This window comes from Scyliorhinus torazame, chromosome 12 (genome assembly GCF_047496885.1).
Source record: "Scyliorhinus torazame isolate Kashiwa2021f chromosome 12, sScyTor2.1, whole genome shotgun sequence".
Lineage (NCBI taxonomy): Eukaryota > Metazoa > Chordata > Chondrichthyes > Carcharhiniformes > Scyliorhinidae > Scyliorhinus > Scyliorhinus torazame.
The window spans coordinates 153887613-154031791 of record NC_092718.1 but is presented as its reverse complement, the minus strand read 5'-3'; the positions used below and the strand labels follow the sequence as shown (position 1 = coordinate 154031791).

General features: G+C 48.7%; 1 protein-coding gene across 1 annotated transcript; it reads left to right on the top strand.

Annotated features, from left to right (window-relative positions):
* The first annotated feature begins 24718 nt into the window (after positions 1 to 24718).
* Positions 24719 to 138182, top strand: LOC140387109 (scavenger receptor cysteine-rich domain-containing group B protein-like). Its single transcript, XM_072470119.1, has 9 exons — positions 24719 to 24783; positions 37078 to 37139; positions 38934 to 38966; positions 74185 to 74490; positions 77370 to 77435; positions 82258 to 82572; positions 110348 to 110659; positions 115878 to 116033; positions 137207 to 138182. Exons 1-9 carry the CDS (start codon positions 24719 to 24721, stop codon positions 137521 to 137523), a joined length of 1632 nt encoding a protein of 543 aa, XP_072326220.1. The 3' UTR covers positions 137524 to 138182.
* Positions 138183 to 144179: the final 5997 nt, after the last annotated feature.

Here is a 144179-nt window from a genome sequence, read left to right as displayed (position 1 = left end):
GTGTCCAGAACCAGAGGTCACAGTCTAAGGATACGGGTTAGTCCATTTAGGATTGAGATGAGGAGAAATTTTGTCACCCAGAGAGTGGTAAGCCTGTTGAATTCATTACCACAGAAAGCAATTGAGGCCAAGACAATGTATGATTTCAAGAAGGAATTAGATATAGCACTTGGAGCTAAAGGGATCAAAAGATAAGGGGGGAAAGCGGGAACAGGTTGCTGAGTTGGTTGATGAGTCATGATCATATTGAATGGTGGAGGCAGTTTGAAGGGCAGAATAGTCCACTCCCACTCCTACTTTCTTTGTTTCTATGTGTCAATGATGGATGGACATGTGGATGTGACTAGGTACCCAAATAAAGAGGGATGGATTTGCCTGTAAGGTTTGAAGAATGACTCAGAGTGGTAACTCCAAGTGCTTCAACTTGAATGTTCCGAGTGCCCCTTTAAATACTGAAGTTTAGATCACATCATGTGGGCTGTCATCATGCCCGTTGACACTAACTGGATGGGAAACTTGGACGTGAAATGAGGAACCAGGACTGAGTTCTTTAAAAAAACTGGCGGACATACCTCACTTAATTTGGATTTTCTCATTCGACTCCTCCTTCGCCCTCCACAACCCCCCCCCCCAGTGTACCTGCAGAAGAACATCCTGCCCCATTGTTCCCTTGTGGTTATGTATTTGTCTCATGTTAGCTACTGTCATGCATGAGACTCATGGGCCGGGATTCTCCGATCCCGTGGCCAAGTTCTGACATCGGTGTCAAAAGCGGCGCGAGCCACTCCGGCGTCAATGGGCCTCCAGGCCCAGGTATCCACCCCAGGTGCCGGAGTGGTGTCCGCTGCTCCGGCGCTTGGAAGCGGGTCCTCGCATGCCACGGCCAGCGCGAGTCCGCGCATGCGCATGGGTTCCCGTCTCCGGGCCGGCCCCCGGGCAATATGGCGGAGCCCTACAGGGGCCCGGTGCGGAGGAGCATCGGCTCCCCATGGAACTAGCCCGCCTGCTGATCGGTAGGCCCCAATCGCGGGCCAGGCCACCGTGTAGGCCCCCCCCGGTGTCGGATGCCCCCGCCCCCCACCAGGACAGCCCCCGCAGCCAGAACTCCGAAGTCCTGCCAGGTGGGACCATATATAACCCCCATCCCGGCGTGACGCGGCCGAACTCAGCGGGCGCTCGGCCCGTCAAAGCGTGAAGAATCGCCGCTTTCAACGGCCTCCAACCGACGTGGCGGCAATCCTCCTGGCGCCCAAGAATCGGCGCCGGAGAATTGGTGGGCTGGTGTTGGAGCGACGTGATGCGGGGTCAGAGAATCCCGGCCAAGTTTTCTCAGTGAGTGGATTAGTCTCATGCTTAAACGATTTGTGTTTCTGTGTCATGTCCATAGAGTTGTGTACTATTTTTATATTGGGTAGAATCATGTTTCACACTCTTGTTACACATAGTCGCATATTAGTCTCATGTTCAAAAGAAAAGACACATAAACTGGGCAATTATGGGCCAGTGAGTTTAATGTTTGTGGCAGGGAAGCTTTTAGAAACAATGATTTGAGAGGAGATAAATAGCCGGGCAGAGAATATTGAAGGACAGCCAGCATGAACTTGTCGAGGTGCAGATCACATTCGGCCAACGTATTGGAGGTTTTTGACGAGGTAAGGGTGAGAGTGGATGGGGGCAGTTGCATTTGGCATAGTGCAAATTAACTTTCAAAAGGTGGCGGAGAAAATTCCATATAATAGGTTTGTTAATGGAATTTAAGGCCCATGGGACAATCAGGATGCGGAAAGGACATAGTTTAAAGGTAAGTGACAAAGAACTGGAAGGGAGATGAGGAGAAGGTTTAAAAAAAATTTAGAGTATCCAATTATTTTTTTCCAATTAAGGGGCAATTTAATATGGCCAATCCACCTACCCTTTTTGGGTTGTGGGGGTGAGACCCACACAGACACGGGGAGAATGTGCAAACTCCACACGGACAGTGACCCGGGGCCGGGATCGAACCTGGGTTCTCGACACCATGAGAAAGCAGTGCTAACCACTGCGCCACCGTGCCACCCAAGGAGAAGGTTTTTTTTTGATACAGCAGGTTGCTATGATCTGAATGGATCATCTGAAAGGATGGGGGAAGAAGATACAACATTAACTTTCAGAAGGGAAGTGGATAACATTTGTATGGTTAATACTTGCAGAGCTAGAGGGCAAAGACAGGAGAGTGGGACTAACGTTAAAGAGTTGTCATAGATACAATGGACTGAATGTCCCCCTTCTGCATTATGCTATAATTCATGCTATAAATTCAGAATTGGTTGAGAGACAGAAAACAGCGAGCTAAGGGAGATGGCTATTTTTCAGACTGGATGGAGGTATGTGTTGGAGTCCTTCATAGATCAGGAGATGGATCACTGATGAATTTGATATGCGTTCCTGTCTTGGGCTTTGTGGAAGCAATTTTGAAATTTGCAAATTATACAAAACCTGTGGGCGTTGTAAACACTGGGGAAAATAATGATGGGCTTCAAGAGGACATAGACAGGCTGGTGGAACGAGCGGACAAATGACAGAAGAAATTAACGCTGGAATGTGTGAGATGATCCAATTTGGTCGGGATAATGAGGGGAGGCAATACAAACTGTGGTAAACCACTGTATTGTATTGTACTGTTGTACTGTTACATGCCTGGGCTTGTCCCTGCTGGGTCCGAACCACTGTAGTATATAATCTGTGTATTATGGTAAACTGCCACAGTATTATATGGAATGTGGTAAACTACTGCCTGCTGGCTCATCCTCCCCCCCGGGCTCGGTATAAAGGTGGCTAGTCTCTGCCTCTGCCTCAGTTCGGGATCCGAGGCCAGGAGGCTTTCTGTTTAGTTTATTAAAGCCTCAGTTACGTTCACCACTCGTCGTGTGTTCATTGATGGCATATCAATTTAATAAACTAAACATCTAAGAAGAATTCATCACTCAAATCTGATCGCCTGGAGCTGGACCCGCAGGCAGCCGACGTCACTGCAACATTCGAGCACTGGCTAAGCTGCTTCAAAGCGTACCTCGGATCCTCCACCGAAGAAGTCACCAACCTCCAAAAGCAGTAGATACTCAATGCACGGGTGAGCCCGCATGTTTTCCTTCTCATCAGGGCTGCCCCCTTGTGTATGGAGGCGATAATGCTGCTGAAGGGACACTATGTAAAGTTTGTCAACAAAGTGTATGCTAGGCACCTTCTTGCCACGAGACGACAACGCCCTGGGGAGTGACTAGCAGAATTCCTGCGTGCCTTGCGGGTACTCTGCCGGAACTGGGACTGCCAGGCAGTATCGGCTACCCAACACATGGAGCTGTTGGTCAGGGACGCTTATGTCGCAGGCATGAAATCGAACTACATCTGCCAGCGATTGCTAGAAGGGGGTACACTCGGCCTCCCAGAGACAGGGCAGCTCTCAAACTCACTGGAGGTGGCCTTCCAGAACATGGAGGCCTGCACCTCCGACTGCGCGGCACCCTCGTGGGCGCCGCCATCACCCAACCCGAGTGCTGCACAAGCCTGTGCCGCGCAGCAGCCCGCCAATGCCGGAAGCCCGAAGTGCTACTTTTGCGGCCAGGGTAATCATCCCAGACAACGTTGCCCTGCACGGAACGCGACTTGCAACGGATGTGGGAGGTAGGGCCACTTTGCGAAAGCCTGCCAGGCCCGATCTCTCCCGAAAACTCTTAGGCCCAGCAGCGTTGCCTGCTGCCTGTCGGGGCTGCCCTCAGCTGCCGCGCCACCCGCCATGTGCGATCCATGGGCGCCGCCTTCTTTGACGCCATCTTGTACTCCACCCGCCACGCGCGACCCATGGGGGCTGCCAACTTTGACGTCATCCCCGATGCCACCCGCCACGCGTGAACCATGGGGGCCGCCATCTTGGGACCACTCCGCAGCCTCCCGGGAGCCCTGCTCACCCGGTTGTATGCTGGCCGCCGCTACCTCCGACCGGCCTACCCATCACCTTCCGAATTTCGCCTCCATCACGCTCGACCAGTCTCGATCTTATCACCTCACAAAATCTACGATGACCGTCGTGATCAATGGGCACGAGAGGGCCTGCCTTTTCGACTCCGGGAGCGCAGACAGCTTCATACACCCAGATACGGTAAGGCGCTGCTCCCCCCCAATTTTACCCGCGACCCAGAATATCTCCCTGAATTCCGGATCACATTCAGTAGCAATCCGGGGGTACTATGTTGCGACCCTTACCGTACAAGGCATAGAGTACACTAACTTTAAACTCTACGTCCTTCCCCATCTCTGCGCTGCCCTATTGCTGGGGCTCAACTTCCAGTGCCACCTCCAAAGCCTTACCTTAAAGTTCGGTGGACCACTGCCCCCCTCACCATCTGTAGCCTCGCGACCCTTAAGGTCGCCCCACCCTCGCTCTTCACTAACCTCACCCCGGACTGTAAGCCCGTCGCTACTAGGAGCAGATGATACCGTGCCCGGGATAGGGCCTTTATCAGGTCGGAGGCCCAGCGACTCCTACGAGAGGGGATCATTGAGGCTTGTACCAGCCCCTGGAGAGCCCAAGTGGTGGTCGTCAAGACTGGGGAGAAGCACCGGATGGTCATCGATTACAGTCAGACCATCAACCGGTACACGCAGCTCGATGCGTACCCCCTCCCCCGCATATCTGACATGGTCAACCAGATGGCGCAGCATCGAGCCTTCTCCATAGTTGACTTGAAGTCCGCGTACCACCAGCTCCCTATCCGCTCGGAGGACCGCCAATACACTGCCTTCGAGGCAGATGGCCGCCTCTACCACTTCCTCAGGGTTCCCTTCGGTGTCACCAATGGGGTCTCGGTCTTCCAACGAGAAATGGACCGAATGGTTGACCAGTACGGGCTGTGGGCCACGTTCCTGGACTTAGGTAACGTCACCATCTGTGACCATGACCAGCAGGACCATGACGAAAACCTCCAGCACTTCCTCCACACCGCTAAACTCCTGAACCTCACCTATAATAAGGAAAAATGCATTTTCCGCACAACCCGCCTAGCCATCCTTGGCTACGGTGTGGAAAACGGAGTCCTAGGGCCCAACCCCGACCGCATGCGCCCCCTCCTGGAACTCTCCGTCCCCCACTGCCCCAAGGCCCTGAAGAGATGCCTGGGGTTCTTCTCCTACTATGCCCAGTGGGTCCCAATTATGCGGACAAGGCTCATCCACTTATTAAATCCACCGTTTTTCCCCTGACGGCTGAGGCCCGCCTGGTCTTCAACCGCATCAAGGCAGATATTGCCAAAGCCGCGATGCACGCTGTGGACGAGTCCATTCCGTTCCAGGTGGAGAGCGATGCGTCGGAATTTGTGCTGGCCGCTACCCTCAACCAGGTGGGCAGGCTCGTGGCTTTCTTCTCCCGTACCCTCCATGCCTCCGAAATGCGACACTCCTCCATCGAAAAGGAAGCCCAAGCCACTGTAGAAGCTGTGCGACAGTGGAGGCATTACCTGGCCGGCAGGCGATTCACTCTCCTCACTAACCAACGGTCGGTTGCCTTCATGCTTTACAATACACAGCGGGGCAAAATCAAGAACGACAAGATTCTGAGGTGGAGGATCGAGCTCTCCACCTACAACTACGATATCTTGTATCGACCTGGGAAGCTCAATGAGCCCCCAGATGCCCTATCGTGCGCTACATGTGGCAGCACACAAGTAGACCGACTCCGGGCCCTCCACAATGACCTCTGTCACCCGGGGGTCACCCGTTTTTTTCACTTTATCAAGGCCCGCAACCTGCCTTCCTCCATCGAGGAGGTCAGGACCGTAATCAGGGACTGCCAGGTGTGCGCGGAGTGCAAACCGCACTTCTATCGGCCAGACAGAACGCACCTGGTAAAGGCCTCTCGCCCCTTTGAGCGCCTCAGCATCGATTTCAAAGGGCCCCTGCCCTCTACTGACTGTAACGTGTACTTCCTCAACATTGTTGACGAATACTCAAGATTCCCCTTTGCCATGCCCCGACATGACCTCTGCCACCGTCATCAAGGCCCTGCACAGTCTTTTCACTTGTTCGGGTTCCCCACCTACATCCACAGCGATCGGGGTTCCTCCTCCATGAGCGACGAGTTGCGTCAGTTCCTGCTCAGCAAGGGCATCGCCTCCAGCAGGACGACCAGCTACAACCCCCGGGGCAACGAACAGGTGGAGAGGGAGAACGCAACGGTCTGGAAGGCCGTCCTCCTGGCCCTACGGTCTAGACGTCTCCCAGTCTCCCGCTGGCAGGAGGTCCTCTACGATGCGCTCCACTCCATCCGGTCGCTCCTGTGCACTGCCACCAACGAGACCCCTCACGGCCGTATGTTTGCCTTCCCCAGGAAGTCCACCTCCGGGGTCTTGCTCCCGTCCTGGCTGACAGTCCCAGGGCACATCCTCCTCCGGAAGCATGCAAGGAGCCATAAAGCAGATCCCTTGTCAAGAAGGTCATGCTCCTCCATGCCAAGGTCAAGGCCCCCAACAGACTTGATCTTTAAGCCCACTTCACCCCCGCTGGACTCTTTTTTTGAACAGGGGGTGAATGTGGTAAACCACTGTATTGTATTGTACTGTTGTACTGTTACATGCCTGAGCTTGACCCTGCTGGGTCCAAACCACTGTAGTATATAACCTGTGTATTGTGGTAAACTGCTACTGTAGTATATGTAATGTGGTAAACTACTGCCTGCTGGCTCCGCCTCCCCCCGGGCTCAGTATAAAGGTGGCTAGTCTCTGCCGCTGCCTCAGTTCGGGATCCGAGGCCAGGAGGCTTTCTGTTTAGTTTATTAAAGCCTCAGTTACGTTCACCACTCGTCGTGTGTTCATTGATGGCATAGAATTTTCCCACTACCGTTGTTAGGCTAACTGGTCTATAATTCTCTGTTTTCTCTCTACCTCCCTTTTTTGAACATTGGAGTGTTCAATCTGCAGGGACAGTTCCAGAGTCTATAGAATCCTGGAAGATGACCACCAATGCATCCACTGTTTCCAGAGCCACCTCCTTAAGCACTCTGGGATGCAAATTCTCAGGCCCTGGGGATTTATCCACCTTCAATCCCATCAATTTTCCCAGCACCATTTCTCTACTAATATTGACCTCCCTCAGTTCTTCCCTCTCACTAAACCTTTCATTCTCCAACATTTCCGGTATCCAGGACGAAATTCTCCGGAAACAGCGTGATATCCGCCGACTGGCGCCCAAAACGGCGCAAATCAGTCGGGCATCGCGCCGCCCCAAATGTGCGGAATGCTCCGCATCTTTGGGGGCCGAGCCCCAACCTTAAGGGGCTAGGCCCGCGCCGGACGAATTTCCGCCCCGCCAGCTGGCGGAAAAGGCCTTTGGTGCCCCGCCAGCTATCGCGGAAATGACATCTCCGGGCGGCGCATGCGTGGGAATGCCGTCAGCGGCCGCTGACGGCATTCCCGCGCATGCGCAGTGGAGAGAGTCTCTTCTGCCTCCGCCATGGTGAAGACCGTGGCGAAGGCGGAAGGGAAAGAGTGCCCTCACGGCACAGGCCCGCCCGCGGATCGGTGGGCCCCGATCGCGGGCCCGGCCACCGTGGGGGCACCCCCCGGGGCCAGATTGCCCCTCGCCCCCCCCAGGACCCCAGAGCCCGCCCGCGCCACCTTGTCCCGCCGGTAAGTTAGGTGGTTTAATCTACGCCGGCGGGACAGGCATTTTAGCGGCGGGACTTCGGCCCATCCGGGCCGGAGAATCGCGGGGGGTGGCCCGCCAACCGGCAAGCCGCGATTCCCGCCCCCGCCGAATATCCGGTGGTGGAGAATTCGGCAGCCGGCGGGGGCGGGATTCACGCCAGCCCCCGGCGATTCTCCGACCCGGCGGATGGTCGGAGAATCTCACCCCTGATCTGTGCCCTTTTTTGTGAAGACAGAACCAAAGTATGTGTTCAATTGCTCAGCCATTTCATTGTCCCTTATTATGCATTCCTCTGTTTCTGTCTGTAGGGGGCTACATTTGTCTTGACCAATCTCTTTCGCTTCACATATCTATAGAAACTCTTAGTGTCAGTCTTTATGTTCCCTGCAAGCTTCCTTTCATACTGGTCTTGTATAACTTAAAATTGAACTCCAGTTCGGACTAGTACCAGTTATTTCCAAGTTTTACTAATTTTTCCTTTTTAGAGATGACTTAAACTTGACAGGCTGAATGGCCTCCTTTCGCGCGATACTATTCCAAGGCGTTGTCAGAGTTGGGCATGCTGTTCATATTTGGGTGAGTTGCGCACTGATCTACTTCAGGTAGTGTCATGTATTACCCTCATCGGCATACTGGTCTCATGTTAGATAGAGATTTATAATCCCATGTTCAGTGGAATCCTATGTTCGGTACAGTTATTACTTGTCACCTGTTCAATGGCGTACTTGTTGTGTACTTAAGCTAAGTAACAAAAGAGGTAATGCTGACGGGAAGGCATTTTTATGATCAGTGTTACGATCCCAGCTGCTGTTAATATTGGAGAAGTCAGATCTGAGTGAAACCCAGCTTGATAGATCCTCACAACCTTCTGAGAAACTGTGGAGGAAAGATATTGAACAAATTCACAGGAACCTATTGCTGAATTTTTAGTACAAACAATAAGATATTTTTTAAACATTAAAAGTGAACTCTATTGCACCAGACAAAAATGTTGTAAAGATCTCAATATAAACACAAGACGATTCAAATTCACATGATTCATTTACTTCAATATTACGATCCCGGACCAGATCCCAATATTTACTAGGATACCATACAGGAGCACCAATCACTTTTTTGAAATTTGTAAAACTATGAGAAAGGATACTTCACTCCAGGAGAGATTCCATGCACAAATAGGGATATGTTGTATTAAAACAAACTTTATTATTAATAGCATTAAACTACCTTAATATCACAGAAATATAGCTTTCAATTACCAATTAAACAATGCTTAACAATAAAATCAGACACTTTAACTTCTAACTCATACCTCCTTTATCTCCAATCAAGCAAAATCCATCAAAGGTAAAGCGATTCTTTTTTCAGTCAGCAAACACATGATTACTTGCCGTTATCTGGATAGAAAGTTCTTTGAAAGACTGCTTGGAGAGATTGAAAGATTCTTTCAGTAAACAGACTGAAAATCTCCACCTGTCAGATTAATGCTGTATCTGACAGCCTTCTGCAAAATCTATTATTCAGCTCACAGTGTCATGAGAATGTCGCTTTAAGACATGGTTAGCTGCTCATGTTACTGCAGTGATCTCAGAGTGTGGGCAGAGCTGAGCACTGGTTCTGCTTTTTAGTTTCACTTTGAGAAAAGCTTGGGTGTTCTGTCTTTTTGGTTTCATTTTTCAGTATGTTGCAGCTGAAGTCAGCCAAAGCAGCTCTGCCATGAAGGACTATCTGTTAATCATTTGGTGAATTCAGAACTATAAATGTTTTCAGGATTGAATGTAAACCCTGATGTGCTTCTGTTTAAAGGTTGTTAAGTCTTTTGGATGTTAAAAGGACAGTTTAAAGGATTACTTAGTGTTGTATTCTTTGGGGGTTATCTTTGAATTAATGGTTTCTTAGATATTCACTGTTTGTTTTAAAAAGGTTAACTTGAGTTCTTAGAATAAACATTGTTTTGCTTTAAAAAAGAACTTTTCCATTTCTGAAGTACCACACTTGTAGAGTGGGCCGTGTGCTCCCCAGACCACAATCTATTAAAAGTTGTGGGTCAGGTGAACTCCATGATACACTTTGGGATTCTCTAAACCCTGGCCCATAACAATTGGGGGCTCGTCCGTGATAAAAGTCTATCTATTGGATTGGCTTAGTGAACTTAAAGACAGTGAGGGGTGAGCATATTGTGGTTGCTTTTCAGGTGTGGTATTTTAGTTTACGTGGGAAGTGTGTTGTGGACAATGGCTCTTTCAGAGGCTCAGAAGTTTTTGGGGGTGGAGATGGCCACACACAATACCTTACGGACAGAGACTAAACACAGACTGTTAGATTTGGCAAAGACAGTGCAGTTAACATTACCTGACAAAATGCAAAAAGATTAGGTAATTATGGTGGTGGTTAAGCATTTAAATTTGCCTGAGATACATTTTGACCCATTGGAAATGGCAAAAATTCAGTTGCAAATTAAACAAATGGAACATGAAAAGAATTAAAGTAGCTTGAATACGCAAGAGAGGAAAAAGAAAAAGAAAGAGAGATAGATAGGAAGGATAAAGAAAAGGAGAGAGAAGAACAGAGGAAAGAAAGAATAGCCCTAGCAGAACAGAAAGAAAAAGAAAGGGAGATACAGATCAGGGAAAAAGGTAAAGAGAGCGAGTTTGAACTTCAGAAAATGGCCATGAAACATGACAGTCAGTTTAAATTGGCAGATGTAAAGGGAAACGTACAGTTGGATGATAGTGATGAGGATAGTGAGAAAGAGCGTCATAATCGAAAGTGTGAAAAAGCATTGGGAAAGCATTGGGAAAGCTACTGTGGTAAAACAGGATAAGACAGTGGAGTTTGTTGGAGTGGTAAAGGAAAGCCCAAGGGAAGCGAAGGAGGTGCAAAAGATTGTACAGACTGATCAAGAGGTGATTGATAAGAAGGTGCCAGATGTCTTTAAAGAATTTACTTGTGTGGGTAAAGTTTACTCATGTGTATCAGGAGGAGCAGGTAAAGAAGTCACAATTTTAAGAGATACGGGAGCTAGTCAATCTTTAATGGTAAGAGATGAGGAGTTATGTAGGTTGGGAAGAATGTTGCCAGAAAAGGTGGTAATATGTGAAATTCAGGGTGAGAGGAGTAGCATTCCATTATATAAGGCAAGATTGGAAATTCCAGTGAAGAGTGGTGAAGTGGTGGTAGGAATAATAGAGAAACTATCTTGTCCAGGAATACAGTTTATCTTGGGCAATGATATAACTGGATCACAAGTGGGAGTGATGCCTACTGTGGTTGATAAGCCAGTGTAAAATCAGACAACTGAAGTGTTGAAGGACGAATATCCTGGGATTTTTCCGGATTGTATAGTAACATGGTCACAAAGTCACAGGTTAAGACAAGAGGAGAAATCAAAGAGTGAAGATGAAGTTGAATTATCAGAAACAATTTTTGATGAGATGGTTGAAAAAGAACAAGAACAGGTGAAGGATGAGGTGGATATTTTTAGTTCAGAAAAATTGGCGGAGTTACAACAGAAAGATATAAAAATAAAATGGATGTATCAGAAAGCATATCGGAAGAGGAATCTGAGTGTATACCAGAGTGTTATTTCTGTAAAAGTGATGTCTTGATGAGAAAATGGAGACCTGTACACATGCAGGCGGGTGAAATGTGGGCGGAAGATCATCAATTAGTATTGCCGGTAGGGTATAGAAAGGAGGTGTTGCGAGTTGCAAGTGAGGTACCAGTGGGAGGTCATTTGGGGATAAAGAAAACTCAAGCTAAAATCCAGAAACATTTTTATTGGCATGGACTACATAAAGATGTAATTAAATTTGTCAATCATGCCACACATGTCAAGTGATAGGGAAACCTCAAGCAGTGCTAAAACCAGCACCCTTAATATCCATTCCAGCATTTGAGGAACCTTTTACAAGGGTCTTAATTGATTGTGTAGGGCCGCTTCCTAAAACAAAAAGTGGGAATCAATATCTTTCGACTATAATGGATGTGTCTACTAGGTTTCCAGAGGCCATTCCAGTATGTAGTATTACAGCTAAAATGATTGTGGAGGAGTTACTTAAATTCTTACTAGATATGGACTACCCACAGAAATACAATCGGATCAAGGATCAAATTTTACCTCAAAGCTATTCAAAGAAGTTATGGATAGCTTAGGAATAAAACAATTTAAATCAACTGCATACCATCTAGAATCGCAGAGAGCATTAGAAAGGTGGCATCAGACATTAAAGACAATGTTGAGGGCGTATTGTCACGATTATCCAGAGGATTGGGATAAAGGAATTCCATTCATACTGTTTGCAATTAGGGATGCACTTAATGAGTCAACCAAATTTAGTCCTTTTGAACTAACTTTTGGTCATGAGGTAAGAGGACCACTGAAATTGATTGAGGAAAAATTGGTGGGTGAGAAATCGGAAATTACATTATTGGATTACGTGTCAAATATTAGGGAACGATTAAATAGAGCAGGTGAATTGGCTAGACAACATTTGAAAGTTGCACAAAATGTGATGAAACGGGTAGCAGACAAGAAATCCAAAGTTCGTAGTTTTGCCAATGGAGATAAAGTTTTAGTGTTGTTACCAGTGGTAGGTGAGCCTTTAAAAGCTAGGTTTTGTGGACCTTATCAGATTGAAAGGAAATTAAGTGAGGTGAATTATGTGGTAAAAACACCAGATAGAAGGAAGACTCACCGACTGTGTCATGTGAATATGCTTAAAAGGTACTTTGAAAGGGAGGGAGAGAAATAGGAGAAGGTTTTAATGATTCTAACTCAAAGTGACAAACCAAATCCAAATAACTGTGAATTTGACATACCTCAAATTAAATTGGAAAATGAGGATGATCTTAAAAATTGGGATAAATTGTTGAGTTATCTTCCAGAGGAAAAACAAACTGACCTGAAAGAGTTATTGATATCAATTGGGCAAGTTTGTGGAGATAAATTGGGATGTACTAAAATGGCTATACATGATGTAGATGTGGGAAAGGCTGTTCCAATCAAACAACATCCATACAGACATAACCCTTTAAAATTGGCACAGGTTAACAGAGAGATTGAGATTATGCTTAAAAATGGCATAACTGAAGTGGGTTGCAGCCAATGGAGCTCACCCATAGTGATGGTACCAAAACCAGATGGTACCCAACGGTTGTGTGTGGACTATAGAAAGGTTAATGCAGTTACAAGAACGGACTCTTATCCTATCCCACGTTTGGACGATTGCATTGAGAAAGTGGGACAATCCGCTTTTATTTCCAAACTGGATTTACTTAAAGGTTACTGGCAGGTACCTTTATCCGAAAGGGCGAAGGAGATTTCAGCATTTGTGACTCCAGATGCTATATACCAATTCAAAGTTATGCCATTTGGCATGAAAAACGCCCCAGTCACATTTCAACGGATAAGTAACAAAGTCGTTTCAGGATTACCCAATTGTGCGGTATACATCGACGATCTGGTAACTTTCAGCCAGATATGGAAAGAACATTTAAAACATCTAATGGAGTTATTCGATCGACTTCAGGAGGTGGGTTTGGTGATAAACCTAGCCAAAAGTGAATTTGAAAAAGCCCAAGTTACTTTCCTTGAGAGGTTTTCGATACCCTCGAGACAAAGGGAAATAAATCCATGAGTGGATTTGATCGAACATTTGTGCAAAGGTTCTGTAACGTGATTGCTCCACTGATGGACTTGCTGAAGAAACGTCAAAAATGTCAATTGACAGCGAACTTTCAACAGGCATTTGCCGGCCTGAAAGCTGTCATAACCAATGCTTCTGTGTTGGAGAATTACAAGGGACTCTGTGATCAGGTTGAACTAAAGTATCTGACTTTAAAGAGAAATGCCGAGGCGTAGAGCAATGACGGATCGTGCAGAGACCTTCTTGTTCAAAGAGACTATCAATCATGAAGGATTTCAGTTGAAGGAAGAAGAACAAAAAAAAAATGGACTATTATACCTGTTTGCGTGTGTTGTTTTTTGAAATGATAAAGTATATTTACTGTGTGCATTTCTTAAAGGATGGTGAAAAGGTGAAAAATGAAACCATCTTGAAGTTGATGGAGTTTTTTTTCTTGGGGGGGAGGTGTCATGAGAATGTTGCTTTAAGAAATGGTTAGCTGCTCATGTTACTGCAGTGATGTCAGAGTGTGGGTGGAGCTGAGCTTTGGTTCTGCTTTTTAGTTTCACTTTGAGAAAAGCTTGGGTGTGTCTGTCTTTTTGGTTTCGTTTTACAGTGTGTTGCAGCTGCAGTCAGCCAAAGCAGCTGTGTTATTGAGCTCTCTGCCGTGAAGGATTATCTTTTAATCATTTGGTGAATTCAGAACTATAAATGTTTTCAGGGTTAAATGTAAACCCTGATGTGCTTCTGTTTAAAGGTTGTTAAGTCTTTTGGATGTAAACCCTGGCCCATAACAACAGTTTCCAGATAACTAACTGAAAACTCGGCCTGCTACAGAGCTGGCTCCTCCCATTACTTACATCATCTTCATTCCACTCCAATCCCATGCCTTACTTACTTAAGTTTAAACACAATGTGCGGGTTTCTCCGTCCTGCTGCACCAGATTTCGGATTCTCCATTTCGCTGGCTGGTCAGTGGGGCTTCCCATTGTGGGGCAGCCCCATGCCATTGGGAAACCCCCAGGCTGCCGGCAAAACGGAGAATCCCTACCGCAGAGAATTCAGCCCAATATCTCTAATTATCTACTCCCCAAGGAATCCTCAGAAATCGTAACAACATCCCATTAGGCCTATCCTTGTAAATATAACCATGGCCTGAAAGAATGATGATCTCACTTTTATGGCCTCCTAAGTGTACTTTTTGCAGTCACAAAGTCTGTCTGTCTCTTAAACCAGGATTTAAAAGAAAAATAACTGCAACAGATATATACATGCCCTAACCCAGGCTTTTGAAACATTACTGCAACAAATACATATAATACAATATATATACCAATTTCTCACATTCATCGCACCCAGTAGAATCTTTACAGACACAGAAACCAGTGAAGAATTATCATTGGCTTGAAACAAAGGCGTCTCTCTTGGGAGTGCCACAGTTCCAAATTGTTTTCTTCTGGTAAATTTCTGAGCATTCACTTGATGCTTTTCATCCAACTGGTATCTTTCCCCGAATGAACCAAAAACCACACTCCAAACTCACCATTTCTTCAACTGCTGCACAAACAAATGATTTCCCTAAATCCTGTCTTCTAGTAGTATCTCCACTAAAATTAATCATGTTACTGACTCCTATAATTTATGATTCAGTTAACTACTGTCCTAGTAGTCTTTTAGTTTTTCTTCTTAGAGAGCTTAAAGCCCCTGTCTTCTCTCTCTGACATCCACACAGAATACTCCCTCTCTCAACTCCTACCCTTTTTCCCTGTGTCTGTGACACTGGATCACAGTCGCTAGGCAATAGTAAAGTTTTTACTATTCTACTTCAGAATCACTGAACTTTCAACTCCATTCAACTCATCTCTTTAAAATCAAGGGTTGTAAATCCTCATTAAAATGCATACATACAGATAAAAATACCTGAAACTTCTTAACCACAGATCTATCCAGAGTCCCAGACACCAAGGTTCATAAACAAAACCCAAATGAAACTCGGGCTGGAATGCATTATCTGAAAGAGTTGTGGAAGCAGTTTAGATAATAACTTGCAGTGCGGAACTGGATAAATACCTGAAGGGAAAAGCTTGTAGGGCTGTGAGGAAAAAGCAGAGAGCGGGATGACTTGGATAGCACTTTCAAAGAGCCAGCACAGTATGATGGGTTGAATGGCCTCAGTCTGCATTATGTCATTCCAGAAAGAAAATTCAGGGTAATGAAAGAGGTAGGCACTGAGTACATGGGGCGGGATTCTCCGACCCCCCACCGGGTCAGAGAATTGCCGGATGCTGGCGTGAATCCCGCCCACGCCGGTTGCCGAATTCTCTGGCACCGGATATTCGACGGGGGTGGGAATCGCGCCGCGCCAGTTGGCGGGCCCCCGCCCCCCGGCGAATCTCCGGCCCGCGATCGCCTGTCCCGCCTCTCTTACCGGCGGGACAAGGCGGCGCGGGCGGGCTACGGGGTCCTGGGGGGGGGGCGCGGGGCGATCTGGCCCCGGGGGGTGCCCCCACGGTGGTCTGGCCCGCGATCGGGGCCCACTGATCCGCGGGCGGGCCTGTGCCATGGGGGCACTCTTTTCCTTCCGCCTTCGCCATGGTCTCCACTATGGCGGAGGCGGAAGAGACCCCCTCCACTGTGCATGCGCAGGGATGCCGTGAGCGGCCGCTGATGCTCCCGCGCATGCGCCGCATGGCAAAGTCATTTCCGCGCCAGCTGGCGGGGCACCAAAGGCCTTTTCTGCCAGCTGGCGGGGTGGAAATCAGTCCGGCGCAGGCCTAGCCCCTCAAGGTGAGGGCTCGGCCCCCCACGATGCGGAGAATTCCGCACCTTTGGGGCGGCGCGATGCCGGACTGATTTGCGCCGCTTTTGGCGCCGGTCGGCAGACATCGTGCCGATTGCGGAGAATCCCGCCCATGGACACCAGGGGGAGCATGCCAAGTGAGAACACATAGAGATTAGAAGAGAAGTTAACAAAAAACAATTAGGAGGGCGGAGAGGAACTATTAAGGTGAATTTTCAAGGAACATAAAACAACATAATAAAATATTTGAAGCACATAAAAGAGGAACATTGAGATGGGAGGAAGCCCACTGAATAATGGATAGGACAAAATCACAGGTAACAAGAGGGAAATGAGAAAAATATTAAATAATTGTTTTACCTCAGTATTTACCAGAGAAACAGACAAATGGGTATAACATCAGATGATGTAATTGAAAATGAGGCAATTGAATATAAATAAAAACAGGTGAAATATTAGATCAATCTTGAAAACACGAAAAAACCCTTGATCTGGACAGATAACATCCACAAAATGTTAAAAGAATCTCAGGATGCCGAGGTATTAGTTAACATTCTTAATAATTCATTAGAAGAAAGTGTAGTGCCAGAAGACAGGCAGATGGCTGATATTTCACTGATATTTAATAAGGGAAATTAAACAAATCCAGGAACTATAGGCCAGTCAGCTTAACATCAGTGATAGGAAAAATAATGGAATTGTGACTGAAGGAGAGAATTGAAAATGAACCTAGAAACAAGAAATATAATAATGAATAGTCAGCATGGATTTGGGGCCGCAGCCCTGGTGGTGCATTACAGGGAGAGCATTTCTCCAAACACCAGTATCGAGGCAAAGAGGCCAACTACAAGGGAATCGGACCAGCTTTTCCTTTCCTGACTGACATCCGGTACAAATAAACAACAATGGGACCGGAACATGGCAACTCTCTAAGAGCTCTCTGCTACAGAACCTCTTCCTACATCTTTTATAAGCATTATTATAGTATGCTCTATAATTATTAATTATTACAGTATGTCCTTTGTATTCATGTATGAAACGATCTTCCAAGACTGTACGCAGAACAATATTTTTTACTGTAGTTCGGTACACGTGACAATAAATCAAATCAAATGAAAAAAGGGAATGTTTTGCTTGATCAATTGGGGAGAATTATTTTGAAGCGGTAACAGAGAGAGTAAATAAGAGTAACATGATAGTTATAGTTTAACTCGATTTTCAGAATGATACCACATAATTGGCCACCACTTCTCTGGTGTTTGGTGGAGAAATAATTCCTGCATTGCTCTAATCATTGATAGTTCTTTCAAACAGCGGCCATGATGACTTAGCTTGTACATCCTGTGTGCCCATGAGGACTGTAGTTTGTGCTTCCAGGGTGACTATGATGGCTGTAGCCTGTGCCTTCTGCATGCCCATAATGACTGTAGTTTGTGCTTCCTGGGCATCCATGATGACTGTAGCTTGTGCTCACGTGATTCTGTGATGACTGTAGCCTGTGCTTCTAGAGCAGCATGGTGACTGTAGCTTGTACTTCCTGGGCATCTATGATGACTGTAGTCTATGCTTCCTGTGTGTCCATGATGACTGTAGCTTCTGCTGCATGTGCATCCATGATAACTGTAGCTTGTGCTTCCTTCGCATCCATGATAACTATAAATTGTGCTTCCAGTGTGTCCATGATGACTGTAGCCTTTGGGATGAATGTAGGAATTCCAGATATATTGCATTATAGGTATTTGATGAAGTAAGGGTTAAAAGCCTGGGTTAGGGTGTGTTTGACTGCTGAAATCATGCTTTAAAAGATACTTGGGTTCAAAGTCAACAAAGCATTTGCGAGCCAGAGATGCAATTAATCATTGTAAACAGCTTGGGCTAATGCAGCTTTGTTTTGATTGAGCAAATTCCCTGGGGATGTAATTTGTTTTCAGCTTGGTGAGTTGATGCCATTTCTGGGTGGACCGAAGGCTTTTTGAGGAAGCATTTTCAGTTCAGTTCTGTTCCGGATGAAGTCAGGTTTTGCTCTCTGCAGTTTAGTTAAAGATAGATTAATAGTCTTTAAAGCAGTGTAGTCTTGTCTGAGGACAAGGGGGGGGGGCTAAAACAAGGCACTTGAACCAGCTTTGGTAGACATACAGCCAGAGTTTCTTCATGGGCCTAGCCAAATTAAATCTTTTCTGTCAAGCAGTGTCAAGCATCTCTTTCTCAAAGAATAACTCTATAAAGCAAGCATTCCTCTGTGCCATTGGCATTTAAGGTGGATTGAGAACTGAGATGGTTTATTTACTTGTTGTTTATTTGGGAATAAGGAAAGCAGCGAAGGGTATTGCATTCACTGTATGGAGTAGTATTGTTTATGGGGTAATTGTAAGCTATTTTCTGGGGTGATGTTAAAGATTATCATACAGGGCAGCATGGTGGCGCAGTGGTAGCACTGCAGCCTCACGGCACCGAGGTCCCAGGTGCGATCACGGCTCTGGGTCACTGTCCGTGTGGAGTTTGCACATTCTCCCCGTGTTTGTGTGGGTTTCACCCCCACAACACAAAAGATGTGCAGAGTAGGTGGATTGGCCACGCTAAATTGCCCCTTAAATGGATAAATGAATTGGGTACTCTAAATTTATGAGAAAAAAAAAATTATCATAACTGTGTTGGTAATACAGTTTATTTTAATATACTGGGGGGGGATTCTCCCACTCCTGGGCCGGGCCGGAGAATCCCCACGACCGGACCACGCCGCCCCTCGCCGGCATGCGATTCTCCACAAAGCGGAGAATCGGTGCCATTGGCGCGGGCGTGGTTGGCGCGGTGCCGGTCACGGGCCGCTCTATGCGAACCCCCCGTAATTCTCTGGCGCCGTTCTAACCTGCTCTGAGTCGGCGGGACCTCGGCGTTGAAGGGTTGGGTGGCGGCCTGTGGGGGGGGGGGGGGGGTGTCCGACCCTGGGGTGGGGGGCCTCCAATGTGGCCTGGCCCGCGATCGGGGCCCACCAATCGGCTGGGGTCCCAGTTTGCGGATCCCGCGGCGCCCAGTTCACGCCGGGATCGGCGGCTGGAACGGCGTGAACTGCTCCAGTGACGTGCTGGCTCCCTGTAGAGGCCAGAATTAGCCCTGGCAGCTGCCCGGTCACGCCGTCGTAAAACACAACGCCGTTTACGATGGCATGGACACTCTGCCGCGGGATTGGAGAATCCCGCCCCATATCCCTATTTCTTTGTGCAATCACTCCTGGTGCAAAATATCCTTTCCTGACAATCTTATAAAATTAAAATAAAATAAAATATTGGGGTTTCTGTCCAGCATCCTAGCCACTAGTCGGTGTTGGATCGTAATAAAATTGGGAGCTCGTCCAGGAATTTAAAGTATAATTCCTTGTTTGACTTAGAATATTGATCATAAAGACAGTGAGTATATGTGGAACGATTACTTTCTTTCAGGTTTTGAAGTTTAAATAAGGAGTGACTGGATGTGGCTCTTTCAGTTGCAAAGGCTTTCCTGGGTGTAGAAGAGGTTTCTCTGGATGTTTTACAAAGGGTCACTAAAACAAAACTTTTGGGTTCGGCTGAAAAGCTGCAGTTAACCTTACCTGAAGGAGTGAGGAATGTAGTGATAATGCAAACAATAACTGAGCATTTAAATTTGCCAGAGACGCAGCCTGAATCATTAGAAGTAGCTGGAACATAATTACAAATGGAACTAGAAAGAAAAAGAACTGAAGAAACTGGAAATAGGAGAAAACGAAAGAGAGAGGTCGGAAAAGGAAAAGGAGAGGGCTTTTCAAAAGGAAATGGAAAGGAGGAAGCTTGAGGTAGAAATGGAAAGATTAGCAAAGGAAGAAAGGGATACGGAAAAATAAAGATTGGCAATGGCAAAAGCAAAGGAAAAGGAGAGAGAATTTGAACTTTGAAAACTGGAACTGCAAAGAGAACATCAATGGAAAAAGTTGGAGTTGAAGGCAGCAGCTGAGGAAGTTAACATAGAACATTCAGTGCAGAAGGAGGCCATTCGGCCCATCGAGTCTGCATCGACCCACATTAAGCCCTCACTTCCATCCTATCCCTGTAACCCAATAATCCCTCCTAACCTTTTTGGTCACTAATGGGCAATTTATCATGGCCAATCCACCTAACCTGCACGTCTTTAGACTGTGGGAGGAAACCGGAGCACCCGGAGGAAACCCACGCAGACACGGGGAGAACGTGCAGACTCTGCACAGACAGTGACCCAGCGGGGAATCGAACCTGGGACCCTGGTGCTGTGAAACCACAGTGCTAGCCACTTGTGCTACTGTGCTGCCCTGTGCTACCGTGCTGCCCTAGAGGAGTTCTAGAGGAAGGAGAAATACTTCCAAGTCTAAAGCTTAGTAGGAATATGTTTAAATTTATTCAAGTACTGCCTTGGTTGGATGAGAAAGATGTAGAAGCCTTTTTTGCTATTTCCTTTGATAAAATGACGAAACAACTGAATTAACCAAAAACCATATAGGTAGCATTGGCTCAAACAAAATTGGTAGGTAGATCTAGTGAAGTGTTTGCATCGCTATCAGAAGAGGTATCTATGGATTATGATGAGGTGAGAAAATACATACTGAGTGCATATGAACGAGTGCCAGACGCCTACAGACAATAGTTTAGAAATCTAAGGAAATAACCAGGTCAGTCATATACAGAATTCAAAAGAATTAAACATAATAATTTTGTGAATGGATAAGAGCATTATAAATAGACCAAACCTATGACACTCCTTAGGGAAATTATTATTTTGGAGGAATTTAAAGATTCACTTCCCACAGCAGTGAGAACTCATGTGGAAGAGCAAAGAATTAAACCTGCTAGACTGGCAGCAGAAATGGCAGATGATTTTGAATTAATTCACAAAGCAAAGTCTGATTTCCGACATCAATTTCAATCTGTGAAGGATAGAAACTGGGAAAATTTGAAATTCTCAGGTGGTCAAGAAAACGGATGTTTATTTGGTGATGTTAAGGAGAGTGTGCCTCAGATTAAAAAGGAAACCTATGGTGGTGGAAGAGAAATAATAAAACTTGTGTTTTCATTGTAATAAACTTGAACACATAAAGTCACAGTGTTGGTGGCTTAAGAAAAGTAATGGGAAGATAGCCAGTAGGGTTTATATAAAGGTGGAAGAAAATCATTGTTCCAGTGGAACAGTAGCAACAGAGTAAGTATTAGTATTTTTACCAATTGTAGGTGAACCATTATAAACAAGGTTTAGTGAGCCTAATCAAATTGAAAGAAAATTGAGTGAGGTGAATTATTTGATAAGAACACCAGATGGAAGGAAAACTCACAGAGTGTGTCATGTTAATATGCTCAAAAGGTATTTTGATAGAGAAAGAAAGAAGGAGGAGGTATTCATTGTTGTAATTCAGGGAGAAGAGATAAATCATTCCTCAAATTAGATTGGACAATGTAGAAGTAATAATAAATTGGGATAAATTATTGAGTTACCTTCTGGAGGAAAAACAAAATGACTCAGAAGAGTTATTTCCTACAGTCACATAGAGCTGTATGTGGAAATAAATTGGGAAGTGTAAAAGTAATCATGCACGATATAGATGTAGGAAACGCTATTCGCATTAAAAAACACCCATACAGGCTCAATCCACTAAAGTTAGCACAGGTGTAAAAGTAGATTGATAGCATGCTTAAGAGTGATATCATCAAAGTGAGTTTCAGCGAATGGAGCTCACCTATTGTGATGATACCAAAACCAAATAGAACACAACAATTTTGTGTGGACTAGAGAAAAGTCAATGCAGTTATGAAGATTCGGATCCTATTCCTCGTCTGGAAGACTGTGTTGAGAAGGTGGGACATACAAATTTTATTACCAAACTTGACTAACTTAAAGGATATTGGCAAATACATTTAGCAGAAAGGGTGAAGGAAATTTCAGCTTTTGTGACAGCAAATGGCCTGTATCATTTTAAAGTCATGTCATTTGGAATGAAGGATGTGCCAGCAACATTCCAAGATTAACCAACAGTGTAATTTCCGGTCTTAACAATTGTTCAGTGGACATTGACAATTTGGTGGTGTTCAGTCAGATGTGGAAGGAACATTTGGAACATTTAAAGGAATTATTCGATCGACTACAGGAGGTTGGATTGGTGGTAAACGTGGATAAGAGTAAATTTGTGAAAACTCAAGTTACATTCTTAGGCCATACAATTGGACATGGTCAGATAGCCCCATGGAATGTGAAAACAAAGGCTATTAGGGACTTTCTAATACCATCAACGAGGCAAGACGTTCTGGTGTTTCTGGGCATGAGTCGTTTCTATCGGAAATTTGTGCCAAATTTCAGCAAAGTGTTTGCTCCACTGACTGAACTTCTGAAAAAGCACAGGAAATTTCATTGGACGGCAGAATGTCAGGAGACATTCGATAATCTAAGAGCTGTGTTAACCACCGCACTAGTGCTCATGACATCTAATCACGCCAAACCATTTAATGTGGCAATTGATGTGAGTGATTTGGATGTTCAATCAGCCATGATTGAATGGTGGAGTGGACTCGATGGGCCGAATGGCCTTACTTCCACTCCTATGTCTTATGGTCTTATGGTCTTATGTTGGTGCTGTACTGTTCCAGGAAGATGACAAAAGAATCAAAAGGCCTGTTGTTTATTTTTCTCAGAATCTAAATGTTCAGAAAAGGAAATATTCAACCATCGATAAGGAGACATTGAGTTTGGTACTGGTGTTACAACATTTTGACATTGTTGCTAAAAGTTCATCAGAGACATTTGTATATACAGGCCATAATCCATTAAGGTTTTTGGAAAATTTAAGGATCGAAATGCAAGACTGTTCAGATGGAGTTTATTGTTACAACAAATTAACTTTAAAATTATACATGTAACAGGAAGAGAAAATGTGATGCTTTATCATGACTTTGAAGTGTGAGATATCTGGAACATTCAAAGGTGGAGAAGACTGAAATGGACCATACTCACGTTTAAGTTTGCATGTTTAAAATGTAATATGATATGTATCTTATAGACTATTAGTTGTGTTTAACAATGAGAAAGGTTTAGAGTTAAAAGGCTTTGAAAAAGTAAAGCCATCTTTTGAAATTGCAGGTTAATTCTTTTTAAGGGGGAAATGTGATGAATGTAGGAAATTCAGATATATTTTATTATAGATATTTGGTATAGTAAGAGATAAATGCCAGGATTAGAGTGTGTTTGACTGCTGAACACATGTTTTAAAAGATTCTTTGGTTGAAAGACAACAAAGCTTTTGGGAGCCATAGGTGCAATTAACCATCGGAAACAGCTTGGGCTAATGAAATTTTGTTTTGATTGATGGGATTCCCTGGGGAGTTAATTAGTTTTAAGATTGGTGAGATTATGTCATTGCTGGGTGAAGCTAAGGCATCAGGCCATTTTCAGTTCAGTTCTGTTCTGGATGATGCTGGGACCACAAGTCAGGTTTTGCTCTTTGCTGTTTAGTAAAAATGAATTAATAGTCTTTGAAGCAGTGCAGACTTGTCTGAGGACAAGGGGGAGCTAAAACAAGTCAGTTGAAACAACTTTTGAAGACATACAGTTAGAGTTTCTGCATAGGTCTGACTGGAGTTAGATGTTTTCTATAAAGCAGTGACAAGAGATCTCTTTCTCAAAGAATAACTCTGTAAAGCAAGTATCTCTCTGTGCCATTGGTATTTAGGGTGGATTGAGAGCTGAGATGGTTTATTTTCTTATTGTTTAAGTGGGAATAAAGAAAGCAATTAAGAGTATTATATTCACTGTGTTACGTAGCATTGTTTAAGGGGTATGCTATTTTCTGGGGTGCTGGTAAAGATTTTAATACTCTGTTATTAATAAAGTTTGCTTTGATATACCATATCCCTATTTCTTTCGGCAATCACACTTGGAGTGAAGTATCTTTTTCTCACAATCTTACAAAATTAAACTAAAATATTGCTGTGGACTTGGAGTCACATATAGGCCACACCAGATAAGGATGACAGATTTCCTTCCCTAAAGGACATTAGTGAACCAGATGTTTTTTTGCGACAATCGACAATGGCTTTGTGGTCATTATTAGACTTGTATTCCAGATTTTTTTATTGAATTCAAATTCACCACCTGCATGGCGGGATTTGAACGTGGATCCACAGAGCATTACCCTGGATCTCTAGTTTACCAGTCCGGTGACAATACCACTACACCACCGCCACTCCAGTGTGGACATGGTGACTGTAGCCTGTGCTTCTAGTGTGACTCTGACGACTGTAGCCTGTGCTTCCAGTGTGGCCATGATGATTGTAGACTGTGCTTCCAGTGTGGCCTTGATGATTGTAGCCTGTGCTTCCAGTGCTATCTTGATGACTGTAGCCTGTGCTTCCAGTGCGACTGTGATGACTTTAGCTTGTGCATTCAGTGCTACCCTGATGACAGTAGCCTGCGCTTCCAGTGCGGCAACAATGACTGTAGTCTGTGCTTCCAGTCTGAACATGATGACTGTAGCCTATGCTTCCAGTGTGAACATGACGATTGCCTGTGCTTCCAGTGCAACCATGGTGACTGTAACGTGTTCCTCCAGTGCAGCCATGTGACTCTAGCCTGTGTTTCCGATGTGACCATGATGACTGTAGCCTGTGCTTTCAATGTGGTCATGATGCCTGGAGCGTGTGCTTATTCGTTCATGGGGTATGGGTTTCACAGGCTATCTCAGTAATATTGATTTATTGCCCATCCCTAATTGCCCTTTAAGGGGCAGTTAAGAGTCAACCACCTTGTTGTGGGTCTGGAGTCACATGTAGGCCAGACCAGGTAAGGACGACAGAATTCCTTCCCTAAAGGACATTAGTGAAACAGATGGGTTTTTACGACAATCGACAATGGCTTCATGTCATCATTAGGCTTTTCTTTTAATTCCAGATTTTTTTTATTGAATTCAAATTTCACCATCTGCCGTGGCGGAATTTGAATTGAGCCCAAGAGCATTACTCTGGGCCTCTGGTTTACCAGTCCAGTGACAATACCACTACGCCACCATCTCCTCAGTGTGGCCATGATGTCTGTAGCCTGTGCTTCCAGTGCAGCAACGACTGTAGCCTGTGCTTCCAGTGCGACTGTGATGACTGTAGCCTGTTCTTCCTGTGCTATCCTGATGACAGTAGCCTGTGCTTCCAGTGCGGCCATAACGACTGTAGCCTGTGCTTCCAATGTGAACATGACGACTATAGCCTGTGCTTCTAGTGTGGCTATGGTGACTGTAGCCTGTGCTTGAGTGTGAACATGACGACTATAGCCTGTGCTTCTAGTGTGGCCATGATGACTGCAGCCTGTGCTTGAGTGTGAACATGACGACTATAGCCTGTGCTTCTAGTGTGGCCATGATGACTGCAGCCTGTGCTTGAGTGTGAACATGACGACTATAGCCTGTGCTTCTAGTGTGGCCATGATGACTGCAGCCTGTGCTTGAGTGTGAACATGACGACTATAGCCTGTGCTTCCAGTCTGGCCATGTTGATTGTAGCTCATGCTTCCAGTGTGACCATGATGACTTTAGCCTGTGTTCCAGTGTGGCCATAATGACTGTAGCCCGTGTTTCCAGTGTGGCCATGATGACTGTAGCCTGTGCTTCCAGTGTTGCCATGTTGACTGTAGCCCATGCATCCAGTGTGGCCTTGCTGACTGTAAATGGTGCTTCCATGCAGCTGTCAGCTCTTTGATGGAAGCTGTTTGTGTTCCAATGGATGTTGTGACATCCGTCATCAGACACTGCATCATGTTGGACTCCACAGGTGTTGTTTTTGTTGCTTCTCTTCCCAGATCTAATGGTGCACAAGGTAGATTTTCATCGGTTTCCATAGTTAGTTTTTCCTGGCATAGGTGTCTAGTCTGAGAGTTACAGCTTCTGGGGCACCACTCTGCCTCAAGTGTAGCTGACCAGGAGTCTCTCTCTTACTTTAAAAAAATAATCTTTATTGTCACATGTAGGCTTGCATTAACAATGCAATGAAGTTACTGTGAAAAACCCCTAGTCGCCACATTCCGGCGCCTGTTCGGGTGCACAGAGGGAAAATTCAGAATGTTTAATTACCTAACAAGCACGTCTTTCGAGACATGTGGGAGCAAGCCGGTGCACCTGGAGGAAACCCACTCAGACACGGGGAGAACGTGCAGACAGTAACCCAAGCTGTGTTACCACTGTGTTACCGTGCCGCCCATTATTACCGCCTGCTATTTGAGTACTGGAAGGATTTTGCAGGTTCATACTCAAGCTGTTTGGCAGCATTATGATCACACCTTCCTTGGCCAGATTTGAACCCAGAGCTTCAGGCCCAGAGGCAGGGACATCACCCACTGCGCCACATGACTTGCACTCCACATGTCGATGAACATTATTTTGAATGATAGAATGTAAAAATAAAGCATGTTAAACTCTATAATATATTGGTTACATAGAACCATATGATTTCTACAATGCAGAAGGAGGCCATTCAGCCCATCAAGCCTACATTGAGTCTCCGAAAGAGCACCTACCCAGGCCGACTCCCCCACCCTATCTGCGTAACCTAACCTTTGCTTTCCGAAATCCAAACTAGGTTTTTTAAATAGCAGTGTTAAACAAAGCTTGCACTCTATTTTTTATAGTGAATTCATTCCAGAATTTTACACCAACCCCTTTTAGAATATCCTTGTCTTGGCATCTGTACAAGCTCTCAAACCACAGATTGTATTAAATTGACATCAAACATTTCATCTACCTCTGAAGACTGCTATTCCACTTTAAATCTAATTACTGCAACTGTCTCTTTAACTCAAAACACTTTGTTTACTCTTCCTTGAATTCTTCTGAACAATACCTTGGTCTCTGTTCTCTTAACTCCAGTCATCTTAAACATTCTTTCTGTTCTAATTCTCTGGTTACCTGGACTGTAACTTGTCCTTTAGGATATCTGCATCTTTGTAGCTCCTGTCCTGTCCAGTCTTTCTTCTGGCAGGGTGGGGAGCTGTTCAATCCCCGAGGTCCTGGGCGGGATTCTCCACTCCCGCGCCGAAGTGGCCGCGCCGTCGTGAATGCCGTCGAGGTTCACGACGGCGCGAAACGGCCCCTTTCCCGACCGATTCAGGCCCTGACAATGGGCTAGGATCGGGGCCACGTCATCTACACGCGCCAGGCCTTGTCGCCCGCGTAAAGACGGCGCCGCATAGATGACGCGGCCGGCGCCGCATAACGGGCGTCATCCGCGCATGCGCGGGTTGGCCGGCGCCAACCCGCGCATGCGTGGTTGTCGTCGTCTCTAAGTCTGCCCCGCAAGAAGATGGCGGACGGATCTTGCGGGGCCGCGGGAGGAAGGAGATCCTCCTTCAGAGAGGACGGCCCGCTGATCGGTGGGAACTATCGCGGGCCACCCCACATTTGAGGTACCCCCTGGTGCAGGATCCCCCCTCCCCCTCCCCCGCAGGCACCCCCCCCCCCCAGCGTTCATGCACTGCTCACGACGGCAGCGACCAGGTGTGGACGGCGCCGGGGGGAACCCGCCGTTTTGGCCTGGCCGCTCGGCCCATCCGGGCCTGAGAATAGCGGGGGTGCCGGAGAATCGCCATTTTGGGTGTCTCCGGCGATTCTCCGGCCTGCGGCCCGCGGAACTCGACGGGGCCGTTCCCGCCGCTTGGGAGAATCGTGGGAGGGCGTCGGACTGGCGTCCCGGGAAATCTTGGCGGCCCAGGTGATTCTCTCAACCGGCGCGGGAGTGGAGAATCTCACCCCCTGTCTCCAACTGCCCACAAATTCAGCTAAAATTAAACTTAAAACTTTTTTTCCTTAGAATGGCCTCCAGTTGCTAAGCAACCTCCACATCTTATTAATGCCTCATGTTGTAGCCCTCTCTAAGCACAATAGAAATACCTTTGGAACTTCACCAACCTCAGATACTGAAGCAGCGTGTGTCCAACTGCAGCAAGACCTGGACAATATCCATGTTTGGGCTGAGAAGTGGCAAGTAATAATTGAGCCATACAAGTGCCAGGCAATGACCATCTCCAATAAGAGAGAACCTAAACATCGCCCCTTGATATTTAATGACATTACCATGGCTGAATCCTCCACTATCAACATCCTGGGGGTTACCAGTGACCAGAAACTGAACTGGACTAGCTATGTAAATATTGTGGCTACCAGAACAGGTCAAAGGTGAGGAACCCTGTGGCCTCCTAACTCCCCAAAGCCTGTCCACCATTTACAAGGCAACAAGTCAGGAGTTTAATGGAATACTCTTCCCTTGCCTATATGAGTGCAGTTCCAAAAATACTCAAGAAACTCAGCACCAGCCAGGACAAAGCAGCCCGCTTGATTGCTACCCCTTCCACAAACATTCACTCCTTTCACCACCGACGAACAGTGGCAGCCATGTGTACCATCTACAAGATGCACTGCAGGAACTCACCAAGGTTCCTTAAGCAGCACCTTCCAAACCCACAATTACCACCATCTCTAGAAGGACAAGAGCAGTAGATACTAGGAACACCACATCTGGAAGTTCCCATCTAAGCCACACGCCATCCTGACTTGGAAATATATCGCCGTTCCTTCACTGTCGCTGGGTCAACATCCTGGAACTCCCTCCCTAACAGCACAATGGGTGTACCTACAATCCAGAGACTGCAGCGGTTGAAGAAGGAAGATCACCACCTGGTCTCAAGGGCAACTACGATGGGCAATAAATGCTGGTCAGTGACACCCACATCCTGTAAAATTCACTTTGGGTATAATATGTATTTGATCTTTTTCGGTGGTGACGTGTTATTTCATCAGGTACAGTTGCGTATTAGTCTCGTTAGAGAGAGTTCATGTAACAGCCTCATGTTTTGTGAAGTATGCTTTACATTTGTGTTGGCGGAGTGGTGTATTGTCTTCAGTTCAGTGAAGCTGTGGATCAGTCTTGTGATCAGTTGAGTTGAGTCCTGCCATCAATCAATTTGTGCAGAGTTATGCATTACATCAGGTAGTGTGGCATATTAGACTATTTCTGGTTGTAGCATGTATTAATCTCAAGATGGGTTCAAGTTTTTGACCCACGTTAGGTTGAGTCGTATGGGTCATGTATTAACCTCATATTCAACAGAGTTGTGTAGGCGACTTGAGTTGGGTACAGCCACGTATTCTCTAGAGTTACTCTAATGTTAGGCAGCATTATTTATTGGACTCTCACTTTGGTAGAGTTGTGTATTAATCTCATGTTGGGTAGAATGGGGGCTTTTCACAGTAACTTCATTGAAGCCTACTTGCGACAATAAGCGATTATTATTATTATTATTATTATTAAGCACGTAGTCATCTGCTTTAGGAAGAGTTGTGAATTAATCTTGCTTAAATAGATCTTGTAGCAGTTTCATATTTGGTGGAATCATGGGCGGGATTCTCCACTCCCGCGCCGAAGTGGCCGCACCGTCGTGAATGCCGTCGAGGTTCACGACGGCGCAAAAGGGCCCTGATCCCGACCAATTCAGGCCCTGACAATGGGCTAGGATCGGGGCCGCGTCATCTACACGCGCCAGGCCTTGTCGCCCGCGTAAAAGCAGCGCCGCATAGATGACGCAGCCGGTGCCGCATAACAGGCGTCATCCGCGCATGCGCGGGTTGGCCGGCGCCAACCCGCGCATGCGTGGTTGCCGTCGTCTCTAAGTCCGCCCCGCAAGAAGATGTCTGACGGATTTTGCGGGGCCGCGGAAGGAAGGAGGTCCTCCTTCAGAGGGGACGGCCCGACGATCGGTGGGCACCGATCGTGGGCCACCCCACATTTGAGGTACCCCCCCGGTGCAGGATCCCCCTCGCCCCCCCGCAGGCCGCCCCCCCCCCAGCGTTCATACACCGTTCACGACGGCAGCGACCAGGTGTCGACGGCGCCGGGGGGAACCCGCCGTTTTGGCCTGGCCGCTCGGCCCATCCGGGCCTGAGAATAGCGGGGGTGCCGGAGAATCACCATTTTGGGTGTCTCCGGCGATTCTCCGGCCTGCGGCCCGCGAAACTCGACCGGGCCGTTCCCGCCGCTTGGGAGAATCGCGGGAGGGCGTCGGACCGGCGTCCCGGGAAGTTTTGGCGGCCCAGGCGATTCTCCCAACCGGCGCGGGAGTGGAGAATCGCGCCCCATGTGTTTAAAGTAATTAGTAAATGAACCAGAGGTGACATGACAAGAAAAGCATTTAGCCAGCGTTGGGGGCCGGGTTAGCTCACTTGGCTAGACAGCTGGTTCATGACGCAGAGCGAGGCCAACTGTGTGGGTACAATTCCGTACCGGCTGAGGTTATTCATGAAGGCCCCACCTTCTCAACCTTGCCCCTCGCCTGAGGTGTGGGTGATCCTCAGGTTAAATCACCACCAGTCAACTCTTCCCCCTCAAAGGGGAAAACTGTCTATGGTCAACTGGGACTAAGGCGACTTTACCTTACCTCACCTCTGACCAAGAATACAATCTGATTAATAATAGCTTTCAAAACAGAATTGGATAAATACCTGAAGGGGAAAGATTGGCAGAGCAATGGGAAAGATTTGTGGGTTAGGTGGATTGGCCATGGTGTGAAGGTTAGGTGGGGTTATGGGGAAAGAGTAGGGGAATGGGCCTAGGTAGGGTTCTCTTTCAGAGGGTCGGTGCAGGTTCGATGGACCAAATGGCCTTTTCTGCACTGTAAGGATTCTATAATTCTATGAAAAGAATAGGAGAGTTGGACTCAAAAAGCCAGCGCCAGTGCAATGGACTGAATGGCCTCGGTCTGCATTGTGCGGGGTTACAGGGATAGGCTGGAGGTGTGGGCTTAAGTAGGGTGCTCATTCAAAGGGCTGGTGCAGACTTAATGGGTTGAATGGCCTCCTTCTGCACTGTAAATTCTATGATTCAATGTATTATTCCAAGATTCTACTGATCAGCAAAGTCATGTATCAGGTATCAGTATCCCACTCGGGTTGGGAAAGTTGTGTAGTAATTGCCTGTTCGGTAGTGTGGTATATTGGTCTCATGTTGGTTAAAGTCATTTATTGATGTCATTGTGGGAATGTGACAAAGGCAGATGTGTCGACTGAGAAAAGTAGAGAAAGCAGTCCAGCAGATTAAAAAAGCGAACAACACCCTCCCACCCACAAAACGATAAATGAAGACTCATCCTATTGTGTTACTGCAATGGCAGCTGCTGACAACAGGCCTTCATTTCTCGTCGGAGAAACAGAACGACACAAAATTTTGAAGTGGGAGACCAGAAACTGGAACCTAAAAAAGAAAATAATTGTACCCCCAGTCTCCCAGGAATGCACTGTCATGGAAAAACAATAGAACCATAGAATTCCTACAGTGCAGAAGGAGGCCATTCGGTCCATTGAGTCTGCACCGACCCTCTGAAAGAGCGCCTTAACTAGACCCACTTCCCCACCCTATCCCCATAGCCCTGTAACCCCACCTAACGTACACAAGTTTGGACACTAAGGTGCAATTTAGCATAACCAATCTGTACACCTTTGGACTTTGGGAGGAAACCGGAACACCCGGAGGAAACCCACGCAGACAGGGGGAGAATGTACATACTCCACACAATCACCCAAGGCAGGAATTGAACCCAGATCCCTGGCGCTGTGATGCAGCAGTGCTAACCACTGTGCCAACGTACTGCTCCCTGCAAAGTCATGATATACATTTTTCTTTTAAAAATGAGGCATTCTTGCTAATTATAAATCTTGATTTTTTAAAAAGGAAACACCTAGCATTTTCAGCAGCCGAATCAGACCATTATTTCCCCAATGGTTACCCCCTACAGTCACTCTTCTACATCCAAACCCCACTTTGCAAAGCTATTGTCCTCCTTTGGATCCAGTTATCAGAGACACTGCACCCTGACCTACTACCAACTCGTACATACAGACTCCAGGAATAATGTTATTTTTCAGAGTTGGGGCACAAATGTATAGTGGGAGTAAATGCTCCCTGCAAAATCATGCTCATGATAATGGGTGTGAATAGCTCCAACCTGTTTGACCACAGGACGAACACACCTTCCTTGACCATCAAGTCCTGGAGTGGGACTTGAACCCAGAGCTTCTGGTTCAGAGGCAGGGATGCTACTTGCTATGCCACAAAACCTCCCTAGTGAATGAGATTGACATTATGAAGGTTTTTCTTTCTTTCTTCGGGATGGAGCTTCAAATTAGATTTTTAACAACCTTGACAGAGGGGAAAACCACCCCATCCATCAGAGCTGACTTTGAACCAAATTTCTCGCATTTGGTTCCATGAGGAATATAAATTAAATTTCCTTTTGACATTTAAAGCTGTGTGAAATCCATGCAAACAGGAGGAGGGATGGTTTTTGTCATTTCCAATGGGATTTCATGGGAACCAGTCAGAGAAAATGGAAAGGAATGTTCACTGTCAAAGCAAATTCACAAGCCTGGTTAGGAAGAAGATACTGAGACGAGGATGATTGGTTGCGACTGTTCATTGCTCACTACAAACTCCCCACTCTCACACCCTTTCCCCAGTGCCAGCTGACTCCTCTTTATATCCACATCAGTGCATAATTAACTAATCAACATGCAACATTCATTTGATCACCTTAAATTACTGCGATTTAACATCCAAAAACAGAACCTATTCGAAACTAAAACCCAGTGTGCAAAGGAGCTCTTAAAAGGACAGAGATGGATTTTGGCATATATTTTTCATGGATGAGATTCTCCGTCCCGCTGCACCAGTTTTCGGTGTGGCACGCCCCCACAGGCAGCGGGATTCTCCGTCCCGCCAGCCGGCCAATGGGTTTTCCCATTGTGGGCAGTCCCACGCCGTCATGAAATCCCTGGTTGTGAGTGTGCTGCCAGCGCAATGGAGAATCCGGCCAGTGGAGAATCCAGTCCCATATGTTTTTTTTTACTCAATGACCTTTCAATGTTTTTAAAGTAGCAGAATGAAGTTATTTTTCTATTTGTCTCTGTGTTTTTCATCTTTTGGCACAAGAGAATGCTGGGGCGTGTCTATGTTAATTTCAAACAACAGGGCGGCCAATAATATCTGCAGAATTATAGGAAAGGCCACTTTTTGAACATAAATTTAGAGATCCCAATTATTTTTTTTTCCAATTAAGGGGCAATTTAGTGTGGCCAATCCACCTAACCTGCACCTCTTTGCGTTGTGGGGGTGAAACCCACGCAGACACGGCGAGAATGTGCAAATTCCACACAGACAGTGACCCAGGGCCGGTATCGAACCTCAACCGGGACCTGGGATTCATGTCACATTACATTCATCCCCCACCATCTGGCCTGCGAAGTCCTACCAACTGTCCTGGCTTGGTGCAATTCACACCTCTTTAACCTGGGGTTACCCCATCTCTGGATCTGTAAAGATTTAATCACCTGCTAATGGTCGCATTCCAAGCATTGTCTGGCATCTTTGAATCTGTCTATATATGTGTTTCTGGAACAGACCTCTTCATTCACCTGAGGAAGGAGCAGCGCTCCGAAAGCTAGTGACATCGAAACAAACCTGTTGGACTTTAACCTGGTGTTGTAAGACTTCGTACTGTATTCTGGTGCAAGCTGATCACCCTGTCCTCCTTCATCAACCATATAGTGGCATGAGATAATTTAAAAACAATTCTTAATTTTAATTATTTTGCATGAGACCTTAGATTGCAACCAAATTCCTCATTGTTCCTGCAGCTGCAGGAAGATTATAAATACCCTCATCTTTTATAGAAACAGGGAAACAGGAGTGGGCCATTCAGTCCCTCGAGCCTGTTCCACTCTTCAATTAGATTATGGTTGATCTGCATATGAATGCCATTTACTTGCCTTGGTTACATAGGAACATAGGAATTAGGAGCAGAAGTAGGCAATTTAGCCCTTCGAACCTGCCCACCATTCAATCAGATCATGGCTGATCTCTTCCTGGTTTCAAATCCACCTCCCCACCTATAACCCATATCCCTTTAACCTGTTTTTTATAGATCATAAACACCTATCTCTTCCTTGAAAACATTTAATGACTCAGATTCCACCGTACTATTAGACAGCGAGTTCCACAAATTCACCACCCTCTGCGAGGAGTAGTTCCTCCTCATCTCAGTTCTAAATCTATCACCTTTGAATCTATATCTGTGACCTCTCGTTTTAGGGGGCACCAGAATAGTTCTGCCATCCACGGTATGTTCTGGGCCTGGTGCACCAACTTAATTATGTTTCTTCTTAAATACTGGCTGCAGTTCCTGAAAAGCTACCATTGTATTGACTATTCAATACTCCATCCCAATATCATACAGACAAAGAACAATTGTTTATAATGCCTCCCCAGAATCTCTCCAAACTACTCCCACTTGGGTGCTGTAACTCAACCGTAAAATAGGCAGAAATACTGGCTGAAATGTAATGCTCCCCCCCCCTCACACCCTCCAAACAACAAGCTTAGAAGTGGTAAAAGGAGCCTTTAATCTGGCAGGAGGGTGTAATCTGGGGACCCTGCTGCCTTACAATTGTATTGACTATTCCACAAATTCACTACTCTCTGCGAGAAGTAGTTCCTCCTCATCTCAGTTCTAAATCTACCACCTTTGAATCTATATCCGTGACCTCTCGTTTTAGATTTCTACGTTTGTTTTACGTTTACTTTATCAATCCCATTTAGTATTTTTTGCGCCTAGATCAGATCCCCTCTCACCCTTTTGGTGATATCCGAACAGGTGGTCCAGTCTATGGTGGGAGCTCGGAAGGCATATTAACTGGAGCCCAGCCCTAAAGATCCACTAATACGCACAACAGAGGACCAGTATCAAGGAGCGACCCGAGGCCACACAGTTGAGTGAGGGGAAGATGGGGGTTACAGGAGAGGAGGCAGCCAGAGCCAAGGACAGGAGGTGGATTTCAGTAACCTTCCTTCCCAGTGCCGTGTTCCTCGATCAGGTACTGAGTGCTGTGCCTTTGAACCAGGGACACCCCACCTGAAATCCCGCAAGCAAACCTGACCAGGTTTAGCTTTTTAGGCTCCCCGTGTGGCGACACACCCGCCTGCTACTGATTAATACCAACAGCGGTGGGATGACACTGTTAGGTGTTGCCTCCTTGGGGGCCTCAATTAGCACCTGAGGGGAAAGGTCGTCAATGGACCTTCTAACCTTGCATTTAATTAGGTGGAGGCAGGAAGGTAGCAGGGTCCCCAGGCTGTACCCTCCTGCCAGATTAAAGGCCCCTCTCCCCACTTCTAAACTTGCTGTTGGGAGGATGTGAGGGGGGGGGGAGCATTAAATTTCAGCCAGTATTTCTGCCTATTTTACGGTTCAGTTACAGTGCGCAAGTGGGAGTAGTTTGGAGAGATTCTGGGGAGGCATTATAAACGATTGTTCTTTGTATGTATGATATTGGGATGGCGTAAACGCCTGGTTTCCCAATGTAAGGAAAATTACATAAACTCGAAGCAATAATACATGCATATTATAAAAATAATATTGTGTAGCATGCACTTAAAGGAACAAATGTAAAAACGAAGCTAACGGCATTAATCTTTCATCACACTGCCCTGGGGAAACACTTTGTAAAGTATTTTAAAGGCCATTACCAGCTGTTTTTAGAGGATAGAGGCCCTACAGTGTAGAAGGAGGCTATTTGGCCCAACATGTTTGTACCGACCCTCAGAAGAACACCCTAACTAGGCCCTTCCCAATCTCCATAGCCCCATCTAACCTGCACATTTTTGGACACTGAGGGGAAATTTTAGCATGGCCAATCGACCTAAACTGCACATCTTTGGATTGTCGGAGGAAACCGGTGCACCCAGGGGAAACCCACACAGAAGTGGGGAAAATGTGCAAACTCCACACAGACTGTACTTCAGTACATGTGACAATAAATCAATTAATCAATCAATCACCTAAGGCTGGAATCGAACCAAGGTCCCTGGCGCTGTGAGACAGCAGGGCTAACCAGCGTGCCACCGTGCCGCTCTTTACTGTATATGAAGGGACTGTGTCCAAGTTAAATTTTTCAGACACTTTCTTCCCTATGTGGCATTTTTGGTCATTTCTCTGCCTACCTGGAGACCCTTCCTGCGAAATAATATTCCCTGAGGCCGTCAGTAGGACAGCAGGTGGCCTCCATTACCTGTGCTGCACTCAAACCTAGTGCTCAGAGGACTGCTGCAGAAGGACCATAAGACCATAAGACATAGGAGCGGAAGTAAGGCCATTCGGCCCATCGAGTCCACTCCACCATTCAATCATGGCTGATTTTAGGAATGATTTTAGGACATTGTGGAGCACTTGATGCTTCTCCCCTCCAGGGGGCACCTGGCTTGAGTGATTGACCCTGAGCGGCTGAGGTCTGTTTGAGGAAATTTCCAGGTCAGACAATGTGAAGGCAAAACCCCCAAAATCCACAACAGAGTATGGCCCCACTACTGTCAAACATTACCCAGCCATCACGTAACCTTGTGTTTGTTCTCAGTGCAGGCAACATAAGCTCGCTGATGAGTCAACTCTCTCCCACCTCAGTGTATGACCAAGAGGAGGACTGATTTAAAACGGCGGCAGGAAATGGCTCTGAGGCTCCGCGCATTCGCACAGCTCAGAAGATGGAGGTTTTTTATCTGGTTGCTCTGTGTCCTAATCACCTCTGTAACTCTCCTAATGATTTCTCTGGTCATTCCCGGTAAGTTTAAAGTTCTGCTGTCGCTTGCTTTCAGTATGAGAGTGGGGTAAGGGGCTCCTCACTTTGAATCTTGAGTTTTGTCATTTTCAGCAAAGTTGCAGAAAAGAAATATGTAGCAATGGAGCTGACACCTGTCCAAGAGCTGACTCCTGCTAACTTGATGGTTTTGTTTTTGTTGGTACAGAATGCATTCTTCACACTTATTGAAAAGGTTCACATTAAAATTAAATTGGTGCTTTTACTTCCATGCAACTCGAGTCAGGACCATTAACACGCCCAATGGGATATTATTCTCTTCCCAATTTCTTTCACCACAGGATACGGAATCACGGGCAAGACCATCCTAACAATGGAGTGTTTTGCCAGGCTACTTTTAGAGGTCAGTTAGGTGTGAACTGGTGTGACAGTGGAGTCACACATAGGCCAGACAGGGAACAATGACAAGTTCCCTGCCCGGAAGGGTTTGGGTGAACAAGTTGGGTTTTAAAAAAAACAATCAGACATTTTCATGGTCATTTTATTAACACCAGCTTTTTATTGAATTTGAACTGGGTTGCCCATTCAGTGTTAGGAATTATTACATTACCATAACCCACGGTAGCACAGTGGGTAGCACTGTTGCTTCTCAGCTCCAGGGTCCCAGGTTCGATTCCCGCTTGGGTCGCTGTCTGTGCGGAGTCTGCACGTTCTCCACGTGTGTGCGTGGCTTTCCTCCGGGTGCTCCGATTTCCTCCCATAAGTCCCGAAAGACGTGCTGTTAGGTAATTTGGACATTCTGAATTCTCCCTCAGTGTACCTGAACACAGTAACTTTTCACAATAACTTCATTGCAGTGTCAGTCTACTTGTCATAATAATAATAATCACTTATTGTCACAAGTAGGCTTCAATGAAGTTACTGTGAAAGCCCCTAGTCGCCACATTCCGGCGCCTGTTCGGGGAGGCAGGTACAGGACAATAAAGATTATTTTTTTTAAAAGATTATTAAAGTAACCCAGATTGCAATGACTAGGAGCTAAATTTGAACTGATTCCTTCTGAGTACCAAGTAAATGTTTCAATCGTTTGAGACAGTGGTCACCTGCTACAATCCTCTTTTTTTTGCCTGTAAATTATTTAAAAAAATATTTTCGACCTTCCCTTTCCATCAGGTGGCTCTGTGCCAAGTCGTACCCAGTCTGCCCTAGTTTTTGACCTAAGGTTCATATTTCTGGCTCTTCGCGTTCAGAGTCGCAGATACAGTTCAACCTTTCATAGCCCACATTGCCCTCTACAGTCTCTCACAGAAACTGCAGCTGTCCTGTTATTCTGACAGCGGCAGTTGGTTGAATTGAACATTGAGATGTCAGGGTGAAACTGAAAGAGCAGAGGACTTCCTAATTATCGGGAAAAAACAAAAAACCCAATTAACGGCTGAACCTAAAGTCCTACGGCATACTAAGTAACCGTAGTCCCAGATGACCATAGGCTGCTTTCCCCTTTCAGGGGGAGAGCTGACTGATGGTGATTTAACCTGAGGATCACCACACCTCAGGAGAGGGGCAAGGTTGAGAAGGCGGAGCCTTCATGAATAACCTCAGCCAGTACAGGAATTGAACCCGCGTTGTTGGCCTCGCTTCGCATCATGAACCACCTGTCTAACCAACTGAGCTAAATCGGGCCCTGCATGCAGCATTCTGGGAGAGCATTCGGCCCATCGTGGCTGTCGACCCCTTGAAAGACCTGTCCTAATAATCCCTCTCTCCTGCTCATTTCCTGTTGCCCTCTTCTGACACTGAATCTTCTGGAGGTTTCTGCAGCGGCAAACGTCAAGTGGTCTGATGGACCTGGAAAAGGGTGGAGATGGGTCCAGGGTTGGCAGGCAGCGCAGAATGAGCAGGAGCAATGGGGTGCAGTGCCTTGCAGCGCTGTGCCAGCGAGAGAGTTACAGTGGATGATCGAGAGGACATCTGCTGAAATTCAATTGCAACATTTCATAGAGTATAAAGGCCAGAAAAGTCTGCTGGAAATGGGCGCGATAGTTACAGGAAGATACATTTCACACTTTTACAGGAAACACAGCCAAACACAGAACACAATATATTGTAGAGATAAGCATATCATTGATAAATAGGCGTATTTATCCACAAAGTCTCATTAAGGATTTACGTATTGTCTGTCTCTCCTTTCTCTCAGACATTGAACACATTTCGAAACGTGAAGTCACAAGTAAGTAGCCTGTTTGTAACTTTGGTCAGAGGGTTTTATGGTCCCCTGGGGTCTCGAGGGCTGGCGGGGAGGTTTTTTTTTTGAGGGGTTTTAATGAGGCTTTATGTGAGGGGGGCACTGGAAGGGTGGGCCAGCCAAGTGGAAGTGGCCTGGTTGCCACATTTTAAACAGGGGTGGTGGGGGGACTGACAATGGCAGGGACCATGCCTCCAGTAGCAGAAATGACAGACCTAAATGGCAAACCTTGAAAATGCAACATTTAATAATTTAATGGGTGTAGAACATAAGCAAGCAGAAAAATACACACACATGCACGACACAAACACACACAGCACTTGGACACAAATTGACGCATTAATGCAGATGCACGCAGACACATGAATACAAATGCATGGATGAACCCAAAGACACATGATTCCACACTTAAGCAATGAGTATATATGTTTGTATATATCTTAAGTATAATTGCCTTGATTTAAGGTGCTAACGTAACAAAGTTAATACAGGATGTGCATTGTCTGTTCCAAATTCCCATCCCCACAGTTTTTATTCAGAGACTAAGGGAATGAGGTGTCTCAGCTCCAGGAGAGAATTGTAACTTGCGGGCTGTGTTGATATGGCAATAAATCCAATAGACCCAGTCACCAGTAAATCTGTACGTCAGATCATCATGGGGAATGTTTCCTGGGGTAAATAATAGTTATTCTATGCACATAGGGCATGAATTCGAGAGGATTAGGGGTGACCCAGGCAATCTGAATAGTACGGTTCTAAGCAAATGCAGAAATACAGAACTGGATGGGAATGCAATGCTCCCATTCCCTGGGGGTCCTCATACTTGGTGCTACAGACAGGATGGGGTTTAACTTAAAACAGCCCTGATTTCTCTTCTGACCACCCATCCATACACAGAAAGGTGTTTTTGATTTTTATTTCCCTTTTTTATAAGTGGTGGTGTATTTCGCAACCCCTCAGTTTTGGTGTGATGCCATTTCTATTAATAATCCCACAGAAACTCGCGATAGGGTGAACTCAGAGGGTTAGTTTATTCATGCACACTTAAAATGCAGGAGGGGCTATCACTACGTAGATGCCTGTGCATCCGTACACTAAATGAGGGGTGGGGATAGAGAACATAAGAACTAGGAGCAGGAGTAGGCCATCTGGCCCCCCCCCCGAGCCTGCTCCACCTTTCAATGAGATCATGGCTGATCTTTTGTGGACTCAGCTCCACTTTCCTGCCCAAACACCATAACCCTTAATCCCTTTATTCTTCAAAAAACTATCGATCTATATTTTAAAAACATTTAATGAAGGAGCCTCAACTGCTTCATTGGGCAAGGAATTCCATAGATTCACAACCCTTTGGGTGAAGAGGTTCCTCCTAAACTCAGTCCTCAATCTACTTCCCCTTATTTTGAGGCTATGCCCCCTAGTTCTGCTTTCACCCGCCAGTGGAAACAACCTACCCGCATCTATCCTATCTAATCCCTTCATAATTTTATATGTTTCTATAAGATTCCCCCTCATCCTTCTAAATTCCAACGAGTACAGTCCCAGTCTACTCAACCTCTCCTCGTAATCCAACCCCTTCAGCTCTGGGATTAACCTAGTGAATCTCCTCTGCACACCCTCCAGCGCCAGTACGTCCTCTCTCAGGTAAGGAGACCAAAATTGAACACAATACTCCAGGTGTGGCCTCACTAACACCTTATACAATTGCAGCATAACCTCCCTAGTCTTAAACTCCATCCCTCGAGCAATGAAGGACAAAATTCCATTTGCCTTCTTAATCACCTGTTGCACCTGTAAACCAACTTTTTGCGACTCATGCAAAAAGTTGGTTCACACCCAGGTCTCTCTGCACAGCAGCATGTTTTAATATTTTATCATTTAAATAATAATCCCTTTTGCTGTTATTCCTACCAAAATGGATAATTTCACATCTGTCAACATTGTATTCCATCTGCCAGACCCTAGCCCATTCACTTAACCTATCCAAATCCCTCTGCAGACTTCCAGTATCCTCTGCACTTTCTGCTTTACCACTCATCTTAGTGTCGTCTGCAAACTTGGACACATTGCCCTTGGTCCCCAACGCCAAATCATCTATGTAAATTGTGAACAATTGTGGGCCCAACACTGATCCCTGAGGGACACCACTAGCTACTGATTGCCAACCAGAGAAACACCCATTAAGCCCCACTCTTTGCTTTCTATTAATTAACCAACCCTCTATCCATGCTACTACTTTCCCCTTAATGCCATGCATCTTTATCTTATGCAGCAACCTTTTGTGTGGCACCTTGTCAAAGGCTTTCTGGAAATCCAAATATACCACATCCATTGACTCCCCGTTATCTACCGCACTGGTAATGTCCTCAAAGAATTCCACTAAATTAGTTAGGCACGACCTGCCCTTTATGAACCCATGCTGCATCTGCCCAATGGGACAATTTCCATCCAGATGCCTCGCTATTTCTTCCTTGATGATAGATTCCAGCATCTTCCCTACTACCGAAGTTAAGCTCACTGGCTTATAATTACTCACTTTCTGCCTACCTCCTTTTTTAAACAATAGTGTCACGTTTGCTAATTTCCAATCCGCTGGGACCACCCCAGAGTCTAGTGAATTTTGGTAAATTATCACGAGTGCATTTGCAATTTCCTATGCCATCTCTTTAAGCACTCTGGGGTGCAATCCATCAGGGCCAGGAGACTTGTCTACCTTTAGCCCCATTAGCTTGCCCATCACTACCTCCTTAGTGATAACAATCATCTCAAGGTCCTCACCTGTCATAGCCTCATTTCTATCAGTCACTGGCATGTTATTTGTGTCTTCCACTGTGAAGACCGACCCAAAAAACCTGTTCAGTTCCTCAGCCATTTCCTCATCTCCCATTATTAAATCGCCCTTCTCATCCTCTAAAGGACCAATATTTACCTTAGCCACTCTTTTTTTGTTTTATATATTTGTAGAAACCTTTACTATCTATTTTTATGTTCTGAGCAAGTTTACTCTCATAATCTATCTTAATCTTCTTTATAGCTTTTTTAGTAGCTTTCTGTTGCCCCCTAAAGATTTCCCAGTCCTCTAGTCTCCCACTAATCTTTGCCACTTTGTATGCTTTTTCCTTCAATTTGATACTCTCCCTTATTTCCTTAGATATCCACGGTTGATTTTCCCTCTTTCTACCGTCCTTCCTTTTTGTTGGTATAGAAAGAAAGATTTACAGGGTAAAAACCACAAGAGTGAAAAATTATTGGCATGATTCTCCGAAAAGATTTCTAAGTGTGATAGCGAACGGACACTGCCTATAGCTTCTCGGCGCGCACCCCGGTGAGACCGGCAAAGCTATTCAACGTCAATTGGTCCACTTAACAAGGCCCCACTTGCTTCATGCTGCAAATGAAGGCTCACCAGCTGATTCGCCAGGATTGCACTGGCCAGGCCTCCCCTCGTGAACAAGCTAGCAGCATTGAAACAGCACTTGCACAGCCAACCCCACTCAGCTTGCAGCCATGGTGCCGAAACGACTGGCCTCAAGGTTTGGAGATGTGGGCCTGGGGCAACTCCTGGACGCGGTCGAGGCTAGGAGGGCTGCCCTGTTCCCCCAAGGTTTCCGGAGGATGAGCCACAGGGCAGCCAGTGCCGCCTGGGACAAAGTGGCAGTGGCCGCTAGCTCAGGCAGTATGACCAAGAGGTCAATGACCTACACTGGGCAGTACAGGTGAGTTGCCACCAACCTCCCATCCCCCCACCCCCCCACTCCGAGACCTTTCCACCCCCACGCGAGGATCCCATCCTCCCAACGCTCCATGTGGCCCCCAACCCTCCCTTCAACCCTCCCCCTCCCCAACCATTCCTTCACTACCACTCCACCACTGTGAACCACGCGTCCGGCTAATGATGCCCTCTCTGTGTCTCCGCAGGAGAATCTCTCCCACAATTGCGGGCAGAGGCCCCAGAATTTAGATGGGGTGCCAGACATAAGAATCCTCTTGACCTTCGAGGAACGGGCCCTGGAGGTGACTGGGGTGGCCGAGAAGAGAGCGGTCACCAATGCGGAGGTTGGCGCATGCCGCAGAGGTAAGGATCCACCGGGCCCCACCCGGAGGACCTGTCAAACGTGAGTTGTTACAGCCATACACACGGACCCATCCCTCCAATTGACCACATATTCATGTTCCGCAAGTCCTCCAGCTGAGGGTGCCGACCCATCCAGGGTGGCCCCCTCCCCTGCCTCCCGTGAGACCATCTCGGAGGAGAGCTCCATGGATGCCACAAATGATGCATCACAGTTGTCATCCCCACCCTCCACCAGCACAGAGACACGCACCTCGGTCAGCAACATTAGTGGTCAGGCTTCTGGGGCACAATCTGATGAGCACCACACAGTTGTTGATGTACATCAGGTGGAGGCAGTGACGCCCAGGAGAGACAGCAGTCGGAGGCCTGCTCGATCCAGGACCCAGCTGGGTCCCAGCCAGATGCTGAGCCTCTGGACCAGGCTTTCCCGGAGCTGATGGAGATGTTAGGGAGCGGCCGGGGCATTCAGAGGAGATGTCAGCGACACTCCAGCAGGCCCATAGCCGATTGGAGGACTCCAAGAGGCTACGGGCGAAGGAGATGTCACTGGCAATGCGTGGGACTGAGGCCAACACTGGTAGGGTGGTGGCCGCAGTGGAGAGCCTGAAGCACAACGTCAGCAGCATTAGGGAAGGTGTCCAAGGCGTGGTACAGTCGGTGTGCATGGCTGACGGCTTCAGCACACTGTCTGACCCAATGGGGTATGTGACACGCACTCAAGGCTGACCTTGATGAGGGCTCTCAGATGGGAATGGCCAAGGCGCTGTGGAGAGATTGAGGCATCGGAACCGCATTTTGAGCAGTCTGATGCAAAGCTCGATGACAGCCTGAGTGGCCACATGAGCCTCATTGTATTGGGTCTCCTCTTCAGTTAAGCCTCCGTATTGGCATTATTAGCCAGATCCTCAGCGGGTACGTACCCCTTACACCCCAAGAGCCAACCGAAAATCCTGGAGTGGTCCTCGAAGTGGCCGGAGATGTCTGTCTGCCGCAGGATGTAGCTGTTGTGCACATTCCCAGGGAAGTGCGCACACACATGCATGATCATCATGTTGTGGTCACATACGAGCTGTATGTTCAGGGAGTGGACCCTTGCCTATTAATGTAGGGCACTCCCAGCTAGTCCGTTGCATGCAAGGCGACATGTGGGCAGCCTTTCAGCCCCTGGACCTGGGGCATCCCGGCGATGGTGGAGAATCCTCCTGCCCAGGCATCGTGTTGGGCTTGGTCCATGTCAAAGTTAAGTTTTCCACCCGGGCAAACAGGGCATCCATGACCTGTTGGATGCACCTGTGGGCTTTGGCCTGAGAGATGCCACACGTCCCCGCTCGAACTCTGGAATGATCCCGCGTCGTAAAAGTCAGGGCTTCTGTGGCCTTGATGGCCATAGAGATCGGGTGTCTTCCTCCTCCACGTGGTACCAAGACCGCTCCTTGTTGAGGCGGAGCCTCCTGTGGCACGCGCCATCCATCATCTGTTCAAACGACCAGCGATGCCTATACACCCTGGGCCATAGTGGGACTCCCCCTCTGGGTTTACCCTGGCCAGATAGGCGGCTGGGTCCTCAGGGTATGGGGCGGGGTCTAGCACATGGGCCACCGCCTTGAGCCACTGCAGGCCCTGCTGCTGCTGCCGCAGTCTCCGCCGCCTGGCCTACTAGCAGCACAACTAGGGCTTGTTCTATGGGGGCCAAAATACCATCTGTACCGTTCAATATCTGTAAGGAGTTGGGAGGGGCTGTTAGACTGACAAACAGCGATGGATCCCCACCCCGGGACCCTCCATTCCCTCAATGATCCCCTGCCTCCTCCACACCCAGCATGCCCTGTCCCCACACTCCCAGCCGCAGCAGGCCGCCCTCACCCCAGACCCTGTACCCCAGACACCCGCACATAACTTCACCTGGACCGGGCACTAGACCCCTCCCCGTAGCGCGCACCAACCCTCCAGCCATGGACATGTTCCCGGAGCTGTGTCCCATTCCCTGGGTGTTTGGCTGTGGTGTTGCCCCCTGCAGTGTCCAGGCATCAAGGTGTGATTGGGATGCTAGGCAATGACTCCCACATACTACATGACCCACCCACCCACTCAGGGGAATCCACTTGGATTGTGTGAATTGCTCACTTAACCACGTTTGCCAATTCAACAATAGCCTTCAGCCGCAAGGCCAGAGGCCTCAGTTGCTTGGTGGAGCAGAGGGGCAGCGACAAGGGTCTGGAACAGATACACAAGATCCAGAGGTTGGCATGTTGGAACTGTGCACAGATGCCCCGCCCAGTGCCAGACGAGGGTGGCCCTCCACCCGAGGGTGTCCCCAATCCATGCCAAGCACTGGGGCGGAAGCCCACTGCCCCTGGGCTCTTTGCCTGTGAGCAAAGGTGGCTACTGACCTCCTCAGCTCCTCGCAGAAGCCCTTCCGCCAGGTACACATTTTAAAAAAGGAGTACTAATCGACGCCAGTGTGACCACTTGCTGGGGAGGCCGCTGTAACACGGAGCTCGTCGTATGTGGGGTGGCTCTTGTTAATTGTATGGAAATAGGGCTTAAGTGGTGATAATTGTCTTCGCGCCACACTATAGCGGGATACCGATTTCGCCTATGGGAGCGGGCCTGGTTCATCGCAAATGGTTTGGTGCCTGACGCGTTTTTGTTTTCGGCCTCTCCCCCATTCACCGGCCTCGTTGTGCTCTCGCTTGAGCGCAACGAGGCCGGAGAATCACGTCCATTGTTTCTCGTTGGTCCAGAGTTCCTGAGGGTGTTATTGTTTCAACCACTAAGAATTTGAAAGGAAGCTTGCAGGGCCCATTGTCCTAGCGGCTGATTCAGCTCTGCTTGACCAGGTTTGGCTTATAAAATGGAGATGGCCTTTGTAGAATTCCCTTTCAGTTTGGCCTCTGCACTCCATGGCTGTTAGCGGTCTTCAGAGATAAAGTGGCGCAAGCCTATACAATGCTGCCCTGATAGCTGTTTTATTTAGGGTCACAGCTGGACATAAACTTCAGTCATTTTAAAAGGCCATTGTCCAGTTATAGAATTGCAGGAATTAGCCATGATGATATATGTATTTCAGAAAAATATCGTGAGGTTTTATCCCCGTTACATTAGTTTAAAACTCTTTCTGTGCCCTTCCCGGTGTAAAGATATCACAAACTGTTTGAATTGGCAGTTCAAATGTCCTCGTCTTTTTACCCATTGGGAAGCGGCCTGGAACTCATTGGGTGGAATATTAACTGTGGCGTGCCGGCCCCAACACTGGAACAGGAAATGGGCGCCTCAGAGCTGCTCTCTTCCCTTTCGCTGGTTCGCATGTGATTACAATTAAAATTTAAAGTGTCGGCGGCACACATGGGAACACGTGAGATCACGTGACGGGGGGGGGGTGGATTTTAAGTGGTGAAACTTACCGTCAAGCTGGCAATGCAGCAGCTGCAGGAGGGTTACAACAAACAGGGAGTCTCCGCATTACAGCCACCACCTTCTTGCCCAACTCCATTTCCACTCATACAAGATTTATTGAGAGTTCAAATGTGGCATGGGTTGAAACGGAGTTCACTCTTTATTGAATGTGCATGTTAGTGTCCATTGTACATAACAATCAGTGAGAAGTGGCGTAATGTACAGGCTCTTCCTTCTCTACATTGTAAACGGCATTGTCCAAGATCTCTCTCAGTGGGGATAGTTGAAATGTTATAGGTGAATTCAAAGCTCTTCAAGGACTCTTCCATCCAACACCCTGAGATGGACCCACATGTGGACAGTACATCATCCTTTACGCTCCTCATTTTCTGAGCTTGACTGACTTTTCCCACCACACCCAGGATGCCAGACCACTCCCACTTCACTCCTTTATGCCCCCAACCCAACCCTCGATGCTCCCTTGAATCCATCTCCCCCTCCTCTACATCCCTATCCCCATTCCGCACCCACCCTCCACCACTGACTCACCCTTGCTGGTCCCAAAGCTCCATGCAAGCTGCCACTCTCCCGCTCCCCTCCCACCTTGTTCAACGGAAACACCGCTGACTTCAAATACAACTGCACAAAGTCGACATTGTATGCCTCCTTTAAACGCATATGAACTAGGTGCCGGGAGATTATCATGCGCCACCGACTTTATCCTGGGGGTTGTTTCCCCTTGTGGGAGAGCTAGGACCAGAGGGCATAATCTCAGAGTAAGGGGGTTGCCTACATAAAACAGAATGACAGGAATTTCTTCTCTCAGAGGGTAGTGAATCTGTTGCATTCTTTACCTCAGAGAGTTGTAGAGACTGGGTGATTAAGTCTTCTCAAGGCAAGGGCAGCAAGGTGGCACAGTGGTTAGCACTGCTGCCTACGACGCTGAGGACCCGGGTTTGATCCCGGCCCCGTGTCACCGTCTGTGTGGATTTTGCACATTCTCCCCGTGACTGTGTGGGTTTCACCCCCACAGCCCAAAGATGTGCAGGTTAGGTGGATTGGCCACACTAAATTGCCCCTCAATTGGAAAAAAATAATTGGTCACTCTAACTTACTTTTTAAAAGTCTGTTCAAGGCCGAGAGAGACAGATTTTTAATCGGTAATCGGTGTTATGGGGATAAGGCGAGAAAGTGGAGTTAAGTATTATCAAATCAGTCATGATCTCATTGAGTGGGGAAGCAGACGCGATGGACCGAATGGCCTACTTCTACACCTTATGGACTTAATTGCAAAGGTTTATAACATGCTGAGCATTCATGACATGCAAATGTATGAAAAATAGGAGCCCACCAGAGAACAGAACCTACATAGGCTTCTCTCCAAATTCAAACCTGTCATTGGGAAAATGGAATTGCAGCGCCCACCTACTTAAGTCACCAAACCCACCACAGTTGCTGCTCAATCCGTCCCCCTCTCATTCTTTTTGATCTTCAGGCAGATATACTGTCTGCTCAAAGCTTTTCTTTTTAGAAAATATTTTATTGAAGCATTTGTAATTTTCATAGTTTAACACATTAACATTTCTTAATCAACATGCAGGAATCCTAAAAACAATGTCCCCTACTGCCCACCCCCATTCCCTAATTACCCGTATACTGAGTTCCCTGTCCTTATCTAACATTGCCATCCCTCCTATTTTCTTCCCCCTCCCCTCCCCCGCTTTACCCCCCCCCCTTACTGCTGACGTTCAATTTTCTTTGAAGAAGTCGATGAACGGTTGCCATCTCCAGGTTAACCCCTGAGTTGATCCTCTCAAGGCGAACTTGATTTTTTTCCAGCCTGAGAAACCCTGCCATATCGCTGACCCACACACCTGCCTGTGGGGGCTCCGAGTCCCTCCATCCCAGCAAAATCTGTCTCCGGGCCACCAGGGAGGAGAAGGCCAGGACATCAGCCTCCCTCCCCCCCCTTGGCCCCCGGATCATTCGGTACCCCAAATATTGCCAGTTCTGGACTTGGGGTTACCCTCCCTTCCTGGGCTTCTGACATAACATCCGCAAATCCCTGCCAGAATCCCCTCAACTTCGGACATGCCCAGAACATATGCACATGGTTAACCGGGCTACCCCCACACTCTCCACATCTATCCTCCACCTCGTCAAAGAACCTGCTCATTCGGGCTACCGTCATGAACTGGACCAGGCTAAGTCTCGCACACGACGAGGATGAATTGACTCTCTTCAAGACTTTTTGCCACTTTTCCATTTCAAGCTCTCTTCCCAGCTCCTCTTCCCACTTCCACTTCACCTCCCTGATAGGGGCCCCTTCCCACTCCATCAACTCCTTGTATATCTCCAAAATCCTCTGATGCGATCATCAGTTCACACGAAACCAGGAGTAGAAGTAAACTGTGGCTTTAATCAACTAGAACAGTGCCTGCCTGCGACTGGTCTGTTAGTGGGAGCCGCCTACAGGGCGACTGCTCTTTATACCTCCCCTCAAGGGGTGGAGCCAGGGGCGGAGTCCACACAGAACCCAACATGCTACATCATAGGTAATACCTGACAATGGTGCATAGGTGGAGCCCAAGTGGGCAACAGCGTAATACAGATATGTACATGGTGAATTGTTACAGCAATACATTCACCACATTCACCCCCTGTTAAAAAAATGAAGTCCGGCGGGGGTGAAGGGTTCATACGTTCAGCCTGTCCGGCGTACAGATTGTGTGCTGTGATCGCCGAAGCTCTGGTATTGCAGATGGCCCGGGCGTCGAACTCAGCCGTTCTGGCATCGGTAGTGAAGTCACCGGTACGGGCGCAGACGTGGACTCTGGGAGCGTGTCTTCTGGGGCTTCATTCCTGTGGGTCGGTGAAGGGGGAATGGCGGGCGGGAGGCGGTGCAAGTGCCATGTAGGGGTGGGGGCGCTGGTCAGTGTAGGTTGGGCGGGGTAAGATGGGGTGGCGGTGGTAGTGGAACTTGCGGGTGCCAGGTCCCGGAGGGAGACCGTATCCTATCGGCCGTCGGAGTATTCGATGTATGCGTACTGGGGGTTGGAGTGGAGGAGCCGGATCTTCTCGACCAGGGGGTCGGACTTATGGCTCCTGATGTGTTTCCAGAGGAGTACGAGCCCCGGTATCTTCAGCCAGGCTGGAAGTGAGACCCCGGAGGTGGATTTCCTGGGGAAAACAAATAGGCGGTCATGAGGGGTCTCGTTTGTGGCTGTGCAAAGTAGGGACCTAATAGAGTGGAGTGCGTCGGGAAGGACCTCCTGCCAGTGGGGAACTGTGAAATTCCGAGACCGTAGGGCCAGGAGGACGGTTTTCCAGACCGTCGCGTTCTCCCTCTCCACCTGCCCGTTTCCCCTGGGGTTATAACCGGTAGTCCTGCTCGAGGCGATGCCCTTACTGAGCAGGTACTGACGCAGTTCGTCACTCATGAACGACAGGCCCCGGTCACTGTGAACGTATGTGGGGAAACCAAACAGGGTGAAGACACTACACAGGGCTTTAATGACGGTGGCCGCGGTCATGTCGGGGCAAGGGGTTGCAAAGAGGAAGCGGGAGAACTCGTCGATGATGTTGAGGAAATATGTGTTGCAGTTGTTGGAGGGTAGGGGCCCTTTGAAATCGATACTGAGGCGTTCAAAGGGCCGGGATGCCTTTACCAGGTGGGCCTTATCCGGTCGATAGAAGTGCGGTTTACACTCCGCACAGATTTGGCAGTCTCTGGTTATAGCTCTGACCTCCTCGGTGGAGTAGGGCAGGTTGTGGACCTTGATATAGTGGATAAGCCGGGTGACCCCCGGGTGGCAGAGGTCATCGTGGATAGCATGTAGTCGGTCATCTTGCGCGCTGGCGCATGTGCCGCGGGACAGGGCATCTGGGGGTTCGTTGAGCTTCCCAGGACTGGAGAGTTCGATCCTCCACCTCAAGATCTTATCGTCCTTGATTTTCCCCTGCTGCGTATTATCGAACATGAAGGCTACCGATCGTTGGTCGGTGACGAGGGTAAACCTCCTACCAGCGAGGTAGTGCCTCCAGTGCCGCACGGCTTCCACGATGGCTTGGGCTTCCTTTTCGACTGAGGAGTGTTGAATTTCGGAGGTGGTGAGGGCTTGTGAAAAAAAGCTACTGGCCTGCCTAGCTGATTGAGGGTAGCGGCGAGGGCGACCTCTGATGCATCGCGCTCCACCTGGAAGGGGACAGACTCATCCACCGCGCGCATCCTGGCTTTGGCGATATCCGCCTTGATGCAGCTGAAGGCCTGGCGGGCTTTGTCCGCAAAGTTGGGGACCCACTGGGCGTAATATGAAAAGAAGCCGAGGCATCTTTTCAGGGCCTTGGGGCAGTGGGGAAAGGGGGGTTGCAGGAGGGGGTGCATATGGTCGGGGTCGGGTCCTAGAACTCCGTTCTCAACGACGTAGCTGAGGATGGCTAGTCTGGTTGTGCGGAAAACGCATTTCTCCTTGTTGTAAGTGGGATTAAGGGTTCGGGCGGTTTGGAGAAATCTCTGGAGGTTGGCATCGTGGTCCTGCTGATCATGGCCGCAGGTGGTGACGTTGTCCAAGTACGGAAATGTGGCCCGCAGCCCGTACTGGTCCACCATTCGTTCCATCGTTCTTTGGAAGACCGAGACCCTGTTTGTGGCGCCAAAGGGGACCCGGAGGAAGTGGAAGAGGCGGCCGTCTGCCTCAAAAGCCGCGTAGTGGTGGTCCCCCGGGCGGATTGGGAGCTGGTGGTACGCAGACTTCAGATCCACCGTGGAGGACACCCAGTAGTGTGCGATGTGATTAACCATGTCTGCGATCCGGGGAAGGGGGTACGCATCGAGGTGCGTGTACCGGTTTATGGTTTGGCTGTAATCTACAACCATCCAGTTCTTTTCCCCGGTCCTGACGACCACCACCTGGGCTCTCCAGGGGCTATTGCTGCCTCGGTGACTCCCTCCCGCAAGAGTCGCTGGACCTCGGACCTGATAAAAGTCCTATCCTGGAAGCTGTACCCCCGACTTCTGGTGGCGACTGGTTTGCAGTCGGCGGTAAGATTTGCGAAGAGCGGGGAAGGGTCGACCTTTAGGGTCACGAGGCTACATACGGTGAGTGGGGGTAGGGACCCGCCGAACTTCAGGGTCAGGCTCTTGAGGTTACATTGAAAATCCAGTCCAATAGGAGAGGAGTGCAGAGGTTGGGGATTACATATAATTTAAAGTTGGTGTACACGGCGTCCTGTGTTGTGAGGGTTGCGGTAGTGCACCCCCGGACCTGCACCGAGTGTGACCCGGAGGCAAGGGTGATGGTTTGATGCGCCGGGAAGATTGGGAGCGAGCAGCGTCTTACCATGTCTGGATGAATGAAGCTCTCCGTGCTCCCGGAGTCGAAGAGGCAGGGCGTTTTGTGTCCGTTTACCCGGACGGTCAGCATAGAGCTCCGGAGGTGTTTGGGTCGCGACTGGTCAAGGGTGACCGCGCTGAGTTGCGGGTAGCAGGCGTGGTCGGAGGTGCTGTGGCGGTCCCAAGATGGCTGCCCCGTTTGTTGCACGTGTCGGTCGGCGTTGCAGATGGTGGCCAAGATGGCGGCCCCCGTCGGTCGCACGTGTCGGGCGGTGAGGAAGATGGCGTCCAAGATGGAGGCCCCCATAAATCGCACATGGCGGGCCGCGTGGGCGAGGATGGACAAGATGGCGGCCCCCGTGAGTCACATGCGCTGTGTGGGCTGGAAGATGGCTGCCCCCACGGACAACACGAGGCCGATGATGCGTCCGGGGGGGGGGGACGGAGCTGGCAGACTGCGGGATCTGCGGGCCTGTGAGTCTGAGGGTCGGGCCTGCGATTTAGAGTTTTTGGACCTGGCCAGGCAAACTTTAGCGAAATGTCCTTTTGTCCCGCAGTCGCTGCAGTTCGCATTCCGGGCCGGGCAGCGATGCCGGGGGTGTTCAGGCTGGCCGCAGAAATAACAGGGTAGCCCCCATGGTGGGCGGGCAGCCGCGCGGCACAGGCCTGGGTATTCTTTGGTCGGGGGTCCACGAGGGGGTTGCGTGATCGAACGGGAACGCGTTAAGGCTTTGGAACGCTACTTCCAGAGAGGAGGCTAATTTTACCGTCTCTTCCAGATCTAGGGCACCTTTTTCGAGTAGGCGGTGTTTCACGTAGTTGGACCTGACTCCAGCCACGTAGGTGTCCCGGATGACGAGGTCCATATGTTGAGTGGCCGTAACGGCCTGGTTATTGCAGCTTCGTGCAAGGGCTTTGAGGTCGCGTAGGTACTCTTCCAGCGATTCCCCAGGATGCTGGCGGCGAGTGGTGAAGAGATTCCGCGCGTATACCTCGTTCACAGGCCTTACGTCGAGGCACTCCAGCATCGCGAGGGCGTCTGCGTAGGTGGAGGCTTTCTCGAGTTGAACAGAGATTCGATGGCTCACCCGTGCGTGGAGGAGACTCAGCTTCTGTTCGTCGGTGATGGAAGGCGAGGAGGAGGCGGCGAGGTAGGCCTTGAAACAGCGGAGCCAGTGCAAAAAAAATCTCTTTCGCCTCCGCGGCCTGCGGATCAAGTTTCAGTTGGTCAGGTTTGAGGGCCGATTCCATAGTGGCGTTGTAGTTGATTAAATTGATGCAACCATCAATTCACACGAAACCAGGAGTAGAAGTAAACTGTGGCTTTAATCAACTAGAACAATGCCTGCCTGCGACTGATCTGTTAGTGGGAGCCGCCTACAGGGCGACTGCTCTTATACCTCCCCTCAAGGGTAGGAGCCAAAGCGGAGCCCACACAGGCCCCAGCATGCTACGTCATAGGTAATACCTTACAATGGTCCGTAGGTGGAGCCCACATGGGCAACAGCGTAATACAGATATGTACATGGTTCATTGTTCCAGCAATACATTCACCACATCCTCCCCTCTCCAACCCCAGTTTTTGACATCACCTTATCCTGTAGTCCCCTCAGTGGGAGGCGAGGAAAGCTAGGAACCTGCCTTCATGCAAAGTCCCGGACCTGAAGGTATTCGAAACCCATTCCCGCCCGGTAGCTCAAACTCCTCCTCTAGTGCCTTCAAGGTCGGAAAGCCCTCCTGGATAATTAAATCCCCAAATCTCTCGATCCCTGCCTGCTGCCACCTCCTGAAGCTCCCATCCAGCCTCCCTGGGACAAACCGGTGATTGTTACAAATCGGAGACCACACTCCAATCCCATGTGCTGCCTCCATTGCCCCCACACCCTTAGGGCTGCCATCTCCACAGGGCTTGTAGGAGTACTGAGCCGGCAAGAATGGCAGGGGTGCCGTCAGTAAAGCCTCCAAACCCGTACCCTTGCAGGATGCCGCTTCCACTCGCTCTCAGGCTGACTTCTCCCCCACTACCCACTTCCTGACCATCGATATGTTTTCCGCCCAGTAATAATTAATAGAGCTCGGGAGGGTCGGGCCCCCCTCTCCACGACCCTGCTCCAGGAGTGCCCTCTTTACTCTCAGGGTTTCCCCCACCCACACAAAACCTGGAATCGCCACGTATATTTTTCTAAAAAAAGCCTTTGGGACAAAAATCGGAAGGCATTGAGAAAAGAAAAGCAGTCTTGGGAGGACTGTCACCTTCACCGCCTGGGCCCTTCCCGCTCGCGTCAGCGGGAGCATGTTCCATCTGTGGAAATCACTTTTCATTTGGTCAACTGCTTTGCCCAGATTTAACTTGTGGAGCTGCCCCCACTCTTTAGCCACTTGAATCCCTAAATATCTAAAACTCCTCGCCACCGCTTTAAAAGGTAACTCCCTCAGTCGCCTTTCCTGCCCCCATGCCTGGATCACAAACATCTCGCTCTTTCCCATATTCAGCTTGTAGCCTGAAAATCACCCAAATTCACCCAGTACCTCCATGATTTTGGTCATCCCCCCCACCGGGTCTGTAACATAAAGCAGCAAGTCACCCGCATAGAGAGAAACCCTGTGCTCCACCCCACGCCCCACCCTACCCCCGGCACGCACTCAATGCTCTAAGGACCATTGCTAAAGGCTCTATGGCCAGGGCAAACAGTAATGGGGAGAGCGGGCATCCCTACCTTGTCCCTCTCCCGAGATTAAAATGTTCTGACCGGGTTCAGTTGGTTCTCACATTTGCCACCGGGGCCTGAGACAACAGCCGGACCCAGTCCACAACCTGCCCGAACTCAAACCTGCCTAAAATATCCCATAAGTATGTCCACTCCACCCGGTCAAAAGCCTTCTCCGTATCCATGGCTACTACCACCTCAGCCTTGCGCCCCTCAGCTGGCATCATTATAACATTAAGAAGCCGTCTAATATTGGACGTCAGGTGCCTGCCCTTCACAAATCCCGTCTGATCCTCACCTATTACCTCCGAGGCACAGTCCTCTATTCCAGTGGCCAAGACCTTTGCCAGTAATTTAGCATCTACATTTAAAAGGGAAATTGGTCTGTACGATCAACAGCTCTCCGGGTCCTTGTCTCGCTTCAGGATGAGAGAGGTGAAGCCTGTGATAGCGTTGGTGGAAGCACTCCCTACTCCTTGGATTCATTGAAAGCCTTAACTAACAGCGGTCCCACTAGCCCCGAAAACCTGTTATAAAATTCCACTGAGAATCCGTCAGGTCCTGGGGCCTTACCCGATAGCATTGCACCCAATCTGTCTATCACTTCACCGAACCCAATTGGGCCCCCCAAGACTTCCACCAGCTCCTCATCTACCTTCGGGAACTCTAGCCTCTCCAGGAATTGGTTCATTCCCTCCTCCCCCGCAGGGGGTTCCGATTTCCCTATTTCTCGTGCCGCCTCCTTCTTCATCAGCTGATGTGCCAGCATCCTGCTAGCTTTCTCCTCATATTCATATATTGCCCCTTTTACTCTCCTCAGCTATCCCTCTGCCTTACCTGTGGAAAGGAGCCAAAAATCCATTTGAAATCTCTGACGCTCCTTCAGGAGCTCCTCATTCGGAGACTCCGCATATCTCCTATCCACTTGTAAGATTTCTCCGACTAACCTGTCGAGATCTGCCCGTTCAGCCCTTTCCCTATGGGCCCAAATCGAAATATATTCCCCTCTGATGACCGCTTTCAATGCCTCCCACACCACCCCAGTCGCGGTCTCTCCCGTGTCATTGGTTTTTATATACCCCGGAGTGGCCTCCCTCATTCGCTCACATATCTTGTCGTCTGCTAACAGCCCTGCATCTAGCCTCCACTGTGGGTGCTGAGAATTTCCCGTGTTCACCTGTGGGTCTAGCCAATGTGGTGCATGGTCCGATACTACGGTTGCTGAATACTCTGTGTCCACCACGCCCGCTAACAATGTTTTGTCGAATATAAAACAATCGATCCTGGAGAACACCTTGTACACATGAGAGTAGAATGAATATTCCTTGCTCCTTGGCTTCTCAAATCTCCACGGATCAACACACCCCATGTGGTCCATGAACCCCCGCAGCTCTTTCGCCATTGCTGATACTTTCCCCGATCTAGAACTCGACCGGTCCATCCTAGGATCCAAGATTGTGTTAAAATCACTCCCCATAATCAACCGTTGCGAGTCGAGGCCCGGGATTTTTCCCAGCATCTTCCGAACAAACGCAACGTCATCCCAGTTTGGGGCATATATATTTACCAGCACCACTGCCATTCCCTCCAGTTTCTCACTGACCATAATAAATCTGCTTCCCAGGTCTGTCTCCATTTTCCCTACCTCAAACGCCACCCTTTTGTTAATCAGGATGGGCACCTCCCTTGTTTTAAAGTCCAATCCTGAATGGAACACCTGTCCAACCCATCCCTTTTTCAGTTTAAATTGATCCCCCAACTTCAAGTGTGTCTCCTGTAACAATGCCACGTCCGTCTTTAACTGTCTCAAATGTGCAAACACACGGGCCCTCTTGACCGGCCCATTCAGGCCACGAACATTCCACGTAACCAGTCTGGTCGGGGGGGGGGGGGGGGCTCTTGGCCCCCTCCCCTGTCAATCAGCCATGACCTTTCCTACGCCAGCCCTTAGCCCATGGTCCACACCTCCCCAGATCCGCCCCTCGGCAGCAACCGCCATCTAGTTCCCCAGGGTAGGCTTATGCAGAAAGTAAGGAGGCATGGGATAGTGGGAAATTTGGCGAGTTGCATAACGAACTGGCAAACCGATAGAAGTCAGAGAGTGGTGGTGGGTGGCAAATATTCAGCCTGGAGCCCAGTTAGCAGTGGCGTACCGCAGGGATCAGTACTCGGTCCTCTGCTGTTTGTGATTTTCATTAATGACTTGGATGATGGAGTAGAAGGGTGGGTCAGTAAATTTGCAGACGATACGAAGATTGGTGGAGTTGTGGATAGTGAGGAGGGCTGTTGTCGGCTGCAAAGAGACATAGATAGGATGCAGAGCTGGGCTGAGAAGTGGCAGCTGGAGTTTAACCGTGAAAAGTGTGAGGTTGTCCATTTTGGAAGGACAAATATGAATGCGGAATACAGGGTTAACGGTAGGGTTCTTGGCAATGTGGAGGAGCAGAGAGATCTTGGGGTCTATGTTCATCCATCTTTGAAAGTTGCCACTCAAGTGGATAGAGCTGTGAAGAAGGCCTATGGTGTGCTAGCGTTCATTGGCAGAGGGATTGAATTTAAGAGCCGTGAGGTGATGATGCAGCTGTACAAAACTTTGGTAAGGCCACATTTGGAGTACTGTGTGCAGTTCTGGTCGCCTCATTTTAGGAAGGATGTGGAAGCTTTGGAAAAGGTGCAAAGGAGATTTACCAGGATGTTGCCTGGAATGGAGAGTAGGTCTTACGAGGAAAGGTTGAGGGTGCTAGGCCTTTTCTCATTAGAACAGAGAAGGATGAGGGGCGACTTGATAGAGGTTTATAAGATGATCAGGGGAATAGATAGAGTAGACAGTCAGAGACTTTTTCCCCGTGTGGAACAAACCTTTAGAAGGGGACATAAATTTAAGGTGAATGGTGGAAGATATAGGGGGGGATGTCAGAGGTAGGTTCTTTACCCAGAGACTGGTGGGGGCATGGAATGCACTGCCTGTGGAAGTAGTTGAGTCAGAAACATTAGGGACCTTCAAGCGGCTATTGGATAGGTACATGGATTACGGTAGAATGATGGGGTGTAGATTAATTTGTTCTTAATCTAGGACAACATTTGTCACAACATCATGGGCTGAAGGGCCTGTTCTGTGCTGTATGTTTCTATGTTCTATGTTCTATCTCCAGCCTCCTGTAAGTCCCCTAATCGTCAGCAGTCCCCCCCACCCCTGCCCTCCCCCCCCACCTCATCACTTTTCAGCTCACCCCCCACTTCGCTTCCTTGAGCCAGCCTTACCAGCTATCCTAGCAGATCGCACCCATGATGCCTAAAAGTCTACCAGCTGCTGGATCTTTACCCCCCCCAACTCTTAACATAAGTTTTGAAAACAATAGCTCCAAGCATAGAAAGCATACACACCATCAACTTAAAGTCCAGGCTCAACGGCCCACCCCTCCCCCTTTACAACATCTTATCAATCCCATCATCTTCAAACAGAGCCCCAAACACTGGAAGTGAAAACAAACAGGATAAATGGAGAGACAGAAAAAATTATGCATGCAAAAACTCAAACAGGTGTCTTTTCTTCCTAGAACGTCTCAATTTGAGAACTTTTCTTCACCCCTCTCCATTTTCCCCCCTTTTTTACAAACATAATAAAAAGGAAGAAACTGTGTCTTAGTACATACACCGAGTCTTGGTAAACCCAGATCTCAGCCTCTTCCCATACAAACCGTTTTGTCTCCCTAGCCCATCTCATGATGCGTTCCTTGTCCAGGAATCAATGAGGCCTCACCACCAGCACCCTCAGGGACTCACGACTCTGGGGCTTGCGCATAAGTGCCCTGTGAGCCCGGTCCAACAGCCTGTCGAACGCCTCTGCCCCCATCATTTTCTTGAACATCTTCACAACATACGCACAGGTATCCGATCCTTCCTTTCCCTCTGGCAGACCGACGATCCGAATGTTCTGCCTGCGGGAACGATTTTCCAGGTCTCCACCTTTTCCAGCAGCCGCTTTTGCCGATCCTGTAGAATGCCAATTTGCAGTGCCATCCCAGTGGACTGCTCCTCTTGCTCCGTTGCCTACTCCAGTACCTTTTGGATCGACCGTCCCTGGGCCATCACTGTCGCCTCCATCCGGTCGACAGCCTCCTTAATCGAGGCTACCACCTTGATCAGGTCCTCCGCACACTCCTTACGCTGCCGGGCGAACTTCTCATCCAGGTATGTAACCAACTGATCCATCGACCATTGGGGCTGGACCTCGCTTCTCTGCCATTGCAGCCACCAAGCTCAGATCCTCACTTCCAACCAACTTTGATTCCTTCTTTTGTGATTACTTTTTGAGCATAATTCCATAGGATAGGGGTTGCCTTCTCCTCAACTCACTTTTATCCACTTATGCTAGAAAAAATTTCTGCGAAAATCCAGCTTAAAAGCCGTTAAAAAAACCACCACTTCCTGCTCAAAGCTGACAGGTTCTAATTCATCAACGCTATTATGAGCCCAATGATACAATCAGGCCCTGACTGCAATTGTAACTTTGAACTGAGAAAGGAATCAGAGTGGTTTCCCAGCAGGTGAAGCACCGCCTGATGAAGATCAGGGAGCGGGGAAGCTGACGGCGATCTCATTCTGCTCTGCAGGACCAGGCTTACAGGGAAACTTCAGACTCTCCTGTCACGTGCACAGCCAACCCTTCCTCATGGAAGAGTCTCATGTGTGGTAATATGCCTGTAAACGGTGTTGTATATAGTTGGCGGTGTGACCTCCAACCAGCAGGTGGTACAGATCCACCATGTGGTCTTGAGGCACTGGTCATGTGACAAGTCACTCAGATATAAGTCAGGGCAGATCCGGTGGACCCTCAGAAGGTTATAAGCTGAACATGAGGACAGTCGTGCACAGGGGTAGTTCCAGGGGAGTATAAAGAAACTCCATGGTAACTTGCTCTGTATCTGATCATTACTTTACCACATGTGTATTAATAAAACCCTGATTTGGACAAGTCACTAGTAGTTCTGTGGCTTCCTTGCTAGATAACGAACACCAAACACAACATTGTGGAGTCCCTGTTATAGCCTGCATGAGACCTATGGGGTTGGAGCAATCAGTCTCCCCATGATTCTCACCGAATTCGAGCTCCCCCGCTAAAGGAGTGGGAAGCCCAAGATCATTCATGGTTAAGATCTGTATAAAGTCGGCCAGGTATGGAACCGACAGAGCAGACACGCTGGGAACGGATGTATATCGTAAATATAATTGCTTTGCAATATGCCAAGTTTCTTTTTACTAACTTGGTTCGGACTCATTGTGCTCTGCAAAAGTCCCGGTCTCCCATACTCAACATGAGTGCAGAGACCCTGTCACGCTAACGATGTGCAGAGATTACATTTGTTGTCTCATGTAACAACAGATGGACAGGGAGACTAACTGAGACACAGGCAGACACAAATCCCTTCCTGCTACTGTGTACTTCCAGCATCTCTGTTCCAGGAATTTTCTATCAGCTGTGACTCAACAGTAGCATTCAGGTTGTGAGTTCGAGTCCCAAGACAATTGTCCTGGCCAGGATAAAGCGGACTGGACATGCTGTATCTGTTGGTAACCCCATGAAGCCGTGAGAGGACGAATTGGCCTTACTCTGTAGGCTCACAGAGGGCAGATGAAATACTAATACGTTGGCAGGAAACTGAATCCTTTTTGGCAAACCTGTTTTTCTTCAAAGAGCCAAGTATTACTTGCACCAGGGTGACTCTGTGCCCAGGCATTGGTCCAGCATTTCAACTCAATTCAATCACTGATAGACCTCATTAACCAGACATGTTTTCCTGAAGATGGAACCCTTGCCACAGTTTTATTTTTACTCCCCTAGCCCACGCCTGTATCATTGAATCCACTGAAACAAAATGGCAGCTGTGATTATCGGAGACCGCACATGTGTTTCCACAGGCTCTGGGAATTCTATTGGCTGGCTAATCTTGGAGGTTCCTCATTCCCATTTGTGCTCCTTTCAGGAATATGTTAAATATGGGAATATTAAATATTGTCCACAAATATTGTGAGCTGGCCATGTCCGCATTTCAATCAGCTTAGTGGCGTACAATTGACTAAGACTTTAAGATCTTGTTTACGTCTCCCAGTATTAACTTGTAGTGTGTTTTCCACTATCATTTTAGATGATTCAACAGCAGCTCCATCTCATAAAGGTAAGGAGAGCTCCTTTGGATTAATATCAGCATTTATTTTTACTCATTAGATCACATTCTATGTTTATATCAAGGCTAAAAGTTTTGAATATCCAATTAATAAGTCAGTATCTGAAATGTGAATTTCACACAATCCCTACAGTGTAGAAGGAGACCAGTTTGCACTGAACCTCGGAAAGAGCACTCTACCTTGGTCCACTCCCCCACCTTATTCCCCTAACCCCATCGATCATGGCCAATCCACCTAACCTGCACAACTTTGGACTGTGGAAGGAAACTGGAGCACCCAGAGGAAACCTACGCAGACATGGGGAGAATATGCAGACTCCGTACAGACAATCACCCAAGACTGGATTTGAACCCTGGTCCCTGGTGCTGTGAGGCAACAGTGCTAACCGTTGTGCCACATGCCGGCCTGGTTGGAAATCAGATTGCTTTACATTGAATTACAGAATTACTGAAGACATGCAACACAGTAACAATGAACTCCACTGAAACTGCAGGAACTGATGGTGATGGGTGTTCTGCTACACCAGGCGGCCTGTCAAATAAAACAGTCCATCAGCCAGTGTTTTATTCATTCCAACTGACAGTTGCAGCCTTTTTGATATGATTAGAGGGTTGGTGATTTAAATACTACACATCATGATACTTACCAACCTTACCCTTCCTTCGAGATTGTTTATGTCTCCCTCATAAATTCCTGACTCCTACACTGGATGAAGGCATTCTGAACATCGAAAACTGGGTCTAAGTTTAAGGTTAGCACTATTTTCAAATAGTCCAGCAGGTTTGTGTTTCACCCCTGTACAAGTCATGCTCCACCCCCTTTCCCTGCCGGCAAAAATGGTTTCAGCCGGAAATGGGGGCGGGACTCTGTATCCAGATCCAGCCCGCTATGTTTCAAGATCATTGGAATTGCCCCAACTCCTCAAAACCCAGGCCCTCTGTATCCACTCTCTAATAATCTTTCATTATTTTAAAGACCTCTATTAGGTCCTTTTAAGAAAAAAGAGACCCAGCCTATTCATCCTTTCCTGGTATTTAAAAAAAAAAATTTAGAGTACACAATTCATTTTTTCCAATTAAGGGGCAATTTATCGAGGCCAATTCTCCTACCTGCACATCTTTGGGTTGTGGGGGCGAAACCCACGCAAACACGGGGAGAATGTGCAAACTCCACACCGACAGTGACCCAGAGCCAGGATTGAACCTGGGATCTCGGCGCCGTGAGGCAGCAGGGCTAACCCACTGCGCCACCGTGCTGCCCCTTTCGAGGTATTTGCACCTCAGACTTGTATCATCTTTGTTAATCTTTTCTGAATGCTTTGCAGTGACTCATTATCATTTTTATAATATGGCAACTGGAATTGTACAACGTGTTCTCACCAAGTTTTTAACACCGATTTAGCATATTTCTCAACTTTTCAACTCTATCCCTATAGAAATAAACCCTGGTGTGGTCTTGCTTTTGGTGATTTGTATGTGAGGTATTGTGGCATAGCAGGTAGTATTCCTGCCTCTGGGTTCAAGTCCCACCCCAGAACCTGATGACCAAACAGGTTGATCATCAACCTACAAATCCTTCCAATGGCTGGCAACGAGAGTGGGAGAGATTCCTAGTCAGCTATAAGACAGAAGGAGTGTGGGAATATCTGCTCTCTCCATAGCTCCAGACTACAACATTCATATAAAAGTGCATGTTGTCACAGCCATTGAGACCACTGAGCGAACTGTTACACACCATCACATCACCCTCAGACACTTTCCTCCTCTTCACTGTTTAGATTCCTATTATCCAGATCACATGTGACTTCCTTATTTTGCTTACCAAAACGTAACACCTCACACTTACCTACATTGATTTTTATGTGCCACTTATAACTAATCTTGAAGTTTATTACTATCTTCTAATGATTCTTGCAGTTCTCCTCATCATTGGCTATCCTTCACATTTTGCATGGTCCACAAATTTATGAAGTATGTTTTTTGATTCCAAAGTCTAAACGATATATGTAAGTTATGAACAACATTGGTTCCCTATGCGATCCCACTTCACAACTTTTTCCATACTGAATAGTTGCCCTTTACTCTCTGTTTTTTGCTTGCTGGCTGTCTGTTCAGTTACTTGCCCCTTGACTCCATATGTGCTGACCTAAGTCATTAGTCTATTATGTGGGACTTTATTGAAGGTGCTGGAAAGTTAAATATATTGCATCCACTATGTCACCCTTGTCTACACTTTATCATACCTCTTCAAATAATTCAATGCAGCTAGCCAAACAAGGGGCGGGATTCTCTGTCCCCGGGGCCAGGTCGGAGAATCCCCGGGGAGGGCGTGATTCACGCAACGCCGCCCCGACGCCGGTCCACTGATTCTCCAGTGACCAGAGAATTGGCGCCAGATGCGGCCCCCCCCCCCCCGGCGATTCTCCGCATGGAATGGACCGAGTGGTGCCAAGATAGCCCGAGTCCCATCGGTGCCATTCACATGTGGTCTTACCCGGCGGGACCTTGCCGTCCGTCCTGCGGGGGCGGCCTGATGGGGGGGAGGGGGATCCAACTCCGGGTGGCCCTTTGGCAGGCCGGCTTCTCCTGGTGGGGGCCTCTTTTACTCCACGCCGGCCCCTGTAGATCTCCGCCATGTTGCGTCGGGGCCGGCACGGAGAAGGAAGCCACCGCGCATGAGCAAATCCACGGTGGCTGCAGTGAGCATGCGCAGACCTGCGGCGTCTGTTTGGCACCGGTATCAGCAGCTGGAGCTGCGTGAGTCGCTCCAGTGCCGCGCTGGCCCTCTGTAGGATGCAGGATCGCTGCTCCTGGGGGCCTATTGATGGCATCAACACTTAGCCTCAGGATCAGAGAATCCCGCCCCACTTACTTGGTAAAAACTGAAGCATAGGGCAGTATTCTCCCATGATCTCATCAGCAGGATCAATGGCGAGGGACGGGGGAAGAATTCGGCAGGAGTCCAAAACCTGGTTTCACTTCAGCCTAAATTTCCCACGGGACCGTCCGTTAGTGCCAACCATGGTGGATCAGGAAACATGCTGGAGAACGGCGTGAAACTGATTTGTACTCCGCTGGGATGCAGATGATGGCTGGCCAGAAACTCCCCCCCACCCCCTCCCCCACCCCACCCACTCCTAATTCTCTGTGATGCCAGCGGGAAAACACGCCGGACCGGAACGCATCTGGAACAACGTAGTGTGCAGAAGTCGGGACTCGCGTGGACAATGCCTGGGGCTGCCTCCGGAATTCTGGAAGGAAGACCCCACTGACAATGGACCCCAGAACACACAGCAGTGAGTGGGGGGAGCATCTTCAGATTCAGTATCATCAAGGAGGTCTATTTCCCAGCCTCATGGTGTTCCTGGAGATCCATCTGCTTTGTCTGGTGATTCATCTTCTTTCTTCAATGGTGGGTCAGTGATGGGCATCTTTTCAACATGGCACCAAGATATTGTGGCAGCACCCGTGGGTTCATGTGCGCCCCACCACGGAATACGGCGCTAAACTCCTGGGTGCATAATTAATGAGGTCAGGATCAGAAGTTCCGGCGGGGATTTCCATCCGTCTCCGCAGCGGGAAACAATCCCTGTCACCACCACAGGACTTAGTCCCAGGTGGGAGAATTCCGCCCAGAGTAATTATTTAATATATCTGGGGCGAAATTCTCCGTAATCGGCGCGACGTACGCCGACAGGCGCCAAAAACGGCGCAAATCAGTCCGGCATCGCGCCGCCCCAAAGATGCGGAATCCTCTGCATCTTGAGGGGCCGAGCCCTAATCTTGAGGGGCTAGGCCCGCGCCGGACTGATTTCCGCCCCGCCAGCTGGCGGGAAAGGCCTTTGGTGCCCCGCCAGCTGGCGTGAAACTGACATTGCCGGGCGGCGCATGCGCGGGAGCGTTAGCGGCCGCTGACGGCATTCCCGTGCATGCACAGTGGAGGGAGTCTCTTCCGCCTCCGCCATGGTGGAGACCGTGGCGAAGGCGGAAGGAAAAGAGTGCCCCCACGGCACAGGCCCGCCCGCGGATCGTTGGGCCCCGATCGCGGGCCAGGCCACCGTGGGGGCACCCCCCGGGGCCAGATCGCCCCCCCCAGGACCCCGGAGCCCGCCCGCGCCGCCTTGTCTCGCCGGTAAGGTAGGTGGTTTAATCTACGCCGGCGGGACAGGCATTTTAGCGGCGGGACTTCGGCCCATCAGGGCCGGAGAATCGGGGGGGGGGGCCCGCCAACCGGCGCGCGCGATTCCCGCCCCCGCCGAATATCCGGTGCCGGAGAATTCGGCAACCGGCGGGGGCGGGATTCATGCCAGCCCCCGGCGATTCTCCGGCGGGGTGTCGGAGAATCTCGCCCCTGCTGTTTCACTTTTGCTGCCTGTAATCTTATCTTCTTTGTCACTTAGTGACCCTATTCCCACCCGGCTTTCTTTTTTTAGTTAAGCACCTGGAGAACATTTTGCTGTTTTGTTTGTGTTCCGAGATAATTAGATTTTCTTGTTCCTCTTTTCCTTCAGAATGTTTTTTACTACTCTCCTAAGTGCTTGCTTTCCCATGCTTCCAACGTTCATTTATAGGCCTCTTCCCTTATTCTCAATGTTTACTTTGTTTCATAGCATCTCGACACCCCCAGAGGGTTGCCCACTTTGTGGTGGTCTGCTGTGTCCTCCACAACCTGGCACAGCTGCGGGGCAGCGTGCTGGACATGGAGGAGGAGGAACACGTGGTCACCTCCGAAGAGGAGGACGAGGTCAAGGAGGAATCGGACCAGGAGGGGCTGAAGGACAAGCCCGGGGGGGACTCACTGGAGGACAGGCAGCATCGGTGAGGGTTTGACAAGCCTCGAGGGCCAGGGAGGCCCTCATCCTCGCCCGCTTCCCATAGGACATTGCCTCGTCCGTCATCCCTCAGTGACTGGGACATGTTCTGCAGCATCTCGGCTATGCCCACCTGAGAATGGGAGACCTCCCCCAGCGACGGGTATGTACTCTGGGGGGCCACGGCAATGCCCAGCTGAGACTGAGACATGCCCCGTAATGCCTCATCAAGGTCCACCTGGTACTGGGTCATGTCCCCCAGCGACTGAGATACGCCTTGGACACCTCCACTCATGCTGCTGGCATCGTGCACCAGGCTCGCCACTACTGTTGCCACCCGAGTAGTTTTTGCCCCGGTGTCACGCATCGTTGGGCCCCAATTCTGCTTCGAATTAGTGCAAGAGGATCTTTTACACCTACCTGAGAAGTAGATGGTTTGGGTGTGCAGGTTCTGGTGTGGCATTTCAACCCTCAACCTTCAGACTCCAAGGTTAATGGAGCCACAACTGACACTGTTAAAGTCCGGATGTGGCAGAATTTCCATTTGGTAGGTTTGTTTCTTGGAGAAGAGTCAATTCCTGACATTCTCAGTGGGTGAGACTTCCTATTTGCTGTGAAATTAGAACATTACCCTTTAGATCGCAAAGGATTGGCTTTGATTACAATCAAAATGAAAATTGGATAGTTTTTCTAATGGTTGACCAATCTGCTGCTGTAATTCCACGTCCTGGGAGAGAAGTGGAAAATCTGCTCCTTCAACGAAAGGCAAATGTTAACATTGGACTGAATCAGGCAAGGGAACAAAATGGCTGTCCAATCCTGATTGTGTCAGCCTTGATCAGAATACCTGTGCAATATTTTTTTTAAAATATATATTTTATTAAAGTTTTCAAGCACAATTTTTCCCCCTTACAAATCAACAAAAACGGTAACATGATAACTGATATATAACATTGTTTGAATAATATAGTAAACTAATCAAATAACACGAAATAATGCTCCCCCACCCCCTCACCCCATCTAGAACACAAACAATTTACCCCCCCCTTCCCCCCCATCCCCCCAACCCTCCCCGCCCCTCCCCCCCTGGGCTGCTGCTGCTGGCTATCTATTTTCCCCCTAACGTTCCGCTAGATAGTCGAGGAACGGTTGCCACCGCCTGGTGAACCCTTGAGCCGATCCTCTCAGTGCAAACTTCATCCGCTCCAGTTTTATGAACCCTGCCATATCGTTTATCCAGGCCTCCACACCGGGGGGGGGTTTTGCTTCCTTCCACATGAGTAAAATCCTACGCCGGGCTACTAGGGACGCAAAGGCCACAATATCGGCCTCTTTCACCTCCTGCACTCCCGGCTCATCCGCTACCCCAAATATAGCTAACCCCCAGCTTGGCTTGACCCGGACCTTCACCACCTTCGAGATCACTCCCGCCACTCCCCTGCAATACCCCTCCAGTGCTGGAAACGACCAAAACATATGTGTATGGTTCGCCGGGCTTCCCCCGCACCTCCCGCATTTGTCCTCCACTCCGAAGAACCTGCTCAACCTCGCTCCCGTTATGTGTGCTCTATGTAGCACCTTAAATTGGACCAGGCTAAGCCTGGCACACGAGAAAGAGGAATTTACCCTACTTAGGGCATCAGCCCACAAACCCTCCTCAATCTCCTCCCCGAGCTCTTCTTCCCATTTTCCCTTCAGTTCTTCTACCAGCTCCTCCCCCTCTTCTATCATCTCCCAGTATATTTCGGACACTTTGCCCTCCCCGACCCACACCCCCGAAAGCACTCTATCCTGGATCCCTTGCGTCGGGAGCAGCGGAAATTCCCTCACCTATTGCCTCGTGAACGCTCTCACCTGCATATACCTAAAGATATTCCCCAGGGGCAGCTCATACTTTTCCTCTAGCGCTCCCAAGCTCGCAAACGTCCCATCTATAAATAAGTCTCCCACTCTCCTAATTCCTGCCCGGTGCCAGCTCTGGAACCCTCCATCCAACCTCCCTGGGGCAAACCTATGGTTGTTCCTGATCGGGGACCACACCGAGGCTCCCAACACACCCCTCTGTCGCCTCCATTGCCCCCAGATACTTAATGTTGCCGCCACCACTGGGTTCGTGGTAAACTTTTTCGAGGAGAGCGGCAGTGGCGCCGTCACCAGCGCTTTTAAGCTCGTTCTTTTGCAGGACGCCATCTCCAGCCTTTTCCACGCCGCCCCCTCTCCCTCTATCATCCACTTACGAATCATCTTACGTTGGCAGCCCAGTAGTAGTCGCCCAAATTCGGCAACGCCAGGCCCCCTCTGTCTCTGCTACGTTGCAGGAACCCCCTCCTTACCATCGGGGCCTTCCCTGCCCACACGAAGCTCATGATGCTCCTATCTATTTTTTTGAAAAAGGCCTTAGTGATCAATATAGGGAGACATTGGAACACAAATAGGAACCTCGGGAGGACCATCATCTTAATCGCCTGCACTCTGCCCACCAGTGACAGCCGCTGCATATCCCACCTTTTGAAATCCTCTTCCATTTGTTCCACCAGCCGAGTCAGATTGAGTCTGTGTAAGGTTCCCCAGCTCCTGGCTATCTGAATCCCCAGGTATCGGAAGTTTCTTTCCACTCTCCTTAGCGGCAGGCCATCTATCCCTCTACTCTGGTCCCCAGGGTGTATTACGAAAAGCTCACTCTTTCCCATGTTAAGCCGAGATCCCGAGAAATCTCCAAACTCCCTCAATATCTGCATGACCTCTGTCATCCCCCCACTGGATCCGCCACATACAGCAGTAGGTCATCCGCGTAGAGTGACACTCGGTGTTCCTCTCCCCCTCTAACCACCCCTCTCCATTTCCTGGAGTCTCTCAGCGCTATGGCCAGTGGTTCAGTTGCCAGCGCGAACAGTAATGGGGACAGCGGACATCCCTGTCTTGTTCCCCTATGTAGTCGAAAATACTCCGACCTTTGCAGATTTGTGACTACACTTGCCATTGGGGCCCCATAGAGGAGTTTAACCCAGCTGACAAACCACTCCCCGAACCCGAACCTCCTCAGCACCTCCCATAGATACTCCCACTCTACCCTATCAAATGCCTTCTCTGCATCCATTGCCACCACTATCTCTGCCTCCCCCTCTGCTGGGGGCATCATTATCACCCCCAATAGCTGTCGCATGTTGACATTCAATTGTCTCCCCTTTACGAACCCTGTCTGATCTTCGTGCACCACCCCCCGGGACACAATCCTCTATCCTCATTGCCAGCACTTTTGCCAGCAACTTGGCGTCCACATTTAGGAGTGAGATAGGCCTATAAGACCCGCATTGCAGCGGGTCTTTATCTCGCTTCAAGATTAGTGATATCGTCGCCGCCGACATTGTCGGGGGTAGGGTCCCCCCTTCTCTGGCCTCGTTAAAGGTTCTTACCAGCAGCGGGGCCAACAAGTCCACATATTTTCTATAAAATTCCACCGGGAACCCGTCAGGTCCCGGGGCCTTCCCTGCCTGCAAGTTCCCCAGCCCTTTGGTCACCTCGTCCACCCCAATTGGCGCCCCCAGGCCTTCCACCTCCTGCTCCTCTACCCTCGGGAACCTTAGTTGGTCCAGAAACTGCTGCATCCCCTCTTTTCCCTCCGGGGGTTGGGACCTATATAACCTCTCATAAAAGGTCTTAAACACCGCATTTATCTTCCCTGCTCTCCGCACCGTGCTTCCCGTTTCATCCCTAACTCCCCCTATTTCCCTCGCCGCTGTCCTCTTTCGAAGCTGGTGGGCCAACAGGTAACTCGCCTTTTCCCCATATTCATATCTCATCCCCTGTGCCTTCCTCCACTGTGCCTCTGCCCTCCCTGTGGTCAGCAGGTCGAACTCCACCTGGAGTCGTCGCCTCTCCCTGTATAGTCCTTCGTCCGGGGCCTCCGCATATTTTTTATCCACACTCAAAATCTCCCCCAGTAATCTTTCCCTTTCTTTGGCCTCTGTTTTCCCCTTGTGAGCCCTAATGGAGATCAACTCTCCCCTGACCACCGCCTTCAGCGTTTCCCATACTACCCCCACTTGGACCGCCCCATCATCGTTGGCCTCCAGGTACCTTTCGATACATCCCCGCACTCTTCCGCAGACTCCCCCATCCGCCAATAATCCCACATCCAGTCGCCAGAGTGGACGCTGCTCCCTCTCCTCTCCTAGTTCCAGATCCACCCAATGTGGGGCATGGTGTGAAACAGCGATGGCCGAGTACTCCGTTCCTTCCACCCTCGAAATCAGTGACCTTCCAGAAACGAAGAAATCTATCCAGGAGTATACCTTATGGACATGGGAGAAAAAGGAGAACTCTTTGGCCAGCGGCCTAGCAAATCTCCACGGATCCACTCCCCCCATTTGGTCCATAAACCCCCTAAGCACCTTGGCCACTGCCGGCCTTCTTCCGGTCCTGGATCTAGATCTATCTAACCCTGGGTCTAGCACGGTGTTAAAGTCTCCCCCCATTACCAGGTTTCCTACCTCCAGGACCGGGATGCGTCCCAGCATCCGCTTCATAAATCCCGCATCATCCCAGTTTGGGGCATATATGTTGACCAGCACGACCTCCATTCCCTGCAGTCTGCCACTCACAATCACACATCTGCCCCCGCTGTCCGCTACAATGTTCCTAGCCTTGAACGACACCCGTTTCCCCACCAATATGACCACCCCTCTATTCTTTGCGTCCAGCCCTGAGTGGAATACCTGTCCCACCCACCCTTTCCTTAACCTAACCTGGTCCGCCACCTTCCGATGCGTCTCTTGAAGCATGGCCATGTCTGCCTTCAGTCTCTTTAAGTGCGCGAGCACTAGGGCCCTCTTAATCGGCCCATTTAGGCCTCTCACGTTCCACGTGATCAGCCGGACTGGGGGGCTGCCCGCCCCCCTCCCCTGTCGACTAGCCATCACCCTCTCTGGGCCAGTCCCACGTCCCGGTTCCACGCACCCACCCGTCCCCCAGGCGGCGCATTCCCGCCCCGACCACCTTTTCTCTTACCAGCTCCCTTTCGATCTCCACAGCAGCAACCCAGTTGTCCCCCCCCCCACCCGCTAGATCCCCATCTAGCATGGTTACTCCACCCATATTGCTTCCGAAAGTCAGCTGACTTCAACTGACCCCGGCTTCTCCCGCTCTCTCCTTGACCCCCCCGTGTGAGGAACTCCCATCCTCCTTGCGCCTATTTTCCCGCCATCATCTCTCTGACGCGGGAAAAAGAAAAAGAAACCTCGTGCTCTCTCGAACCATCCCGCCCCTCATGGCGCAGCTCCCCCTACCGCCCCATTCCCATTCCCCATCCCCCGCCTGTGTCTCTTCTTCCCCCCCACCGGCGCCCACATTTCTCAGTGTCCCCCCCTCCCCAATTTACACCTCTATACATCAGCATTGTCGTTTCCCCTCCAACATCAGTCCCTCAGTTCTGATCCAGTTTCTCGTTTTTAATGAAGGTCCATGCTTCTTCCGCCGTTTCGAAATAGTAATGTCTATCCTGGTGCGTGACCCACAATCGCACCGGCTGCAACATCCTGAACTTCACTTTCTTCTTGTGCAGCACCTCCTTGGCTCGATTGAAACTCGCCCTCCTTCTCGCCACCTCCGCACTCCAATCCTGATACACTCGTATCACTGCATTCTCCCATCTACTACTTCGTACCTTCTTGGCCCATCGCAGAACCACCTCTCTGTCATTGAAGCGGTGAAATCGCACGATCATCACCCTAGGTGGTTCTCCAGCCTTTGGTCTCCTCGCAGGGACCCGGTGGGCCCCTTCCACTTCCAAGGGGCCCGAGGGGGCCTCAGCTCCCATTAGCGAGCGTAGCATCGTGCTCGCGTAAGCCCCGCCGTCAGCTCCTTCCACTCCCTCGGGGATACCCAGGATCCTGAGGTTCTTTCTCCGTGATCTGTTTTCCAGGACTTCAATCCTTTCGATGCACTTCTCATGGAGCGCCTCGTGCGTCTGCATTTTGACCGCTAGGCCCAGGATCTCGTCCTCGTTGTCCGTTACCTTCTGCTCCACCACACGGAGCTCTATCTCCTGGGCCTTTTTTGTCTCTTTAAGCCCCTTGATTGCCTGTAGCATCGGGGCCTGCACCTCCTTTTTTAACAGCTCCACACACCGTCTTAGAAACTCATCCTGGTCCGGTCCCCATGTTGGCTGGGCTCCCTCCGCCGCCATCTTGCTCCTTTCTTCCTTCTGCCGCTGCCCTCAAGGATTCTTCGAGATCTGGCCACCGCCGACGATATTTTTCTTTTCCGCTGGGGGGGACTCCCTGTTGCCTCACCCCACACCGGGTTTCGCCCGAAAAAATTTCCCGTTGGGGCTCTTAAAAGAGCCCGAAGGTCCGTTTGAGCTGGAGCCGCCGAAACGTGCGGCTTAGCTGGTCATCGCCGCAACAGGAAGTCACCTGTGCAATATTTTTAATGACAGTATTTACAATTGCTGTGATTTTGCATCCTTTTTCACCGTGAGCGCAAACTGGGTGAGATTTCACGAGAGTCAGAAACCGAGAATCTCGCCGGCTCTTCGCAGGCGATGTAACGAGGTTTCCACCCAGGAATGGGAGAAACCACATTTCAATAAATATTATTGAATTAGTGGCTCCCCGCCATATCATCCCCCACATTTGGAATTCATCACATTGCCGAAGTTTACAACTGCTTTTCAGAAATGGGAACCAAGGTGAATCTGCGGTGGGCGGTTCACAGGTAAGTATAGCCCCCAGAGGGAGGGGGACGTTCCCAGGTAGTACCCTGGCACTGGCCCCTGGGAATTGTGCGAGGGGGGGGCCCTCTGGCAAATACAATGGGGGGGGGGGGTTCCACTTGTGCGTGTGAGAGGAGGGGGGGTCCCCCGGTGTCTGTGGGGGAGGGATTCCTGTGGTTTCTGTCAGAGATTAGGGCGTCCTTTATTCCCAGGGTTTCCTTTCTCCAGCCCTGCCTCACCAGCATAGCATAGTGGGCCACACAAGCAGATTCTTTCTCCATAGAGTTCAGGATTATCTGGGGATAAAACCCGGCTGTGAGCCTGCGAGCTCCCTGTCAGATTTCCCGCCTCAGCCAGCACTCCGTGCAGGGAATGGAAAGTTCCGTCCAATATTTCTGAATCTGGTTTGTATCAAATGTTCCCGACAGATTAGTGAGTTTGAGATCAATTAGAGGACAGATTTGCTCCCAGGGCTATTTTAAGGCTCCCTTACCAACAAATCATTACTTGTGATCAGCACAATTTATGTTACTATTTTTGTCCACCAGTTCGGGGAGAAATGCATCATCTTTTTTAAGAAACTCCAGCAAATGGGTTAATATTCTGTTAAACCGTGGGCAGTGATTTGTTATGCTTTAGGTGTAACATAAGCGGTTTCCTTGTGGTGCACTTGACAAAGGAAGGTTCAGACGTGGAGATAACTTCAACACCTTTATTTAACTATTTACACTTCTATTACTCGGGTTCGACACTACTGCTAATCCTACTATAGCTACCCAGACTGACTAACCAGTTGCTGCAATCCACGTGGTGGGAGTGATATTGAATCAACCCTGTGTCTGTTCTCACTGACTGTCTCCACTGAAAAGAGGCAGATCATGTGTGTGGTGTCCTTTATATATGGGTTGGTGTAATGCCCTACTGTGGTTGTGTCACCTCTGTGTGTATCGTGAATGTCCATTGGTCGTGTCCTATCTAACTGATCTATTGGTTGAATGTGTGTGTGTGTGATGTCTTTGGTGCTCCCTCTAATGTCTAGCTAGCCTACATGCATTTACATTGATGCACATCACCACAGGCAGCACGGTGGTGCAGTGGTTAGCACTGCTGATTCACGGCGCTGAGGTCCTAGGTTCGATCCCGGCTCTGGGTCACTGTCCATGTGGAGTTTGCACATTCTCCTGTGTCTACCTGGGTCGCACCCCCACACCCCAAAGATGTGCAGGGTAGGTGGATCACCCTAAATTGCCCCCCTTAATTGGAAAAAAGAATAATTGGGTACTTTAAATTCATAATAAATAAATAAAAACAAAGTTTTCCCTTCACTTACCAACAAGATTTTTCTTTTCGTTCCCTCGACTCCAGGTCAATATTCATCCTACAACCAACATCACTGAAAGAGATTGGGGTTAATTCTCTGCTGGCAGGATTCTCTGCTCCGCTGACAGTGCATTCCCGCCCGTGGGTTTTCGGCGGAATGGCATTGCTACAATGGGACATCCCATTGGCCAGTGGCAGAAATAAGAATCCCTCTGCCAGCGACAGCTCACCGCCAAGGAACACTCGGCTGGGGAGGCAGAGAATTCACCCCATTATCTGGTTGTTACCACATTGTTGGTTGTCGGAGCTTGTTGTGAACAAATTAGCTGCCACATTTACAATACTGCTGCATACTTCAAAAGTGGTTCATTGGTTGTGAAACACATGCCGATGTCCTAAGCTTATGAAAGGCGGTACTTAACTGTGAAATAAAAACAGAAAGTGCTGGAAAAACCCAACAGGCTTGGCAGCATCTGTGGAGAGAGAAAAACAGAGTTAACGCTTTGAGTCCAAGATGACTCTTTCTTGAGCTATCTCTTCATTGTGCAACACGCTTAATGGATATGTGTATGGGGAAGGGAAACTGAAACGTTTGAGAAACGCTTGCTCCTCTTTTTTAAAGAAAATCAACAGTTTTCACAATGTTTTTGTATTCTGATCCCAGCAGTCCGCTTGGTGAACGGGCGGAATCCATGCCAAGGGCTTTTGGAAATCGTTTACAATGGAACTTGGGGGACAGTGTGTGACGATGACTGGGACATTGTCGACGCCAACGTGGTTTGCCACCAGCTCGGATGTGGGCGTGCCCTCTCGGTGGCAGGAAATTTGCCCTTTGGCAGAGGGACGGGTACAATCCTGCTGGACAATGTGGATTGCAAAGGGACAGAGTCTTCATTGAGCGAGTGTGGAAGCTTGGGCTGGGCCATCCACAACTGCAACCATTATGAGGATGTGGCGGTCATATGCAATGGTACACAATTTAGTTTTAATTTGAGACTTGAGCACTTGCTTGCACTGGTAATTCCCTCAACAATCTGGTCAATATAATTTATCCCAGCAGTAAACAGCGCCTGTGCCAAATTTTCAGCAGGGGTGAGTAAATTGACCCCCCCTCAATGTTGCAATCTTAACTTCCATTTTGACGGGCAATTCCATGTTTGCTCCGTTGTTCCTTTTCCTCTCCACGTTCCCACCCTGCCTCCCAAAATATGTGGCATGTTCTGGGGCACAAGGTAAAAGAAAGTGGAAAGCTGCATTGCCATAGTAGACACCTCCAAAGGCATTGCTGGTGTCGAAGATCCCATCTGAGTCAGGCTGGAACACGTGAATATAATGTCAAGTAAAGAAGCACAAATGGTTCTCCTGGCAGGAGGGTTGGTTACCAGCCTACCCATGTTTTAGATAATTGGCAAAAAAACAGAGGGGTAATGAGTATTTTATTTATGCAGCGAGTTGTTGTGACCTGAAAGGACAATAGAAACAGATCCAATAATAACTTTCAAAAGGGATTGGATAAATATTCAGTAGGGAATAACCTTGCAGTGGAAGTGAGGGAGTGGGGCGAATGGGATATCTTCTTCAAAGGTCCAGCACAGATATGATTGGCTGAATTATCTGCTGTGTTGAAAACCTTTAGGATGGAAATGAATAATGTCACAATACATCCAGCGCCATTTGTGGAGGTTTTGTCGAACGTCCAACTAATAGGAAGAACACCCAGGAAACTTGGCATTCGAGGTGACAAGCTGTGCTCAGCTTTCCTTCATAGCGTGGGAGGGCTGGAGGTCAGTCAGCAGCTGTGCCCTGGCAGTAAATCAGAGGCGGCTGGGCAGTTGCACAGTTGCAAGCCCGTTGGGCTCGCATAAACGTTTGACTTTGACTAGGGGCGGCACAGTGGCACAATGGTTAGCACTGCTGCCTCACAGCCCCAAGACCCGGAGTTCAATTCTGGCCTTGGGCAACTGTCTGCATGGAGTTTGCAATTTCTCCCCGTGTCTCTGGGGGTTCCCTCCGGGTGCTCCAGTTTTTTCTCAGAGTCCAAAGGATGTGCAGGTTAGGTGGATTTGCCAAGCTAAATTGCCTAAGGTCTCCAAAGACGGGCTGGGGTTATGGGGATAGGGCGGGGATGTGGGCCTAGGTAGGGTTCTCTTTGAGAGGGTTGGCGCAGGCTCGATGGGCTGAATGGCCTTCTTCTGCCCTAGAGGGATTCTATGATTCCCCTTCCCTGATTTTCTGTGACCACCCGTTTTGCATGCAGCATTCCGGTCCGACAATCATCCAGCCAAACAAGTTGAAAATTCAACTGCGTTCAATGGGAGCAGCTGTCTGACCTTTGCTGGCATGAGGGAAGAGTAGCTGTCCCTGTGGGTTCTCTCAACAGTTGGCCATCTGATCAGAATGATGGATGTACGTGATGCTGAAACTGGTTACTCTGGTAATGGGAGCAAGCTTATTAATCCTATCTGGAGTTATATGATGGGCTTGGCAGCTATATCAATGAGCCCATACCAATAACCGTGTTTTTATTCACTGTATTTCCTGTATTACACTCTAGTTTCTGATCACACATGGCAAAAAGATAGCCATGTATGTTATTTTCTAAGGTGTTCTGTTAGTCTCCTGCTGGAGTCACATTGCGAGCCTGGTTGGAATCACTATAGAATTGCAGGAACCAATGTCCCCAACTTTCTTTAAAGGCCTTGCGATCATACCTGGGGTAAAGTGATCCAGAATGGGCCGAAGATCAGGTAGGACCTAGTTCATGAGGCCAATCATCTGGACAGTCCAGCTTTTAGAGAGTCTGTCCACTGTCTGGAACTGGATGGCTTTATGACTGGTGTTTTGTGACTTAATACATGTACCTCAGTAAAGTACCAGCAGGGGCCTGGATTAGTTCATTCCCCCGTCTGCAGTCTCACAGTGACTGGGACATGGAAAATAGATCGCTTTTCACATTTTTTCCTGCCCTAGCCACCTTCAACTTGTCTTTTCAGCTGTAGTGAATCTCCATCCATAATGGCACCACCGTCCCATCCCCCCCTCCTCCCACATAGGGTCCAGTATTGGTGCCCTCCAGTGGCGGTCACTAATACTGTAATCGCCAGGCCTGAGATCTTTCAGCTGGCACTGGGAAGGGCAGAACCTCTGACTGTCCCCTCCCATTGGTGCCCTGATGTCAGGAAGGAGGCAGGCCCAGAAGGGTGACATCACCTGTCAGCATTCCCTAAAGGAAAAAGCAGTAAAATGGGAAAATAAGAATATTAATCTGAATTGCTTTTTCCTTCTGGGGTTCCTCGGACTCTGCACCTTTTCCTGCAAGGTCATGGCACAAATATCAAAGGAGTGGGCAGAAGTGGGAAACTCGAGTCGTTTCCAGGCCAGGGTAAATGCCTGGGAGACCCCTGAAGGTAGCAACAAGAAAACTTTGAACTTTATGAAAAGGGTCTGGTTTACAGGGGTATCTAATGAAGCCCAGAACACTTCCTCCCAGAACTAGTTATTTAAATGACCGCCACCCCAGGCACTCCCTCTGGGTCAGGAATGCCAGGCGCCAGTGGATTGCAACTCCTGCTCCACCACAGTCACTGCCAGACAGCCAGATTGTCGATCTTCCATCCCCCACGAGAGTCCGTCAAACAACAAGATGGGCACTGAGGGTAAATCAACTCCGTGTCAAAGCTTCACTTCACTGGATTAGCCGTGGAGATGTCCTGCGAAGCGTCTCTCAATCAAAGCATCTGAACTGTTGACCACACTGCCAGTGTTGTGGTCTGTAATGACCCTGCTATCATAGACTTTCTGTACTCATGCTCCATTTATGGCAATGTTAACTGATCTTTCTGCCTCTAGATTTCAGCTCCACACCAATCAACCCGATAAATATAAGCCAAGTATCTGCCTGGGAATACAAACAAGGTAATACTCGTAACAATAATTCCACCATCAACATGATGTTTATTACCTTGTGTAGTGATCTGGCTGCAAGATTACAATGCAATGAGATTGAGAACAGAGACTGCCGGTGTCCTTCGGAGTGAAAGTGCCGGCCAGGTTGGACATTAACAGCATCCAGAGCAAAGTGTAATTCTAGGCTCCAGAAATAAATCCGCTTCACATTCCATTATGAACTGCTGCAGTCCTGGTTATGAGTTGGCATCCTCATCCTCCAAGGTCAAGGGTCTTTGCATTGTGAGGTTGGAGCCGTGGAGGAGACACTAAAAATGCCAGATATCCTTGTCAGATGTCCTGCTAAGCGTCTCTCAGTGAAAGCATCTGAACTGTTGACCACACTGCCAGTGTTTTGGTCTGTAATGACCCTGCTGTCATAAGCTTTCTGTACTCATGCTCCATTTATGGCAATAGGGCAGATTTCTGACAATGCGTCATTATCCTGTGGCAGACTAACCAAACTCTGTGAGCCAATGTACTTGGAAAAGAATGAATGAAAAATAAAGTGGTTGACTTTATTATTAGTGGATTAGTATGTCTTTCACTGGGTCCCTGTGCTGAGTTACTAGTTACTATCAACGAGCAAAAGGGGGTGAAGAAATGGGCTTTTTCTTTCCGTGACTGTAGCTAGTAGAGATTTTCAGGTCACATGGGTGTGCATGTGAATGGAAATTTCCAGGCTGGAGAAGAGGAAAGGGGGCAAGGGAGATGGAAGAGGGAGGAGAGGACTGAATTTCCTGGTGAGTGTGCTTAACCATCCAGTGTCGGTTAGCTCAGTTGTCTGGACGGCTGGTTTGCGATGCGGAGCGATGCCAACAGCGTGGGTTCAATTCCCATACTGGCTGAGGTGATCCATGAAGGCCCCGCCCCGCCTTCTCATCCTTGCCCTCATCTGAGGCGCGGTGACCCTCAGGTTAAATCACCACCAGTCAGCTCTCTCTCAAAAGGGGAGAACAGCCTATGGTCCTCTGGGACTATGGTGACTTTCATTCACAAGTGAAAGCTGTATGGGTGTGGTTTTGGGCAACATGGTAGCACAGTGTTTAGCACAGTTGCTTCACAGCGCCAGGGTTCCAGGTTCGATTCCCGGCTTGGGTCACTGTCAGTGCGGAGTCTGCATGTTCTCCCCGTGTCTGCGTGGGTTTCCTCCGGGTGCTCCGTTTCCTCCCACAGTCCAAAGATTTGCAGGTTAGGTGGATTGGCCATGCTAAATTGCCTTTAGTGTCCAAAAATGGTTAGGTGGGATTACTGGTGTCATAATATGCACCCATGCACATCATGAGGTAAAAACAGGCAGTGACAGACACCCAGGTTAGCCAAACAACATACAGGAAAGAACACAACCAATCACCAGACAGAACACCAGACGGGGGCTTCCAACTATAAAACACACGAGGCACAGCACTCCGCCTCTTTCCACTGGTGACAACTGTAGTGACAGTCAGGGTGTATATATCAGTCAGCACCTTCTACACGTGGATCAGAGCAAGCCTGATCCAGTAAGTTAGAGTTAGTACACTTAGAGTAGTAGAGTGTCAACCCACAGACGGCTGTGTGCATTGTTACAGAAGTTCAATAAATCGTATTGAACCAGCACCTACGGTGGTGTATGCTTTACCGTTCATCTGCATCCTGTTGCAGTCCGTGTTACCCCACGGTGAATAACACGACATGATACCAGGTGTCTACTTCATCTAAGTAATTTACCTTGAATAATTCAGTGACGACCAGCATGTGCCTCCCAGCGGCATGGAAAAGATCCAGGCCCCTCCACAGCTCCGGATCTCCGGAAATCTCGGCGCCGACTGGCGGGTCTTCAAGCAGAAATTCAGTCTATACATTGAGGCCTCGGGCTTCGAGGATGCGTCCGATACCAGAAAAATCGCGCTGTTCCTATCGACTGCGGGGGACCAGGCCATCCAAATCTTCAATTAGCTCACTTTTGCTGACGGCGAGGACAAGACCAAGTTCCAGACCGTGTTAGCCAAATTCGACAGTCACTGTGAAGTCGAAACGAACGAGAGCTTTGAGCGCTGCATCTTCCAGCAACGCCTTCAGGGTAAACATGAGCCTTTCCAATCCTTTCTAACTCATCTCCGCATATTAGCGCAATCCTGCAACTAAGGTGACACCGCTGGTTCCCTCATCAGAGATCAGATCGTGTTTGGGGTCCACTTCGACCCCCTGCGGGAGCAGCTCCTAAAAATAAAAAACATGACCCTGCCAGTAGCCATCGAGACGTGTAAAGTCCATGAACAGGTGAAAAGTCGCGACTCCCGCCTTAAATCGGCAGAACAGGACCAACTTGCCTCCCACGAGGCAGAGAGTGTACAGGCCATCGCCCGGATGCGGTGCCTTAGCATCGATGAATGCGGCCATTTTGCACACTTTTCCCGGGGTCCCACGCATGCGCACCGCGGACGGGAGAACAAAGTGGCCGAAGACCACACTGCGCAGGTGCGAACAGCGGCTGACCACACTGCGCATGTGCGACGATGCATGGAGCGTGAAGACGTCAAGGTCATGACGTGCCCGAACTGTGGCACCGCTCACTTAAAGCGGCAATGCCCTGCAAGAAGCAGGCGATGTTTAAATTGTGGGAAGCCTGGCCATTATGCAGCCTTGTGCAGGTCTGCACCTCTGATCGTGGGCCAGCGATCCCAGTTCCAACGCAAACGAGTTCGAAGTGTGCAGCAAGGGCTGATAGATTCGGAACCTAGTAACACCATGGATCCAGAGTTCGACTGCTTGGAGTCCCCATATCGTGTGGGCATCATTACCACGTATGACAAGGCCTCCTCAAAGTCAGCAACATGCCTACCCATCCTCAATGTGGATTCTGCGGACAAATGGCGTGCTGTCGTACAAGTCAACCAATGCAGCATCCGGTTCAAGCTGGTCACTGGTGCTTCAGCCAATCTCATATCTCAAGCAGATCTTGCTCGCATCCAAAGGCAGCCAAAAATTCTTCCGCCGGCCTACCAGCTGCTTGATTATAATGGCAATGCCATTACTGCGTTAGGGTCTTGTCACCTGCATGTCTCCAACAAGGCCATCAAAGCCACACTACGATTCGAAATCGTCAAGCCTGACAAGGCTTCCCTGCTTGGTGCCCATGCATGCAAGCTACTCAATCTCATGCAGCGAGTACATGCCATGTCCTCTGCAAATATGAATCTTCAGGCTAACATTGACGAAATCCTGTCACTATACCCGGATGGTTCAGTGGGATGGGTACACTGCCGTACTGCTACAAAATCTTACTCAGGCCTGATGCCACACCTGTGATCCATGCACCACGCCGGGTGCCGGCTCCTCTGCAGGACCGTTTAAAGGCACAGCTGCAGGAGCTCCAAGACCAGGGAATAATATCGAAAGTAACGGAACCGACTGACTGGGTCAGTCCAACTATAAAACACACGAGGCATCAGCACTCCGCCCCTTTCCACTGGTGACTACTGTAGTGACAGTCAGGGTGTATATATCAGTCAGCACCTTCTACACGTGGATCAGAGCTAGCCTGGTCTAGTAAGTTAGAGTTAGTACACTTGGAGTAGTAGAGTGTCAACCCACAGCCAGCTGTGTACATTGTTGCAGAAGTTCAATAAATCGTATTGAACCAATGCCTACATTTGGTGTATGCTTTACCCTTCATCTGCATCCTGTTGCAGTCCGTGTTACCCCAGGGTGAATAACACGACAACTGGGTTGCGGGGATCAGGGGGAGGTGTGGGGCTTAAGTGGGGTGCTCATTCCAAAGGCCAGTGCAGACTCTATGGGCCGAATGGCCTTCTTCTGCACTGTAAATTCTATGATTCTATGATTCTATGTATGAATAAACACCGGGACCCATTGGTTCATACTGCAAAGAGGAACTAGTTCCCATTAGAGGTGAGAAAAGAGGAAAGATAAATCAACATTTCTGTTTGTTAAAATATTTCTGTTCCTCTAGTTTTTGAATTGAAATGTGCTTTAATCTTCAGCCATTATGTTATCCTGTTTGAACTTGGTTGGTTCCCATGATGTTCTGACAATCCACAGTTTTTGGGCTAGTTGTTGTGGACTATTAATGTCCTCAAGAGCTGCCCCAATGCCTGCTCCTGTTCTGTCACTGTAACTAAGGCGGAATCCCTCTTTACGGGTTCACACTGCTGGCTAAGTTACGGTTGGTAGGACCCTTGCATGTCTGAGGAAATTTCCAATGGAAATTAACCGTGCACCAATCCCCGTAATGGTTCAATTGGAAATTGACAACCTGCTTTGCGATGAGTTTGCTGGTCGTGGACACGATAATGTTGAGAGGGTCATTGTTAACCTCTGTCTTGCTCAATTAGGGAGGATCAACATCCCAGATTTCCATTCTTGATCACTAGAAAGGGACTCCTGCAGATAGCCTCTGGTGTTTGGATGTTAGGTTTGGTCGGATGTCATTGCCTCTCATAGGCAGATAGACCTACCATCATTCATTGTTCAAACTTATGCATAAGCATAAGGCAGGCAGCCCAAGACACCACTGTCCAGCAGCCGTGAACCATTGCAGAGGGAGGGGAAGAGAAAATGTATTGGGACAATCCATGTACAGCAGATCAGGACTGTCTGCTTTCCTGCTTAAAGTTCTGGTTCTGATGATATGCCTGCACACTAAACTACATAAGCTATTCAATGAAATAGAGAACACGCCCCCACTCCAATCTACTACAAGAATCATCATAATAATATCAAATCTCTAAATTGTACAAATGTAAATTAATTTCGCCTTTTGGAAATTAACCATTTCTTCTCCTTACAGGAGAGGGCAATATTCGTTTAGTCAATGGCTACAACTCCTGTCAAGGCAGAGTGGAGATAAAGTACAGAGGACAGTGGGGAACTATTTGCGATGATGACTGGGGCATGGGTGATGCCAAAGTTGTGTGCCAGCAGATGGGCTGTGGCACGCCGATATCCTCCACCACCAATTCGTATTTCGGATATGGAAAGGGGCTGATTCTGTTGGACAACGTCAACTGTGACGGGAGTGAGCCTTCGCTGTTGAGCTGTCACAGTCTGGGATGGGGTGTGCACAACTGTGGGCATCATGAAGATGCAGGAGTCATCTGTGCAGGTAACCTTTCCCTCAAAACCTCCTGGATCTTAGTAATTTGTATAGCAAGCAGTCATTTAATCTATCCACTCCCCCTCACCTACAAAAAAAAAGCTTGTTTCTTTTCTCTCTCCAGCCAAATTAATATGGTTCCCCTGATATGTTGTTGAGTAAATGTGTCCCCAAAATACAAAGCATGCTGATTATTACTAAATACAATGTCAAATGTTAAGAACTAAATGCATTATGCGGTACGTTTGGGCAGCACGGTGGCGCAGTGGTTAGCACTGCTGCCTCACGGCGCTGAGGAGCCGGGTTCGATCCCGGCCCCGGGTCACTGTCCGTGTGGAGTTTGCACATTCTCCATGTGTCTGCGTGGGTCTCACCCCCCCACAACCCAAAAGATGTGCAGGGTAGGTGAATTGGCCACGCTAAATTGCCCCTTAATTTGGAAAAAAAAAATTAGGTACTCTAAATTTATTTCAACAAAGTACTTTTGATAATTTCAAGCTTTGTGTTTCAGAGGAGATAGGAACAAAAAAACAGAGAACAAAGAACAATGCAGCGCAGGAGCAGGCCCTTCGGCCCTCCAAGCCTGTACCGACCATGGTACCCGCCTAAACTAAAACTGTATGCACTTCCGGAGTCCGTATCCTTCCATTCCCACCCTATTCATACATTTGTCTAGATGCCCCTTAAATGCAGCTATCGTACCTATCGTATTGGACATAGAACTTGGGAGCAGGAATAGGTCATTTAGTCCTTTGAGCTGCTCTGCTATTCAATAAGATCATGGCTCGTCTGGTGTGGTCTCAGCGCACCTTGCTGTCTGCTCCCCATAACCCTTGACTCCCTGTCTGTCCTCTGAAAAGGGACCCTTGATGTGGGATGCCCTGTGCTTGTTGTTTCTGAGGAGGCAACTTCATGCTGCTTGCTAATTTAAATCATTCCACCACTAAGCATACAGTTGAGTGACTGCATGCCCGAACAGGGGCCTCAAACCCATGAAAGCTGAACACCAGTTCAAGCTTAAAGTGGAGGTGCATTGTGGCTGGGTCAGGAGGTCATTCCAAAAGTAAGTTGTGTCGTGGGAAAAGCACAAGAATGCCACATCATGGCAGAGAAGATGCTCCAAGTTGGTCTGATTCTGCACTGGATGAGGCCTTCATGCAGGATGTGGAGAGGAGAGATGTGACCTATCCAGAGGTGAGTCGGAGGTAACTCTCAGAAGGAAATGGGAGCAGATGGCCGTGGCGATCAATACTAGGAATTGAGCCCTGGGGACCTGGGTGCAAGATGTTCAATGGCCTGACATGAATGGTCAAGGTGAGCGAATGCATCTTCAAATTCCATATCCCACCATCTGCACCACCAACCTCAGATACTGCTCAATGCATCACACATCTCAATCACCCACCTACCAACAATCTCAGTCACGGCTCATCCCTCACATTCATAGCTTCACCCCGCCCTCATACACTTAGCACTACTGTAACCCTCGCACCACACCTCACAGCTTCTATGCGCTGCCAGCTATTCAACCATGACAGCCACATCAAACCAACACATATGCAACAACTCATTGACACCCTCCCCTCCCTCTTGCTTAGTCAAAGGCAACCGGAGATAACCGGTGTGGGACAGGCATGTTGCCACTCACTGATCATTTACTGAGCAAAGGGCAAATCTGGAGCCAGTCATTCCTTAACATAAGTTTATTCACAAAACACCGCAAACTCGGGTAGATGTCCTGTCCCTTCCACCCACACATGTTGAAACCGTTCCTTTTATATATATATATTCATACCCAACCCCCACCCCACCACTCAAGGAAGAGATGGTGCTCACCAACATTGGAGTGATGATAATTAAGGCTATGACCAATGGTGGGGTTGAAACCCATTAAAGATGACAACGTGCTCAAATCTAATCATCCTGCTTTCATCCCACTTCCCCCTCATGCCACAATTTCTCAGACATCCAAGAAATTGCAACCTAGTCAGACAGTGGGGGAAGGGAAACTGGTGCAAGAACAGGAAGACCGTGGTGAGGAAAAAAACACTGCCACTCCAGCTCGCATTCGCAGCCATCAGCTCAGGCACTGACACTGTGTACAGCGCTGATCTGTGCTTGGTGACCAATTATGCATAAAGAACCTGTAGCCAAGTCAGGGGACAAGGTTAACACAGATGCCAGGTTACTGGAGCGCGAGGTTACGTGAGTCCTTCTGCTAAAGATTCAGATTCGCACTATGATGGGTCAGGATACAGAAGAAGGCTGATGGGAATTCACAATGAAATGCAATGGTAGGCCCACCAGAAAGCCTGCGGTCAATGTCAAGGAGCATGGATGAGTCCAGCATCAAATTTACCCAGGGATTGGCGCAGAATTTGGGGTCCATCCTTTCCAGTGTGGAACAGGTGGCCACAAAGGACCCAAGTATACATATGAACATGCAGGAGTAGGCCAGTCAGCCCCTCGAGCTTGCTCCGCCATCCAATAAGATCATGGGCTGATCTGATTTAACCGCAAATTCACATTGCTGCCTATCCCGGATTGAACTCCTTGCTTATACACATCTATTCACCTCTGCTTTAAAAATATTCAAAGCCTCTGCCTCAAGCACCTTTAGAGGAAGAGAATTCCAAAGTCTCACAACCATCTGAGGGAAAACGTTTTCCTTTTCTCTGACCTAAATGGACATCTCCTTATTCTTAAACAGTGACTCTGAGTTCTAGATTCTTCCACAAAGCAAGTGACAGGGTGGTCAGGGAGGGGGCTGTGTAATTGGGTGGGGGGGGAGGGAGGGGGGGGGAAGGCGGGGGGATTGCGGTGTGAGGGAAACGGTGGAGGGTGGGGGGATTGGAGGGGCGAGGGAATAGGGGTGAGGGCAGGGAGATTGGGGGAGGGGAAGAGGATTGGGGGGTAGGGAGGGAAATAGGGGGGTAGGCAAATGTGTGTGTGGGGGGGGGGGGGGGTTGACCTGATGGACACAGCCTTGTCCCAGGAGAATCTGCAGATGATGAGGGCCTCCCTGGTTCTACTGGCATGTCGGACCCTTGCCTCCGCTTGTCCTCCATCCCCTGGCTCCTCTTCGCGTTCATCCTCCAGCCCCTCCTGGACCACCTCATTCTCCTCAGATTCCTCCGTCTGCTCCTGCTCCCGCTCCAGCTGTGCCAGAGTGTGGAGGGCACAGCAGACCACCACAAAGCAGGAGTCCCTCGGGGGGGGGGGGGGGGGGGGGGTAGTACTACAAGGCACCGCCAGAGCAATCAAGGCATTGGAACCAGGTTTTCAGCCACCTGATGCACTGCTCAATGACAGCACGGGCGGTAACGTGGGCCTTCACCTTGGTCTTAGTGCTCTGCATGGGCGTCATCACCCATGATCGCAGGGGGTATCTCTTGAGCCCCAAAAGGCAACCCGCCATCCTGAGGATACCGGGATCTCCAAGTGTCCCAGGATGTTGCTGTCATGCAGGCTCCCGGGGTAGTAGTGTTATGGGAACCCCAAAGTGTTTCATGGAGTTCACCTGACCCACAACTTTTACTAGATTGTGTAATGGGGAGCACACGGCCCACTTCAAATACAACCCCCAAAGAATACAACACAAAGTAATCCTTTAAGCTTCCCTTTTAACATCCATAAGACTTAAAACACCTTTTACCAGAAGCACATTAGGTTTACATTCACTACTGAGAACATTAATAATTCTGAATTCACCAAATGATCAAGAGATAGTCTTTTCATGGCAGAGAGATCAACAGCGCACCTGTTCCGTTTGGCTTCAGCTCCAACACTGAAAACAAAACTGAAACACACCCTGCAGCAAACAGCCTAAAACAGAAGTAAAAAGCTGACAGACAGCCCAGCTGCACCCACTCTCTGACATCACTGCAGTAATAATCACCCATTTCTTCAAGGTACTCTCACTACGGATACTTACATACACACCCATTTAGAAACAACCATTTCTTATAGGCACTCTCACATGACAGTAGGCACACATATGCATGATTTGGAAGCAGTGGTTGCACATGATCTGAACATTCAGGGAGTGGAACCCCTTCCTGTTAATATATGGCATTCCTCGATGCCCTGGTGCTCGCAGGACAACATGCGTACCATCGATCGCCCCCTGGACCTGGGGCATCCTGGCGATGGTGGCACATTCTGCAGCCCGGGCATCTTGGTGGGCCTGGTCCAAATCAAAGTTGACATATAGTCTGATGCCCAGGCATACCGAGCATCTGTCACCTCCATGCACCTGTAGGGGTATGACTGTGATATTCCACGCAGGTACCCGCTCAAACCCTGGAATGACCCGGTGGCATAAAAATTTAGGGTTGCAGTGACCTTCACGGCCACCGGGAGTGGGTGTCTTCCTCCTCCACGGGGTTCCATGTCCGTGAGGATGTGGCACAGGTGCCGCACTGTCTGCTGAGATGCTGTCTTCTGCGGCACATGGTGTCCAACAGCTCATTGAAGGACCAATGATGCCTGTACACATCATGTTCTGGGTCCCTCCTCAGCCTGATGGGTGGCCGGCTCTTCAGCGTGTGCAGAGGCTCCCTACACATGGCGTGCCGCCTCCAGCCTGCATTTTCTTTGCTGCCTTCTATGGCGTCTGCTCACCCTGGTTGCCAGAAGTCAATCTCCCCTGGAGGTCAACCTCCGCGGGATCAACTCCAAGAAACTCGGCCATCGTGAAACCTTGCCAAACCCACCTAAAACCGGACTTTTAAAGTTTTCTGTTGAATGGCCAATGTGGTCTCAATAATGCCCTGTATACCTGATCCATAACCTTGGGCAATGGTTAATACTCTTGTATCCAATTCCCCATGCAATAACAATCTGGTTTAGCAAAGTGGGCTAAACAGCTGGCTTGTAATGCAGAACAAACCCAGCAGCGCGGGTTCAATTCCCGTACCGGCCTCCCTGAACAGGCGCCGGAATGTGGCGACTAGGGGCTTTTCACAGTAACTTCATTGAAGCCTACTTGTGACAATAAGCAATTATTATTAGCTTTGCTAATTACTTGCATTGTGTAGTCATTTACGGGATGTGGTCTCCATTGGCTAAGCCAGAATTCATTGCCCATCCTTAATTTCACTTAAGAGGTTGGTGGTGAGCTCTCGTCTTCACCCACAGTGCTGTTAGAGAGGGAGTTCCAGGATTTTGACTCAGCGACAATGAAGGAACGACTGTATTTCCAAGTCAGGATGGTGAGTGAATTGGAAATGAACTTCCAGATGGTGGTGTTCCCATGTGTCTGGTGCTCTTGTCCTTCTAGATGGTAACAGCCGTAGGTTTGGATGATGCTAAGAAGCCTTGGTGAGTTCCTGCAGTGCATCTTGTAGATGGTACACACGGCTGCCATTGTTTGCCAGTGGTGGAGAGAGTAAACATTTGTGGAAGGGGTACCAATCAAGCGGGCTCCTTTGTCCTGGATGGTGTTGAGTTCCTGGAGTGTTCTTGGAGCTGCACTCATCCAGGCAAGTGGAGAGTACTCCACCGCACTCCTGATTTGTGCCTTGTAGATGCTGGACAAGATTTGGGGAGTCAGGAGTAAAGTTACTCGCTGCAGGATTCCTAACATCTGACCTGCTCTGATTGATGATTGATCTCCAACCACCACAACCATCTTCCTTTGTACCAGATATGACTCCAACCAGCGGAGAGTTTCCCCTCTGATTCCCATTGTTTCCAAATTTGTGAGGGCTCTTTGATGCCATACCCAGTCAAATATAGCCTTGACGTCAAGGACAAGCACCTCACCTCACCTCTGGAATTCAGCTCTTTTGCTTGAACCAGGGTTGTATTGAGATCAGGAGCCAAATGACCCTGGCGAACCCAAACAACGTCAGTTAGCAGACTATTGCGAAACAAATGTCGCTTGACAGCACTGTTGATGACCCCTTCCATCACTTTACTGGTCATCGAGAGTAGACCAATGGGGTTGTATTGGCTGTGTTAGAATTGCCCAGCTTGTTTTGCACAGAAATACCTGGGCAATTTTCCTCATTGCCGAGTAGATGCCAGTGTTGTAGCTGTACTGGAACAACTTGGCTATGAGTGTGGAGTTCTGGAGCACAAGTTTTCAATACTTTTGCCGGAATGTTGTCTGGGTCCAGAACCTTTGTAGTATCCAGTGCCTTCAGCATTTCTTGGTATCATCTGGAGTGAATCAAATTGACTGAAGTCTAACGTCTGTGATATTGGAGACCTCCAGAGGATGCTGAGATGGATCATCCACTCGTTACATTTGGCTGAAGGATGTTGTGAATGTCTCAGCCTTGGCTTTTGCACGTATGTACTGGGCTCCCCCATCATTGAGGATGGATGTACTGTGGAACTGCCTCCTCCAGTCAGTTGTTTAATTGCCCACCACCATTCACGGCTGGCTGTGGCAGGTTTGCAGAACATAAATTTGATATGCTGGTTGTGGGATTGTTTAGCTTATTTAGCTCTGTCTATTACCTGCTGCTTGTCCTGTTTGGCACACAAGTAGTCCTGTTTTGTCACTTCACCAGGTTGACACGTCATTTTTAGGCATGCCTGGGGTTGATCCTGGCTTGCCCTTCTGAACTCTTTGTTGAACCACAGTTGATCTCCTCGCTTGGTGGTAATGGTAGAGTAGGGGATATGCCAGGTCATGAGATTACAGATTGTGGTGGAGTACAATTCTGCTGCTGATGGCCCACAGTGTCTCATGAATGTCTAGTCTTGAATTGCTAGAGCTGTGCACAGCCTATCCCATTTAGCACCGTGGTTATGCCACACAACATGATGGAGGGTATCCTTCACTTCCTCTCCACAAGGACTGTGCAGTGATCACCCCTACCGATACAGTCATGGAAAAATGCATCTGTGGCAGGCAGGTTGGTGAGTATGAGGTCAAGTATGTTTTCCCCTCTTGTTGGTTCCCTCACCTACTATTACAGACCCAGTCTAGCATTTATGTCCTTTAAGGCTCTGCCACCTCAGTCTGTGGTGGTGTCATGGAGCCGCTCTTGGCGGTGGATATTTGTGCCTTTGCCACCCTCAGAGCTACCTCCAAGTAGTGTTCAACATGGAGGAGTATTGATTCAGTAGCTGAGTGGGGACGGTACGTGGTAATCAGCAGGAGATCTCCATGCCCATATTTGACCTAGTGCCATGAGATGTCATGGGGTACGGAGTTATTGTTGAGGACTCCCATGGCAACTCCCTCCCAACTGTATACCACTGTGCCATTACCTCTGCTGGTTCTGTCCTGCCGGTGGGGTAGGTCATACCCAGGAATGGTGATATGGAGTCCGGGACATTGTCTGTAAAGTATGACTATGTCAGGCTGTTGCTTAACTGGTCTGTGAGACAGCTAACCTTTTGTGATTCATGCATTCTGACACCTAGATCCCTCTGAATCTCAGAGCTCGGCAACATTTTACTATTTAGATAATATGCTTCATTTTTATTCTTCCTGCCAAAATGGAAAACTCACATTTTCCCACATTATTCACCATTTCCCAGATCTTTGGCCACTGACCTAACCTATTTTTATAGTTTCCTTATGTCCTCTTCCCATCTTATTTTCCTACCTATATCTTTGTTGTAAACAAATTTAGCAACCACACCATCAATCCCTTCATCCAAATTATTTATATAAATTCGAAGGGTTGAGGCCGCAGCACTCATCACATCATACCAAACAGGAAAATACCCAGCGGCACATGGCACAGTGGTTAGCACTGGGACTACAACGCTGAGGACCCGGGTTCGAATCCCGGTCCCGGGTCACTGTCCGTGTGGAGTTTGCACATTCTCCCCGGGTCTGCGTGGGTTTCACCCATTCAACCCAAAGATGTGCTGGTTAGGTGGATAGGCCACGCTAAATTGCCCCTTAATTGGAAAAAAAAGATAAATAATTGGTTGCTCTAAATTTATAAAAAGAAAAAAAAAGAAAAAGACCCATTTATGCCTACTCTCCGTTTCTTGTTTGCTAGCCAATCTTCTATCCATGCCAATATGTTACCCCCTCCAGATGAGCTTTTATTTTCCGTAATAACCTTTGATGTGGCACCTTATCAAATGCCTTCTGGAAATCTAAGTACAGTACATCTACCCATTCCCCTTTATTCATAGCACGTGTGACTCCTTCAAAGAACTCCCACAAATTGATTTTCCTTCCACAAACCTATGTTGACTCTGCCTAATTACCTTGTATTTATCAAAGTGCCTGTTTTGTTACCTGTGTGGTAGGTAACATGTGCTACTCAAACCTTGGTTAGTGATGAGGTCTTCTGAATCTCGATGAAGAAGACTCGAACTCGTCCAGTAGTAACAAAAGGTTTATTGAGTAACTATAACAATAATTGCATGAGTTCTTTACTTTAACGCTAGTGATAAGGTTTACAAGATCTAACTACGGTAACTATACGTAACTCCACTAGCCATCTGAACTAGTCTGCTATTGCCCTGGTCACAGTGCACCCAAGAGAGAGAGAGAGAGACCCAATGTGGTTGCCTTTTATACCCCTGTTAGTCCGGCCCTCTAGTGATCATATGGTGCTACTGATTACACATTAACGCCTTCTGTACATGCACATATAGAGATCACTATATCCCCCTTTTTTTCGTGTTGCATATTTTATGTATGTTGTAAAGAAAATTGAACAAACGTAATAGATGCAGTTTGCAAATGCATTACATAAAATCAATGAGTTAGTCCGGCAAATGTTAATACATTTATTCTCTTAGGTTTTTTCGCTTGCGTGAAATAGGTAGACAAATGATGTTATGTACAAGTTTTGATGATCTTGATGATTATACAAAGCCAATTAATATTTATGAGTCCAATCTTAGTTTTTAAAGTCCGTACTTTATGAGATTGTTCGGTCGAGTTGCTTTCTTCTTCTGTTGTTGAAGTGGTGATGTTGATGTTATTTCTTTGTGAACGTCATCAGTGTTCCTGTGTTTAAGTAACCAAGAAGTCATCAATGAGGTATTTGAATGGTCGAATCACTTTGTTGTCTGATTTATGCTTTTTTTTATGCTTGCGGTAGCAATTCTGTGTTACATCTTTGTTGTCTGACCTGGACTTTTTCTTGTGTTTGTGGTATTGATTCTGTATGTCATCTTTGTTGTCTGACCTGGACCTTTTCCTGTGCTTGTGGTATTGATTCTGTATGTCATCTTTCTTGAAAGCTGGCGTGCTTGCTTGTTCTGGAGCAGATGTGAATTTGTGAGATTCTTTGTTATGCCTTGGCATGTTTGTAATCTTGTCATTGTTTGCAGTGTGCTGTGGCATAGTCCTTCATGTACAGAGCCGTACCATGTTGTACAGGTCGTTGTTTCATTGATGTTGTTTCTGCCATTTCTGTGTTTGTTCTTTTCATTGTCGTTCTTGTTGTTGTTGTTCTTGTTGTTGTTTCTGTTTGTGTTGTTTTCGCTGTTGTTCTTGTTGTTTTTCTTGTCGTGCTTGTTGTTTCTGATTTTGTTTATGTCACTTTTCTTGTCATTTTTCTTGTCGTGCTTGGTGTTTCTGTTATGCTTCTTGTTGTCTTTGTTGTTCTTGTTGCACTGCATGTTGTTTTTGTTGTTGCTGTTGTTGTTCTTGTTTCTGCTGTGCGTCTTGCGGTGTTTGTTGTTCTTGTTGCGCTCAATGAGTGTTCCGTGCGGATGATTTGAGTCATTGTCACAGTTATTGGTGTCAGTGTCCGTTGTGGTATCTGTTACATTGAGCGTTTCTTCTTGAGAATTGTGAGAATGATCTGACGTTGCATTGATGTTGGTGACATCAGTCATTTGTGGTGGATTTGATTCCTCTTCTTTGCTTCCTTAGTACTCCTCTTCTGGAGTCATTTCTGGTTCACTTGAATCATCATTGATTTCTTTGTGCTCCTCTTCTGGAGTTATTTCTGGTTCATTTGAATCACCTTTGGTTTCTTGGTGCTCCTGTTCTAGAGTCAAAATCTTCACAATTTCATTCTCTTGTGGGTCGTGGTGCCCCTCTTCTGGAGTCAAAATCTTCAAAATTTCAATTGTCGTGGTCTCTCTGGACTCATAAGTAGCTCTCCTCTGATTGTTGAGTGCTTCTATGCAGACAAGCTGAGATCTGTCAGTCTCGCTGTGATCCTACACATCCTGTATGTCGATTGTGAGCACATTGTCGTTATTGTCATATACAGCGGGTAGACATTCAGTGTCTTCTTGTTGGTTAAATGAGCTGGGTAGACTTTCTTAGTCTCCTTCTAGTGGCTCAAATAAGCTGGGCAGACTTCCATAGTCTGCTGCTGGTTGCGCAGATAAGGTGGATAGACCTTCCTGGTCTTGTTCATGCATGGCGTTCGTTTGCTTCCATTTTTGAGTCTGTCACCGAGCTGTCTGTGGAGGCTTGCGACGCTCTCTCTGTGGAGTCTTTTATCGCTCTCTCTCTGGAGTCTTTCATCGCACTCTCTGTGGAGTCTTTCATCGCTCTCTCTGTGGAGTCTGTCACCACGCTCTCAGTGAAGTCGTGCAGTGTTTGTGCTGTAGAGCCAGTCTGTGCTCTCTCAACGCAGTCGTTCTGTGCTCTCTGTGTGGCGTCGTCATCTTCTTGGGTATTTGACAGGTTGCTGTCATCCAATGTATCGACAGTCTGCCGTAATATCATGGTATTAGAATCATCTACCATGAGTAGAGTCGTGTTGAGCTTTGCAACCGTGTTGCTGATGCTGTGATGAGCATATCCGAATAACTCAGCCATGTCTGAGTAGTATTGTATGTATTGTTCGGTAGACAAATCATCTCTTTTTGTTTTGGCGTTGTTATCATTCTCTTCATGTTCAATCAACAAATCATCTTCTTGGGTTTCGGATTTTTCATTGTGCTCTTCACTTTGGGTGGTGCAGACTGCTTGTTCCAGGGTGTTGTGAAAGTTATTTTCAACTGCTGGTGTAAGTTCGGGCATTGTTCTGTATTTTGAGGTAAGAAAATTGGGTTTTGCAGCTTTACATTTCTTTTTGTTCATTTCCGTGCATTTCCCTTGTAAATGGGTGTGGTCCGGGTCCTCTGACGTCATGATGCTCATGACGTATGCATAGGAATCAATTTTGCATGAGCAATTGGAGTTTCCTTTACTGAGCGCTCTTTTCGCAAGGGCGCATGCGCGGATTATCGAGTGTATTTTGCCGTTTTCCTTCTTTTTGAGAAGTGCGCATGTGCGTACTGGTCGGAACGCTCTCGCTCAAGATGGCTGCCAATCCAAAAGTGCTGTTACATCGAGTGAGATCCTGCCTCTGCCTCGTGGTGCGCGTTCGCACCATTTTTACCGATTTTGTTTTCTAGATACTGATTCTGTGTTTGTAAAGACTCACAGTATTGATTTTGTTTTTGTTCATAAGCAAGGCATTTTTGTATAGCAGTTTCTAGAGTTAGATACTTCTCTTGTGAAAGTTCTTCCTTCAGATTTTTGGCAGATAGCCCATAAATTAATTGATCGATTACCATAGTGGCTCTGAAATCAGCATAATCACAGCCTTGTGGTATTAACTTGAGATTTGTAATAAAATCAGTGATGGACCCACTGTTTCTCTGGGATTTATGACAAGAGTTAAATCTTTCCAGCATCTCACCCGACTGACTCTTACAGTGTTCATCACATTTTTTGAGTATTACTTCTAATTTGGTGTTGTCTTCACCTTCTAAGACATTAAAGCAATTATAGATTTCTCGAGCTTCATGCCCTCCTATTGAGAGTAATAGTGCTATTTTCGTTGTGTCAGAGACCGTGCTTAAATCATTAGCTGTGATAAATATTTGGAATATCAGTTCAAATCTTTTCCAGTCATAACTTAAATTACCGGTTGTTTCCAGCTGCCCTCGAGGTCCAATGAGTCCCATAGTTAGTTGTCAAGGATCCATTTGCTGCGAAGTCTTCCACAGTCGAATATCCGGTCTGAATTTTCTTCTCTTTTTGTCTAACCTAATCTAACTAGTTCTGTTAAAGCCAACACGCCTGGTACCATGTTTTGTTACCTGTGTAGTAGGTATCATGTGCTACTCAAACCTTGGTTAGTGATGAGGCCTTCTGAATCTCGATGAAGAAGATTCAAACTTGTCCAGTAGTAACAAAAGGTTTAGTGAGTAACTATAACAATAATTGCATGAATTCTTTACTTCAACTTTGATACTAGTGATAAGGTTAACAAGATCTAACTACGGTAACTATACGTAACTTCACTAGCCATCTGAACTAGTCTGCTATTGCCCTGGTCACAGTGCACCCAAGAGAGACCGTGAGACCCAATGAGCGGCCTTTTATACCCCCGTTGGTCTGGCCCTCTAGTGATCATGTGGTGCTACTGATTACACATTAACCCCTTATGTACACGCACATATAGAGATCACTACAATGCCCTTTTATAACATCTTTAATAATGGCTCTAACATTTTCCCTCTGACAGATATTAAGCTAAAGTTTCCTGTTTTTTGTTTCCCTCCCTTTTTGAAAAGAGGAGTTATGTTTGCTATTTTCCAATGTATTGTAACCTGACCCAAATCTAGTGAATTTTGGAAAATTAAAACCAACACACCATCTATTTCACCAGCCACTTCCTTTCAGATCCTAGGATGAAATCCATTGAGATACTGGGACTTTCAACCCACAATTCCAACAATTTGCTAAGCACCATTTCCCTGGTGATTGTAATTTTCTTGAGTTCCTCCCGTCCAATTCCTGATTTGCAGCTATTTATGGGATGGTACTTGCATTCTCAATAGTGAAGACAGAGGCAAAATACCTGTTCAATTCATCTGCCATCTCCTTATTTTCCATTATCAGTTCCCCAGACTCACTTTCTATATGACCAACACTCACTTTGTTAACTCTTACTGTCTTAGATTTCTGGTTAGCTTTAATCATACTCTAACTTTTCCCTCTTTTTAAATCTTTCAATCATTCGTTGTTTTTTTAAATTTTGCCCCATCTTCTGACCTACCTCCCACCTTTCACAATTCTATGCTTTTTATTTTGTTTTGATACTATCTTTAACTTTCTAAGTTAACCATGGATGGCGGATCCTTCCCTTGGAATGTTTCTTTCTGGTTGTAATGTATCTATCCTGTATATTCTGAAATATACCCTTTGATGTCTGCCACTGCATCTCTATTGATCTATCTCTTAATCTAAATTGCCAGTTCACTTTCATTCAGCTCTGCTTTCATGCCCTCATAATTGCCCTTAATTAAGTTTGAAATACTAGTCTGAGACCCACTCTTCTCTCCCTCAAACTGAATGTAAAATTCAATCGTATTATGATCAGCATCTGATGGTCAATGTCTTAGTTTCCATTCCAACTCCAGTAGCATTCACCAGTGTCTGAGTACTGCAGTGGAAGCACAGACTGAAGTCAAGAAAACTTAGCTTGCAGCCATGTAGGCTTAGAGTCCTGTCACCATAAACGTGGATTACATTGTTCAGCAGCTGTCCACCACCTATGCTGCAGCGACTGGGATAGCGCTCAATAGGAGCTTTAGGGCAGATAAAGAATAAGGAAGACAAGCGTTAATGGAATATACAGGGGTGATTCGTTGATGTTTGTGTGAAATATGACATGGTTTGATTAATACATTTGGCTTGGAATGTTTATCTTTTGGGGCATTTATTTTTGCACCGTCCACTGCCAAGTGATGGTTAGTTACAGAGGGAAGGGAAGATGTGGGATTGTGGGTTCACTGATACCGCAGTCAGATGAGTCGATCATGGACGGCTTGGCCAGCCTGTTAGTTGCCTCCTGCTTTCCTTTGCCTCAGCTACTCGCTATATGGCTGGTGACAGGGCCTCGGGATGGGCCGTCAGGAATACTCATATCATCGAGGCCAAGGAGCATGTTCCGCTGCCCGCCACAAACCTTAACACACATTCTGCAGAGTACTGCAGGGATCATCGGAGTGGTCAAACCAGTGAAAGTTTTATTTAAATACCCTAATGGTCTCCCAAGTCTACTCTCTGTCTCAGCGTCAAGCACGGTAGACATTTCACACGTGTGTAAACAATATTGGTGCCAAGAAGTTAAAATTGGGTCCTGTATGTTTAAAAGTTGTGAAAATAAGAGTACTAAGCTTTTTGTAAAATATTTAAATCAATAATGAGAGTCAGGGTGGCATGTGGCGCAGTGGATAGCACTGGGACTGCGGCGCTGAGGACCCGGGATCGAATCCCGGCCCTGGGTCACTGTCCATGTGGAGTTTGCACATTCTTCCATGTCTGCGTGGGTTTCGCCCCCACAACCCAAAGATGTGCAGGTTAGGTGGATTGGCCACGCTAAATTGCTCCTTAATTGGAAAATAAAAAATAATTGGGTAGTTTAAATTTACTTTTTTTAAAAAATAATTTTATATTTAAAAAAATAATGAGAGTCCCATCATGGGATCAGATTCCATATGGGTGTCAATGACTCTCAGCTCTCTCTCCACATGCTCTTTAGCTCCTCTGCGAAATTGCCAGTCCAATGCCAAATCATGTCCAACATTCGATCCTTCCAGAAAGTCTAGGGCTCGGCTGCTGAGTCCATTCTCATCTCCGGTCATTGGTTGAGCCAGACCATGTGAAACATGGGCACCACATTGGCTCAGAGCTAACTACTCACATCTCACAACTTGGGGATTTCCTTCTTTTGTGAGGGCCACGAAGAATCCAGCATGAGTTTGTAGAACAGAAAGAAAACTTTATTTACAATAACATATATATATACACACAACAGCAGCAGTAACTCCCTTGCTGCTCACTCCGATCTCTCCAGCTGGTTCCATACTGGCCAGCTTTCTTTATGCAGGGACCTGCTAATGATTTCTCCGCCCACCCTCATTGGGGAAGCTCAAACTCCCTAAGGATTGTGGGATTGCCATTAGTCCCCAGCCAGTGGTAAGCAGGCAGGGTATAACATCTGTAGCCATCTGGGATGGCCACTTACAAAGGGAAACATGGCCATTACAAAGAATCACGGGGAATATGGCCAATGCAGGGTCCAGACGAACTCAGAACGTAAGTGTATATTGGCCACTAGATAACCAGACACTATGAAACCCCGAGCTGATTTGCATTCTAATGGCCCATTTCCCCAGAACAAAAGACTTGTACTCAGGTATCAGATACAGACTCATCGGCGCCACTTCCTTCACCCAGGAAGCCCAAACAGCCAAGGTCAATGACCGCTAAGGACATGCCCAGCCATCAAGGCACCTGCCTCTTTATTGGCTAAAATCAAAGGCAGTGATCGAAGCCTGCCGAATTATTGGGTCCAAAGCTAAGGACCGCCCAAAAGAGTGCGAAACCCCTGAAGGATAAAAAGAAACATTGCCATGTGTTCAGTCTCTTTTGGCCCAGCCTACGCCTGATACCAATTGCAGCACCACGACCAGAAGCAAGTTCAAGACCAACGATTGCTACCAGACAGATGAGCCCAGCAGAAACAAAGTCACTTCTCCAGACCCAGCCACGCAACATCCGAACAAAGGCCTTGTTCCTCTGCATCAAGCCGGGTGCCTAAAGTTATGTACAGGTTGTTGTAGTGTTAGGTGTAATTTAGCTTGTAGTGTTTTATGTTGCATGTCGAAGTAATTCTTGTGTGTAAATAAACTATCATTGTACTTGAACTAACTAACTGGTTGTTTGGTCTTTGATCGATATCCGGTAAAGCCTTGTGGTGATATCATTTGATACCAGGCGACTCTGAAAAGCAATATTATCATTAATAACTATCAGTATCCAGTTAAAAGAGCAACATTATTGGTGACTCCGGTGCGAATTGGCAACTCATCCTCCCCCCCCCCCCCCCCAAAGTCCAAGGAATCCACCGAAGACCCTGGAGAAGGACGGCGTCGGACTCGTTTTGCCGCAGGCCGGACACCATTTGCACGAGGCGCAGGATTGGGCGGCGTGTAACGAGTCAGAGAACGATGCTTCCGTGATGAACGGCATAACGGGTTGTACATACACGGCCCATGGGACCAAGGACTCCCCTTCTGTGTCTCCATCTCGGAGTCGGAGTCTACTGCCTCTGTCATCTCGGCGTCCCTATCTCCACGCGGTTCTGCAATGACCTGGAAGATCGTGAGGAACACCCTCCACTGTGTCTGGTCGCTGCGGCTGTAGAAGTGAGCTCCAGGGGCAGAGAATCTTTGGAAGAGGCGGCCTTCTGGACCGAACGTGGTCTACATGCCTGTGCTGAAGAGGACCCTGGGCTTGCACCTGGTAAGAGATCGGGCCCGTTTGTCGAAAGATAACGCCAGGGACCCACTGGGCACCAACAGAAAAATTTTGAATGAACACCGGGTCACCAGGCATAAACTGCCGAACCGGCCGATGCCGAGAAAGGTCATGTCCCTGCCGTTCTTGAGTGCGGCGTACCTTTGCGCCAATATCCGGGAAAACCATGCTAAGGCGGGTGCAAAGTTTCCGGCCCATTAGGAGTTCCATGGGAGCTACCCCAGTCACCGCATGTGGAGTGCTCCTATATGAAAACAAAAAACGAGCCAGTCTCATGTCCATTGACCCGGAAGACTGCTTATTTAGGCCCCGTTTGAATGTCTGCACTGCGCACTCCGCCAACCCATTAGAGGCCGGGTGGTATTGTAGCCATCTGGGATGGCTACTTACAACAAGAAACAAGAACATTTGCAAAGCCTAAAGGGAAATGTGGACAATGTAAGATTCAGGCAGGCACAGAGCCTGAATGTATATTCGTGAGCAGAGAATCTAGACAGCATTGAAACCCCCAACCGATTAGCATTTAATGGCCCATCTCCGTAAGACAAAGGATTGATACTCAGGTAACCGATACAAGTCCAGACACATCGGCGTCACTCCCTTTACTCAGGAAGCATAAACAGCAAGGTCAATGACCGCTTAGGACACACCCAGCCATCAAGGCACCCGCCCCTTTATTGGCTCAGATCGAAGGCAGTGATTGAGAACTGTCCAATTAATTGGGTCCAAACCTAAGGACCGCCCAAAAGAGCGTGAAACTCCCCAAGGATAAAGAGAGACACTGCCATGTGTTTGATCTCTTTTGGACCTGGCGCTCCGGCAACATCCATCTCCAATCACAGCACCACCAGAAGCAAGTCCAAGTTCAACGCTCGCTACCAGACGGATGATCCCAGCTGAACCACAGTTACTTCTCCAGATCCAGCCGATCCAGATTCGACCAAAGGCCACTGTTCCTCTGACCTATGCTGGGTGCCTGAAGTTAAGTACAAGTTGTCATAGTTGTTAGGTGTAGTTTAGCTCATCGTGTTTATGTTGCATGAGTAAGTTAATCTTGTGCGTAAATAAAGTACCATTGATCTTGAACTAACTAACTGGTCGTTTGGCTCTTTGATCGATACCCGGTTGAATCTTGTGGCGGTATCATTTGATACCTGGCGACTCTGAGAGCATATAATATCAATACCTAGATAAAAGAAGGGCAACCTTATTGACTGCCATATTTATAGCAAGTAAAGATAGCAACAGTATGGAGTGGTGCGGATATGGAGTATGCCGTTTATCTTCATGAACCTCGCAAACTCCTCACTTGTGAAAGGAGAGCCGTTGTCCGTGATTAGCACCTCGGGGAGGCCATGTGTACTGAAAAACAAACGCATCTTCTCGATTGTTGCGCAAGACGTTGTGCCTACCTTCTTATGCACCTCTAGCCATTTAGACAGGGCATCAATTAATAGAAGGAACATGGATCCTTGAAAAGGGCCGGCGAAATCCGCATGCAAGCACGCCCAAGGCCGTCCTGGCCATTTCCAGTGATGTAGGGGCGCAGCCAACGGAGGCTTTTGATGCTCCTGGCAAATGGAGCAGTTTTGGGCCACTTTCTCAATGTCGGTGTCGAGGCCTGGCCACCAGACATAACTCCGGGCCAAAATTTTCATTTTAGTCACACCCGGATGCCCATTGTGCAAGTCCTGTAGTATCAGGTCCTGTCCTTTTTCCGGGATGACCACACGCGTCCCCCACAAGAGGATACTGTCTTCCAGGCTAAATTCTGACAGCTTGGATGAAAATGCCCGCAACTCGCCTGGGAGCTGTCTTTGTTGCCCACAATACAGGACTATGTGCCGAACCTTTGACAGGACTGGCTCCGTCTGGGTCCACTCACGGATCTGTGATGCCGTGACAGGCAAGGAGTCTATAACATTTAGTGTTGCAACCACCTCACCTGTCGTGGGGGTCGACATGGGGCCGGTCGACAAAGGCAATCTGCTCAGTGCATTGGCATTCGCTATCTGGGTCCCTGGTAGACCACTTCCTTCACCTGAAAGAAGCACTTTGTACAACGTAAACGGACTCCAGCCTCTGAGAAGCTTCTAAGGACAGCCTCCAAATTTTCCAAATGTTCCTGCTCCAACACCCCTGTCATCAAAACTTTGTCTAAGTGGACAGCGACACGCGGTAAACCTCTCAAGATGCCCTCCATGATGCGTTGAAAGAAAGCGCAGGCAGAGGATACCCCAAAGGACGACCGTGTATATTCATACAGGCCCCTGTGTGTATTAATAGTTACATATGGCCGGGAGGAAGGGTCCAGCTCCAACTGTAGGTAGACGTGACTCATATCTAATTTTGTGAATGATAGTCCGCCTGCAAGCTTCATGTAGAGATCTTCTATGCGGGGCATTGGATATCGGTCGAGCCAGGAAGCCGTATTCACTGTAAGTTTATAGTCGCTGCACAAGCGAACTGTGGCATCTGGCTTCATTACAGGTACAATTGGTGCTGCCCAGTCAGTGAAATGGATGGGCCGGATAATACCCAAGGACTCCAAACGAATGAACTCCCCTTCTACTTTCTCGAGCAAGGCGTAAGGCACTGGGCGCGCCCAGAAATAGCGTGGTGTGGCTCCTGGTTCGACCTGGATACGGGCTATGACCCCTTTTATCTTCCCCAAACCAGGCTGGAATATGTCTGGGTACCGACCTAGTACCTCGGTCAACCCTCCAGAGCCTGTTTGAAGGACGTGCTGCCACTGCAGCCGCAAATGGCGCAACCAGTCCTGGCCCAACAGGCTGGGCCCATGGCCGCGCACCACGATAAGTGGGAAATGCCCCTCCTGGTGTCCATAAGCAACAAGAGTCATCCAGCGATGTCCAATGGTTCCCCCATGTAGGTGGCCAGCCTGGCCTGTGTATCGGTTAATGTAAGGGTCACTGTCAGTGTCGGACTTGTGGATGGCGACCCCATCCCGGACGTCGGTCCTGGGGGCGCCAGAGGCGCTGTCGTTCCAACAGAAACTGGGGCCAGCTGCTTGATGTGGTCGAATGTCCTCTGGCCGATCACGGAGACTGTTGCGCCAGTGTCCAACTCCATCTCAAGCTGATGACCATTGACCCGTACTGTCACCTTAATGGGGGCCACATGCAGCTGCAGGCACTAATCCTCCATCTCCACATCCTCGGGAGTAGCCCCCAAATGGAAGGTACGGCCCCTGGACTGGCCCCAGTTTCTGTCGGAACGACTGCGCCTCTGACACCCCCAGGACCGATGTCCGCGACGGGGTCGGCGTTCACAAGTCCGACACTGACATGGCTCCTCATCCATCGGTTCTGGAGATGGTTCCCTTCAGGGAGGAATGTCCGGCGGCCACTGGCATCGATCCAGACGCCGCACCGCCCAAGGTATGGCAGCGGTGCGGGGAGATGCTTTTGGACGGAACGAGTTGCGCCCAAAGGCGAGAACCTCCATTCCCTGCAGCTCTTGCACTCCCCGTTCTGCGCCCTCGCAGGACAATACTATCTGAATGGCCTGTTGAAAAGTCAATGTTGGCTCGGCTAACAACTTTCTCTGGGTGGCCGCATTGTCAATACTGCAAACCAAACGGTCGCGTAACATTTCTGACAAGGTCTCACCATAGTCACAGTACTCCGCAATCCTTCGTAGCCTGGATAGAAACTCTGCAAGGGATTCTCCTGGGGTCCTCTCAGTGGTATTAAACCGGTAACGCTGGACTATCGTGGACGGGGTTGGGTTAAAATGTTGTCCCAATAAGGTCACAAGTTCATCAGATGTCTTGGTGTCCGGCGTAGCTGGGTATGTGAGGCTCCTAATCACCCCAAACGTATGCGGGCCGCAGGTGGTGAGCAAAATGAGAAAATGACCTGGCGCTCGTTTTCCGATATGTTGTTTGCCCGGAAATAGTAACACATCTGTTGTGCGTATTGGTTCCACCTTTCCAGCGCAGCATCAAAGACAGCCAAACGTCCATACAGAGGCATGGTGTAACAGAAACTAAACTTCCAACCTGTATCCAACAAAAGTCCAGGGAGGTGGCTTCAGCGGCGTAGACTGCTATCCACTTTAACCCTCATCGCCAGTTTTGTGAGGGCCACGGAGAATCCAGAACGAGTTTGTAGAACAGAAAGAAAACTTTATTTACAATAACATATATATTTACAACAGCAGCAGTAACTCCCTTGCTGCTCACTTCGCCCTCTCTAGCTGGTTCCAAACTGGCCAGCATTATTTATGCAGGGACCTGCTAATGATTTCTCCGCCCTCCTCATTGGGGAAGCTCATACTCCCCAAGGATTGTGGGATTGCCATTAGTCCCCAGCCAGTGGTAAGCAGGCAGGTTATAACACCTTCCCTGCAGCATTCTCAGTCTCTGCCCTTTCTCAGCTTCTCTGCCAATGAAAATTTCATCCACAGTTTTGTACGCTTTTCAACTCACCTTCTTCAAAGACCCTGCCAGTCTCCACCATTACCCACGAAGCTGTCACTATTCCAAAACATAGCCATCCACAGCCCATCCTGCACAAAGCCCTGCTCATTCAACACCCCTTCTCCACTCACGGCACTGTAGCACAGTGGTTAGCACTGTTGCTTCACAGCTCCAGGGTCCCAGGTTCGATTTGCGGCTTGGGTCACTGTCTGTGGGGAGTCTGCACGTTCTCCCCATGTCTGTGTGGGTTTCCTCCGCGTGCTCCGGTTTCCTCCCACAATCCATGGAGGGCTGTATACGAGGGGCTTGTCCTTAGGGGATGGCTTCTTTAATGCGTTCCCTATTGACAAGCCCTCCATATACACAGGATCTGCTCAGACGAGGAGGAGCGTAACAGACATCTACAGATGCTGAAAGATGCCCTCGTACGAACAGGATATGGCATTCGACTCATCGATCGACAGTTCCAGCACGCCACAGCAAAAAACTGCACCGACCTCCTCAGAAGACAAACACGGGGCACAACCGACAGAATACCCTTCGTTGTCCAGTACTTCCCCGGAGCGGAGAAACTACGACATCTTCTTCACAGCCTTCAACACGTCACTGATGACGATGAACATCTTGCCAAGGTCATCCCCACACCCCCACTACTTGCCTTCAAACAACCACGCAACCTCAAACAAACCATTGTTTGCAGCAAACTACCCAGCTTTCAGAACAGCAACCACGACACCACACAACCCTGCTATGGCAATCTCTGCAAGACGTGCCAGATCATCGACATGGATACCACTATTACACATGAGAACACCACCCACCAGGTACGTGGTACATACTCGTGCGACTCGGCCAACGTTGTCTACCTCATACGCTTCAGGAAAGGATATATGAAGCGTCCCGGAGCGTGGTACGTTGGCGAGACCATGCAGACGCCGCGACAATGGATGAATGGACATCGCGCGACAATCGCCAGGCAGGAATGTTCCCTTCCAGTCGGGGAACACTTCAGCAGTCAAGGGCATTCAGCCTCTGATCTCCAGGTAAGTGTTCTCCAAAGCAGCCTTCAGGATGTGCGACAACGCAAAATCGCCGAGCAGAAACTTATAGCCAAGTTCCGCACACATGAGTACGGCTTCAACCAAGAGCTTGGATTCATGTCGCATTACATTCACCCCCCACCATCTGGCCTGGGTTTGCAAAATCCTCGCAACTGTCCTGGCTTGAGACAATTCATACCTCTTTAACCTGAGGTTACCCCTATCTCTGGATCTGTAAAGACTTAATTATCTGCAAATGCTCACATTCAAAGCATTGTCTTGCATCTTTGCCTTTGTCTATATATATATTTCTGGAACATACCTCTTCATTCACCTGAGGAAGGAACAGTGCTCCGAAAGCTAGTGATTTGAAACAAACCTGTTGGACTTTAACCTGATGTTGTATGACTTTTTACAGTCCAAAGATGTGCAGGTTAGGTGGATTGTCCATGATAAATTGCCCTTAGTGTCCAAAAAGGATAGGTGGGGTTACTAGGTTACGAGGATTATGCGGGCTTAGGTGGGTGCCAGGGCTGGTGCAGACTTAATGGGCCGAATGGCCTCCTTCAGCACTGTAAATTCTAAATTCTAAAAAAACAAATCTAAATTCTAAAACCGGAACTGTATCTCTAGCCCCAATATATTGCATTTAAAATCTTCATCATTGTCTTGCTTTTCCCCTCCCCCACCCTATCTCTGTTATACCTTCCCACAACCTTCAGTCCATCTCCAAGAGCCGTACTCTCTGGAATTCCATTCATGATCCACTGTACCTCTCCACTTCTCACTCCTCCATCTTTTCACAAAAGCTGCCTCACCTCTCATCCCTTCCATTGTTCTAAATCTGACAATTTACTTTTAGCCATGTTTCAAAGTGCCTTTTTACATTAAAGATGTTACCGAAATGAAAGTTGCTGGTGTAATTCTGAGCAGGTGGACCATATATTTCTGTCAAATATCAACTCCGAAACTATCTCATGGTCAGTGTTTCATATATTTAATCAGTTGTCTTCTTTCCTTTCTTTAAGATTCTTGGACTCCCTCGGCAGCTCCGGATGTTTCACCCATTACATTTCCTGCAGACCATACTGGCACGGAATTTACTCACAGTTCTCTCCATAGTAAGAGGTCTTTCTGTTAACGTACCCTGAGCAGACACTAAATTCCGGTGAAAGCAATGGCATTTTCTATTACAGCTGTGCGATGCTCTCCACCAGGCACTGGAAAATCACCCTTATCATCTAGATGTGTCACAAGGTCTAGGTTCCAGGCTGTTTTGGAATGCACTGTTTGAATGGTAGCAGAAGCAGATTTAAAAATATCTTACTAAAAGGAATCATCCCAATGTTTAAGGGGGAAATGTTTGAGGGGCGGCACGGTAGCACAGTGGTTAGCACTGTTGCTTCATAACACCAGGGTCCCAGGTTCGATTCCCGGCTTGGTTCACTGTCCGTGCCTGCACTTTCTCCCCGTGTCTGCGCGGGTTTCCTTCGGGTGCTCTGGTTTCCTCCCACAAGCCCCGAAAGATGTGCTTGTTAGGCGAATTGGACATTCTGAATTCTCCCTCCGTGTGCCCGAACAGGCACCGGCGTGTCGCGACTAGGAGATTTTCACAGAAACTTCATTGCAGTGTTAATGTAAGCCTACTTGTGACACTAATTGTGACACTTTATACAGAGAATGGTAGAACACTCAAGAGTATTGAAAGTCAAAGAGATCTAGGCGTACAGGTCCACAGGTCATTGAAAGGGGCAACACAGGTGGAGAAGGTAGTCAAGAAGGCATACGGCATGCTTGCCTTCATTGGCCGGGGCATTGAGTATAAGAATTGGCAAGTCATGTTGCAGCTGTATAGAACCTTAGTTAGGCCACACTTGGAGTATAGTGTTCAATTCTGGTCGCCACACTACCAGAAGGATGTGGAGGCTTTAGAGAGGGTGCAGAAGAGATTTACCAGAATGTTGCCTGGTATGGAGGGCATTAGCTATGAGGAGCGGTTGAATAAACTCGGTTTGTTCTCACTGGAACGAAGGAGGTTGAGGGGAGACCTGATAGAGGTCTACAAAATTATGAGGGGCATAGACAGAGTGGATAGTCAGAGGCTTTTCCCCAGGGTAGAGGGGTCAATTACTAGGGGGCAGAGGTTTAAGGTGAGAGGGGCAAGGTTTAGAGTAGATGTACGAGGCAAGTTTTTTACACAGAGAGTAGTGGGTGACTGGAACTCGCTGCCGGAGGAGGTGGTGGAAGCAGGGACGATAGTGACATTTAAGGGGCATCTTGACAAATACATGAATAGGATGGGAATAGAGGGATACGGACCCAGGAAGTGTAGAAGATTGTAGTTTAGTCGGGCAGCATGGTCGGCACGGGCTTGGAGGGTCGAAGGACCTGTTCCTGTGCTGTACATTTCTTTGTTCTTTGTTCTAATAAAGATTATTATAATAATAATTATTAGTAAATGTGATAACCCTCACGAGCCACACGGGGAATCACTCATCGATCTCCCCATGGGGCTCGTGGAGTACATGTTCCCATGGTAACAGGAGGAGTGAGAAGCGGAGCTGTTACCAAGCCTTTTAGATGCCATCCCAGCCCTGAAGCGGGTGTTCTGTTAGTCCCCGGCTGGGACACTTGTGTTGTACGCTGCGGGTGTGGCTTCACAGAGTTTAGAATAAACCTGTTTAAACTTTCACTTCTGCGAAAGAATCGTAGAATCATTGAATTTACCGTGCAGAAGGAGGCCATTCGGCCCATCAAGCAGAAGGAGGCCATTTGGCCCATCGAGCCCTTGGAAGGAGCACCCCACAAGGCCACCCATCAACCCCATCCCCATAACCCCACCAAACCTTTCTTTTTGGACATGACGGGCAATTTATCAAGGCCAATCCACCTAACCTGCCCACCTTTGGACTGTGGGAGGAAACCGGAGCACCCGGAGGAAGCCCACGCAGACACGGGGAGAACGTGCAGACTCCGCACAGACAGTGACTCAAGCCGGGAATCGAACCTGGGACCCTGTAGCTGTTAAGCAACTGTGCTAACCACTGTGCTACCGTGCTGCCCACTGAAAGTGAAAGGAAATATTTACAGGGCTGTGGGAAAACAGTGGGGGATTGGGATTAATTGGATAACTCTTTCAAAGTGCCAATATGAGCACAATGAGGTGAATGGCCTTCTTCTGTGCCGCATCATATGATTGTTTTGGACAGTTAGCTTATTTGGTGAGGGGATAGCATGGTGGCACAGTGGTTAGCACCGCTGCCTCATGGCGTCGATGACCCGGGTCGATCCCAGCTCCGGTCTCTGTCTGCATAAGTTTGCAAATTCTCCCCTTGTCTGCGTGGGTCTCTCCCCCACAACTCAAAAAGATGTGCAGGGTAGCTGAATTGGCCACACTAAATTACCCCTTAAAATGGAAAGAAAAAGAATTGAATACTCTAAATTTATTTATTTTTAACTTATTTGTTGAGGTATCATTTGCTTGATGCCATTTGACAGTTTTTAGGTTTGGCGAGTATGGATCAGAATTTGGAAATATACTTCCCCGATACCTCAGTGAGTTACGACACTGAGCTGGATTTCATTTCTGGACTGGGTGCTGATGCCCCAGGAGCCCAACAATAGACCTAATTACTCCTGACCAAGGGAAGAGAAGAAAAGGCCAGACCAGATTTCTAGGCCTGATTATTGTCCAGTTACCCAATTGGGAATTATGTGCTTCTGAAGGGACTAGGGTCTGCAATGGAACAGGCTGCAGGCACTCAGTTCCTGTTAGAAATCTCTGAGCCAGATATTTGGTTGAGAAACCTGAAAGTGCAGGTTTCACAGACGCTCGAGAGTTTAACTTGAGGGCCTGATTGTCAGTCTGCCTGTCCAGGAGAGGCTGCAATTGGGTTCTGTGACGATGAGGTGGGAGATTGGAGTGGTGGGAGAGGAATGAGATGGTGGTAGGGGGCTGACATAATAATCTTTATTGGTGTTACAAGTAGGCTTGCATAAACACTGCCATGAAGCTACTGTGAAAATCCCCTAGTCGCCACACGCCGGTGCCTGTTCGGGTACACTGAAAGAGAATTCAAAATGTCCAATTCACCTCGCAAGAACGTATTTTGGCACTTGTGGGAGGAAACCGGAGGACCCGGAGGAAACCCACGCAGACACAGGGAGAACGTGCAGACTCCGCACAGACAGTGACCCAAGCAGGAATTGAACTAGGGGCCCCGGCGCTGTGAAGAAACAGTGCCATCCACTGTGCTACCATGATGATGGGGAACTGAAAGAACGTTGAGTTGGCGATGGCGGAGGCAGTGTGGGGAAGGGAGTCACTGATCAGCGGGGGGCATGGGGAGGGTTGGAGTTGGTCACTGATCACAGAAGAGGAATGGGTTACAGAGTTAACCTTTTGGCCCTGGAGGAGAGACTCAGGCTCCTGTCCCACAGACAGGATACGGGTTATGGGCACATAATTGAAACATGCATATCTCCTATTGTCAGGATTCTCAGAGAAACCATATTCAAAATGCAATCACACAACCTCATTAACAGATTTCAATGTCTGATCCTCCTCCTGACTGGTCTGTCTTCTTCCCTCCACCATTCCCAAATCTGTCCTTCTTCGATTGGCAGCTTGGAGTTTGAAATGTTAAACATGTTAACTTTCCACTTTACCCAAACCCAGTTATTTTGTGGGATTGAGGTTACCGCCAGACCAGAAGATTGATTACCTCAGCAAAGTATGCAGTCAGTGCCTGTGGAGCTGAACTCCAGCAAGAGTCGGAGGGGAAATCGGGGATTTATTTTTTAAAGTACAATGTTGGCCCAGCAAGTTGTTGAGGGAGCACAATTATTAATTGCCCTTTATATTCAGTTACAGATGTTACAGATCAAGTTTCCGAACAGATTACAACCACCAAACTTACAACTCCGCAGATTGGTAAAGTTAACAAGTTTTCATTCAATTTAAGAGGTAGAATTGTTTTCATGTTAGCCACAAAGTTATTATTATTATTATTGAGAATGCACGAGTCTATTTGAAGCCAGTGGACTTAGTGATGTTTATGCCGACCATGTACAATCCACCCTATCGTGGACTCTGTTCCACCCAATTCATTTCCTGGGATAAAGCTGAGCATAATTATTTCTGAAATCCTGGAAAATAATCAGGCAAAGCGCTGGGGTACCCGTCCATCCTTAACATCGGCGCCATTGGACCGGTGTACATTATCCTTACTCATGTCACATTCCACCCAGAGAAAGCAGGGTGAACCAGGCTGCGACTGGAAGCTGGAATTTTCCAGCTGTTCCTGCTAGCAGGATCTTACAGTCCCGCCAAAGTCAATGGGCATTTGAACAGCTCGCCCGGCCTGGCCTTCAGTTGCACCTTTCAGTTAATTGGTCGTAGATTGCTCTGGAATGATAAGGGAAACAATCTGAGGTGCTTATTTCTGGGCCCAGAATTTGGCGCTGAACGAGGGGGCCTGGGCTCAGACAGGGAGAGAGACACCCAAAATTGAGCCTCTGACTTTTTCTGCATTAGGATGAGTCACTGTCACCTCACGTGCCTCCGCAGACAGCTCGCCCCAAAAGAAAAATGAATTTCCCGCCGCAGCAACCAAACTTGGCCTAAGTCTCAGGTGAAGCTCTGGAGCTGGCAATGAGGCAGCTGGTCAGGTTTACAGGATTGGGGAGCAGATCATTCCTGATCCTCCTGGATACTGAGAAAAAGGGAAGTCGTGAGGAACGGCTGAAGAATCCTGGGCAGGAAGTAATTTCCGAGCTCCTTCAACAGGCCTTAGGCCCCACATTAACATTTTAAAGCACCTTGTAGGAAATTCAAAGAAAAATCCCCATGAATTAAACCTTCCCCTTCTGGTAAATTTGTTTTCTCTTTGCTCCGAATGCCAGTTTCCGACCCCACTGCTATTTTAAGAGGGTATATGTGAATCTGAGTTGGCAATTGAGATCCTCTTTCCCTCTTCAAAGTCCCAGTGGAACAAGTGTGCAGTCATCGTGAGTAATTTAAAAGCAGCGCGTGTTACACTGAGTTACGACGAAAATGTGATAATCATATTGATGTTTTCCCAGCCAGATCCATCCGTCTGGTGAACGGTAACAACAGCTGTCAAGGCAGAGTGGAGATTTTTTATGGCAATAATTGGGGGACAGTGTGCGATGACGAGTGGAACATTAAAAATGTGGCAGTAGTTTGCAGGCAGTTGGGATGTGGCGGCGCCATTACTGCGACTGAGCTGAGCTACTTTGGGTACGGCCGTGGCCCTATATTGCTGGACAACGTGAATTGTGAAGGCACTGAGTCCTCTCTATCAGACTGCTTTAACCTCGGCTGGGGAAAACACAACTGTAGACACCATGAGGATGCAGGCGCTATTTGTGTAGGTAAGGCCGGCATCAACAGCTACTTAATTTTACAGAAAAAGAAACTACTTGCATTTTCATAGCGTTGATGGGGAGGTGCCAGCATTGGACTGGGGTGAGCACAGTAAGAAGTCTTACAACACCAGGTTAAAGTCCAACAGGTTTGTTTCGAATCACTAGCTATCAGATCACCACTCCATTCACCTGAGGAAGGAGCAGTGCTCCGAAAGCGAGTGATTCGAAACAAACCTGGTGGACTTTAACCTGGTTTCATAGCATTGTTCATGTGGTCAGGAGAGTTTCATGACCAATTCTCCAGTGTTGTTACTCACATAAATGCGGCAGCCGGGGGGGCCTTTCAATCTGTAATGAGATAATGACCATTTAAAAAATAAATTTAGAGTACTCAATTCTTTTTTTCCAATTAAGGGGCAATTTAGCGTGGCCAATCCACCTACTCTGCACACCTTTGGGTTGTGGGGGTGAGACCCACGCAGACATGGGGAGAATGTGCAAACTCCACATGGACAGTGACCCGGGGTCCGATCGAACCCGGTCCTCGTGATAACCACTGCGCCACCGTGCCTCCCAGATAGTGACCAGCTAATCTATTCTGGCAGAGTTGGTTGAGGGATGCATGTGTGCCGGGAGAGGTCCTTGCTTTTCTTTGACAAAGGTGCCACGGTATCTTCTATGCCATCTGAAAGGGCAGTCAGGCCTCTGGTTAATGTCTCACCCAAAAGATTGTTATCCCCGATATGCTGCACTCCCTCAATACTGCACTTTGGTCAGAATTCTCCGCCCCGCCAGCGAGTTTCCTGCCAGCATCGGGTGGCTTCAATGGGAAATCCCATTGACAAGCGGCGGAAACAGAGAATCCGCCACAAGCGAATGGCGCGCTGTCGAGAAACACACTGCCCATGTGTTCAAGATCCCAGACTTGAACCCACAGGTTGAGAACTCCGAGATGAAAGTGCTAGCAATGAGCTAAAAACCCAGAGTGCCTTTAATATAGAAAGCAGCCAATATGTTTTATAAATGCTGGTTGGGAATGAACTCTGAATGTGGAAGTGACTGATTAAGAAATGAAAGCTGGGATGAGAATACATTTCAAGCTGCAAAGAGGGGTGGAGAGGGAATGAGGAATAAGTACCAGGGAGTGCAGTTGATTCAATTGGAGGCTCTACCAATAAGGATGATGTGAATCGAGGGACCTGTGAATAAATGGAAGGCTGGAATGAGAGGAACTGAGGATTTCAAATGGGTAAGTGGGCTGGAGGGGTAGCAATAGAAAAGAGGAACGACAAGGAGAGATGTAAACACAAGGACTGACCAATGATAGATATCTGCAACAAGAAACAGAAATACGTTGGAGTGAGTGAGAGTGAAATTATAAATATAATTCTAACCACCCTTTATGAAGTTTCCTAGGAGGCCTGGTCTTCATACACGGGTCTCATAGAAAGCCTACAGTGCAGAAGGAGGCCATTCAGCCCAACGGGTGTGCACTAACCCTTTGAATGAGCGCTCTACCCATTCCCACTCCCTCCTCTCTCCATAACTCTATAAACAAACCTGAATCTCCCTGGAGACTAAGGGGCCCTTTAGCGTGGTCAATCCACCTAACCTACATGTCTTAAGATCATTAAGGTGAGTTGTTTTCTTTGCCTGGGTTTCTACCAATCACAGAGCAAGAAGACTCCAGCAACAAATAGCACAGGACAGCCACACCCATGTGAAACCATGGGACAGATGTAGGGTCTGGCGTAATGCCAACTTGCCACAATGATCCCAGTGCACAAGTAGGGGGGGACTGGTTGGTGATCCATTCTGCTGGCTCGTCATCACCGACCATTTTTCCTTTCTCCATTTCTCTCCCTCTCTCATCCCCTTCCTCTCCTCACCTCTACTAGATGGTAGTGGTCGTAGGTTTGGAAGGTGCTGTCTAAGAAGCCTTGGTGAGTTCCTGCCATGCACCTTGTAGATGGTACACATGGCTGCCACCGTGCATTGGTGGTGGAGTGATGAATGTTTGTGGAAGGACTGGCAACCCAATAGGCTGCATTGTCCTGGATGGTAGCGAGCCTTTTGTGCATTTTGGAGCTGCATTCATCCAGGCAAGTGGGGAGTATTCCTCTCTCCACACTCCTTACTTGTGACTTGTAAGTGGTGAACAGACTTTGGGGAGTCAGGAGGTGAGTTATTTTCCACAGAATTCTGAGCCTCTTCCCAGCACTTGTAGCCACAGTGGCTAGTCCAGTTCAGTTTCTTGTCAATGCTAACCCCAAGGATTTCCTCTCCTCTCTCTACCCCTCCCACTCTCCTCCCTCCTCTCGTCCTCTCCCAATCTACTTTCTCTCTGCATCCCTCTCAGCTCTCCTTCTCCCTCTCGTCTCTCTCGTCTCTCCTCTCTTTCCCCTCCCTCTCCTCTCTCTCTCCATTCTTCCCTCTCATTCTCTCCCTCTCTTCTATCTCCGCCTCCCTCTCCTCTCTCTCTCTCTCCTCCCTCCTTCCTTTCCTCCTCCCTCTCATCTCACGCTCTACTCATTCTTACTCCCTCTCCTCTCTCATCCCCCTCCCTCTCCTCTCTCATCCCCCTCCCTCTCCTCTCTCATCCCCCTCCCTCTCCTCTCTCTCCCCTCTCCTCTCTCCCCTCCCTCTCCTCTCTTCCCCTCCCACTCCTCTCTCATCCCCCTCCCTCTCCTCTCTCATCCCCCTCCCTCTCCTCTCTCATCCCCCTCCCTCTCTTCTCTCTTCTCTCTCCTCTCCTCCTTCTCCTCTCTCTTCTTTCTTCCCTCCCTCTCCTCTCTCACCCCCCTCCCTCTCCTCTCTCTTCGCCTTCTTCTCTCTTCTCTCTTCCCTCCCTCTCCACGTTCCCTCTCCCTCTCCTTGTTGCAATATGCCTTTGAGGGATAGCAGCATGACATCATTAAAAAGGTTAATGTGTCATGTGATCCAATTTTAGTTTCACTTTTGCTTTGGGCAGAACATACACACACTGTGATTCTTTCAAGCTTTATATCGATAGTTAACAGCTCACATGTGCCGAGTCTTATGAAATGAGCCCACAAGTTGTTTACCAAATCCCTTATGAGCAATTGGTGCCTTGTGTTTTGTGAGGGCACAATTCAGTGGCCTCGTCAACCCAATTTGGCTTCGGGACGAGGTCATTGAATCTCACCAAAGGCCTCTCGCAAGATTAGCGACACTCAAAACGCCCCGCGAGATTTAGCGTAATCTCGCGAGATGTCGCAATCTGAATCTCACTTTCACTGGGCATGATCTAGACCTGCATATTTGAATGCCCATTAGGCTCAGTTAAATATGCCTTCGCAGGATTCTCCCAGCACCCAGGACATAATGTCCGCACCTTGAAGACTGCACCAGGCCGCCATTTAGTACGGGTTTCCACAAACAAGGACGAGTCGCAATGGCACCTGGGGGGGGGGGGTGGTCTGAAAGTGGGGGAGGGGGAGATCAAGGCAGTCAGACAAAATGGCGCTCCGATCTACGAGGAGCCTTTCCTGCTGGGCTCGCCATCAGGAAATGTCTCTTAAGTACGGCCTCGGCGGAGAGAAACTTCCCGAGGCCAAAGCGGCAAAGTGCCATTGAATAGCGGGGTGTTCCTCGGCGCTGCAGTCACCAAGAAACACCTGGCTAAACGTGCCAAAAACCGGGCATCGATTTCTTTCTGTTGAATCACGCCCTGAATAAGCCCATGGTATCAACATAAGGCTCCTCTCCCTCCCTCTTCCCTGCTCCTTCCCTCGCCATCCCCTTCCCTCCTCTCCTTTCCTATCCCTCCCCTGCCCTTTCCCTCCCTCTCCTCTCCCTTACCCCCTGTCCTGTCCCTTCCTCTCCCCTCCCCTCACCTTCTGCCCCTCTCCCTTCCCCTCTGTAGTAATCCGGCTTGGGTCACTGTCTGTGCAGAGTCTGCACATCCTCCCCGTGTGTGCGTGGGTTTCCTCCGGGTGCTCCGGTTTCCTCCCACAGTCCAAAGATGTGCAGGTTAGGTGGATTGGCCATGATAAATTGCCCTTAGTGTCCAAAATTGCTCTTTGTGTTGGGTGGGGTTACTGGGTTATGGGGATAGGGTGGGGTGTTGACCTTGGGTAGGGTGGTCTTTCCAAGAGCCGGTGCAGACTCGATGGGCCGAATGGCCTCCTTCTGCACTGTAAATTCTATGATAAAGATGATAATCCAGGAGACATGAAGATAAAGGTTAAACTAAATTTAGTTTCACTCAAAAATAAAGGTGCACCCGTGTCCTACAACACCAGTGTCCCAACCTGGGACTAACACGAACCCCCGTCCCGGTCTGGGATGGTATTTAAAGGGCTCGAAAATGAGCACCAGCTGGACGGGCCTCTGCCCGTTACCATAGGAACCCGTACTCCACGAGCCCCACTTGGAGATCGATGAGTGATCCTTCATGGTCCGCGTGAGGGTTACCACATCCTCCTCTCCTTTTCCTCCCCTTCACTCTCCTTCCCCTCCCTCGCCCTCTCCTGCCCCCTTCCCGTGCCCCTCCTGCCCCCTTCCCCTCCCCCTTATCTCCCTTCCTCTCCTGCTCCTTACCGTATCACCTCTTCTAAGGGCTGGAATCTTCCGCCCCACCCGCTGGAAGAGCGCCATGGGCGAGACACGGACAATGGAGAAGTCCATTGGTCTCGGGCGGGATTCACCTGGTGGACGCGGCCGGAGAATCCCGCCCTATATCTTCTCTCGCCCCCTCACTCTGCACCCTTTCCCATTATAAACGACACTGCGGGATATTGGGAGCATTCCATTAAAAAAAAGAGTGCATTGTCAGTGATGTATCTAATTCCTGCCACTCGTCTGAGCAAATCAACACGCGTTGTGATGTTGTGAAGGCAGAGTGAAATGGCGGATAAATGTGAGTCAAATGTGAAGAAAGTGACTGGAAGAAAACCAATCCCCTCCCCAATAGGCATGACAATGGGATAATGCCCGAAAAATATAAAGCACCATAAACAATGCCATGGGAACCTGCCAGTACAGTGCAAGAAAACAAACCAACTAGGGAACTAAGATAACATCATGCAAATTGTGGCACTGTTAGCCCAAGTCATCTGAATGGAAATGATAGAGGATAGTGTTTTAAAGGATCGCATCTGTTGTGGATATTCTGTTGCCCCAGGGCTTCCTTTCAAGAAGCACTTTGAAAGCCTACAAATTTGGCCATGTTTCAACAGAATAAACAAATCCGTGTGAACAGGGATTGAGACAAAATTACCAGACAATTTGCGTGTTACTAACAGGCATCCTCTCTCTGGTGTTTCAGAATATAAAACCTCTGAGGCAACAGGCTCTGGTAAACAAGCGCCGGTAGCAACCACGACAAGAACATTACAAGTGATAAAGGTTGCAGAAGGTAAGTGCTCACTGAACAAATGTTCAGTAATCATTAAACGATTTCAGCAGCGTCTGCAGTGTGCAGTGGCCTATGGTAACCATGGGAACGTGGCCTGATCGCTTTATTTGGCCAGTGTTCTTGAATTAAGTGATGAATTGATTTGGATTGATTTTTTACTGCCAAACTGCTGATCTTTGCTGCACTATCACTGCCATATCTCACCTCCAACATCCACAATCGTCTTTCAGCTATGTGACTCCATTGATCATTGCTTTAACTCTGCCCCAATCATCAAAACGTGAATCCGTTGACTTCTTAACCATCCACCTGCGAGTGCCTGATGAAGCTGGGGGTGCATGTGTGTGGTTGCACAGTTATAGAAAATTCATATCACAAACCAAATAACCCCATATGCACAGTTGCCATTTTCTCATATAGTGACACATTGTACGTGTGAACATTTGCTCTGGTATTTAAGCAACTGCCTTTTATTCGCAACACATGAAAGCATTAGTAAAGATGCAGTTTGTGCGCCAACTTAATGGAAAGCATGTGCATTCTCCCTGGAGCCTATTCTGATCCAGATTTTGATAAGCACATAGATCCCGACAGTGCAGAAGGAGGTCATTCGGTCCCTCCGTGTCTGCACTGACCCTCCAAACAGCAGCCTACCGAGGCCAACACCCCCATCTTATCCCTGTGACCATTTGGACACTAAAGGGCAATTTAGCATGGCCAATCCACTAACCTGCACATCTTTGGACTGTGGAGGAAACCGGAGCACCCGGACGAAACTCACGCAGCCACGTGGAGAATGTGAATACTCCACACAGAGGTTGGAATCAAACCCGAGTCCCTGGCGCTGTGAGGCAGCTCTGCTAACCAGTGCGCCACCGTGCTGTTGTTGGGTATAATCTATTTAATTTGGAAATTTAATGGTGTACCCAAATCGGTGTTCCACTCTCGTCAAATACCTCCAGAGATTTGCAGGGTATGTCTCTGGCTTGCTGAGGAAGTTACTGTACATTTTACTTGACAGGTTGTTGGTTGTCAAGTTCCAGCATGTATTCAGTTGCCTCATTTACTCTCACTGCTTTTGTTCAGCATACATTTTGGATTTGGACTTATTTAAATCTGAATTTACCCAGACCCACTTACTGGGAACGAGTCAATTCATCCCAGTCTCTGAATGGAATAGCTCAAGCTGTGCAGATATTTGCATTTTCAGAGTATTTGAATGAAAATATTTCTGCAGTTCAGGGTAATACGTCTATAAAATTATTCTGTTTTCAATTGATGCTTTCAAAAGTGGGAGATTGTTTCCATCTATTTAATGCCTCATTCATGATGAGAAATTGAATGACAGGCAGACTAAAGCATGCATCAACAGTAACAACAAGTTACAAAGAATTGATGTTGCTCCTTTAACAAATAAAATGTTCCAAATTGCTTCGCCGGAGCATTATCAACATAGGAAGCTATTAGGACAGGTGGCCAAAAGCTTGCTCAAAAGGGAGTAGGTTTTCCGAAGTGTCAAAAAGGAGGAGAGAGAGAGGTTGGAGAAACAACGGGACTTGGAGGTGAAATTCCAGAGCCTTAGCTTGAAGGCAACAGCACTAATGGTGAGGGATGAGAATTGGGGTTGCGAAGGAAGCCAGAATTGGAGAAGACATGAATCTCTGAGGGTTCCAGGACTGGAGAGGTTACATAGATTGGGAGGGGCGAGGCCATGGAGGGATTTGAAAATGAGACTTTTAAAATGGAGACATTGCCAGTCTAGGAGTTAATGTAAATCATCAAGCAAAGGGGTGAATGAGAGCTGGTGTGAGTTAGGATATGGGTAGCAGAGGTTTGGATGAGTTTTAAGCTTATGGATGGTACAGGTTTGGAGGCCATTCCGGAGAGCATTGGAATAGTTGAGTCCAGCAATAACAAAGACATTGATGAGGAGTCCAGCAGCATGTATGCTGAAGTGGTAGCAGAGACTGACGTGTTGGGTGCTCTGGATCCGTGGAACACATACAGACCACCAACACTTAAAATAGTACAACACTATTTTATTAAGCTAGAAACTGTTGAACATACTTTCACTGTGGGTTAACACGATGTTAGATTAAACTAAAGACCTGCCTGTCCTAACCAGTCTATGCACTCAGCACATGGTGAAGATCTGTGCTGTAAGCTGTAAGCTCTGTCCTTCTGAGAGGCTGCATCCCGAATGAGCGGGAACTCTGATGCCCCCTGTCTTTACAGTGAGTGTGCTCTAACTGGTGATTGGCTGCGGTGTTGTGTGTGTTGATTGGTCCTGCTGTGTGTCCATCAGTGTGTGTGTATCTGCACCATGATGTACTGGTGTGTATTATGACAGAGACTGGTATAATTATGGAGCTGAAATTAGATGATCTTTGTGAAGGAAATAAGCAGTTGAAACCTGCATATCGTGTCAATGGAGCACAAACGTTACAAAGGAGCTTGTGGCAGGGACCAAAAACAATGGCTTCAGTGTTTCCAAAACCTTGGGGAACAAATCCTACCACCTACTTACCCCGTGAGCACCTCCTCCTTCAATTTTCACAGGGCCTCAATGTTCTGCCAACAATCCCACACAAAATGAGCAGGGACCTTAATCCTCCTCGAAGTATTGACTCTCAGGGGCCCAATCTGAATGTTCCTATTGAAACAGAACCAAGTAGACTAACCTGAGACAGTACGCTGGAAAATAAAAGGAGGTCTCTGGCTGATGTATTAATCTGACCCACTCCAAACCATCAAAATGGACTTTTAAGGATAAAAAATGAATTTACTTCTCATTTTCTGCAGATGAGAAATTAGATACAGCTTTGGAACTGGAAACCTTGCATTATTAATTAACATATAAGATAGATTTTGGTGCTGATGGTGTATTGGAGAAGGAGTCAGCTGAATGATTAGAAATAAAAACCTAATTTTTTCCTATTTGCCCATTGTCCTAAAGATACTTGGATATTCTCATGGAAAATGGGAAAATTTTCAACGTAATTGAATCATGATGAAGTGCAGTTTTTCTTTAATATCTCATCAAAGTGACCATTCTCTATCTGTGAGCATGGACTATGAGCCCTGGGTGGGGGGGGGGGGGGGCGGGGGGGGGGATATTTTGTCATGGAAACCAACCCTGCCCTTGTCTTTTTTAAAAAATACATTTAAAGTACCCAATTCCTTTTTTTCCAATTAAGGGGCAATTTAACGTCGCTGATCCACCTACTCTGCGCATCTTTGGGTTGTGGGGGTGAGACCCACGCAAACACGGGAAGAATGTGCAAACTCCACACCGTCAGTGACCCGGGGCTGGGATCGAACCCGGATCCTCGGCGTGTGATGCAGCAGCGCTAACCTCTACACCACCTTGCCACCCTTACCCTGCACTTGTGTAACATTCATTTCCACAGGGGATAAGAGGAGGAACAATGGGGAATTTCCCGTTCCAGGGGCACTGAGGCTGGTTGTAATAGCTCAGCTATTGCTGTAATTGATGGGATTGAACCTGTGATCACTAGTCCGCATGGATTAGTAGCACACCAGACAGCACTTCACCAACCAGGGAAAGGGGGGGAAACAAAAAATACTTCATTTAAAATAAGTGGTTCAAAGGACTTGGGGATCGCTGGCAAGATTGGTGTTTATTGCCAGTCTCTAATTGCCCTGAGAAGGTGGCTGTGAAGCTTCCTCCAGTCATATGCATAAGACAACCCTCCAAATCCTTGAGATTTGAAAAGTTGTAGCATTAAACATGTGGACCACACTAATCGACGTGCGATGTGTAGGAACTGTTCACCTGCTATCATAATACTGGTGGTAAAGTCCGACAGATCGCAACTTCTTCTTTCGTGATTTTGTTCAGCCGGCACAGATGTCCTTGCTGACACAATCATCCATTGCAACCCCAGATCCTTGCCTATTTAAGCAAACCAAAAATAATGACCAAAATATTCCAGCCGTTCCCGCCAGCCGGATCTTCTAGTCCCGTTGAAGACGACAGCCCACTGTGGGTTCCCCGGTGTTATAACCTGGCTGCTTACAACTGGCTGGGGACTAACGGCAATCCCACAATCCTTCGGGAGTATGAGCTTCCTCAACGAGGGGACGGAGAAATCATTAGCAGGTCCCTGCATAAATAAAGCTGGCCAGTATGGAACCAGCTAGAAAGGAGTGAACAGCAAGGGAGTTATTGCTGCTGTTGTATATATATGTTATTGTAAATAAATGTTATTTCTTTCTATTCTACAACTCGTGCTGGATTCTTTGTGGCCCTCACAAACCTGGCGATGAGGGTTAAAGTGGATAGCAGTCTATGCTGCTGAAGCCACCTCCCTGGACTTTTGTTGGATACATGTTGGAAGTTTAGTTTCTGTTACACCATGCCTCTGTATGGACGTTTGGCTGTCTTTGATGCTGCGCTGGAAAAGGTGGAACCAGTACGCACAACAGATGTGTTACTATTTCCAGGAAAATAACATATCGGAAAACGAGCGCCAGGTGGTCATTTTGCTCACCGCCTGCGGCCCGCATATGTTTGGGGTGATTAGGAGCCTCACATACCCAGCTGCGCCGGACACCAAGACGTTTGATGAACTTGTGACCTAAGTGGGGCAACATTTAACCCAACAACGTCCACAATAGTCCAGCGTTACCGGTTTAATACCGTTGAGAGGACACCAGGAGAATCCCTTACAGAGTTTCTATTCAGGCTACGCAAGATTGCAGAGTATTGTGATTATGGTGAGACCTTGTCAGAAATGTTACGCAACCATTTGGTTTGCGGTATTAACAATGCGGCCACCCAGAGAAAGTTGTTAGCTGAGCCAACACTGACTTTTCAACAGACCATTCAAATAGTATTGTCCCGAGGGAGTGGAGTACGGGGAGTGCAGGAGCTACAGAGAATGGAGGTGCACGCCTTGGGGCGCAACCCCTTCCATCCGAAAACATCCCCCGCACCCCTGCGGTACCTTGGGCGGGGCGGCATCCGGATCGATGCCAGTGGCCACCAGACGTTCCTCTCTGAAGGGAGCCTTCTCCAGAACTGATGGATGAGGAGCCATGTCAGTGTCGGACTTGTGGGCGGCGACTCCGTCGCAGATGCCGGTCCTTGGGGTGTCAGAGGCGCAGTCATTCCGACAGAAACTGGGGCCAGCCCAGGGGCCGTACCTTCCATTTGGATGAACCTGCGGCAACTATTCCCGAGGACGTGGAAAAGGAGGACGACTGCCTGCAGCTGCATTGTGTGACAGCTCTCCGTGTGGCCCCCATTAAGGTGACCGTACGGGTCAATGGTCACCCGCTTGAGATGAAGTTGGACACTGGCGCAGCGGTCTCAGTGATCGCGCAGAGGACGTTCGACCGCATCAAGCAGGGTATACAGACCCTTACATTAACCGACACACAGGCCAGGTTGGCCACCTACACGGGGGAACCATTTGACATTGCAGGAACTACGATGACCCCTGGTGTTTATGGACGCCAGGGGGGGGGCGTTTCCCACTTATCGTGGTGCGCGGCCATGGGCCCAGCCTGTTGGGCCAGGACTGGTTGCGCCATTTGCGGCTGCAGTGGCAGCACGTCCTTCAAACAGGCTCTGGAGGGTTGACTGAGGTACTAGGACGGTACCCAGATGTATTCCAGCCAGGTTTGGGGAAAATAAAAGGGGCCGTAGCCCATATCCAAGTCGAACCAGGAGCCACGCCGCGCTATTTCCGGGCGTGCCCGGTGCCTTACGCATTGCTCGAGAAGGTAGAAGGGGAGCTCACTTGTTTGGAGACCTTGGGTATTATCAGGCCCGTCCGTTTCGCTGACTGGGCAGCGGCAATTGGACCTGTAATGAAGCCAGATGCCACAGTTCGCTTGTGTGGCGTAAACTTACAGTGAAGACAGCTTCCCGTCTCGACCGATATCCAATGCCCCGCATAGAGGATCTCTACGCAAAGCTTGCAGTTGGACTCTCATTCACAAAATTAGATATGAGTCACGCCTACCTACATTTGGAGCTGGAACCTGCCTCCCGGCCATATGTAACGATTAATACACACCGGGGCCTGTATGAATATACACGTTTGCCCTTTGGAGTATCCTCTGCCTGCGCTATCTTTCAACGCGTCATGGAGGGCATCTTGAGAGGTGTACCGCGTGTCGCTGTCTACTTAGACAACGTTTTGATTACAGGGACGTCGGAGCAGGAACATTTTGGAAAATTTGGAGGCTGTCCTTAGATGCTTTTCAGAGGCTGGAGTCCGTTTACGTCGTACAAAGTGTGTCCTTCAGGTGAAGGAAGTGGTCTACCTGGGTTATCGGGTGGACCGCGAAGGTTTGCACCCCGTCGCAGAGAAGGTGCGCGCAATTCAACAGGCCCCCGCCCCGACTGACTCTTTGCATCTTTGTTCTTTTCTCGGTCTCATAAACTATTACGGGTAGTTCCTCCCCAATCTGGCAACTACGCTGGCCCTGAAGCACCTTCTGCTAAAGAAGAATCACACCTGGGTTTGGGGTCAGCCGCAAGAAACCACTTTCCGGCGGGTAAAACAACAATTGTCGCCATCTGGGTTACTAACCCACTATGATCCTGGAAAGCCTTTGCTCATCACGTGTGATGCATCCCCGTATGGTATTGGGGCCATCCTGTCCCACAAGATGGAGAACGGGGCCGAGCGGCCGATAGCTTTCGCCTCCCGCACATTGACTGCAGCGGAAAAGAAGTACGCGCAGATCCAGAAGAAGGGCCTGGCGGTGGTCTTTGCGGTGAAACACTTCCACCAGTATGTGTATGGCCGCCACTTCACTATCGTGACTGATCATAAACGTCTGCTGGGACTTTTCCGAGATGATAAGCCAGTACCGCCCATGGCTTCCGCACGGATCCAGCGCTGGGCTTTGTTGCTCGCTGCCTACGAGTATTCTCTGGAGCATAAACCAGGGACCCAGATAACGAATGCCAATGCACTGAGCAGATTGCCTTTGTCGACCGGACCCATGTCGACCCCCACGACAGGTGAGGTGGTTGCAACCCTAAATTTTATGGACTCCTTGCCTGTCACGGCATCACAGATCCGTGAGTGGACCCAGACGGAGCCAGTCCTGTCAAAGGTTCAGCACATAGTCCTGTATGGTGGGCAACATAGATAGCTACCAGGCGAGTTGCGGGCATTTTCCTCCATGCTGTCAGAATGTAGCGTGGAAGACGGTATCCTCTTGTGAGGGACGCGTGTGATTGTCCCGGAAAAAGTACAGGAGCTAATACTGAGGGACTTGCACAATGGGCATCCGGATGTGACCAAAATGAAAATGTTGGCCTGGAGTTATGTCTGGTGGCCAGGCCTCGATACCGACATTGAGAAGGTGGCCCAAAACTGCTCCATTTGCCAGGAGCATCAGAAGCTTCTGCCGGCCGCACCCCTACATCACTGGGAATGGCCAGGGCGGCCTTGGGTGCGCTTGCATGTGGATTTCGCCGGCCCTTTTCAAGGATTATGTTCCTTCTATTAATTGATGCCCAGTCTAAATGGTTAGAGATGCATAAGGTGGCAGAACGTCCTGCGCAACAATTGAGAAGATGCGTTTGTCTTTCAGTACGCATGGCCTCCCCGAGGTGCTGGTCACAGACAACGACACTCCGTTCACAAGTGAGGAGTTTGCGAGGTTCATGAAGGTGAACGGCATACACCATATCCGCACTGCTCCATATCACCCGGCTTCCAATGGGTTTGCGGCAGACATTCAAACAAGGCCTAAAGAAGCTGTCTTCCGGGTCGATGGACTCGAGACTGGCTCGTTCCTTGTTTTCATTCAGGACCACTCCACATACGGTGACTGGGGTAGCTCCCACGGAACTCCTAATGGGTCGGAGACTTCGCACCGGCCTTAGCATGGTTTTCCTGGTTATTGGCGCAAACGTATGCCACACTCAAGAACGGCAGGGACATAGCCTTCTCGGCTTCGGCCGATTCAGCAGTTTGCGCCCGGTGACCCAGTGTTCATTCGAAATTTTGCTGGTGGTGCCCAGTGGGTCACTGGCGTTATCTTTCGTCGAACGGGCCCCATGTCTTACCAGGTGCAAGGTCAGGGTTTTCTCCAGCGCAAGCATGTAGACCACGTTCGGTCCAGAAGACCATTTCTTCCAAAGATTTCCTGCCCCAGAGCTCATTTCTACAGCCACAGAGACCAGACACAGTGGAGAGTATTCCCCACAATCTTCCTCTGGTGCCGCACTCAAAGCCTGCGCAGGTCGTTGCAGAACCGCATGGAAATAGAGACGCCGAGGTGACGGAGGCAGTGGACTCCGACTCCGAGATGGAGACACAAGACGCCTCAGAGGGGGGTGTCCTAGGGCCCAAGGGCTGTGGATGTACAACCGTTACGCCGTTCATCACTGAAGTGCCGTTCTCCGTCTCATTACACGCCACCCTATCCAGCACCTCGTGCAAATGGTGTCCGGCCTGCGGCAAAACGAGTCCGACGCCCTCCTTTGCCGGGGTCTTCGGTGGACTCCTTGGACTTTGGGGGGGAGGGATGTTATAACCTGCCTGCTTACCACTGGGGTTGTTTAGCACACTGGGCTAAATAGCTGGCCATGAAAGCAGACCACGGCAGGCCAGCAGCACGGCTCAATTCCCGTACCAGCCTCCCCGAACAGGCGCCGGAATGTGGCGACTAGGGGCTTTTCACAGTAACTTCATTTGAAGCCTACTTGTGACAATAAGCGATTTTCATTTTCACTGGCTGAGGACTAATGGCAATCCCACAATCCTTAGGGAGAATGAGCTTCCCCAACGAGGGGACGGAAAAGTCATTAGCAGGTCCCTGCATAAATAAAACTGGCCAGTATGGAACCAGCTAGAGAGAGGAGTGAGCAGCAAGGAAGTTACTGCTGCTTTGTATATATATATATACATATATATGTTATTGTAAATAAATGTTATTTCTTTCTATTCTACAACTCGTTCTGGATTCTTCGTGGCCCTCACAAAACCCGGTGATGGAGGGTATGAACAGCGGGAAGAAGCTTTGAAAACAGCAAGATTGGCCGCCTCGGGTTCGCTGGCGGTGGGATTCTATACTCCCGCTGCCTGAAAATGGGATTTCCCATTGGAGCCACCCCAAGCCACCGGAAACCCACAGGCGGGAGTGCACTGGTGAATCGCAATGGCTGGAGAAACAAGGCAGTTCTGTGTGTGTGTGTCTGTACGTGTGTGGTCTCTGTCTGTCTGTGCATCTGTGTGTGTGTGTGTGTGCGTCTGTGTCTGTGCGTACGCCTGTGTGTATTTGTGTTTCCGTCTGTTTGTGTGTGTCTGAGTGTATGTGTATGTGTGTGTCTGTGTATATGTGTGTGTGTCTGAGTGTATGTGTATGTGTGTGTCTGTGTATATGTGTGTGTGTCTGTGAGTGTGTCTGAGTGTATGTGTGTGTCTGTGTATGTGTGTGTCTGTGCATATGTGAGTGTGTGTGTCTGAGTGTATGTCTGTGTGTATGTGTGTGTGCTTGTGCCTCTCTGGTCCAAACAGGAGAAAGAGTGAATGTGTGGGTGAGCGATAGAAAGAGAGAGGGCCAGCTGCAGCAACAACCTCTCCTTCAATCTTCCTGCCTGTCACTGAGACATCAACAGCAGAACAGCAAGCAGCGAATTTTAAAAACTTGCAGCTTCTCTCATCCAACATAACCCTGAGCTTGGGATGAGGAGAAGAGAGCACTCATTGAAGAGACCGAGGCTTTAACAGGGTCTCCGACAGACGGGACCCAGCATTTTGCCATAGTTAAATGTTGGGGATATGACGGTTGAGGGGGTTAAACGCTGAGATTACAGGCAGTGAGCTGTCTCCACACTGGACAATAATCTGATGTTGTCAATAACTTGGATGGAGAGAGAGAGAGAGAGAGAGGCCTAGTCCTTCACAGTCTGCTTTCTCGTCTCTCTCCCTGTAATGGTGGAGTGAAAGGAATGAGTCTGGGACTCAGACTGTGATTTTGGCTTTTGGTTTCCTATCTTGAAAAAAAAACAAGAAAATAATTGCGGAGGAAGGGGAGGGGGGACTGAATCGGAGAGCAAACTGTAGCCATCTCAGGTGACCACCTGCAAAGGACCATGGGAATTATGGCCAACCCAGGACTTAGACACACTCAGAGCTTGTGTGTGTATTTGCAACCCAGACAGCTAGACGCGATCGAAACCCCTGCTCGTTTGCATTGTAACGGCCCATTTCCCGATACAGAACAAAAGGACTGTACTCAGGTAACCGATACAGATGCAGACTAACCGGCGCCACTCCCTTTGCTAAGAAAGCCCAAACAGCCAAGGTCAATGACCGCTCAGGACACGCCCAGCCATCAAGGCACCCGCCCCTTTATTGGCCAAAATCGAAGGCAGTGATCAAAGCCTGTCAAACTATTGGGTCCAAAGCTAAGGACCGCCCCAAAGAGCGCAAAATCCCAGAGGGATAAAAAGAGACACAGCCATGTCTCTCTTGGCCCCGGCATACGCCTAAAACCAAGTGTAGCATTACGATCAGAAGACAGGTTCAAGACCAACGATCGCTACCAGACGGACGAGCCCAGCAGAAACGAAGCCACTTCTTCTACCCAGCAACTCAAGATCCTAACAAAGGCCTTGTTCATCTGCAAAGAGCTGGTTGCCCTGAAGTTAAGTATAGGTTATTGTAGTTGTTAGGTGTAGTTTAAGTTGTAGTGTTTTATGTTGTATGTCGAAATAATCCTTGTGTGTAAATAAACCATCTTTGAACTTGAACTGACTAACTGGTTGTTTGGTCTTTGTTCGATACCTGGTAAAGCCTTGTGGTGGTATCATTTGATACCTGGCGACTCTGAAAAGCAATATTATCATTAATAACTGCCATATCTAGTTAATTTGGCAACATTATTGGTGCCAAAAGAGCATCATTATTAATTGGCGACATTACTCCGGTGCCGATTGGCAACATTATTGGTGACGCTGGTGGGATAGTATTCCACTCATTAAAAAGAGCAACATTATTTGCGGCATCTGACGGGACTCGACCTAGAGTGATTTTGTCACTCCAAGAGAACCCATAAAACTTTGCATTAGAAATCCAATTGAGGAAAAGTGAAAGAAACCACAAGTGTAAGGCCCGTATCGATCAAATCACCAAGATTCAGAAGAGTGTATTAACCTGCATGCGTACTAACAGGGATATAAGGTAAACTCGTTCGATTTTGCGTAAAACTATCGGGAGCATTGTGAACCGGAAAATAGCCTAGGCCATACTCGCTGTACGAATCACCGCCTTATTCCCCCTGTCCCAAATTGACGGTAGGAAAAGAGAAGTTAGAAGCAGAGCAAAAGAGAACTTAGAGGTAGGAAAACAGAGATTATCGGTAGGAAAAAAAGAGATATTAGAAGCAATGGCCACAAAAGCGATGGTACGTTTAATGAACCCACAGGAACCCGCGGTCGCAGCGACCAACAGAGCAGTGCCCACATGGGAAGAAGAGTTGAGGAAGTATTTGTAGGGGAAATATTGGCCCCTTTGGTCCGAGTTTTGTTCAAATGATGAGTCAGGCCCAGGAAGCATAGGACAAACCTGGTGTGACAAGCTAACCGAGGTACATAAGGAGAATGCAGCGAAAGTTCATAAGCCGATGGCAATAGTGTCTTGTTTGGCACAGTTGCGAGGCACAGAGGAGGTCGTGAGGATGCTCTGCAGACAGCTAGTTGAGAAAGAGGAGAAGAATGAGGGAAACTATAGTGAATGTGAAAAGATTAATGAGCAACTCCGGGAACAGTTGGCAGCTAAAGATAAACAGATGGCTGATGTCAAACGGGCACACCAATCTTGTTTAGTTCACCTTAGCAGCTTTCAGACTCAGTACGATAAAGCCTACCAAGATACACGGTGCGCAATTTTGGTACGAGAAGAGACAGAACAGCAGGTAGCACAGTTAACAAGACAATGCGCGGATTTAAAGGCGGATTTACGAGCGCTCCATAGCTCCACTACAGAACAAAGACAGAGCACATTCGATCACGCGAAATATAGATGACAAATAGAGGTTGCAGTCACTGCTGTAAGTGTAAAACGGATTCAGAGATACCTTTGGACAAGATTTAGACGAGGAGAATGGCCCCAATTGGCAAGAACAAAATGAAACTGCCCATAGATATGTGGAGAATACCGAAAATCACAATAGAGTTCCCCAGGCCCCGAAAAGGAAAGCACCCGCACCACCGACTGCACAGGCAGCACACACCCCCATGAATCCAGTCACCACACAGCGCAAGTCATCGACACCACCCCACTAACCATCGCCCAATTGAGAGATGCCTGCGCCCCAATTGAGCCATTCAAACCCACCGCAGACCCACATAATTTCTTTGAGAGAGTACGACAGCAAACGGTTATGTACGGTCTGGACAAAAGGGAGGAAGTTAAGCTTATAGTAATGAGCCTTGACCCGTCCGTTATCTCAACTTTACCAGAACCCCAGAATGCAGGAGGAGGAACCCTACAGGAAATGAAAACGGCCATTTTAGATGCGATCGGGTGCAACAAGGGTGACCCCGTAGAAGGTTTGAACCGTTGTAGGCAAAAGTAGGGAGAGCATCCGACTGCATTTGCAGGTCGCCTTTGGATCCATTTTAAAGCAGTATTTGGGGATTTGAACCGCGCACACTTAGATAACGATCAAACACTAAATGGGCCCGCACTTTAGTCTCCCACGCTACAGAAGCAGGTCAGAAGGCTTGTGTAAATTACGACCCCGCAGGCGCCACACATAATGAAGTTTGGGTTTTAAAGCGACGCTCCAGAGCTTGGGAACAATCCCAACATATGAAGGCAGATCAGGAAAAGGCAGAGACGAATATGCACCCAGTCAGGACTAATCAGGACCCAGCATGGGTAAATGAGGGCAGACATGAAGGACAGCACCCCAGAGCACAGGCACCACGAGGTTGCTATAATTGTGGACACAAGGGACATTACGCCCGCGAATGCCGACAAAACCCCTCCGAACCAGCGACAGCACCAGCAATCGAACGCCCCACCTAGGAACAATGTTAGACCCATACATAGCATTAGCACCCGAACAGATAATGCAGTAATCAACACCACAGATTGACGGTGTTCGGACTCCCCAACTTGGGTCTGTGGAACACTCTGGGACAAATCAGGCAGACCAGTAGTCACAGGCACAGTTCGGGGACATCCAGTAGAGTTCCTTTGGAACACAGGAGGATCCCGCACCACTTTAAACTCCTCCACAATGTTTCAGGGCGACAAATGGTCCACCACAGACACCATCACCCTTAGTGGATTTACAGGACATGGACAGTAGGGATACATTACAGCCCCCGTAGGTATTCAGATAGGAACCATAACCACCAGGCACCCCGGTGTTTTAGTCTACTTGCCCCAAACAGCCAAGCACATTCTAGGAATCGACTTGATGACCTCCCACAACATTTCCTTTGACCCCGTGAATAGGTGTGTATGGAAAATGGCCAAAACAGCGAGGGCCCCCGCTATGCTCACAGTAGGGGACTACGAACATAGGATTTGCTCAGTAGGAGACTATTGGTTTGATCCGCAAACAATTAGTACAGACCAGACAATTAGAGAGGTCCTCAGAAAACACGTTTGTGGGAAGATGCCAGGCATGGTCACAATTTCAGGTCCCGATCCAAGCCCCAGAAGCAATACGGTTTCCCACAGCAAGCCGAGGGTGAGATCGCAAAAGGCATCAATAACTTACTAGATCAAGGAGTAATTCGGCCCGCAGCCTCAACAAACAATGCCCCAATTTGGCTTGTAAAGAAACCCGACGGTTTCTGGAGATTAACCATTGACTACCGAGAGCTCAACAAGATCACCCCATTAGCAGCCCCCACCGTTGCCACGAGCCCCGAAACCATGCTCAAACAGGGAGTACAAGCAAAGTACTTTACAGGGCTGGACATTAGCAATGGCTTCTGGTCCATCCCCTTAGATAAGGCCTGTTAATACAAGTTTGCGTTCACATTTCAAGGGCAGCAGTATACGTGGACATGACTTCCACAAGGTTTCCACAACGCCCCCTCCATTTTTCACCGACAATTGGCCAACGGACTTTCCAAATTTTCCTGCCCCGAATGCCTTATTCAGTATGTGGATGACTTACTCCTACAGACGGACACAAAGGAAGAACATGTTAAGCTTCTTTCAGAATTGCTAGGTCTCTTACAATCAATTGGATGCAAGGTTAACCCGAAAAAAGCCCAGATCCTAAAAGAAAAGGTCCTTTATTTAGGCACCATTATCACCCACGGGAAGAGAGAGATCGAACAGAAGCGAATTGAGTCAATAGTTAAATTGCCCCTGCCCCACAATACCACTGCACTCCGGTCATTCTTAGGATTAGTTGGATATTGTAGGAACCATATAGATGGTTTTGCCACAAAAGCAGCCCCACTCTCAGAGCTCCTAAAAAAGAACGCCCCATGGGAATGGCTTCCTCAGCACACGGACGCCATCGATGAATTAAAATGCTCCCTAGGCACAGCCCCGCTTTGCAAGTTCCAGACCCACACTCTCCTTATGCCATAGAAGTGGCGACCACTGACCGAACCCTATCAGCAGTACTCCTACAAGAAAGACATGACCGCTTAGGACCCGTAGCCTATGCCTCACGAATTTTGGATCCCGTAGAGCAAGGATTCTCAGCCTGCGAACGGCACTTGCTCGCAGTCTTTTGGGCAGTGCAGTATTTTGCATATAACACAGGCTTTAACCCAGTAACGATTTTAACCGAGCACACCACAACGCAGCTATTGTTAGATGGTAGTTTAAAGGACGGTTCAGTCAGCCAGATTAGAGCAGCTCGCTGGACACTGTTGTTACAAGGAAGGCACATTACAGTTAAACGTACAAAGACCCACACATTTTTAGCAGACAACCTTCAGTATGCAGGAACCCCACATGAGTGCCAGATCATAGCAGCCAAACATCACACAGGACCCTTTATTCCGAAGTCACTACACACACGAGCAGGCATCAGAACACAGAATCCCCAGACCACGGACAACGCTTTAAAAATTTATGTAGATGGTTCATCCACCATTGAGAATGGAAAGAGAATAACTGGTTGTAGAATTTATGTGGAAGATGCACAGGGACGCTCATTAGAGGAAATATCTTTTAAATTGCCCGGCCACCTAGGATCACAAGCAGCCGAATTAGCAGCTATAGCATATATAGTGCAGCACTCAGATTCCTTTCCGACCCCAGCGGACATACATTCGAACAGTTCATATGTCTGCAATAGTTTGACAGAATTCCTGCCCCTGTGGGAATCTCGAGGATTCGTATCCGCTGATGGTCAACCCCTATCCTCAGCCCCACTGTTGAAGCATATCCTTAAGACAGCAAAAGACTGCACATATGGCATAATCAAAGTGTGAAGCCATCATCGTTCCTCCCCACACGGTAACGTAAAGGCAGACGCCTTAGCCAAGTCAGGGTCACGCCACGGACACTTTTGGCAACCCCCCGAAAGTGAACCGATACACACAGTCCAGGTTTCACAGATCAATATCGAAGATTTAGCCCAGGCCCAAAAGGCAGACGACACTCTTAAGCAAGTTTTAGACGGTAACTTCCCAGCCCCCTACGACAAATTCAAGGACTCACTGACGGTACAGGACGGTATAGTTTTGAAAAATGGAATTTATGTGGTCCCCACCCAGGACAGAAACCAGATAATTTACCAGTTTCATGACGGACACGGACATCAGGGGATAGACAATACCATTGCCCAATTAAGACCTTTGTACGGGTGGCCCGATTTAAAAGCAGACGTCACGCATTATGTTGAGAATGGTTTAATCTGTGCACAGAATAATCCTGAAAGGTACTCCAAGAAACGACAATTGAGACACACCCGACCTGTCAATGGCCCATGGACAAATTTACAGCTCAACTACATTGGTCCCCTCCCCCCCCCCCCCCACCCCTGCAGAAATTGTTTTAAATATGTATTAGTAGTAATCGACACCTTTACAAAATGGGTAGAAGCATTTCCCTCCCGGACGAACACAGCAAAAGCCACAGCTAAGATTTTGACCCAACAGATATTTACACGCTGGGGTCTTCCCCGCAGCATTGAGTCAGACAAAGGTTCCCATTTCACCGGCAGAGTCATGCAAAATGTCCTCACGATTTTTGGAATCAAGCAAAAGTTTCACATAGCGTATCACCCCCGATCCAGCGGCATTGTTGAACGAATGAATCGCACCTTGAAAGCGACCATTAGAAAAATGGTGCAACAGCATAACACCACATGGGACACAGTCCTCCCATTCGCCCTTATGTTTATTAGGAACACAGTATCCAGTTCCACAGGTTTCACCCCCCACACTCTCATGACCGGACGGCCCATGAAAGGAACTGAATATTTATTAGGTCTCGATTTGGCAAGTCCCACAGTCACCGCCCTGACCCATGAAAAAGCAGTCCAACAAGTCACGGAAAATATTAAAGCAGCACAGCTCCCTGCAGGTGTCCGACTAGGTTCTAGGAAAAAGCAGAGTAAGGCCTGCTTTGATAAAACAGTCCACCCCGTAGAGTATACAGACGGTCAGCAAGTGATGGTTTTCCTGTACAATCCCAGTTCGTTCCTCTCCCCTACATTTGCAGGACCCTACTCCATTTCAGACAAAGTGAGCCCCTCTGTGTACAAGATAACGTACCCCAATGGTAAAACTGGTTGGTTCCACATCAACTAGCTCAAAGTCTATGGAACCCAATGTAGCCACTCCCACCACATCTCCTCGGCAATAGCAGACGATTCCGCCCCGCGCATCAACAACCTAGTCCAACCCACCCCCAGCCATGACAGCACATCCACGTCCACAGACCTGACCTTGTTTCCACCCACAATTTCCACCTTGAGCTTGATTCAGGCGATAGCGCCAGCCTCCCCAAATTGACCACGATCACTGACCACTGGTACAACCTCCCCGGCCCCAGTCACTCCAACCCCTGGAACCATGACCAGGACATGTTTGGCCCCCAATATCGCCTTCCACAGTTAGAGCCACTGCCACCGCCCGACAACAGTAATTTGCCCTTCACTGCCACCGCCCCTACGCCTCATGACAAACAAACCCCTTTTTGGCACCGCGACAACTTTTGTAGATTGGTAAAACATGACGATTCGGATCCCACGACGGCCCACGCGGCCACAGCACAAAAACGGCAAACACGAGTCTGGCAACCGGGAGATGGTGACGTTTCCGATTCTGACTCCCGTTACGATAACCCTTTTATAACGCTTTTCGATACAGAACCCTGAGGTGTCCAGATGATGAGAAAAGGAGCCGCATAAGAATTACGGTGTCCTACTTCCTGATGGAGCCTGCCGCCTTTTATTTCCTTCTTTCTTTCTTATTGCTACATGGTTTTAATTAATGTCGGCAAGACACAAAATTTCTTGATACAGTTTACTCTTATGATCTCACATATGTTATAAATTCTTCCAACTCGTTACGGTCACTCAGGTAGTAGAGTATCGGCACTAATCCCTGCCCTACCTGAGGACCCCAAATGCATCCGCTCAGCTAAGCTCAGGTAGTGGAGCAACGGCACTGATCACCGCCTTACCCGGGAATCCCACCCATTCTTGCCCTGCCGCGGCCCACACGCACCTCATGTTCCCGTCACTTCGAGTACTCCGGAATGGTTCTTTACACTTTTCATTGTCTTTGGCAGATCTTAGTTTTCCCTTCTCTGCTCTTGTTGTGGTTTAAAGAATGCCCTTTGCCACAGTCTGTACACTCAACGCTTTACCTTCCGCAACTCTTTGGTCACCTCCCCACCTGCTAGTTACATGTTTGACACACTTGGTTGCCACATATATGTTGCTCTGCGCGAACTACCTCTGGACCCTGGGACCCTGCATACAAAACCTGCCGCCCTAAAATTCGGCTAGTTAAGAATGAGCCTCAACCTCCCATGGTTGTGATTTAAGAAAGACTGGTCGAAGAAATTGTCCGCCCACTCCAAGCATCGACCACAAGCTGCGAGAGTCTCTGTACTTTAGAAATTTGCATTTCTTGTCTCTCCAACATGGTATTTCAAAAAAAAATGAGGGAGTCACACATGGTGACGATTCTAATGGGTAATTGAAGTTAAGGAGAGAAAGACAAACAAAGCGAGATGTTAACCAATGATAATAACAGACATTATGCTTGCACCCCCAGGAATATATGAAGAACGAAGAACAGAAGACAAGATGAAGAGAGAACTGATGACCTATATTGTGATCATCGCTGGACTCCTACAACTGCGCACGTTACAAGCCTCTGTACCACACACCACACCAGCCCCGAACATGACCACACAACATGATACCACTAGCCCGGACACCACACCACACATAGAGATAAACACTGATACCCCCACTTGATGCGAAAACATTGTTAAATGGTATTCCCTTTCATATACAGTAGAGGCCCTTCTGGTGACAGCGATAATCTGCAGTGCCATCCAGACACTTAGACTCCGCAAATGGTGAAAAAGAGCCTCCCGCTCCCCGATATATACACTCCGAGCCCCCTTCTTCGGAATTCACCCAACCCAATAAACAATGTAACCACCGATAAAAATAAAGATTGTACACCTTTGTAACATTGATAAGTTAAGTAGAAATGTGATGCTGCCAGTGGTTAAAACTTTTGTATTGTACATAAGTTCCTTTTTATATTTGCCAGCAGCATGAGAGTAGCTTAGGTAGTGATAGTTAGATATTCCCTTGTGCGAATAATTTAAATGTGTAATAGTTGAATGTTTTATAGTGACCCCTTAGAGATTATGAACGTATGATGTGTTAATAAAACTTAGGTAAATGCTCCAAAACATAGGACAGAGTAGTGTAGAACCTGTCCTTGACCAAGGGTAACCGGCACACAAAGGACGGATGAGGAATCAACAGTGTGATCCACCACACTTCGCGTGCAGGATCAAGAGGAAGGGATGTAGCCATCTTAGATGGCCACCTGCAAAGGACCATGGGAATTATGGCCATCCCAGGACTCAGACACACTCAGAGCTTGTGTGTGTATTTGCAACCCAGATAGCTAGGTGCGATTGAAACCCCCGCTTGTTTGCATTCTAATGGTCCATTTCCCCAGAACAAAAGGACTGTACTCAGGTAACTGATACAGATGCAGACTAACCGGCGCCACTCCCTTTGCTAATAAAGCCCAAACAGCCAAGGTCAATGACTGCTCAGCACATGCCCAGCCTTCATGGCACCTGCCCCTTTATTGGCCAAAATCGAAGGCAGTGATCGAGCCTGTCGAATTATTGGGTCCAAAGCTAAGGACCGCCCAAAGAGCGGGAAATCCCAGAGGGATAAAAAGAGACACAGCCACTTCATGGGCGGCAGGTTTTGTATGCAGGGTCCCAGGGTCAGAGGTCTCTCTTGACCCCGGCATATGCCTAAAACCAAGTGTAGCATTACGACCAGAAGACAAGTTCAAGACCAACGATCGCTACCAGACTGATGAGCCCAGCAGAAACAAAGCCACTTCTTCTACCCAGCCACACAAGATCCGAACAAAGGCCTTGTTCATCTGCAGAGAGCCTGTTGCCCTGAAGTTAAGTAAAGGTTATTATAGTTGTTAGGTGTAGTTTAACTTGTAGTGTTTTATGTTGCATGTCGAAGTAATCCTTGTGTGTAAATAAACTATCTTTGAACTTGAACTGACTAGCCGGTTGTTTGGTCTTTGATCGATATCCGGTAATGCCTTGTGGTGGTATCATTTGACACTTGTCGACTCTGAAAAGCAATATTATCATTAATAACTGCCATATCTAGATAATTTGGCAACATTATTGGTGCCGAAAGGGTATCATTATTAATTGGCGACATTACTCCGGTGCCGATGGCAACATTATTGGTGACGCTGGTGGGATAGTATCCACTCATTAAAAAGAGCAACAGAACCATGGGTAACGACAAAAGGATCAGCTGGTGCCTTCAGTACAGGAAGGTCTCTCAGTGAGAGAGAGAAATCCCGATCCAAATTTTGGGGCAATTTAACATGGCCAATCCATCTAACCTGCACATCTTTGAACTGTGGGAGGAAACCGGAGCATCCGGTGGAGTGGTGGGAATGGGCTGGAATTGAGGAATTGAGAGGCAATCCTGTGGGGGCAGGAGGATGTCTGGGTGGGCAGATTTGAAGACCTGCCTCCATTCACTGGGACATCAACCCAGCTCAGTAAATGAGCGTTAGCACCCTTTCCCTCACCCCACCCACTGGGTGCTGTCTCCATACCCCCAACCCAATATCCCCATGCCCCTTACTATCCCATGCCCCCTCCATATGCCTCATGCCCACTCATCCAATATCGACAATGGACAGAACTAATGAAACCTATTATAACATTGGGAAGTCTTTGAGATGCTCATAGAATTGTCAAATTAAACGAACAGCTACTCAAAAAACACTTAAATTTTTTTAAAAAATCATCTCAGGTGCTCATAAAACTGCCAATAAAACACAGGACCATTCAGACTCCACTTGAAAATAATAATCCTCTGCAGTGTTCATGAAACTGTTGGTTAATTTAATGGTCACCTATCTTTTAAGAACAATGTCCTTTCATCAACCATTGTGTTAAAAACATACGCTATTACATTATGACATGTGACGTTATCAACACCTTTTGAACTTGCTTGTCAAAAGGTTCGATATTCTTGACTTGGTTTTCCCCATGGTTTAGGACTCATCTGTGCTCCCGTGAACAATGTCTCCTATCAGGGTGGGCCTGACCCTAGTGAAATCGCGGGGAACCTAAAATGCCAATTTCCACAATGGAATGGTGAAGGGTGGGATTAAAGAGTGCAGAATCACTGTCCGCACATTTATCCTGGGGCCATAAAGATCCCACATGATGGGAATAGGGGCAGGAATCCAGAATCGGGTCCCACCTGCCTTTTTGATTCCTGTTTGTGTCTGTTCTGGTATGGACACATGAAAATCTGGGCCCGTATCTTTTTGTCACCTTTCCGTTTTGGCTTTATATACAAATGGGATAGGTATTTAACAAGTGGTTAATTTCCTGGAACATTCTGGGAAAATGCCTTCTGTCGTTACTAAGTGTTGGGTAACATTGTCATTTGATTTTTTTTTTTAATCCCCTGTTTAGAATCACAAATCCGACTTGTGAACGGACGGCACCGATGTGAAGGCCGGGTGGAGATCCATCTCATGGCGCAGTGGGGGACGGTTTGTGACGATGCCTGGGACCTGCGGGCGGCTAAGGTTGTCTGCAGTCAACTGGGCTGTGGCAGAGCCCTGGCTGCCAAGGTGGAGGCGTATTTCGGGCAGGGCGCGGGCATCATCCACCTCGACAACTTAAAATGTGAAGGAAACGAGAGCTTGCTCATCCAGTGCTCTCACATTGGCTGGGACGTCCACAACTGTGACCATAGGGAAGATGCAAGCGTGATGTGCACTCTATGAACAATCTCAGTAAAAGCGCCAGCCTTTGGCTGTGGAGGTGGTGAGGCGCGTTGAATATATGTAAATCTATAAATGTGTAAATAGCTCAAAACTACCAAACTGAAATTCCCGTATAATGTGCACTTTATATATTTTAATATTATTACCTGTTACAGGTATAGCTTGCATCATCTTATGGAACACACTCATTTACTGTACTGGTAAAATGTGCTCTTGGGCATCTTGGAGGAGAAATTTGTTTGTGTAGCAGTTGTACGTGAGCTTGCATTGATTCCATGGGGCAGGCGGCAAAGCAAGTTGCTACTTGCACAGCCTGTGAGGTGTTTGCCAATGATATCAATGAAGAATGCTGCATAAGTCTCACATGTACCAGTTTGAAATACTGCTTCTCCCAGGGAATCGAGGTTAGTCTGTATCTCCCCTTTATTTTTAAGTGTGCTTGGGGGATGCCCATCTGTTTCAGGTGAGTAGATTTCTTCTCAGAGGCATGTGGGCAGAAATGCATTTACATTGGCACGTACAGTCCACCCCTGTCTGAATAAAGTTAACTGCAAATAGCTAACTTTAGGAAGAAAGGCAAGTAGATTTATTGTAGAAATCTGGAACTCTCTCTCCTCCCCACCCCTCTCACCCCTAACATAAACTGTTGAGATTGGGTCAACTGGAAATTTCAAAACTGGGATTGATAGTTCTTCGTTGAGCAAGGTTATTAGGGTCACTTAAAAACGGCAGATAAATAGATTCAGTTGCAGACCATCTATGGGCTAATCGGATGGTAGATCAGGCTCAAGGGCCTGATGGTCTACTCCTGTTCCCATTTCCCTGTAATTGAGTGCACAACGTTGAATAATCTTCCAAGGAACTGCGATTAGGTCTTCACCCCAACCTTGAACCAAGGGCATGGGATGCATGAACCATCATGGCAGCTACGACCAGACCAAGAAGGGGCCCAAACATTAACAGGACCTTCAGAATATACTATAGGAGAGGGGGAAGAGGGAGTACTTCCGTTTTGGCAATTTACCATTGGAACTTTTCAGATGAGATTAGTGCCATGCAGTTAACCTTTGCTCTTTGTTTGAATATTTCGTTGAAATCACCATCAAAGGTTTAGTTGCCAATTGTAGAGTGAGTCATTCAGAGGGAGGCCCGAGATTTGATTCCCAGTGTGTACTGGGCTAGCCCACCTCAGCTGTGGGGAAACTGCCTTCATCCTAAGGAAGCTAAGGAAGAAAGAATTCCCATTCCTGATTACTGACTGCTGAAGTGTACAGCAAACTAGGTTTTTGGCTTGGGTACCTGATAATGCTCACTGATCCAGCTCATGCGGAGAGAATGGGGACAATGTTTACTTGTCAACATGCTGGGAGTGGGGTTTGCGGGTAGGGGTCCTGACATGCTGGAAACCTGGAGATCTGGGTTTGTCTGCACACCTCCAAAGCATGCCACCTTTCATCCAGGCAGGATTACTGGCCTTTGGGGAGGGGAGGGGTTCAATAAGGGTTCAATCCCAGGGATGGTATTTGTAATGTTCTAATGCTGGGAGAACTTGAGGATCATGGAGGTAGGATGACTGGCCCAGAAGGAATGCTGTGAAGGATTTTATCCCAAGAGTGTCCTAGCTTTGCCGTAGTTTCCCACGGCTTGGGGAATTAAACTTACAAAGTTTCCAATTAAAATTCCAGGGAGTGGGTCGACTGTGTCCGCCACCCCCCCCCCCAAACCGCCCCCCCCCCCCCCCCCCCCTGTTCTGAGTAAAAATCCAAAATTTGCCGGATTGGAAATGGGTTCCTGATGTACATATTCAGAATTCATGCACATTTAGCAATCCCCAGTGTCCCCGCAACCCACTAGACTCAGTTCCACCTTTGTGCTGATCACCATGTTCAAATTCCCCCAAAGGTTCAACTGAGTGAGGTTCCAGTCAATGCCAGTGGATCTTTACCCTCTCCTCCTGACTCACAGATGATACGAAAAACACTCACTTTTTACAGCTCCCTTCTCCATTTTGTTGCCTGCTCCCCGAGCCCTGTGCAACCCAGCTAGCAGCCATTAAATCGGATTCCCATTATATTGAAGTGTTTCCCTCTCCGCGACAGGACAATCCACCACCACCAACAGCAGCAGGCATGCACACAGCCGAGTTGGAAACACATTTCCTGATTTCAAATTTTTAACCCCACCCCCTAACCACCCACCCCATTCCTCTCGCCCCCAACGCAACCTTGCCCGTCTTGGGGAGATAGACCTGTCTGGTTTGTGTAAATTGGCAGTTCAGAGAGGGGCAATTATTACTCTCTTTGCCTTTGCCCTGCCTTCATTGCAGCATCATTGAACCATGTGAATCCTGCAGTGCAGAAGGAGGCTATTCGGCCCAGCCAGGCTGCACCGACCCTCTGAAAGAGCACTCTACCACTGCCCCGCCCTAACCTCCATAACCCACCCAACCTACACATCCTTGGGCACTGAAGGATAGTTTAATGTGCCCAATCCACCTAACCTGCACAGCTTTGGACTGTGAGATATATGGTCAACAATATCAGAATACCAAATCACAGACCAGGCCTAATAATGAATGAGCAACCAAATGTGTTGTTGAAGAGTTCCAGTCAAATGCTTCAGCCAATTCCCACTGCAGAATAGCACAGAACAAGAGTTTGCTGTTCATTTGTCACGCCTGGAGGTCGCTCCATTTAGGATTTGGTCTCCCAAGTCTCAGTTTCTAACTGCACTCTGATGGTTCTATCAGCCGTGTTTTTATAAATCATTTTTCCAGATAATCAGGGCAACATCCGAGACCCAGGCCTTGTGGCTAAGTATTTGCCACTTGCGATACATAATGAGTGGAATTTGGTGGCTCTCCTGAGGTGAGTTTGGTGATGGGGGTATTTAATCGGGTGCAGGTACAGACTGTGGCGAGAAGGCTTGTTCAGTGGCTGGTTGAGGGACCCGGCATTGGGGACCCAATCGAAAATTGGGAAGCTTATTGAAAGCCAACCCTCCCTCTCCCGCCCTTACTGCCGACCCCCGCTCCTCTGTGCCCCGTAATCCCCCTCCCGCCATTTCTGACCTGTGGCCTGGGTCTCGGATGTTGCCCTGATTATCTGGAAAAATGATTTATAAAAACACGGCTAATAGAACCATCAGAGTACAGTTAGAAACTGAGACTTGGCAGATTGTGCAGGGGGGAGCACCCATACCGGCGGCTTCACAAAGCGCAACTACCGGCCACGGTGGGCCGTCAGTGGGGTGTGTAGCAAAATGGCCGCCTTGCAGCCCACAGCAATGGGGGTCCGTGTTCCGGGGGGTTCACCCCGACCCCAATGTCCACCCCCTTGTCACTCCCCTGCTACCCCCCCCCCCCCCCCCCCCACCAACCCTGCCAACTGCTGGACTGGCAGACCGTGATCACGCCTCTGGGAACATGTCCTACTTCCTCTCTCTCTCCCTCAGCAGCCTCGGCTCCTGATTCCCCATTTTTAGAACCACAAGGGAAACACGGCGTCGGTAATTCCTCCTGACACAGAGCATCGCGGAGGCCCTGGAAAATACGGGTCGGGTTTGTTAATGATATGCCAACGGTGTTTTCTGTACTTGCGGAGTAGAATGCATTGACGCAGCTGTCGAGACACCGGAGCGTGGCATTCCGTCGGGCAACCGGCGTCGGCCACGATTTACGACTCGCACGTGGTTCTCCGCCCAGTCACATTTCCGGTGTCGCTGGATGGGGACCCCCGACCTTTATATTTCAAAGGTCTTCGAACCTCATTGTCCATGTTCACACCTTAGGAATTGGGAAGTTGAAAAATGGTGTAGAAAATCTTACTGACATCGTGAAAGAAGTGTCAACATGAGTCTCCAAGGCAGGAGGAGAGGACTGGCAGGAAGAGAGGACTGGCAGGAGGAGAGGACTGGCAGGAGGAGGGGACTGGTAGGTGGAGAGGACTGGCAGGAAAGAGTGGACTGGCAGGAGGAGAGGACTGGCAGGAGGAGAGGACTGGCAGGGAGAGAGGACTGGCAGGAGGAGAGGACTGGCAGGAGGAGAGGACTGGCAGGAGGAGAGGACTGGCAGGAGGAGAGGACTGGCAGGGGGAGAGGACTGGCAGGAGGAGAGGGCTGGCAGGAGGAGGGGACTGGCAGGTGGAGATGACTGGCAGGAGGAGAGGACTGGCAGGAGGAGAGGACTGACAGGAAAGAGAGGACTGGCAGGAGGAGAGGACTGGCAGGAGGAGAGGACTGGCGGGAGAGGACTGGCAGGAGGAGAGGACTGGCAGGGGGAAAGGACTGGCAGGAAAGAGAGGACTGGCTGGAGGAGAGGGCTGGCAGGGGTGAGGGCTGGCAGGGGTAGAGGACTGGCAGGGGGAGAGGGATGGCAGGAGGAGAGGACTGGCAGGAGGAGAGGACTGGCAGGGGGAGAGGACTGGCAGGAGGAGAGGACTGGCAGGAGGAGAAGGCTGGCAGGGGGAGAGGGCTGGCAGGGGGAGAGGACTGGCAGGGGAGAGGGCTGGCAGGAGGAGAGGACTGGCAAAGAGAGGACTGGCAGGAGGAGAGGACTGGCAGGAGGAGACTGACAGGGGTAGAGGGCTGGCAGGAGGAGAGGACTGGCAGGAGGAGAAGACTGGCAGGAGGAGAGGACTGGCAGGCGAAGTGGTGTGGCAGGGGGAGAGGGCTGGCAGGAGAGAGGACTGGCAGGAGGAGAGGACTGGCAGGAGGAGAGGATTGTAGGAGGAGAGGACTGACAGGAGGAGAGGAGTGGCAGGAGGAGAGGACTGGCAGGAGGACGGGACTGGCAGGAGGAGAGGACTGGCAGGAGGAGGGGACTGGCAGGAGGGGAGGACTGGCAGGAGGAGAGGACTGGCAGGAGGAGAGGACTGGCAGGAGGAGAGGACTGGCAGGGGGAGAGACTGGCATGAGGAGGGGATTGGCAGGAGGAGAGGACTGGCAGGAGGAGAGGACTGACAGGGGGAGAGGACTGGCAGGTGGTGAGGACTGGCAGGAGGAGAGGGCTGGCAGGGGGAGAGGACTGGCAGGGGACCAGGACTGGCAGAGGAGAGGACTGGCAGGGGGAGAGGAGTGGCAGGAGGAGAGGACTAGCAGGAGGAGAGGGCTGGCAGGGGGAGAGGACTGGCAGGAGGAGATGACTGGCAGGAGGAGAGGACTGGCAGGAGGACAGGACTGGCAGGCGGAGAGGCTGGCAGGGGGAGATGACTGGCAGGAGGAGAGGACTGGCAGGAGGAGAGGACTGACAGGAAAGAGAGGACTGGCAGGAGGAGAGGACTGGCAGGAGGAGAGGACTGGCGGGAGAGGACTGGCAGGAGGAGAGGACTGGCAGGGGGAAAGGACTGGCAGGAAGAGAGGACTGGCTGGAGGAGAGGGCTGGCAGGGGTGAGGGTTGGCAGGGGTAGAGGACTGGCAGGGGGAGAGGGATGGCAGGAGGAGAGGACTGGCAGGAGGAGAGGACTGGCAGGGGAGAGGACTGGCAGGAGGAGATGACTGGCAGGAGGAGAAGGCTGGCAGGGGGAGAGGGCTGGCAGGGGGAGAGGACTGGCAGGGGAGAGGGCTGGCAGGAGGAGAGGACTGGCAGGAAAGAGAGGACTGGCAGGAGGAGAGGACTGGCAGGAGGAGAGGACTGACAGGGGTAGAGGGCTGGCAGGAGGAGAGGACTGGCAGGAGGAGAAGACTGGCAGGAGGAGAGGACTGGCAGGCGAAGTGGTGTGGCAGGGGGAGAGGGCTGGCAGGAGGAGAGGACTGGCAGGAGGAGAGGACTGGCAGGAGGAGAGGATTGTAGGAGGAGAGGACTGACAGGAGGAGAGGACTGACAGGAGGAGAGGAGTGGCAGGAGGAGAGGACTGGCAGGAGGACGGGACTGGCAGGAGGAGAGGACTGGCAGGAGGAGGGGACTGGAAGGAGGGGAGGACTGGCAGGAGGAGAGGACTGGCAGGAGGAGAGGACTGGCAGGGGGAGAGGACTGGCATGAGGAGAGGATTGGCAGGAGGAGAGGACTGGCAGGAGGAGAGGACTGACAGGGGGAGAGGACTGGCAGGTGGTGAGGACTGGCAGGAGGAGAGGGCTGGCAGGGGGAGAGGACTGGCAGGGGACCAGGACTGGCAGAGGAGAGGACTGGCAGGGGGAGAGGAGTGGCAGGAGGAGAGGACTAGCAGGAGGAGAGGGCTGGCAGGGGGAGAGGACTGGCAGGAGGAGATGACTGGCAGGAGGAGAGGACTGGCAGGAGGACAGGACTGGCAGGCGGAGAGGGCTGGCAGGGGGTGAGGACTGGCAGGAGGAGAGGACTGGCAGTGGGAGAGGACTGGCAGGAGGAGAGGACTGACAGGAGGAGAGGACTGGCAGGAGGAGAGGACTGACAGGGGGAGAGGACTGGCAGGTGGTGAGGGCTGGCAGGGAGAGTGGAGTGGCAGGGGGAGAGGACTGGCAGGAAAGAGAGGACTGGCTGGAGGAGAGGGCTGGCAGGGGTGAGGGCTGGCAGGGGTAGAGGACTGGCAGGGGGAGAGGGATGGCAGGAGGCAAGGACTGGCAGGAGGAGAGGACTGGCAGGGGGAGAGGACTGGCAGGAGGAGAGGACTGGCAGGAGGAGAGGGCTGGCAGGGGGAGAGGGCTGGCAGGGGGAGAGGACTGGCAGGGGGAGAGGGCTGGCAGGA

What these genes read in the sequence shown, in the direction of transcription:
- LOC140387109 (XM_072470119.1), top strand. Translation starts at nt 24,719, where the DNA reads ATGACTGTAGCCTGTGCTTTCAATGTGGTCATGATGCCTGGAGCGTGT. An exon ending in TGTGCTTATTCGTTCATGGG is followed by an intron (nt 24,784 to 37,077) that starts GTATGGGTTTCA and finishes CTTTCACCACAG; the next exon opens with GATACGGAATCACGGGCAAG. An exon ending in TGTGGCGGTCATATGCAATG is followed by an intron (nt 74,491 to 77,369) that starts GTACACAATTTA and finishes TTCTGCCTCTAG; the next exon opens with ATTTCAGCTCCACACCAATC.